We start from the raw sequence: 118,207 nt of genomic DNA, 5'->3' as shown, positions 1-118,207 counted from the left end.
AATGTCTAATTCAATATACACTCTTTAAAAGCATAGGTTAATTAAGATTAAAACCAAACTCCACATGGGATGCGAAATTTACAGGTCAGTTCCCGTGTAAGCAAAATGAGCACCAGCTCTTGCTTACAAGGCATGGTCAGACGAGGGCAAAACAGTCCAATCACATGTTTTCAACAACCAATCAACAAGAAAACATAAAACCATAGAGTTTTCAGGTGGACAGCAAAACGACAACAAAAAAAACATCAAACACACCAATAATTATTGCAGTGTAGCACTCATTATTATTGCTCCACTGTAATATTATTTTTCCTGTCTCTCTATTTTCATTAAACTCTTTCAGAAACATAGATAAAAAAAGAATTAATGCATTTTACTCTTTTATACTTTGTAAAAAAATTAATAGCATTTAATCAGATTAAGATATTCTCATAAGACCTAATAATAGTGTGTGGCGTGTAATAAGTGATATTGGAGGAGTGAGATGAAGCGGTGACCAAGATTCGAATCTTGCGATGAGAACATTCGATGAGGAGAGATAAATCGAACAGCTATCATGTGCTGATGCCAAAAATTCCATGGCATAATTCCCACAACTTTCTCTGCCATTATTATTCATATAACATCAGACAAACCAACTAACGTTATACAAGCCTCTCAGCCAACCTCCAAATTCGCCAAATCTGCACCAGTTGTCCATGCCCTCTCTCTCTCTCTCTCTCTCTCTCTCTCTCTCTCTCTCTCTCTCTCTTCCCTAACACCACTCGCTGCCACTCTCCCTCTTTCTCTCTCCGCCGGTGAAGCCCGGCAAGTTCCAGTGGCGGGAACGGCTTTGACCGTTACCTGACTCCTTTCTTTCTTTAGACACATGGAGGTTTCCGTTGCGGCCTCGCCCAGAAAGTCCATGGCAGAGAAGGTCTTCGGAGGGTACCACAATGGGAGTACCAGCCAGAAGAAGCGTGCCACTGACGCTCGCCACGATGACAGCGATGGAGGCATGGAACTCATGGAGATTGGCGCTGAAAGAACAAAAAACGTGCTGATTCTCATGAGCGACACCGGTGGCGGTCACAGAGCCTCCGCTGAAGCCATTCGTGACGCCTTTCAGATTAAATTCGGTGACGAATACCGGGTAATCTTGTTGCTCCCTTTGCGTTTCTTCCTTCTGGATATCTGTTGCTTCCTTTGTTCATTTTTCGAAAAAAAAAAACAAAATTATGGTACACTGGTTTCTTTTTAAAAATTTTAACCTATTTTATTTGTTTTTCTTGTTTCGAAATTTGTTCTGCACTGGAGTTTTCTGGTATGAGATTTTTTTTTGTGTTTTTCGTAAGATTTTTTTTTCTTTGGAATTCGGAGTTTAACACGAACATTTCTTATAGTTAAACTTAGATTCAATTCAAGCTTCATCTGGATTAATTAACTCAATTTGTTTCTAATTACAATTATTTAAAAGTTTTTACTTAATTAGTTTATACAAAAAAGGAAATTAATATCGAATTAATTAAACATAATTATGGAAAATTAATAATATCTCTGTACCTAGATCATGGATCATATAAGACGAATTTTATTTAGTTCATAAACTAAATTAAACAAATAGAATTATCTAATCTCGAACTATTTTTGGATTAGTTGCTGTATCTGTACCCTTACTTTTTGTCATGTCTTGCACACACGGACTTTGTCGCTACGTTTTTTTCTTGGAGTTATTTGCGCAGTTTTCTTTTTTTTTTCTTTTTCTTTTTTGGGAAAGATAGAACTTCGTGGCAATAAGAAGTATTTGTTTGATTTATGTGTTTAAATAAAGTTTTCAATTTTCAGATTATTGTTAAGGATGTTTGGAAGGAATACACAGGGTGGCCGTTGAATGACATGGAGGGGCAATATAAATTCATGGTTAAGCATGTGCAGTTATGGAATGTTGCTTTTCATAGTACTTCTCCTAGATGGATTCACTCTGTTTATTTGGCTGCCATTGCTGCATACTACGCCAGGTATATTCCTATTCTCATACTTCTCTTGGTTAGCTTTGATAAGTAATTTTGACAACTGATTTTGACGGTGAAAAGGGAAGATATGAACAATGTGGTTCCCCTTTACTGATAAAAAAACTATTCGTTTCTGTAGCTGTAAAAGTTTTTTTTTTTTTTTTTTTATGTTCGTTGTGTTCTTATTTATAACTACTCTCTTTTTCTCAGGGAGGTGGAGGCGGGGTTGATGGAGTACAAGCCAGATATCATCATCAGTGTCCATCCCTTGATGCAGCATATTCCGTTGTGGGTTTTGAAGTGGCAAGGTTTGCAGAATAAAGTTGTTTTTGTCACAGTGATTACCGACCTTAGTACCTGTCATCCTACGTGGTAAAATTTAATTTTAGAGTTTTTATTTTTCTTTCTTTGAAGTGAAGTACATTGATTAACCTTTTTACACGCTCTAAGTCATAGTTTGAAGCAATTTCCAGGTTTCATCCTTGGGTGAACAGATGTTACTGTCCTTCAGAAGAGGTGGCGAAGAAAGCTGCTGTAGATGGCCTTGATGAATCTCAAATCCGTGTTTTCGGCTTACCCATCAGACCTTCTTTTGCCAGGGCGGTCCTTGTGAAGGTATATATAAATGTTAAACAAATTATAAGTGTAATTTTTCTTCTTCTTTCATTGTTGGTGCTTACTCTGTCTTTTACTACAGGATCAATTGAGGGATGAACTCGGGTTGGATCCCATTTTGCCAGCAGTTTTGCTGATGGGGGGTGGTGAAGGAATGGGCCCTGTCAAGAAAACTGCAAAGGCTTTGGGAGAATCACTTTACGATAAAGAAGCTGAGAAACCAATTGGGCAATTAGTCATCATATGTGGTCGGAATAAGAATTTAGTATCCACCCTTGAATCTCTCGAGTGGAAGATTCCAGTAAAGGTAAGTTGCTTCTTGGTTTTTGTGCATTATGCAGATGCCACCCACTGAAACTTTGTTTCTTGATTTTGCAGATCAGAGGATTTGAGACCCAGATGGCCAAATGGATGGGAGCCTGTGACTGCATCATAACAAAAGCAAGTTATAGTAATTTGCTCTTCGTTTCATCCTTCATATGCTGTTATTGTTAAGAAACAGGGTCATTGCTTGGTTGAAATTTTCAGGCTGGACCAGGTACAATAGCAGAAGCATTGATCAGAGGGCTTCCCATAATTCTCAACGACTATATCCCAGGACAGGCGAGTGGTTAAATTGTGTTTTGTTTTATTATTTCTACTGTTGGATGTTGATTCTGAGGTGGAAGTGTGGTAAAAACAACAGGAGAAGGGTAACGTGCCGTACGTGGTCGACAATGGAGCTGGTGTGTTCACCCGTAGTCCTAAGGAAACAGCAAAAATGGTGGCAGAATGGTTCACCACGAAATCAGATGATCTGAAAAGAATGTCAGAGAAAGCACTTAAATTAGCACAACCAGAGGCGGTGTTTGACATTGTGAGGGACATTGATGAACTTGCCAAGCAACGAGAGCCATCAAATTTTCCATACTTGTTGACCTCGTCGTTTACTAGCCTAATTTAATTCATTATTTGTGCTTCTTTCATGGTAGCTTGCTTCCATTTAGAATTGACTTGTACAGTTAGCCCTATTTATTGTATCATTCTTTATCTCTGGCTTGGTTTAACTATGCTAAGATTCAATTGTAGTAAACAAGTATGCTTGTGTGGTTGTGAGGAGATGGTTTGCCTGCAAAATGTTTGAACACTACGTTCATTTATTTATTTCTCAATTTTTTTCTCCGTAATTCTATCCCGGTCAATTTTGGCCTGGTAGGGGTCTTCTTTACCGTTCGATACCATAGGCAAAATCATTATCGTATTTAACTAGGATATTTAGATTTGTCGGGTTCTTGAACCAAAAAAAACAAAAACACTAAAAGAAACATAGATGTATGTAAACAAGATATATGCATCGATGTAGATTTTCAACGTTAAGAAGCACTTCTGACCCGTGCATAAGCCCGTCTTTTTTAAATAATAATAATAATAATTCTTTTAGGAAAACAATATAGTTGTTATTATATTTGTTTGAATAAATTTAAGAAATATATATTTAAATATTACAGTTATATATAATGTATAGATGTGTTATAGAAATAAAAGTTGAATCATGCAAAAAAAGTAAATAATTATATTATTTTATGATGATGTATACTAAAATAATAATAGTATCAATATTAATATTAATAATAATAATAATATAAATATACACATAACAATAATGATAGTAGGTACTGCTGAACATAGAATGTAAAGATAAATTAACCAAAATGAAGTGTAGGTAATAATATGAATTTGATGTTAAAATTTATAAAAAATATTACGTATAAATATAAGAATTTAAAAATAAGTTTAAAAGACAGTGTAACATCTCAAAATTATACAGTCAGCAACTATATAATAGAATATTAACATGTATTAATATGATAAAGCATTTTTACAAAGAAAGAGAACAAAGTTCAAATAATGGCCGAACGGCCTTACATATATACAAAAACTAACGAGCGTTCACAAAATAATTAAGAACGAACGGTTTACACAACTAAATACCGAACGTTCAACAGCCGACAGAAAATAAAAACTACAACTAACGAGCGCTCTAGGGCTCGGCTTTAACCTCTACTTCGACCAGATTGGCGTCCTCCAAATTTTCTTCTTCCAGTGTTTCTTCAAGCAACGCCTCTCCGTCTGCTCACATCCACACGGATGATCATTGCATAAACAAGACGAACGTACATACACAGACAACACAATGGAAAGTGCAAGGGTAAGCTTATTGAATTTAATCCAAGTAATATCAAGCATTTCATACATCTTAAGCACGTCAAATAATTACAACACATACATTCAACTCATTCATTAACTCAAACAAATTCCTGATACTAGACCGACTGTCCGGACTGTATGAATTCTGTGTAGCTACGACGTCCGTGCACCCAGGTGGGATAGCTGCAATACTCGTCAGCAGCCACCTGAGGTTAGTCCGTTCTGTCCAAGTTACAGTTATGGACTAAGACCTCCTGCCATTCCCACACATGACATACCCCTCTCTACTTGAGAACGGGCACTCACGGAATATCAGGATGACCCGCCAGCTAAGCTTGCCACATTCATACTTTACAAATCTCAATTTCCATTCAAGAGTCGTTCCTCCCTGGAACGCTCGTTCAAATTCAACAATCATAATTTCATCTCTTACACCATTCGCACATCTTAATCTTTCCTCTTATTCACATTTTCATTCTTAGTTCCACTTTCATAAAAGGACGAACGTCCAGCCCTCTTTGTAATAGAGGACGAACGTCAATATATTACCAAGAAGGTTCGTTCACGAGTGGAATAAAACCAATACAGGTTATTAGACGGACTTCATATTAACTTGACTCAGTTAGATGAACTGAATCTAGTACGATCTGGATAATACTTAGAATAATGTAAGTTCAATAACTCTGGAACGAATCCAATGGATAGATACGTCACAAACTGGTTTAGATGAATAAACCGAACACGAGGTAATTTAGGAGACCAACCGCCAGTCAATGACCGAGCGCGAAAATAGGCATTTAATGAAGTTTTGAACGAACGTCACTGAAGTCTTGGACGAACGTTACTAGATCTATTGGACGAACATTATTTAAATTTATGGACGAACGCTTATGGGAATTCAGGACGAACGCTATTTCAGTTCAGGACGAACGCTATTACAATTCAGGACGAACGCTATTACAATTCAGGACGAACGCTATTACAGCTCGTTGCTAATTACGGAAAGAACGAGCGTTCGGTATAGGACCGAGCGCTACTTATCATTTACACTTTTAGGACGAGCGTTCGGTATAAGACCAAGCGCTACTTATCACGTACGCTTTGGGACGTACGTCTATGGGTCGAGACCATTTGCTGATTCCAAATCATAGAAATAGGATTATATATAAGTAGAAATGGTGAAGTTATGTTTTTGACAATATGACTAAGTGTCTGAATGTGTATTCTCAAGCTTCTCAAATCCTCACACAACACTCAGGATATCTACGTTTGGCCGAACGCTCAAACGTAAAGACATTTATAAGAGGGCGTTTGTCCTCAAATAGAATCCTTTCCAAATGAAAGGGTTCGACTATTTCAAAGAATTTACTGAGAATACCGAACGGTCAAAGACCGTTTCGATAACGAACGTTCCATATCATATGAGAATTTATATTTAAAGTTTCATTTACATCAAATACATTTTCTCAGTATATACTTTCATGCATTCATCTCATCATACAGCTCATATTTCAGTTTAACCAAACCATAAAACATTTCATCATTTCCAAACATCAATTCAGGATCATACTCATATACCCAACATCCAATATCATAAATCATACTTCAAACAACACATAACGCACATGCAGTACAGTAACATCCTAAGAATTAAATCTAATAAGCTTCCCTTACTCGGATCAGTAGTGATTGTTCTAAAATGAGCGGTCTTGGCTTGTCCAAATATGGTTCTATCAACTTTTCTCTTGAGCTCTTCACTAAAACTAAAAGAAACACCAAGAGCTCGGTTTTAAACCCATGCATGCAGATGAAACTGGTTTTGCAGGAAATCCAGAAACGAGCGTCCAAGTGGAAACTTACCAGAACTGGAAGTTGTTCGGTCCAATATGAAGCTCACGGTGCAGGGGACGTTCCTACGGTGCTGAAACGTGAACGGAGCAGAGAATGATAAGTTACAGAAGAGAGAAGGGGTAGGGTTCTAGAGAGAAGAAGGAGAAAAATGGAGGTTGGATTTTCTAAGGAAGATGAAGGTGCACGCAGAGAAGGGAAGAGTGTTTCAGAAAAATTAATTCTCTTCCCAAATCAAACGGTCGGTCCCCCCCTGCGCTGACACCTGGCTTCCAGAGTTGAGTTCAGAACCTTCCAATTTGACACATGGCAGAGAGGGGTCAGGGAATGTGAGTGCGTTTTAATGGCACTGCACACGGGACATGGGTGCATTTATGGAAGCACAGTGGTGACTCAGCACAGTAATAAATGAGACGTGACAGACAAAGATATATTTAAAGATGTTGGTAAAATAAAAATGTTAAATGTTAAATTTTGTAATAATAATAATAATATAAATAATAAAAACAACCCATAATAATAATCCTAATACTAATAACAATAGCCATACAAATAATAATACCAATACTAGTAATAACACTAATACGCTAATATTAATTCAAATAATAATATATAGTGATAAAAACAAAGTAGTAATAATAATAATTATAATAACAATATTAATATTAATAATAATAATAATAATATAATAATAATAATAATAATGATAAATATAATAATAATAATATACAATACTATTAATAGTATTAATAATTCAAAATAATAACTTTTTGTATGATTGAGGATTAGGGTTTGGATTAGAATTAAGGTTAAAGTTATTATTAGTGTTTATAGTTATGATTTATGTTAGGGTTTGAGTTTGGGTTATGGTTAGAGATATGTTTAAGGCTATTCACGGTAAGATTAGGGTTTATAGTTATAGTTTATGATAAGGGTTTATGTTTTAGTGGTAGGGTTATGATGTATGTTTTAGGATTAAGGTTATGGCTAGGGTTAGGATTAATGTTTAAGGGTTGGTTAGGGTTATGCGGTAGGGCTAGGGTTTATGTTTTGGGGTTATGGTCACAGTTTGAGTCAAGGTTGGGTTATGATTAAAGTTATGGTTATTGTAAGTTGTATGGTTAGGATTAGAGTTATAGTTACAATTATGGTCAATGTTTAAGTTTAAGGGTTAGGGTTTATGATTATGTTTAGGTTTATTGTTAGTGTTAGGGTTAGGGTTTATGTGTTAGTAGTAGGGTTACAATTATGGATATGAATCATGGTTTATGGTTAAGGTTCTGATTAGGTTTAAGGTTATATTTGACTTTGTTCACTTGAATAAATTTAGGGGAGAGTGATTGAATATATTTGAGAGATTTGAAGGTAAATTTTGTTGTTATTTATTTGAGTGGATAAAGTGATTTGGAAGTAAAATTTGTGAGAATTAGTGTAAGATTTGATTGATGTAACAAATTAAAAAAATTTACTTCCAAATTCACTCTTACTTACCTCCAAATCCACTAAACAACAAAAAATTTATCTTCAAATTCTCTCAAATCCATTCAATCACTCTCTCCCATATACATTTAAGTGAACAAAGTGTTAGAGTTAGAGTTGGATTAATGTATGATTATGGTTTGAGGTTGGGTTAGGGTTACGATTGGTTTTGAGGTTTAGGATTATGGTTAGGGATAGGTTAGGATTAGGGTTACATCCTCGTTTAGGTTTTATGAGAAGAGTTAGGGTTACTAGTATAACTACGTTTAGGGTTAGGGTATGTGTTTGGGTTAGGGCTTGAGTTTGGGTTAAGACTAGGATTAAAGTTAGGAGAGAGTTGCTCCCTCCACCACCACCAACCGCTCCCTGCACCTCCCCATACCTTATTTGCCCTTCTATAAAACGGATGTCAACATCCGTTTCACCTTCAACGGATGTTGACATCCGTAACATCCATTTACATATTTTATATTTTAGTTTATTATTTTTATTTTAAAAAAAAACTTCAACGGATGTGGCCACATCCGTTTAATAGAATTTTAAAAAAAATTTTATTTATTATTTAAATAATAATATATAAATTAAAATAATAATAATTATTTTATTAAATAAAATAAAATTAATTTATAAATAATTAAATAATAATTTTTAAAAAATTAAATAATATTTATTTATTAATTTAAAATATAAAAAATTAAAAAACTAAAAACAAAAAAAAGGCAACGGATGTTGCCACGGATGTGGCGACATCCGTTTTCATATATTTATAAAAGAAATTTAATTATTATTTAAATAATAATACATAAATTAAAATTAATAATAATTATTTTATTAAATAAAATAAAATTAATTTATAAATAATTAAATAATAATTTTAAAATAATTAAATTATATTTGTATATTAATTTAAAATAAAAAAGATAAAAAAGTTAAACTAAAAAACAAAAATGCAACGGATGTCGCCACATCCGTTAACGGATGTGGCACATTCGTTTTAATATATTTATAATAAATTTTTTAATTATTATTTAAATAATAATACATAAATTAAAATTAATAATTATTATTTTATTAAATAAAATAAAATTAATTTATAAATAATTAAGTAATAATTTTAAAATAATTAAATAATATTTATATATTAATTTAAAACAAAAAAAATAAAATAACTAAAAGCTAAAAAACAAAAAAAGGTAACGGATGTGGCACGTCCGTTGAAGAATTTTTTCTTCAACGGATGTTGACATCCGTTGAAGAAAAGAGGTGGGGTGTAGGATATTTTAAAATATAAAAGATAATTTTGGAATTTTAGAAAAATGTGGTGGTGGAGGGAGCAAAGTGGGGTGGTGTAGGAAGTAACCCTCAAGTTAGGATTTATGGTTAGGTTCATGGTTTTTTTTGGATGAAATGAACCATGGACTTTCTTGCAAAGAATGTCGTAGGGCTAAATGAGTTTGGGCTTGTTGTTGAAAGCTGGCCCGAATAAATTACCAACGTTCATAGTTACATTGTTTACTTGTCTCTTAAGCGTTGTTGACATTGGTATAAAGAATAAACTAACCACTATCGTTATTGTCAGATCGCATTCCAATTTATAGTTACTTTTTCCGCAATCTTGATTTCACATCACCTAACAAATTTGGCATCATAATTATTCAATTTACTTCCACTTTTGGTTGTTTTGGTGCACATTTATCAATTTCTCAGTTTCACTCCAAAGAATTACTCATTTACATGCTTGGATTGTTTTCTTTTCCCTTCATTTTCAGAAACGCTTGGGTTGCAATTGAAATCTTCTGAGCAATCCTTGTTCTTATCGTGGCCACAATAGACATGGTACGAAGGATTCAATTCAATTCGTGCTTATTCAAAATTCATAATTTTGCGGCGTTGTCAATTTTTGATTCCCAATTGAAAATGATTGTTGTCATTGTTCTGTATGGAAAAGGTTTATCACTCTAGTTTTGTGAATGAAGATGGGGTGAGTAGAGCTTGTGGGTGTCCTCTTCTTCCTCTCAAGAGCCATATCAAGGGACCTGCTCCTGTTTCAGATCAAGGTTTTTCTATTGTTTTTTGTTCTGTTGTGCTTTTTGTGGTTTCTGGGATTGGGATATGCTTTGACAGTGATGTGTGGTACAGATACAACTGATATCGTGGATGAAGCCATCACCTTCTTTCGAGCCAATGTGTTCTTCAGAAACTTTGACATCAAGAGCCCTGCCGATAAGCTTCTCATATACTTGACTTTTTACATCAACATCGCTCTCAAAAGGCTTGAAGGTTGCAGAACCTTGGCTGAAGGAACCAAAGCAATCATCAACTTGGGTCTCGAAAAGGTTCCTGTCCCTGGAGAGTCTGGCTTTCCATTTCCGGGCCTTTTCCCCCTTCCTCAATCACACGACGAAGCAGGTGAATCTTGTCATTACTATTCCTTCACCTTGATGTTCTTATAAGTAGACGCATAAGCTTAGCTTAATCATAGCACTTAATTCTCTATGTATTTAATCGGTGTCCGCCTCCCAGGTTTTATTGAGAAGTATCTATTGATTCCTTCGCCATTGCCCTCAGGAAAATAGTCAATAAAAATGTATTTGAGTTGTTCCTTAATCATTTTATTTTTCAATCGATTGCTTACCCAAGATTTGACACCATTTTCACATTTGCTGGCTAAGTTCACTTTAGACTCACATGACCAAATGAGTGTGTCTGTGCCTCAATGTGGGGCTGGCATTTGTTTTGAAGACAAGAAATTGTATCAGAGCTTAATCTTTGTGAATTTTTAGCACACACCCAACAAAGAAAGTCTAGTCTTTGGCAAATAATGAACTATTCGAGTATCTTCCTTCATTTGTTAGAAGTTTTCTGAAAGTAGGGATGCAGGTATAGCTCTAACCATGAAGCCGGATAGGTATATCTAATATAACTGCCAGAATATACAAACATGGATTGGAGTGATACCAAATGTCCTCAGTGATCTGAAGATATGACTCAAGTCTGGAAAACTATCATTCTGAGAGGTTCATTTCAAACAACTAACTTCACTAGCTATTAAGTGACTTTATTTGGCTGCTGTAATCCAAATTTTGTAGTGTTCAGGTTCACTGCTGCTCAGATTCCAACTAAAAAAAATAGGAAGTATAGGAATACTTTATAAAATAGACTGTAATATGTACTTCCTTGATGTGTAAAAAAATAGTTGGAATGGAAACTTCAGTTCTATTACTTTCTGCACCTATGAGGAAATTTCAGCTTGTATTTATACCAATATATGTAGGTTTTTTATTTCCTTGTATTCTTGAGCCTTTTTAAGAGTCAAGTCAAGCGTCTTTTGCATATTTTTTCAAAGAGCTGATGATCTGTCATTGTTGAAGCTCATTTAATATGAACGTAATTTATGTTTCTCAGTGCAATTGGCATTGCTTTACATGATTGATGGTGAGAACACTGTTATCATATTGGGAATTTAAAATTGCTCATACTAGCTTAGATTGAACTTTTATAAATTGTTGTGTTTACTCTACCTGATGCAGTTGCAATTTACTCAACCTTTTTACACACACGTGTGTGTATGTATTTATTTATATTCATATTCCTGTATTTTAAGCTTTGTGATCTCAACAATGCAGAATTGCTCAAAAACTATTTGAAGCAGATAAGGGAAGAAACAAGTGGGAGGTTATTAAGCGTTGCATACAGACCTAACGGCACTCCAAATAAATGGTGGTTGGCATTTGCAAAGAGGAAATTTATGAATATAATCATTCCTTGAACTGTTGGCGGTCATGCAATTCTTAAACCATTGGTTGTGCTGTGAAAAATACATTTAAAAATACTGTTGATCTGACAATAAAAAAATATAGTGATTAGTGAAAGGCTTGTTGTTAGTTGTCTAGTTTGAAACTTCCATTTTGATTTGGTTATATTCAAACTACTGTTTTCTTGGTAGCACCCATTTTCACATTTTTTTTAGTGGTGGCCTATTCTTTGCCCCTCATATAATGAAGTCAATAATCCTAATACGGTTATGTCCCCAACCTTGTATGTGCAAATGGTGATGACTGCTAGTTGTATTGTCTATTAATTATTGCAAAACTCCTTCAGTCACACCTCAGCTTCACATTATCAGTATAATGAGTGTGCATTATGATAACTGCAACTTTTATTTCAGGTATGTACTAAATGTATTTCAGAGTATCTGTTTCTGGATCTTGTTCTTTTTTTTTTCTTCTTCTTTCCATTGGTAATGCTAGGTATTTCTGTCTATTTAAGAAATTCTTTGAAAAGGTTTTCTTTTAAAATATTTTTATATAAATTTATAAGGATAAAAAGTATATACTTTTTCATCTCCTTGGCTGCAAGTTTTGAATTAAATTATATACATTCCTTTTTAAATTTATGGATCATATTTATAATAAAAAGACCATGGAATGTTAACCTAACATCTCATTTTAATACCATAATAATATTAAACAAAAATATTTCGTTATAAATATTCAAAAGACAATGTATATAGTATATTAGTACACTCTTAAAAGATAAGACTATAGTAATATTGCACATTTATATTTCCAAGCTACTCTACTATGAACCTAACATGGTATCTAATCACCATACTTCTAATTACGGTCAGACCTCAACCGACTTTGAACGTCAGTGAGTGAGATCTTAATCGTTGAAGTATGATTAAGGTTTTAAAACGTAATTCGTTTATAATCTCTTAACGAATAACATCACCATCAGCAACACGAGACAACACCACTATTCACCACCGTGACTATCATGGGGACCACCACAACACCAACACTGGGACCACACCAGATCAGCAGGTGCAACTCAAGATTTGGGAGGTGCAAGGAGAAAACCTCAAATAAGGAAGTTTAAGAACAAAACCTTTAAATCCTTTTTTTTTTAATCTGTATAACTCCTTGGACTTTTAATATCATTATATGCAGTTATGTGTTGTGTGGTTTATGCTTTGTGAGTAAGTTTGCTTTACTCCAATTATTATGGGTCCTTATTTCATAGTTTTCAAATAAAACTGGAATTAGAAAAAAACTTAATAAGTAGTAACATTTTTTTTTACTTAAAAAAGTGAATATATGAATGTAGTTGGTAAAATAAATAAATTGCCTATTAGTTTATTTGAGTAAATTATAATTATTCTGATCATTATGAAAACGTTTAATATCTTATTTTATAACCTTTTAATTTATAAAATTACAAACTACTTTATCTAGTTCATTTAATTTAATTTGTAACTTTTTTAATTGTCATATTATTGTAATTTAAATTTTTTATTCATTTTTTCTATTCTTAAATCTTTTACATATTATTACTTATTTCTAATTTTATATAGATAAAAAATTCTAAAAGAATAAATAATTAATACTCATAAAATAAACTAAATAAAAAAAATTACTAGTCCAAATAAAAAAATTCATAATAAAAAGTTGTATAAAAATTTAATTATTTTAAAAAATATAAAAACAATTACATAATCTTATTTTTCAAAAAGGTAAAAATTTTATTTGCATAACAGCATTATGTAATTATATATGTTTATACCGTATCATAAATAGTTTAATTAAATACTGCTAATAAACTAATTTATTGACTCCAAACTTGTAAATTAATATTTTAGTAATAATAATTAGTTACAAGCTAACTTATAAATTAGTTTTGGTAAACATATTCCATATATAATTATCAATGACAAACATTTTTAGTAGAGTGTGTGTGGTGTTAAATTTTTTCGTCAGTAAAAACTTCATAAAAAAATTGGTCGTGTTCATTTAATAAAGTAAAATAGAAGAATACGTATAAGAGATTTGTGTATGATCTATCAAACACTATTCACACAACCTATTTATCATAATTATGATTATGAGTGATTGTTTGATCAATAATATTCAGTTATTATTTAATAGTGTTTGTTGTTATGAAAAAAATATTTAACTAATTTAAAAGTGAGTTGCTCAAATAATATTTGATTAAGTTCAAAGTAATTTATTAAAAAAACGTTTTGTTAAGTAAAAATAATTTTTTAAAAGAATATTTTATTAAGTTAAAAATAACTTACAAAAATAATATTTAACAATATGAAAACATGTTATGACAATTAATGTTGAACTTGTAACTCGTGGAAGTTTCTGCGGGCACATGAAAACCCTTGCAAAAATGGGCCCAGGCCCAAAGGTGCACAAGATCCAAAGCCTTGATTCAAAGTGAAGGAAATTGTTATAGCCAATTCCAAAAAAAAAGGGATGTGGCGTGGAAGTAACGAAATTAGGAGTGGCAATAGAAAATAGCAATAGCAATGGCAATAGCAATTTGGTTCACAAAAACCCTAAACGGTAGAGAACGTGGGGTTTACTTTAATCAGTAATCAGATTGGGACCAAACCCTTTGACTTGTCTTCTCTCAGCTTCAGCTTCATACTGTTTCTGCAATGGAGCTTCAGATTCCAATTCACACCGTTCTCCAAATGCCTTCTCTTCTCGAAGCTGTGGCAGCTGACACTATTCTCGCCGCCGCGCAATCTATGGCTTTGGTATTTCTCTCTCAAAAACCTATCTTTTATTTCCACATCATTTGCCCCTTCAATTTCACCTTTTTTACTGTTTTTCTTACTATATTAATACTTGAATAAGCATTTTCAGAAATAGGGTTCAGCTGTTTCACTGATTTGCATGCTTGGAATTCCCTTCTTAGTTAGGTCAAAGCAGGGTTTCCTTTTTGCATACAAGTGTTTGCCATTAACTGTAGGGATTATCTACCATTATGTTTCATCTAACTGTCTTGAATGTGAGCATATTGTTGGTTCTCCGTTTGTGTTCTACCTCCTGTTTTCAATTTAATGTTGTTTTCCTGTGAGCGACAGGCTTTTGTGCAATATGTTCTGTTTCAGTACTTTCTGTATCTGTACTGCTTGTCATTAGTACGTATGTTATCAGAGGCATTGTTTTTGTTTGTTCAAAGTACAAACTATTGCCATGTCAAAAAGTATGGATTGGGGTTCCAACTAAAGATGTGTGAGTTGGGACAAATAGCGGGACATTTTGCTACTGTGGGATGGGATCTTACATGGCTGATTCCTGCCATTTCTTTGATAGTATCTGCAACCAGTGAAGGCCAATGGGCATCATTGTGCTTCCTTTTCTTAGTTTTTTAGCTAGTATGACATTAAGAAAGTCAGTGTACTGGTCACGAACAGGAATAGTGGGGATTCTTCTAATGCTACAAAACAACCAAATACAATGAAAAAAAAGGAACCAAATTATTTTCCTTAATTCTGCAAAAGAGTACCGTTCACTTATACTCCCCGTTAGTTGTTGTGTCTACCAACACTTCATTTTGTCTTTCTTAGGATTTGAGAGGAGATAAACTGCTGAAAAGCTGCAAGTTATATTTGAAATATGTAATTTTAGAATTTTTCGTCATTGTTTCTTTATTGAATATCTAAAAAAACTTATAGCAAGTGTCTGCACATATGTCATGGGTTTAGTTGGTTTCAGAACTATTCTTGGTATGTATCCTTTATTGTATGGAATTCAGTAGTTATTTTTAATTTACTTTTGTTTATTTTCCTTTCAGATTGGATATCTGGTGACCAATGGCACTAATCCAGTGTCACCAAATTTGATTCCCACGGGTGGAAGGTAAGAATAAGCTGAAGCACCTCAATAATGTAGAAAACTTTACTTTCTCGTTTACGTATCTCCTAACGTTAAGGACGTATCTACCTCATTTCAAATAGTTACTGATTATCATGTCTGTTTTATATCCTGGTCAGGTTTCCATTGGACGACCTTTTTGGTAGCAAACATGCTTATCTAGAAAACAAAAATGACAGTGGAACTGATGATGATGAGGATGACGAGGAGGATGAAGAAGGACATGAGGAGGATGACGATGAAGCGGACGACGAAGATTTCTCTGGTGAAGAAGTTGATGAAGAAGGGGATCCTGAAGACGATCCTGAGGCTAATGGTGGAGGAAGTGATGATGGGGACGAGGATGATGATGATGACAATGGTGATGATGAAGATGACGATGGGGAAGACGAAGATGATGATGAGGAAGAGGAGGAGGAGGAGGAAACTCCCCAGCCACCTTCTAAGAAGAGAAAGTGAGAAAGTGAGAAATAATGTTAGTAGGAAATTGTCTCCAGGGAATATGCATTTGAGTCGAGTCTAGTGATTAGGACAGATGAATTAGCAACGTTCTTGAGTAGACTTATCTTGCTTTAGTAATATGTCAACTATGATTATCATTATATTAATATTTCCCATTGTTTCCAAGACTTTACCTTCTTCCAACCAGTTTTCATCTTTTGGCGCTACCAAAACTGTTTTTTTTTTATATAACTACGAATTGCAATTCTATCTTGGATCATCTGTTTGGTTTCTCCATTCGATATGGTCTCAGTAGCAGACTTGTGAATCCAGAAAAAAACTCTCATTTATAATCTTTTAACCAAACATGTTTCAGAATAGAATTTCAATTCTATGTTGAGCTTTTGGTATTCTCTCTTTCTCAGGTCTTCAAAATACACTTATGGACATTGAGTTTGATGTTTAAAAATATATTAATTCTTTTTAATATACATTTTAATATATCAACATCATTGTGTTTTAAGACTCAGGTCATCACTAAAAACTCACCTGAGGATTTGGATTCGAATAGAATATGTTTTCATAGTATAATTCGTATTGTATAGGATGCTTAGTAGATATCTGTCTTTTGTTTTCTTATGTAATTTTTTTTTTCAAAAGAGAACTGTAGTAATTTTTTTTTTCAAAAGAGAACTGTAGTAATTTGAGCTTATGGTTCATGAATAGAATCCTAGTTAATTTGACTGAAGAGATGATAGCTGCTTTTTTATTTTATTTTTCCTAAATTAGGTCATTTGTTCTAATCACGTACTTGCTGGTATTCATCATTTGGTACATGATTCTGCCCCTGTATCCCGTTCTTGAGTATAAATGCCTGGGATGTTTATAATTGTAACTATTTACTGGCAAACTTAATTTGCTTATGATGGGAAATGCAGGTGGCTTTGTTCATTGTGTTCAATAAAGTCATTTTATTACAAATTCAATGTACGTATGCTTTAAAAATAAACACAATGGAATATTAAAGGAAAATGGTATTAAAACTGAAACAAGAAATAAATGATCATATTGTGTAACCAACAATACAACACATTTATTGTTAGAGTTAGAATATTTTATTTTAATACCAATATCTCCACTTACAACCCTCTAATCCCCATGTATTTGTTTATCAAAGTTAAGTGGAATTATTAATTGGAATATTTTCACTAATTGTTTCCCCAATGTTCTGCCATGGAGGTCATAACTAGTAGGAATCTTTCATCATAGTAGACAAGTTTTAACACTGGAAAACAAAGTCATACAAGAGTATATAATTTAATAACCAACTATTGTAGCCCATAAAGTTCTTGAAACACTTTTTCATATAAAAAAAACTTTGAAAGCACTATGTTATGATTTATATACTCAAGTCTAACCAACTTGTGTGTAATTAGACTCTTCCATGGAAGTCTCCTTTTGTTTCCTGGTACCTTCCTTGTCTTGTAATGAGATTAAAATTGTTAGTTGGATTTTCTTTTGGGATGAAAATATTTTAACAATTATTTTATATGATTATATTATTAGAGACAACTCTTACACCTATATGATCAAATGCAATTTAACTTGTTTCTATCATAAAATGGCAACATTAAATTGAGACTCGGTCAAAATTTATCTAATTTGTTGAAGTATCTATTATTTAGAAAAACATGAATTACTTTCTTTTATGTAACTACCACCTGTATCATATACTCAGCAATTAAAGAAAAAAGGGGTGAAATTTATCTTTTAATATTTAAATAATAGAATATTGTGCAGACCTGCACAAAGAGAAGGACAAATTAAAACAGTTGAGAGTTTTCAATTGTGATTTTTTAAATTTATAAACAAATATTAACAAGGCAAACTATTTTGAAAGTTTTACTTTAGAACTGTTAGACATTAACAAAATAATAATAAAAAACGATTGATTATTAAAATGACTGTAATTAACAGAGTTGTAGAAATAAAGCCTTTAAAGTGTTTTTATTTGAAAGGATGGAAAGGAATGGTGAATAAGTAGAAATGAGTAATGTTATTTTTAATTCTGCAGAGAGAAATGGAATTTTTGTAGTGTAATTTGAAAATAGAAAATGTATAACAGAAATATCGATAAGAATTATTTAGATTGTTACAAAAATAGAAAGGAAACTGTATAAAAGAATAACAGAAGAGAAGTAGGGAAGAAGAGTAGGCAGAAAGGAGTGAGCAGAAGGTGAAATAGGGAGTGGAGTATCGGCCCCCACACAGACAGGAAAGGAACCTCATCAATCTCAATGCGTTACAACAATCTCATCCGTTCATTCTCCCATCCATGAATCTTATGCCCTTCAAACTTAGGGTTACAGCATTATCAACGCCATGTCCCCCAAGATCAACGTTCAGATTTCTCCCCAGCCCTGTCCCCACTTGGCCGAGTTCCGCCGCACCTCCACCAAGCCATTTCTTGCTCTCCATAGCTGCCTCCGGATCAAGCCTCCCGGTGGCCGTGCGGCTCTCCGCCGTGATCCCGACGAGGTCCCCCGCTGCGGCGCCTGCGGCGCCTGCGGCCTCTCCTCCCCCTCCCGCCTATATGCCTGTGTCACCTGCGCCGCCGTCTCCTGCCACTCTACCTCCAACGCCGAATCCTCCCATGCCGCCGTTCACGCCGCCTCAATGCCGCCTGGCCACCAGATTGCCGTCGACGTCGACCGCGCCGAGCTCTTCTGCTGCGCGTGCCGCGACCAGGTCTACGATCGCGACTTCGACGCCGCCGTGGTGATCGCCCAGATCGCCGCGTCAACTCTTGGAGCCGATCCTCCGCCGGCGATCCCCTCGTCTCATCCTGAGAATCTCCGGAAGAAACGGCGAGTGGATTACCGGCCCTGGGCGCCGGATCTGCGCGAGCGCGCTCTGATCGGGAGCTGCTCTGCCCCGATCGCCAGCGACGCTCCCGATCCTTCGCAGGATTTGCCGCGCGGTTTGCGCGGACTGAACAATTTGGGAAATACGTGCTTCATGAACTCGGTGTTGCAAGCGCTGCTTCACACGCCGCCGTTGCGGAATTACTTTTTGAGCGATAGGCATAATCGGTTTTTCTGCCAGAAAAGGAACAACGGTGACGGAGACGGTGGTGCTGCTGGGAAGAGAAATGGCGGCAATAATGGGAACAAGAATGCGCGAATATGCTTAGCTTGCGATATGGATGCTATGTTCTCTGCTGTGTTTTCTGGAGATCGCGTTCCCTACAGCCCCGCTAAGTTTTTGTACAGGTGCGTATGGTGGTGGCGTATAAACTGTGAATGAATAGAACTAGTCATGTTTTTTTTAAATCTTTATTTAGGATTTAAGTTTCTTTTACGTCAATTTGTTATAGAAAGTTTAACTGTTTGACTGGTTCTTGATGTAATGTTTCAGTTGGTGGCAGCACGCAGCCAACCTTGCCAGTTATGAACAACAAGATGCGCATGAGTTCTTCATTTCCATGCTTGATGGCATCCATGAGAAGGTGGAGAAGGGTCGGCGTAAGCCAGATAGTGAAGGTAATGTGTTCTGACTGTGACACCCATTTATTATTCTCTTCACCATTACGAAGTGCTTGCTACTGTTATGCTATTTTTTTGTTCGGAAAGAGGGGTTTTTTTGTATAAAGCCACTTATTCTAGTATCTCGTGGGATATTCAATTCAAGCGTAATATCAAAATAAAATTAAAACATGTGAGCAATGTTGACCATTCTGAACTATGTGCTACTAGAATCTCAGCTGGTTTGTTTTGGTTTATACAACAAATCATTTTGTGGATGATATCAAGTCTACCAGCCCTGCCTTGCTTGCTGAACACTGTTTTGTAGTGTTTGTCTAACTCTTGTGGAAGCTGTGGTCTCTGTGTTGTTTTCTCTCATATTTAACACGTGTAATTTAGTTGTGGCTCATAGGGCTAGGGTATTGTAACTGTATCTCTTAAAAAATAATATGGGGAATATTGTAACACCAATCTTTTTTTCCTCTTATTTCCATCAGAGAGTCTTCTTTAACATGTTTACCTTCTTTGATCCCATTTTATGGAAAAAAAATATTATGGTTAAGTTGTGATGAGTGAAGATGTTGATCCCTATGCTATTAAGCACTAGCATTAGATGCTGTAAGAACTAAGAAGTCAATCTGTTACCTTTTTTCAACTTGTGACAAGTTGGTGAATTCGCTCAGATTAATTATAGTTGAAACCAAACGGATTATAGAAGACTATCAATAGAGCACCTTTGTCTTGCTATCTTCAATGTCTTTGACATTTTTTTAATTTCATAGTAATTCAAAATACTATTTAAGATAACGGAGTTATCATAATATTTAACTGCAGGGTGAGGGTTTAGGTATCTTGCTTGTTGCCCTAAGAGTTGACAATTGCTCAAACATTTAGGGCTAATTTTCAACCACAACCTGCTGTCGTGATGGATTTAGCTGCTACGTTCCTGTGAGTCCGTGTAAGTCAATTTCTGCTTAGCCTATTCGTTTCATCATACAGGAGATTCTAGACCAAATGATGTTAATGTTAACTCCACCTTTTTACCTTGTTTAGGCTATAGTTCCAAAGCTTGTCCTATCCTGGAGAGAAGGTTGCATTAGTTTTCAGGCCATCAAAAGTGTCAGATCTCTGAGTTCTTTGAAAGCTGAGCTAAGATTTTAGCCTCGAAAGATGTGGTTCTTTCTCTTTTGGAGTGTTAGTCCCACTGGAAACACTCATTTTCTTTCCTCTGTCTTCCGCTGGCATTCCTTTGTTTCAATTCAAGACCATTTCCTTATTCTCTCGATTAGAGCCAGTCAAATTTAGTGGGTTGGCTGTTCAAGAATCAATTATTTTTTAAGATAATGTGTTTTTGTTCTGACTCCTGTGCTCTGGAGGACCTAGGGATAATACTAGGTATTGTTCTGGAGTTAACTGTAACGTGCAAAGTTCTCCCATACATAATATTTAGAGGCTATTAGATGTTAAATTACTTTGGACCACTAGACAGAGTTTTGGCATGCTTGGCTTGTAAAATTCTGACGGCTGTAAAATTTCAGTTCCAGTAAGTCGTGGTTGCCAAGCTTGACAGTAATCACTTTATTCTGTATTCTGTCTTTTATTTTCTGTATTTCTAAAATGTTAGGAAAAAATGTAAATCCAGTTTACAAAATTTCCCAGTAATTTAAATTGCAAAGAAAATGAATTGTTTTTTTTGTTCATTTCCAGAAGTCTAATTTTACCCCAGGATAATGGTTGTACAATTCGGAACCCTTTTGGCAATTTCATTCAGCATTTGAACACCTAAGTTCTACTATCACCTTAGTACAAGGATCTTGATTGCTACCTTTGTTTACTGAAATGTACAAGATCTTCATTGTAAGATCTGCTCTTAAACTGGCGTCATTTTATTAAGCATCTTTGTATGACAACATTTTCACTGATATTTCAGGCAATGGTGACTGCTGCATTGCTCATAAAGTATTCTCTGGTATTCTGCGATCAGATGTTACATGTATGGCCTGTGGTTTCACATCAACTACTTACGACCCATGCATAGACATCTCACTGGACTTGGAACCGAATCAAGGGGTTTCTAATAAAATGGCTACTGCAACGTCAAATCATTCTTGCAATGGTGAGGCTGATTGCATGAATTCAAGCCAATACTGTGGAACATCTACCTTGACTGGATGCTTGAAGAGATTCACGAGAGCAGAGAGATTGGGAGCTGACCAAAAATTTTTCTGCCGGCAGTGTCAGGTGAGGCAAGAAACACTCAAACAGATGTCAATAAGGAAACTTCCCCTTGTTTCATGCTTTCATATAAAAAGATTTGAGCATTCTTCAACAAGAAAGATGTCCAGGAAAGTGGATCGCTACCTACAGTTCCCATTTTCACTGGACATGTCACCGTATCTCTCGTCAACAATTTTAAGGAGTCGATTTGGGAACAGGATCTTTCCTTTTGATGGGGATGAGCCTGATGCTTCAGATGAGTTGTGTTCAGAGTTTGAGTTGTTTGCCGTTGTCACGCACACTGGTAAACTAGATGCTGGCCATTATGTTACTTATCTGCGATTAAGCAATCGATGGTACAAGTGTGATGATGCTTGGATTACTCAAGTTGATGAGAACATTGTCAGGGCTGCACAGTGTTACATGATGTTCTATGTACAGAAGATGCTTTACTATAAAGCAACTGATAAACAGGTCGCCTCATGATTCGAATAAGAGAAGCTCCAAATCATTGATATGCCATGGTTAATATCAATTTTCATTCCAATGATATGCCATGACTCATACATGAGGAAACAAGCAAAGGAAAATATATTGCATTCACATCACAACTAGCGAATATGTCATTTTCAGAGATTAATTTATAGTTTCAAGTTGGAGCTAGAAACCAGCCAGAATTTTTAAGGCACTCCAACTTTTTGGAAACTCTAAAATTGTTTATGCTCTTTCTTCCCGTGCTTTGAAAATCAGTGGTTGGAGGGCTTTGCAGTTGTTCCTTCATCAGGAAAAATTAAATACTCGTTAAAACTGGACCTATGCCACCATGATACGGATGGATATTAGAGGTTATGGATAAATAAGAACTACAATTACGAAATCTTCAAATGCTTATTGGTTGCCGGAGTTTAAGCTTGAGGGCATGCTTTGATTGGTTGATAAAGATAGAATCCAGCCCCTTTGTTTCCGGATGAATTTAATAACTAGACTGAATTGTCTGGTTACTCCTCAAATACAACAAACCGGTTGTGTAATTGAGTCAAATAAATCTTGAAACTTGAAGAAAAAGTAGTCAAAAAATTCATTTATATTAGTTGTAATAGATCAATAAATAAGCACTTAATATAACATGTTTTTATTTTTTTATGAAAGGTAAAAATAACTCAAAATACTTTTTATTTTTTATTCTACTTGTAAACTTGTCATTAATTAATTGAAGCATTGATTTGATTATAAAATATTTTATTTGAACTTTTTAGTAATCGAATATGTTCTCCAGAATGGTGTAAGAATAGACAGAGAAAGAAAAAAAAAATAAAGAAAGAAAAATGAGATTGTTTGAATGAAAGAAAAAGGGTAGTAGAAATGATATTAAATAAAAATGAATTTGAATTAAAATTAAAATTTTTAAATAATATTCAAATTGGTTAATACCATTTTATAAATAATCTGGATTTAAAGAATATATTAAGTTTATTATAGTTCTATACTTTTTTGTTATTATTTAATAACATTGTTCAATAAACTATGTTTAATAATAATAAACAATATTTTTTAGTAAACTAAAATTATTATTAATAATAATAAAAACTTCTTATTATAGTTCAATGCTTTTATATAATTTTAATTTGTTTTGTTGATAATTATTTTATTATAATCCAAATTACCAACAATATATTAATATTTGATTAAGCTTAATTTTCTCCTAATACAAAATAAAAAAATTAGAGTGATCAAAGTCTTTGAAATCAATATAAATTAACAGGGAATAAACATATTAATTATTTTGATAATGTTATTAGAAGTTCCTATACTAAAATGCTTTTATGTATATTTTTTATAATATTTAATTTTGTTTCAATACATTTAATGAAAGAGGAATAGATATTTATATTGGTCTGGACTCTTGAGCGATGAATGACCCAACAAATTTCTATACTAACTTTATAATATGTTTTTATATAGACTAACTTTACTTAAAGTTGTTTAAATAAATGTGAATGAGATCAATTATTTTATTCTTGATGAACTGTATGTATTGATAGATGAACTGTGTAGTTAAATATTAATCAGGTTTCTAGTTTGAATTTTTCAAATTAAAATAAGTATAATCTAAGTACTACAGGAAAGAAAAATGTTTTAAATTAAAGAAATATTTGTTTGGTTTAATTGGAATTAAATATTTTATTTATACTGTTTGTATTACTTCTTTCAAGTGATCATATATCAGTAAAGTAATTACACTCAAGCAAGAAGTTTGTAAAAAAATAAGTTTACCGTAAAATTTAATTGAAGACAATTAAATAACATACTAAGAAGATTAAATAACATTTAATTAAAAAATATGATATTAAGAGTAATAAAACAATCCATTTATCTATAATTTATTTTAAACTCATTTAAACAATTAAGATTTTACAACGATTATTTGGTTTTTCATTAACACATAAACATTAAAGAAGTATGAGATAATTTGATAATAAAAAATAATAAAATTTAATTTTGGAAAGATAAAAATAAATTCAAAACTATTGGTCGCGACCACCGTTGAGAATGCATGCGGTGAAGTGGTTGGTGGTGCGCACCTCATTATATTTTGGCCTCTTTCAGTGCCGCCACTTTTTGTTGCCATCTTCAACTTAAAATCAAAAGTAAAATAAATAAATAAATAAATAAAATAAGGAAATAAGAGATGAGGTGAGCGACTTCTCAATCTGTCTTACTCTTATCTCCAAATCTCCATTTTCTTCTTCCCTTCTCATTCACTCACACACCACTTTCCAATTCTCTCTAATTAGGGTTTTCTCGTGCCCTTTCTTTCTTCACTCATTTTCCCCCCACCAACTTTCTTTCCTCTTTTCTTCTACCAGAATGAGACAATCTGATTGACCTAATGATTTGACCACGTCGATTCGACTCTTTTCGCGGCCAAACATTGATTCTTTGGATCTCAGTATATCCTCGAGCTTCGCGTTTCGTGTTATCCTCCCTTGTGTTTGATGTCCAAATATCAAAGTGAGCGCCTCCATTAATCTAACCTTTTTTTTTTCTCTTTTCATTCCATTTCTTTATTCTTCTCAGCATTATTTTATTTTATTTTTCTCTGTTGAATTTTAATGATTGCTGCAATTCGCTTGGTGATCTCTGTTTCATAGGTTTACACGTTATTTATCCTCTGACACGATTTCCTCGTTTGCACCGATTTTGTGTATGGAGTGTTTTCTGATCTTAGTTTCACCGACACTGATTGTCTTAAGCTTTTTCTTATAAAGGGTTTTATGTTTTCAAGATTGACCGGCAGTTGGCTAGACACTCTTTGTTCATATGCTTATTGATTGAATCCTTTAGCTGACGAAAATCGAATCGAGGATCCCCTGTTATGAAATTTTATGCTTTGTTGATTGCATGTGATGGATATTTTGACTGATGTTTATGATATGTTCTGCGGTGTTGTTTTCACTTTAAGAAGAACCAAGATATCTCTTTGGCTTACTGTTTCGAATTATCATTTTCTAGTTACTTTATGGAATTCTGTTTTCTTATGTTGCAGTAGGATGAAAGGTGTTAGAGATTGGGTTTTCTCTCAAATTCTGTCCAAATCAGTGGTCTCGCCTTCATCATTATCAGGTGGCAATAGTTTTTACGCTGAAGAGCACCGGATTCAGAATGAAAATTTTAATGAGCAAGGTACAACCCTGATATTACTGTTTGTGACTTCAAGTGGAGTCATTGAAAATGCACATAATTTTATTTCATTTTATAATGAAAATGCACGTAGTTAATTTCTCACAAGATGTGTTCATAACGGAATTCTCCTCCTCCTAGAACGGTGGCTGGTGAAAGAAGACGATAATAGCAGGGAACTCGTTTTGTTCTGTTATTCCGTGCATGTTAAGCTCAGCAGATATGTAGTTATCTAGTAAAAAGCTACACCTTAAAATTGTATAGTGTTGTATTCACATCTTCCAGTGCCACCCTTAGATTAGTATTAGGTTTCACAATTCTTAGAACCAGTAGGGGACAATATGACATGGTTCACCACCACATACATATAGAGTAGCTGTGGAGATTATGCTTCTATTGATAATAGAGTTAGCCTTTACGGTATAATAATTCATAGGTAGAAATATACTTTCTATGCGAGAAGGCTACGGTTCGTCTTCAAACTCAAGAATTTGAGCTAGGTAAATAACCATTCTAACATTGAATAATGAGTTTGGACACATTAAGGGTGTGTTTGGGATAACTTCGAAAATTAGATTATTTCAATAATGAATTATATATAATCAATTATTGTTATAACCAATTATAATCGAAATTATTTGTTTTTGGTAAGTTTTCTGAAGAATGATATTTAAGATAATTAATTTTGTGCGGATACAACAGAAACAATCATCCTTTTCAAAGTAAATTATGAGAAGGGGGTAGTTGTTGAGAAACTTGAGGGGTTTTTTATCGGCAAATGGGGAGACTTAGGAGTAATTTCGAGATAGCAAGTTTGAGGTGAAAAAGAAACTGTTGAAAAATAATCATAATCTAAAAATGTTTGGATACATAAAAGTATTTTTTTTTTCTTTTTTTTTTTTTTAAAAAAAGCTTTTGTAAATTTAAACAAATTTTTCAAGGAAACACAATAATTCTCAAACAGTTTTATTTTTTTCCCAACTAAAACAGCTGAAATCAACAATTCAAGCTATCCCAAGCATGCCCAAATATTATTTTTAAAGATCGAACAGTTTTTGGAACAAAAAATTGTTTGTGATTTTATGTTTCGGAGAGTAGCTAAAATTTGTAGAAAGAAAATGAAAAATAAGCTGTTTTTATGAATCTTAAAATTTGTAGTGTATGATTATTTTCCAGCAAAAGCACCAAAATGGTGTAATTTTAACTTCAAAATTACAAAAATGGTGTAATTTTGAAGTCATGCCTTCTTGGTTTGACTTCAATTAAAATTAAGAAAAAAGTTATAATGAATTATAGTTGTACTAAACTGACAATTTCAATTTATATCAAAATACATGAAATTCATATTAAGTTGGCACAACTTCAATTAAAATTAAAAAAAATTACAACGAATTGAAGTCATACCAGTCTTATCAAGCTAGCACGATTTCTTCAAAACGAAATTGTACAAAGTTAACACGACTTCAAAATTACATCATTTTGGTAATATTGAAGTCTTTTAGTTTCATACATACTCATTTAATGTAAAATCAGATTTTTGTTGTACCAAACGATATTAGTTATATCTTATAACCATTTTCCAACAATTATAAAATAAAATCGATTCTTGAAATAAATATATTATTTTTTGCAGTTATTCCAATCTCACCCATCTGGGAGGTTTGGTTGAAAGAATTATGGAATTAGACCAAAATTTCTTGTTCATAACACTAACACAGTCCTCTGCCCACAGCACGGGATCTAATCCTTCAAACCAACATCAACAATGAACAAATACTCACAAAACTTATTTTATGTGTCACATAATCCCTCAGAAATCTGCCACAAAACTGATTTAATAAATACACACATAACGGTCATACAGCACAGGAGTTATTAAACAAACAATAACTGTCCTAGGAAATTGCAGACGTGATCAATTTACCGATTTTTTACTGTTAGTTCTTTGATGCTAGGAGAAATAGGAGATGTCTTCTTCATATCTAGTCCAGGGAACAAGTAAAATTTAAAGAGTATGTTTTCCTACAGTTATAGGAATGCAAGATTATATGTTTGGATGTTGATATGTGTTTTATTTTGTACAATTCTGTGGTTTAGGATGATTTAAGTGGGTGATATTCTGTGCGTAATATCATTTCTAAACCAATATTTGCACCAAATATGATTTTTGTGAATATAATGTCTATTATCAGTACAGTTTAGATAGAACTGAGGCATATGCGTTTTTACTAGGTTCAGATCACTCGGCTAGTTCAGTATCATCATCCATTCCTTCTGACTCATCAAATTCTTCAAATGGTGATCAGAGCAATCGTCACAGTTCCTCCTTGCAGCTAGTTTCAGATACAGAAGTTGATCACTATCAAGATAACACTAATAGAAGACGGAAGGATACTTTAGCCAAGGTTGAGGATCTCCAGGTTAAATTCTTCAGATTGCTACAGCGCCTTGGCCATTCACAAGAAAATCTTTTGGTCGCAAAGGTTCTCTATCGGATGCACCTGGCAACTTTGATTCGTATCAAGGAATCAGATCTGAAAAGAGTTAACCACAGTAGCATTAGAGCCCGAGAAATAGCAAGTGAACAGGAAGCTATTGGCATGCCTCAATTGGATTTCTCTTGCCGAATACTTGTCCTTGGTAAATCAGGAGTCGGTAAAAGTGCTACCATAAATTCTATATTTGGTCAAGCAAAAACCACTACAGGCGCATTTCAACCAGCTACTAATCGCATCCAAGAAGTTGTGGGCAATGTCAATGGTCTTAACATAACATTTATTGATACCCCTGGTTTTCTGCCTTCCTCGACTAATAATATGAAGACAAATAGGAGGATCATGCTTTCTATAAGGAGATTTATAAGAAAGTCCCCTCCAGATATTGTTTTGTACTTTGAACGGCTTGATTTTATCAATGCTGGTTATGTTGACTTCCCACTCTTGAAACTTGTAACCGAAGTGTTTGGCAGTGCGATTTGGTTCAACACCATCGTAGTTATGACTCATTCTTCCTCTGCCATTCCGGAAGGACCTGATGGGTATACTATGAATTATGAGTCATATATTTCTCACTGTACTAATATAATACAGCAGCATATACAGCAGGCAGTGTTTGATTCTAGGCTTGAAAACCCTGTACTTTTGGTTGAGAACCATTCTCAATGCCCAAAAAATATTATGGGAGAGAAAATTCTCCCAAATGGTCAAGTTTGGAGATCTCAACTCTTGTTCTTTTGCATTTGTACCAAAGTTCTGGGCGATGTAAATTCTCTTCTCAAGTTTCAGAACAGTGTAGAACTAGGACCATCAAGCAGTACCCGAATTCCTTCTATGCCCCATCTCCTTTCGTCTCTCCTACGCCATCACCCTATATCCAATTTAAGTGGCACTGATGATGAAATTGAGGAAATATTACTCTATGATAACGAAGACGATGAAAATGATCAACTTCCACCCATACGAGTGTTGACGAAATCTCAGTTTGAAATGTTGTCTGAGCCGTTGAAAAAAGATTATCTGGATGAAATGGATTACAGGGAAACCCTTTTCTTAAAGAAACAGTTGAAAGAAGACTACCGTAAGCGCAAAGAGAAACTACTCTCAACAGAGCAGAAGTTTTTGAACAGTGATAACCCGGATGATCAACAGGCACCTCCTGAGCCTGTTTTGCTACCGGATATGGCTGTTCCTCCATGTTTTGACTCAGACTGCCATGGCCATAGATATCGTTGCCTTGTTTCTGACGACCAATGGCTTGTGAGGCCTGTTCTTGATCCCCAAGGATGGGATCACGATGCGGGCTTTGATGGTATAAACTTGGAGACAACTACAGAAATAAAGAAGAATGTATATGCTTCAGTCGTGGGACAGATGAATAAGAACAAGCAGGATTTCAGTATTCAATCTGAGTGTGCTGCAGCTTATGTTGATCCATGGGGCCCTACTTATTCTATGGGTGTTGATGTTCAGTCCACGGGTAAAGATTTTATGTGTACTGTTCGTAGCAACACAAAGTTGAAAAACATAAAGCACAATATTGCCGACTGTGGTGTTTCTTTAACATCTTTTGCAAAGAGGTACTATGTCGGTGCAAAACTTGAGGATACTGTGTTTGTTGGGAAGAGATTAAAACTTGTCTTGAATGCTGGGCGCATGGAGGGTGCAGGACAAATGGCATATGGTGGGAGTTTTGAAGCTAATTTACGAGGGGAGGATTATCCGGTAAGAAATGACAATGTAAGCTTGACAATGACAGTCCTCTCTTTCAACAAGGAAATGGTGTTGAGTGGAAGCTTACAATCGGAGTTCAGGTTATCTAGAACCTCACGAGCATCTATAAGTGGTAATCTAAATAGTCGTAAAATGGGGCAAGTATGTATAAAGATAAGTAGCTCTGACCATTTACAAATTGCCTCGGTTGCAATTTTCTCAATTTTGAAATTCCTGTCACGTAGAAAGCCAACTAGGAACGTGGTGAAGGAAGTGACGGACTGAAAAGTTTGCTCTGGTTGTTGACTTTCTAATACCAATATTTTTTTGTTCAAAGAAGACAGGAAAGCAGTGAGGCATTCTACATGTCAAACGTAGAGATGAGCCCTTTTCTACTGGAAAAGAAGACCAAAAGTTAGAATTTGTTTTCTACTCTTTTTCTTAAGAGGCTAGCTGAAATTTTCTTTTCGTGATACTTTCGATGCCCGTTTTTGGAAATCTCTTTAGGTAAGGCTGGCTGGCATCTTGAACGGGTTTCTATCTGTAGATTCTTGATTAATAATCAGCACCAGGGAGTTTCGAGGATTGTTTATATTCATTTCTAGAAAAAATAAGTCACAACAACTGTACAGTAAAACACAGAAAATGTCTGTCTTTTTCTTTTAATTTATGTTATTTGTTGAAGTACTAGTGAGTTAGACACGATGATTGCGGAGCTGTTGTTCAATAAGAGTTTTTGCAACGAGTAGAATGTTAACAAAGTTCTTCTGGGTATATATATGTTAATGATAATGAAGGTAGCTGCTGATGATCAACTTGTTTTAGTTTGAGATTTGCATTGATTGCAGCTATTTGTTGCCGAATAAGCTGTGTATGTTTTGCCTACGCTTATTTTTACTTTTCACCAAATGAACATGTCGGCCATTTTATGGGATATTTCTTAATCTCGGTCTAAGAGGGGACTAATTATTTTTATTTTTTAAAATTAATAACACGAATATTTTATCTTATACAAGTAAGTTAGATAAAATGTGCGTGTAATCTTGTCGGACTTGAGAGCTGCCTAGCTTTTGGTAGGTGTCTCGTCGAAGAAATTGAAACGAAAGAAAAAGAAGAGTTAAAAGTTCAGCAAGAAAGGAAAAAAGAAACCCTTTTATTTAGCATGCCACAGTGAATGCAAGCACATGCATTGACCATCCCTCAAGAATACATAATAAAGCCTTCATTAATTCATTTCAAAAATTGAATCATAATGGCCACTACCATCACATGCACAACATTATTCATTGCATATACAATCACCATCCACTCATTATTGTGTAAGGTTGGTCCTTGCTTACTTGCTCCATATTATGTTTATTGCCAAAGCTACCATTTTGTTTGCATTAACCCATTTATCTTGAAGACAACCCTAAAAGCTTTCATACACATATTTGGACCTTACCAATATTTCAACTACAATCTCTGGTTATATTTGATGTACTTATTCGTATACATACTATATATTAGTTATGTAATGTGTCTAGAAAATTCAATAAGCTAATTTATTATTATTTTTAAATTTTTCATTGAGTGTTATTTCCTCCTCATCTTTAAACCCAAAGTGACAAAGAGGTCCCCTGCATGTGCATAACTCACTCCCTCTCCAAATTTGCCTCCTTTCCCGTTTTTATTATCATGCACGATATTTCACAAATCAAAAACTAGTATTGTGATTTTTGAGAACAAACCCAGTTAAAGACCTTTGTTATGGTTGAATTTAATTTTCCTCAACACTGACATTTCAAAATCTAGAAAGATGTCATAAAGAGGTTATTATCATGATTTTGTGAAAGTCTTCTCTAAACAAACTTCAAACTATTGGACGCCAAAGATCAAGTGGCTGAGGTATTTAAGAAAAAAAAAAGGCATTCCTGTATCCCTACAAATTATCATATTCTCATTTTATCCTTCATTAAAAAAATATTAAAACCCCTAAAATAGGTTAGTTAATAATATGTTTTTCAATACCTCGTTCTCATTATAACTTTCATAAGTTACATTATTAAAATTACATTTTAAATAAAAAAAATTAAAAGGACAAGCCATTTTATTTAGAGTATTTAAAATAATTCACAGTAAAATATGGTAATTAAATATAATATTCAGGAAGAAAATTGAACTCCAGATATTCTTGAAAGAATTTTAATTACTTAAAATGAATTTAAAATCTTACAAACAATAAATACTTTTATCTTCTCTCTTCTTTCTCAAATATAAAATAAGTTTGAAACAAACAATATAAGACAGAATATTTAAATATTTGCATTTAAGTATGAAATAATCGAGTTTAATTTTAATCAATTATTGATATACATTGTCAATGAACTGAAAATCATCATAAGTATTGTTTCGATAGATATTTTCAAGACTAAGAGACTAACCTTCTGACGTGTCTTTCTTGCTTCCGAACGTCTGGATCGCCTACCTGTCTGGACCGCTCGGTCATCTTCAATCTCCTGCTGCTGACCGTTTGATATTAGTGTGAACCGACGGTCTCCTTCTTGACGGGGAGGATGTACCTGTAAAAAGCACTCTGACGCTCAAGTTAGGCGTATTGTTGAGGAGCTTTAGCTCTTTAATCAAATACTCAGTGAATGGTTGACACTATTTGAGTATTTGAGAGTATTGGAAAATAAATCAAGTGTAAGTAAAACATAAGTGTAACGTACCTGGTTTTTGGCCCTGTCAATGTATTTATAACTGTTTCACAGATCAAATAAAAACGACATTACCTGGAGATTTGGTTACCCAAAAACGGTTTTATCAATATCTTCAACCAAATATTTTGGATTTGGTGTATCAAATATCTTTAACCACATATCTTTAATTATTTCAGGGTGTTGCTCCCTCCACCACCCCAAGTGCTCCTGCACATCCTCACTATTTTCTTTTATTCCAAAAATACTTTACACTTCCCCACTATTTTCTTTTATTCCAAAAATACCCTACATCTCCCCATTATATTCAACAATATTTTTCTTTCTCTCTCCACATTAATGTAGCATTCACATGGCTCAAATTTAAACTTGTGATATATTGCAAAAATTTATTTACACTTTCCCTTAAATAAGTTTGATTCAATCTTATTTTCACTATTCAATATTTTTTTTCTTCAAATTACTTAATAAATGGTAAAATTTTGTTCTAAGTTTCTAGAAAAATGTTTATATATATGTGTTTTTTTTTACATTTAATATCTATAATTTTTAGCATTATATTATGTTTTAACTTACCGACATGTTTGACTCAAATAACTTGAATAAAGTATTTAATTTATTAGATAAATAATATAAAAATATTATTAAATACTTAAAATATAAAAGAAAAGTTATTTGTTAAAGATTTGGAATTTATTTAGTTATTTCGTCATTATAAAGTTAGTATATAATAATAATAATATATTATTTACTATTAATATTATTATGTTTATTATTTTGTATTTGCATCTAACTTTTAAGTTTATAAAATGGAAGTGGTAGAAGTACTAATATTGTTCAGGATAGTAAGGAGGTGTAGGGTATTTTTGGAATAAAAGAAAATAGTGAGGAGGTGTAGAGTATTTTGGAATAAAAGAAAATAGTGGGGAGGTGCAGAAGCACTTGTGGTTGTGGTGGTGGAAGGAGCAACACCCATTATTTTAGGCAGTTGCTCCCTCCACCACCACCCAATGCTCTCTGCACCACCCCATACCAATTTTACCCTTCTCTAAAACGGATGCCAACATCCGTTTCACCTTCAACAGATGTTGACATCCGTCCGTTTACATATTTTATATTTTAATTTATTGTTTTTATTTTAAAAAAAAATCTTCAACGGATGTGGCAACATCCGTTAACAAATTGCCACATCCGTTTTAATAAAAAATTTAAAATTATTTTGATTATTATTTAAATAATAATATATAAATTAAATTAATTATTATTATTTTATTAAATAAAATAAAATTAATTCATAAATAATTAAGTAATAATTTTAAATTAATTAAATAATATTTATATATTAATTTCAAATATAATAAATTAAAAACTAAAAATTTAGAAAGAAAAAACTTTATGGATGTTGTCACATCTGTTTTAATAAATTTTTAAAAACTATTTTATTATTTAAATAATAATTTTAAAAAAATTAAATAATATTTATATATTAATTTAAAATATAATAAAATAAAAAACTAAAAACATTAAAAAGAAAAAAAATCATGGATGTTACCACATCCGTATACGTTTTAATAAATTTTTAAAAAGTATTTTAATTATTATTTAAAATAATAATACATAAATTAAATTAATAATAATTATTTTATTAAATAAAATAAAATTAATTTATAAATAATTAAATAATAATTTAAAAAAAAAATAAATAATATTTATATATTAATATAAAAACTTAAAAAAACTTAAAAAAAAAAAAACTAAACGGATGTGGCACATCCGTTGAAGAATTTTTTCTTCAACGTTCGTTCAAAAAAAAAGGAGGAGATGTAGGATATTTTAAAATATAAAAGATAGGTTTGAAATTTAAAAAAAGTGTGGTGGTGCATGGAGCAATGTGTGGTGGTGTAGGAAATAACCCTCATTATTTTATCATCCACTGGACTACTGGCCCAGTAACAATTTAAGCGCTGATCCAATTACCATTTGAAGTAGCTTATTAGCACTATAGACCCAATTACAACTTAAACCATTTGACGAGGTTGACCAATAGCAGATAAACCGATCGACCTTTATTCAATAACCGCTCGGTCAATATTTCATACTATACTACTATAATTTTAAAAACCTTTTTTTCAGAAATCTAAAATTCTATCATATACGGTAGAATAAAGCCTTTGAATTCTGAAAGCATTTTATACACGTTATTCTTCGGAGTTTGAGAAACGTAATGAATATACGCATTACTTTATGGTATTTTTTAATAAGTGGATCATTTAAACTATATAAGGAATAATATATTATAATTTATCCTATTTTCCTTTTATTTTTTAAATTAAATTTTAATAATTTAAAAATATCAATAACAAAAAAAAACATAGTTTGAGTTATTACGCATCATAAATCAGAATATATAATTTTGAAATTAAATTCTCACTCCATTTTTTTTGTTAAAATTTTTCACAATTATTCTTTTTTATTGGGATATGAACTTCTAAAATTATATTAAGCGGTGAAAAGTGTACTTTTTGTTGAAAAAAAATAAGTTTAAGTTGTACATTAAATAGAAATAAAGAAATAGAGTATTATATAAAAATGAAAAACTTATTAATTTATTGTTTTAAAGTTTTTAATAAAAAATGGTATTAATTTCATGTATGGTTGTACTCATTAACCTAACACTTTTTGCACTCTAAAATGGTCCTATTCTGAAGTGACTTTGAACTCTTTAGCTCTTGTCCTAGTTTGTAAGACTTGGGTTATCATTTTTTTTGGTATTCTTGTTTGCTCATCAATGACGTAACCAACCAAATATCACGTCCTTAGTATCAAACCCAATCAACCAAAACATTTTCTCTGTTACTGATTTTGAAAGTGCAACAAAGTCATTAATTTCCAGGTAAAAACGATCAAATATTAGTCATCAGTTTATGAAATCAACTCGTTTTGTCGTATTTTCTTTTACTTTAATTTTTTAATCAAATATAAGGATTAGTATTTCCGTAGAGATTTCCTTCTATGGCGCCACTTTCTACACGCAACATGGAGCTTTGACTCCTATAAAAACAAAAATTGTCTCTGAATATTGATCTATTGTAATTACTCCTACTTACTAATATAAGTATTTATCGTCAAGTATTTATAATTAGTCATAAATTTGTTTTTATAACATTTTAAGTTGAAATTAGTTTCAATTTTTTATATGCATCAATCTAAAAGTATTGTGTTTCTTCAAATAATTCTCTAAAAACATCCATTACATTCTTTAACACATCAGGTTTTGTAATTTATCTCCGTCTAGTTCCTATCTTTATTCTAATTTAAATATTAAAAAATTTATTTTATTTTGAAAAGACAAAAATCTAAAAGTTATATAATATTATAAATGCCTTAGCCTAATATCATAATCTTATCATCTAATAAGAAATTGCATCACATCACCCAAGAGTCTTCTCAAACCATCTAACCTCCACAATTTTTTTAATAAAAGCATCACATTCACATCCAACCACAGTGTTGATGCATTGACAGATACAATTTAATGATGTAAGTCGTTATATGCTTTTATTATAATTCTTAAATATTGCACCAATATAAGTGATGTGTCGCAATTTAATTTTTATTTTTAAATTCCTTTCATTCTTGGAGGAAAAGTAATGTATTTTCATGGACTAGATTTCTCCGTACTAAAAAATTGCAGAAAACAGTTGGTCTTTGTCTTATTATGGACTGCATAGCATGTGCAGACATGGGAGTTTAATAACATCCTTAAGAAGCGGGAAAAACGGATAACCAATGAACAACATTTGCATTAGAGAGTATCTTAAGGTTATGCTTAGTAAATTTTTCCATAAAAACCTATTAAAAAAGTGAAATATTTTTTCTTAAATTAAAACCAACTTTATCATATGTTTAAAAGTTTTACTTTACTTAAAAAATGTATGAAAACATATTCCAAGTTTCTCACTGAATACTGTCATAGATTGAAAGCATTTGAGAGAGTAAAAAAAATGAAGAATGGATGAATAAAAAAAATGCTGATTATTTGAAGAAGCATATGCCATGAACGATTCCCTTCAGATTCCTCTCAGATTCCTCAGCCACCAACGCACCTCACTACCTTCTTCACATTCAATCCATTTTTATCATTCAGATAAAACCTGGACCAAATAAATAACATTGCATTTTCAAGGTTTCAAACTCACCATTAATTACTTTAAAATTCAATAATCCAATCAGCTGAACAAATACTAATATGATTAGAACTTGCATAACATAACAATGAGAATTGATTTGTTATTCATTCCCTGACTGAGAAAAAAAATTCGATAATAGCACAATTTATGAGCTGAATTGAACTTCCCGTTCCTAAAATCCCAATCTTTACATACACAACTACCAAACTCAACTCAACCATAACTAAGTAACTACAATGAAATTGTTGGGTGAGTTCAGAATATACAGTAGCAGCTTTAGATATTGGAAAGAAGAACTTCCCTACTTCATTCTCCGTCTTGTTTGCAGAAAATAATCTATGGCGAAGAACCCCACAAAACTTCAGCAGCAATGGTGGCAGCTTCGGCATCAGAAAGAGAAGCTTCTCTGACTCTCACCAAAATCTCCGGTTTAACTGCCCTCTTCTCTCTCTGCCGCAGCCCTTCCCCAACCTCCAACTGCACCGCAAACTTTGCTACGCAGCTCGCAAAAGGGCGTCTTTCCAAAACCCCACAAACTCTTTCTTTCCCAATCTCAATCAAATCGCCACCGTTCTCCGACCTCTGCAACTCTACCAGCTTCTCCACCAACCCCTCCTTCACCATAGCCTCCACCGCTTCCTTGCGTCCGAAGTACCCAATCTCCAACACACACTCCAACGCCAGCACCTGCAGCTGCAAATCGCGGGAATTCAACAGCGCTATCACCCTCGGAATCTCGCCGTTCGATTCGATCTCGTCCACCAGAGGAGACCTAATAGACCTGATCAGCGAGCACAACACCTCTACCGAGTGAACAGAGCCCATCGACACCAAAGCCCGCACGGTTGGGCCCATCATAACCTGACCCACGAACACGTCTTTATTGAACCGGATCAGCGCCGCGACGGCAAGACCGGCCTGCTCGCGAACCCGGTCCGCACACTTTTCATCCAGGAGAACTGTTTCCAACGAGTAGAATAGCTTGAGTTTGAGAACCAAGTCCTGCAACTCGCGATTAAATCCCTGGGAGATTCGGTCCCGAAACTGAGTCAACAGCGCGACCAACTCGCTAATACCATCACCAGGGTTCCGTAGCGAAGTGGAGAGGGTGAGGAGCGTTTCGCGGTCGATCCACGCTTGGATTTCGGACTCGATGGAGACGGCGAGCCGAGAGAGGGAGTGCGTGGAGAGGGGGCGAGTGAGGAACGATCGGAGGCCCTTGGAGTTGTTGAGAGAGTGGACGAGGGTTTTGAGGCGATTAAGGTACTCCGAAAGCGCGTAGAGTTTGGGGTCTGACGATGAGAGAATGGTTTGAAACTCGAGAAGCGCCTTCACCGCCGGAGAATCGGAGGTGTGGTGTCCTTGGATTTGGCGCGTGGCTTGTTTGAGAGCTTCCAGCACTTGCAGGATTTGTGGCGCTTTCTCTCTCTCTTCCATCGATCTCTGATTCCAATTTCTCACTGATCCCAATCAGTTTTCTTCCACCCATTTTATACTGCACTATCAAAATGAAGATGCAAAGTTTCTGCATTGCGTGGCGTTTGGCTACTCTTCCTTTTCTTCTTCTCAACTACTCTAACCAATCACCTTCTCCCCCACACTTTTTTTTTTCGATCAAACAATTCTTAAATCATTTCTAATGCATCAAATTTTCTAAATAATTCTAGGTATTTTATTTTACGTCATTTTTCTTACATAATGTATTAAGTAATTATTAGTTCATATTTAATAATACTTTTTATAGCAGAGCAAAATATTAAATTTTCATACCATAATATTATTTATAATTGCAGTGTTTTAAAAAAATTATACTATAGTCAACCTACAAAATTATAGACGCGTTTATTTTACTCCTTTACCCATTCCACTTAACTAAATGAAGGCATTTGGCCAGATCTTACTTTTATTGTCATTTAGATATTTTTTTTTTAAATAAAACAATATGTTTTTAAAATGTCAAGTTTATTGTCTCCAAAAAAAATTACGATAATGAGCTATTTTAATTATTTCACAACACTATAACCATAAATAGTATTAGTAATAATAGAAACTTAATGTTTTACTCTTTTATCCAAAATAGTATATTATTTAACTCAATGTTTAATCACTAATGGAAAAATGACATTTTATAACAAGCCTATTATAACGGACAAAAATTATCCATCATAATAGGGAGATATTATAAAGTATTTTTTTAAATCAGTTATAGTATAAAACGCGGTGGCAAACTTGTAAATAAGTTTAAGACATATTATAACGTAGTTTTGAAAATCAGTTATAATATGAAATGCGATGGCAAACTTGTAAATAAATTTAAGACATATTATAACATAGTTTTGAAAATCAGATATAATATAAAAAGCGGTGGCAAACTTGTAAATAAATTCAAAACCTATTATTAATGTATTATAACAGAGTTTTAGAAATCAGTTATAATATCTCTTACTCTCTCATTTCCCATATGCCTCTCGCTAGATTTCATTGTGCTTGCATCAGTGCTTGCACCTGTTGCTTCTCTCATTCTCGCGAAACATCGCCATCAAACCATACCTCGAGTTCTCTCTCCTACAACAACCACAGTTCTTCACATATCCACCTTTTCTCCTCACATTTCTACCTTATTTAAGCTATTTCGGCCTTAGAAACACCATCTTCACCGATGAGTTCTTCGATCTATGGCCTCCGCTAGGGTTTCCCTCATCTTTCATCTTTTTCTTTGATTTTAACCGTTTAAATCCTCTTTTGCTTCGATTAAACACTTTTCACCGTTTAATCGGTTAACCTAGTGTTTTAAGGTTCTTTCACCGTTCGATTTAGGGTATCCTTGCTTCATTTACAGTTTTGGTTCATTTGCTCTTGGATTCATATCATTCCGCTGCGTTTCACCCCTTTTGTTGATTTGAACTTAGAATACAGATGTTCACTTCAATACTTAAGTATTTGTGGTTTGATCATATATATATTTGCAGGTTGAAGGTGAGGTCCAACGATTAAATGTTGCAAAGTCAGTAAGATGAAACATTTGATGTTTAAGAGGCAGAATGAGCTTAAAGAATTTTACAGAGGCCCCTCGCTCTAGAGTGCACCGGAGCTTCTCTACTTATGGTTTGAAGGAATTACAGAGTTTCCTTGATAACTTGGGTAATTGAGTTCCTTTAATTTTCTTCTTTTTAAGGATTAAGATTCATTTGTAAGTGTAGGTGTAGTATGCTTGAGAGAAAACTTTGACTATAACATATGCCATCTAGTTGACATTTAATTTAGTTCTTGGATGTTTACAATCATTGCCACTGTCTCTAAATCATTCTTGTTATATTCCTGCATAATCAGTACGCATGGTTATGTGATGCATTTCAACAATCTTGTTCTTTTTAATAGGAGTATTACATGGTTCAGATAAACTTTTATGTAAAACAAATCATTTTTTAATTTCATCTTGCTTATCATGTTTAAGTTTTTTGTATACATTACATTATTAGTTCTAAGACATCCTCATAAGAGAACTTTATGGCTTGTATAACTTCACTCTGATGTTGGTTCTTTCAACACTCTGCTTGGCATGGGAATAGGTAGCTGCACCGAACATGGCATGGACCTTTCGGGTTCTCCTTCCTCCGTGCTTAGTCTCTTTTTGGCTTCTCCTTCCTCTCTATTTGTTAAGGTACACAACCATGGAATCTTATTCTTCTCTTACCAAATTGTATCCCTTTAGTTTTGTTCTCATCATGTATATTTGTTGTCTCTGCTTCCATTTTTATATCACTAGCGTTACTATTTAATGTGATCATTATATGTGATAATAATAAACAACATTTCCACATGAGGTTGGAGATGTATGAAGTGGTGCGAAGATGCAACTTATATCTGCACTCATAAGATAGGTGGGAATGGACACGTTAATTTTCTAATTAGGCAGATGATCCAAACATCCTGAAACAAGTTATAGTTTAGTGATCTATAGCACTTGATACTTAACTTTGTCTGCTTGCAGTTATGGGTATACAACTTTTTATTTGTAAACAACACATAGTTCAGACATTTAAAGTAAACCTGAATTTAACAGTAGTGCCTCAAAGTGAAACAAGGTTAGTATGCCTCAAAGTGAAACAAGGTTAGTATGATTGTATATTTGGTATAATTGGATAAGGTATGATTGTATATCTGGTATAATTGGATAAGGTATGATTGTATTTATTTTTGGTCTAATAGAAGGATAAATAAATGGGGTTCTGGTGTTAATAAACTCTTGCAATTTTTATTTTAATGAATATTAAAATGACAATTTGCTCCTCTGATAAATACTAATTTGATTCTGATGTTAATAACTTTAACTACTTTATAAATTTTTGCTATTTTTGTTATTATATCACGCATTATTATATTATAAAATTGTGACTTATAAATACTTAATTTGAAAATTTATTTTCTCTTATGGTGTGACAGGATATAATTCATTACTACCAAAAATAAATAATAATTTATACTAATAGTCATTCAAGACATGAATTGCATACTAGGTAGTAATTACTAGTTTCTAAACCATTTTCATGTGGGCCATTCCATTAGAACGTTCAGTAAAGAATAATAATTTTATTCAATTACTTTTTTACAGTAATGTTTTAATTTATCAATGACTTTGGTCTCCAACTATATAAAGCCCAGAACCCCATTCTTCGTCATTGTTTGTTTTGAAATATAACCTTTTTCTATTTCCAAAAAAACATTATATATACCAGATAATATGTGTTTTTCTTATACAATAGGCTCCAGGACCATAATGACCGAAGCTTGTGCAGTAAGGATTTGGTTGATGAGGCTTCAAAGAGAAAGAGTGGAGACAATTTGTCAGTTGTGATTTGCTTCCAGCAGCAACCTCCTCCCAACTTGGTGGCCCCTCGGTCTAGAGTGCACTGGAGCTTCTCTGCTTAAGGTTTGAAGGAGTTGTAGAGTTTTCTTGATAACTTGGATAATTTTAGGATTAAAATCCTTACAGGCATTTTCTCATCCTTTAATCCAATAATTGTCCCTAAACAAAGGAATGTTTCTGATGGTCCTTGCAACAAGCTGTTAGAATTTATTGCTAACACAAGCTTGCTATAAAAAGTGTTAGTCAACAACATGCCCAACTTTCAACTGGTTGCCATTATGAGGTTTTTGGACATGTAGTTAGTCCCAGGAAATGACAAGATGGTGAAAGAAAGTCAAAGGTAAGTTATTTCTTGACAACATGGAATTAGAAATAATACGTTTTCTTGACATTTCACAGACAGAATTGGGATATAAAGATATTTGATAAGGTTCTTGGTTGCTTTGTTTATTTTATGCTTATGGGTTATGGCACATGGATGTTTAAATTTTGTATAGGTCTTTGGATGTTTAAATTTTGTATAGGTCTTTGGAAGCTCATTCAAGGTTGTGGGAGTATTCCATCTTTAATGATTCATCTCCCATGATGCTGCTGCAGACATTGAAGACATTAGAAGTAACTGGGCTTCTTTTATTTTAAGTGGTAGTAGAAACGGTTACAATTAAATAGTGTATGTACATTAATGTAATATTTAGATTTAATATATAGCTTCATGTATAAATGATGTATTAAATATTAGACTATTTAATATTTGAAATAAATTCTATTTTGTTAGTTTCATTAAATTTGTTTATTTAAAGCTCTATTGATTATAAATTGATTGGATGATATCATAATACAGGAATATTATTATAATTTTATTGGATGTCAAATTTAATAATAATTTTTTTTTTAAAATAAAAACATATATTATAACGTACATTGCTTAGTACGTTAGGATACATTGATCACATATTATAATGTACAATAATATATACGTAATAATATATAACATATTATAACGTACAAAAATTTCTACGTTATAATACCTTTCACCCTATTATAACATACAAATGAAAATTTGTTATAATAGTATGCGCATATTATAACGTACTTAAGAAACTACGTTATAATATGTAGAACATATTATAACGTAAATTTCTGCTACGTTGTACGTTATAAAAAGTCATTTTTCCACTAGTGAATTTACATCTTAATTAGTTTATTTAAGTAGTTAGTTTAACTGTAATTTACATTACTTAATATTATATAATCGTCCTCTCTAGCTCTGAATTATCTCTTTGATATTAATTCTAATTTTCATTTTTTTTTCCAATACATATCTTTCAAACTATGAGACAGAATAAGTTTATCTTATTTTGTAATACGGTAAGAATATATTTGTATGCATTGTAGATTCTTAAAATTATAAAAGAATAAACGTAAATGCATATCTATGAATACGTGTATTAAAGGTATTTTGTATTATTTGTTCTAGCATAAATGATTATGAATATTAACTTAAGTGCATTAGTCAAATTCAATGTATCACGAGAAGTTGCACGTACTTTGGTTACAAAAACAGAAGCAAACATGCATATGTCTAAGTTGACTTGTTGTTGTAGTATATATCATATGTGCGGTGATATTGCATGAAAAACGTGGTTGTTATGGAAGATTTCTGTCTAGTATTTATTTTTTGATTGTTTTATGAACTCGGTTGTAAAATTATGGTTGAGATATCAATAGAGAGATGAACGTAAAACTATACTCTGCAACACAATGGTGTAAAATTATTTTTTAACTACTTTGGAATGCGGTGCCAATTTAACCCATAGCTCCTGCCTAGTGCCAATCCATTATTGAAAAAATCCTATTTTAAGAAGTCTCTCAAGTAGGAGGTCAGAAAAAAACTCCAACCTGCAAACCCTCTCTCAAGTGGGTTTGGATCAGGGTTAAAGTGGGTTTAGTGTAAAATTTTAATTAAATTTTAGAAACAATATAATTTACATATACATAATTTATTGTAATTTTGCTATCTCTCTCATATATATTATATATGTTAAATATTTATGAATCAAATTGGTCAAATAACCGCATTAGAAAGATAAAAAATGAGATTTTATGTAAATTAAACTTGCTAATATAAAAAATTAATATTGAAAATTTACATTTTAATCTTATAAGTCAAGTTCAGAATTTAGTTATAAAAAATTCATTTAATATCTATCAGTTTTTCATTAATAATTTTCAATTTATTCTTATATTTTTACTTATTTCTAAACTACTCATACAACATGTTCTATTTGTGGTATGTTCTTTGACTAATGTGAATTCTTATATATATATATATATATATATATATATATATATATATATATATATATATATATATATATATATATATGGGGTTTGCTAACGCGCGTACGCCTGTTTTTCAGTTGGTACATTTTAGCAATGTATACCGGATTTTAGTAGACAAAAATACCCTTATATATCATGGATTCTAAGTTTTAAGGTTAAGGGTATTTTAATAATTTTCATTCTCAAAACTTAAAAAAAAAAAAAAAGAAACCCAAATCCTTACTCACCTCTCTCATTCCTCTCAATCCTTTCTCTTTCATCTCTCTCACTCCAACCTTTTCTCTGTCATCCTACTGTAGCCTCAATTGAAAAAATCAGAAACACTTGCCTTTAAACAATTTGTCTTTGTAAAGAGTTGAGTCATTGACATATTCACCTTCAGGCAAAGGTTCATTCAAGATCTCTTCAATTTCACCATCTTCATTAACCTCTCTAATTTCATCATCTGCATATGTTGAATCATCATCTCTAAAAAAACCCTCCAGGCCAATTACCAATTCTTTCGAATGTCATTATGCTTGTGAAAATTAGATAAAATTATATACGACAAAAATTATAAAATGAAAACTCATTATAAAGTCATTTTTTGTAAGAAATTGTTTAACAAAGAGTGTTTCTGATTTTTTCCAGGCCAATTGTCAATTCCTTTGATGTCATTATGCTTGTGAAAATTACATAAAATTAGATAAGACAAAAATTATAAAATAAAAAATCATTATAAAATCATTTTTTGTAAGAAATTGTTTAACAGCGAATATTTCTGATTTTTTCTAGGTCAATTACCAATTCCTTTATGCTTGTGAAAATTGGATAAAATTAGATAAGACAAAAATTATAAGATGAAAACTCATTATAAAATCATTTTTTTGTAAGATTGTTTAACGACAATTGTTTCTGATTTTTTCAATTGGGGCTACAGTAGGGATGACAGAGAAAAGATTAGAGTGAGAAAGATGAAAGAGAAAGGGTTGAGAGGAATGAGAGAGGTGAATAAGGGTTTGGGGGTTTCTTTTTTTTTTTTAGTTTTGAGAATGAAAATTATTAAAATACCCTTAACCTTAAAATTTAGAATCCATGATATATAAGGATATTTTTGTCTACTAAAACACGGTACACATTGCTAAAATGTACCAACTGAAAAACAGGCGTACGCGCGTTAGCAAACCCATATATATATATATATATATATAAATAAATACTTATAAAATAGAGAAGTAAAAATAATTGTTTTCCATAAATTAAAATTAGCTTAAACGTTATTATTTTATTAAATATATATTTTAATTAAAATAATTATCTTATTGATTTCATTGTTGATAATATTTTGTAAATTAAATGTTATTATTTATTTAATTATTTCTAAAACTTATCTTGATAAACTAAAATAATTATTTATAACAAAAAAAATTTATAAAATTAGTAAAAATTATTTATATTCATTGCAATACGAGTTTCATGGATGATAGATATAATTATTTTCTATGAATACATTTTTTTTATATAGTAAATGATAAGTTGTAATTCAAATAAAGATCTCTAATATGAATTTGATGATTTCTAGTCTTAATTTGACTTGTAGAAATGCTTTTCTTTATTTGTTTTGTTAATGATATAAGATAATTCTTATGACAATTTTTTTTTGCAAAGTATAAAATAAATTGAAAGAATTTAATTAGTAGTCACTTAAATTATTGAAGTTTTCTATTCTTTTGCCTTCCAACATGAGTTTTCTTTCAATTTCTATTTTTTTACGTTATCTTTTTATTGTTTGTATTTTGGACCAAATTAATTATTTGTTTAATTTTTGGCAGAAGAAATCTGAATTATTATAGGTGTGAAGCAAGTGAAAAAATGAAACTGTTGTGAAAGATTATAAATTCTAAAGAATACGAAATATTATATCATAATTTAAATTCAATATATAGTTTATATATTCAAACAAGATTATTTATAGAATTTTAAGTACGAAAATTAAATATTTATTTTATATAATAAAAAATATAATTAGGTAATTTTGGTCTATCAAATATAATTGAATCATTTTTAAAAATTATAACACTTAAACTTACAATAAATTAGAATTAATTATACTTTTTCTTTTATTTAAAATATAAAAAAATTCTAAAAAAAATCATGGGTTGACCCTAACCATGTCACCTATATTCCACAAAGAAAAATGTAATGTGTCGCGGGAAAACTAAAAAAAAAGAAGGTCTTTTTATAATGTTTTAATATTTACATATTCCAACAGAGTATATCTAAAATAAATTTGAAAATTATTTTATAATAATAAATTCTGTTATGAGGTGTTTCTAAATTTGTTTTGAATATTTTAAAATTTCTTTCAGATTACCATTTCATAAATTATTTTTAAACTCTAACTCTTAAATATATTTTATTTAAATATTATTATAATAGGTAGTTTAAAAACTTTTACATACAGACTTTATAACTGTAGTGTAAGAAACAAATTCTGGGGGTGTATAAAACAATTTCGTATTAAAGGCATACCTGGAACTAACATGCTCTTTATCATTTATGGACTTTCTTACCTTTGGCCCATAAAATGGGTGTTGCTCCCTCCACCACCATCCTTTCTTCCTCTACCTCCCTACAAAATTTTTAATGATAAAATTATCCTTTAATTTTTAACCATTTTACTTTTAATCTTAAATCATTCCTCACTCTCACTTCTCCCTCCACTCTCACTTCTCCCTCCATCTCCTTTGCAACGCACGCAATGGGAATACTCACTCCTTAGAGGCCTTCACTTTTGTTTCACCTCCCATCAAAGTTATTATTTTAATATATTTTAGTCTAGGAGATGTACTCCACTGGACTGTTGTACCTCCCGGCTTATACATACTCACTGATTTGTGCACCACAATTAGCCTTTAATGCAGTATTCTCATATTTTATAAGTGCTCAAAAGTTCACAGCTTTGATTATAAACTCTGCAATGCTTCTCCCATTGAGGAAAGTGTCGATGTCATCACAAGCTCCAGATCTTCATCGCCGACAACCAATGCCTCGCTGGCACCCGCGGGCCTCGCCGCCACTCAGGACGAGCTCTGCAACAGTTGTCGAACGCAACGACGAAGTGCGCGAGATCCTTGCCGCACGCGTCCTTCACTTCACCGAAGAACTCGTTGGAGAGGAAACTTTTGTGAATAGCTTGATTGGACACCTAATTGATATTGCTGGGTCATATACTCTGGTTAGGAAAGGTTTGGAAATTGATAGCTTAGCTTTGAACTGGGAAGAGAAATATTTTACCTTTGTACTGATATAAAAGTCAATGATGGTATATGTAATAAATGTATGCATACTACAGAGTAAAGAAAACAAACCTGAGGGTAGACCAACGAAGATCTGCACGCACCAGTCACTACCAACGAACCACCACCATACCCACCGCCACACCTCCGCACCACGAACAATACGAACAGCTACACCACCACGAACGGAGAGCAAGGGAGAGTTGGGGTGAGAAGAAACGGATATCACCGAAAGAGAGAAGAGAGTGAGACGGAGGTGGGAAGAAACGAATCTCAAAGAGAGAAAGAGTGAGAGAGAGTTGGGGGGTAGGGGTACGCGAGAGTGAAAGTGAAAAATGATTTAAGATTAAAAGTAAAATGATTCAAGATTAAAAGGTAATTTTATCATTAAAAATTTTGTGAAAAAAATGAAGGGAAAAAGAGTGGTGATAGAGGGAGCAACACCCCATAAAATTATAAGTCTTTCTTCCCGCAGTCCCATAAAACACAATATGTTTATCATTCTCCAACACTTTCCAGAATCTTCTATTGTTTTCCTTTTAGATCCTCTTTCTAAATTTAATTCAATTTTTCAAAACTGTTATAAAATGATGTTTGTCCACTAAACTTAACTTGAAATTTACGTTTTAAATTTAATTTAAAATCACATCCATTTATATATTTTAAATTAATTTTATTTTAAGTTAATGTAAAAGTTTTAATTTTATTTCAGAAATTATTTTGAAAAATACTTTTTTTATACATTATTATGAAAGATATTGAATCTGAAAATATATTCTGGTACAATTGTTTGGAATTCTTTTTATTATGAATTGAGTGTACATAATGTACTTTTAAGATTCAGAACTATTTTTTTAAACATTCAATTAAAAAATATTAAAAATAAGATGTATAAATTTTTATTATATTTTTAATGAGAAATAATGTGGAAAGTATCACTTTTACTGGGATGCAAGACAAAAAACAAGAAGGTGCAGAAAGAAGTAACCAGAATTCTATTGACACATGTATCCCTCAACACAAGTTATTTTTGTTTTTTCTTCATTTTGTTATGTTTACTTTTTACCAAAAAAAAAAATAATCAAAACACACTCTTGATGAAATATATTTATATTTTGTGTCTTCAAAGTTTCGGATGGGATATGGTATTGTGTTTTCACTATACATGTGAACAAAATTAGTCAAAATGAATATGAAATCATGATTTACTTTTACTTTTGATTAAATATTATTAAGATATTATGATATATCTAAAAAATATTGTTAGACACATGATAAAATTAAATTTTTCGTTATATATTTTGATAATTCCCTCTCGTTTACATGAAGGACTTGCTTGTTAAAATTCTTTATACCAACATTACTTTTATTCTACATTTTTTTTTTCTAATGTTAAGAAACATAAAAAAAAAATACAAAGAGTTAAGAAACTCTGGGAGGCACTACAACACATGAAACAAATGGACAATGAAAAATGAAGCAAAGCGAAGGGCATAAGGGCATAGGATATCGATATTGTGTTTTTTAAATGTATAAATCTTATCTTATATATTATGAGGTCCTAATGTTAGAGAAACACTGTAAATATCTTGTTGTACACAAATTGGAGAACCCTATCTGCTTCAATATATATAAATACATATATACTTTGTCCCAAAAAAAATACATATCAAATATTAAATTGTATATTTAATTCATTAATTGTTTTTACTCAAGTAAATTATCACGTATAATAAATTTAGTTCAAAATGATATATTTTTGTCAAATATCTAAAATTGAGATCACAAATTTAAAACTTTTTTACATCACATAAATTAAAACCTTAACTGGTAAAAAGTTAAACCTAGATCAACACCCTAAATTTTGAATAAGGAATGCCTTAAATTTATCCATCTTGAACAAATGAGTCTTGATATTGTATATATAATAAAAACACTATTTTAGTATTTTTTTGTGTGAGTGATTCTTAGTATGCTTTAATAATAATTATTGATTTTTTTTGGAGGGTACTTTTTATAGGGGAAAAATATCATAATAAATATAAAATTTTAAGTAAATAAACATGGTATGATAAAAAAAGTAGAAATAAATTTATTTGAATTTTTTTAAAATATATATATATATATATATATATATATATATATATATATATATATATATTGGATTGGTATTAGAGATAAAATAGAATATAACGTGGTTGTTAAATATATTCTGATTGTGTTGTAAAAAATGTATCCAAGTGGAAGAAAAACAATGATGGAAATTAAAAAAGAGAAAAAGAAGATTGGAGATAAAGACAAGGGAAAGTAAATGAAATGTCTCAATGGGTGAGTGTTCAATAATAATAATAATAAAATATATGAAACGGGTTCATGTGGTCCATTCATGATTTTTTCTTCTTTTTATATTTGCTTTCATCATTTGACGTAACGATGATATGTGATGTGATGGTGTCAAAGAAAATCTAAAATATTGTGTAGTAAGTTAAATACTCTTTTCTTTTAAATTTCTGAATTGGAAAAATTGAATAAATAAATAAACATTTCTTAAATTTTTTTTTCAAAAATGGAATAATATTTAATTTTAAAATACTAAACATTAATATGTTCTCAACAAATTATTTCAACTTTTAATTATTTTTTTATCATATCTCATGATAAAAATTGGTGGCTCAGCAATAGATGACGTGTAAGGAAATGCTTGTTACAGCATTACCTATTAAAATTATACAAACTAATTATTTTTTAAAAATAAATTTGATAAGAAATGTCCAATAGTTTTTTTTAAATAAAGTTAAATTTAACTTACTGGACTTGCGTGTGTTGGCCACACAGTACACGCCTAACAAAGATAGAAGATATAATATATAATATAAAATATTTATATATATCTATCTATATATAAATATATAATGCGGTTTGCTGCAAGTGGGACAATTATATGTGTAACTTTATATTATTTTAATGTTAATTATAATATGAGGTGTTTTAAGTAATATTTTTTCTTGAAAGCATATTTTATCTTTTGTTCTTTTTGTGCATGTGAGATCTGGGAAATTTAAAATTATAATTACTGTTTAATCTGTCATTGATTACACTGCTGAGTCACATGGCTGCTTCCATAAATGCACCGCGCCACACGTTCAGTGCATTAAAAACGCACTAAACGCTGCATGCACGAGCGCCACTTGTCACGTTGGAAGCTTCTGAAGTCAGAGTGAGTGTGCAGGTGTCAGCTTGGGAGACGTTCGTCCGAACGAACGTGGATTGAACAAAATGTCTTTTTCGAAAAATACTTCCACTCACCTGCACCACTCATCTTCTTCCTCAGAAACCAAAACCTTTCATTTTCTCTAACTTCTCTCTAAAACCAGTTCACCTTCTCTCTTCTGTAACTCACCATTTCCTTCTCCGATCACGTTTCAGAACCGTAGAAACGTTCCTGGAAACGTGAGCATCATTCTGATCCGAACAGAATTTGGAACGGAACTGGTAAGTCCTCATCTCTAAGCGTTCGTCTTTTGGTTTCATGCGAACCCTAGTTCTGGTTGCATGCATGGGTTTAGGTCTGAGTCGTTCTGATTTCTGGTGTTTTAGATTAAGTGGAAATTGTTGAGCGAAACCTGAGGGTAGAACGCTGTGAGAGGAAGCATTAAATCTTGCTTTTTGGGAGTACACTGCTATCCAGGTAAGGGAAGCTTAATAATTTGGTTCATACGTATATGATTGTGTGCGAACATGATATAAATAGAATGTATGAGATGTATGCTGTGTTCGAGTATGCCTGAACGATCACTGTTATGCATGAATGAATATGGTATGCGCTGGTTGATACGTATGACTTAGATAATGGGTGATGTTTGTATAGTATGATTTATTAATGTGAATTCTATATAGTATGTGAATTAAATGATGAATCGGAAATTATAAGATCGTGAATTGTATGAGAAATGTTAAGTTTAGATGAAGATGCAAAAATCTGAATGATCCTGTCATATGATAAAATATGTTTGTCATCGTACGGTCATTTACCGTTCGGTTTCTCTGAAAATAATTTAGAGTGGAATTCTTTCATTTGGAGAGAATTCTGTCCTAGAACGAGCGTCCCCATTCGAAATACTATGTTCGAGCGTTCGGCTCAGCATAGTGATACCGAATACCTTAACTTAAATGATTTCAAATTATACCCTTACATTTTAAGTAGCGCTCGGTCTTACACTGAGCGTTCGTCCTAAATAGCGCTCGGTTTTACCCCAAGCGTTCGTCTTAAGTATCGCTCGGTCTTACACTGAGCGTTCGTCCTAATAGCGCTCGGTCTTATATTTAGCGTTCGTCCTAAGAAGTGTACGGTCTTATACCGAACGCTTGTCCATACCTTTGATTTCAGAACGTACGTAAATAGCGTTCGTCTCAAATTATCAGTAAATGAATATTCGCTTTCAAGTCATTGACTGGCGGTCGATCCTGTTAAACAATTGTCCTCAGAGTACTAAACAATCGTCTTGTTGTATCTTCATTCTTTTGAATTTAGTCTAAAGTCTTTAAATCTAAATTATTCTGAAACATTTATATTATATCGCTAAGAGTCGGTTCATTCAACTGATTCTAGCAAAAGTCACGTTCGTCATGTCCAAAGCGTCAACTTTATTATTATTTTTGAAAAGAAGATCTCTCGGTCTCACTCTTAACGTTCGTCCTCGTTGTGTAGAGGATTGAACGCTCGTCTTTATATGGAAGTGGAACATAGTATGAAAATGTAAATAAAAGGAAGTATTAAGGTGTGTGAACACTATAAGAAGTGAAATTATGATTTTGGTATTTGAACGAGCGTTCCATGGAGGAACGACTCTGATATATATTGAATATTAAATTTGGTAAAGTATGACTGTGGATAAGTTAAGACTCGCTGTCCATCCTGATGTTCCGTGAATACTATCTTCATGTAGAGGAAGTATGTCATGTGTGGGAACGGCAGGAGGTCATTAGTCCATAAGTTAACATGGGCGACGTAAGAACGGACTGACCTCGAGTGACAGCTGTTTGGTGTATCCCAGTTACTACATCACTCGGGTGCAAGGACGCTTGTAACTACACAGATTCATACAGTCCGGACGGTCGGTCTAGTATTTATATATATATATATATATATATATATATATATATATATATATATATATATATATATATATATATATATATATATATATATATATATATATATGTTTTGAATGATGTTGTGTATTGAAGTTATGTGTTTGTTTGAATTGAAATGCTAATGAGTATGTGGAAGTATGAATTAAATTACTTAAGCTTACCCTTTCGTTTTTCCTTGTGTTGTCGCCTTGTATATGTACGTTCGTCCTGTCATTGCAATGATCATCCGTGTGGATGTGAGCAGATGGAGGGGCGTCACTTGAAGAGATGCTAGAAGAAGAAAATTTGGAGGACGTTAATCTGGTGGAAGTGGAAGTTAAAGCCGAGCCTTAGAGCGCTCGCATGTGTATTTTAGTTTTGTTACGCTTAATTTGTGGACGTTCGGTTATAGTTTTGTAAGGCCGTTCGTCCCTGAACTCTTGTCTGTATAAGCGTTCGTTATTTCTGTATCTTTATGCCGTTCGGTTTTAACGTTCGTTCGGTTTTCGTAAGACTGCACTGTTTTATTAGCTTAATGTAATTAATTCTGATTATGGTAATTACTATATTTTGGGATGTTACATTAGTGGTATCAGAGCAGTTTTGTTCTCTTAAAGGACGTTATAGGTTATGAGTGCATTGTGCTTTTGCTGTGTGCTTATTGTGTGTTTAATGAGTTATTGTTTTTAACTCTTGAACATAACTAACGTTCGTTTTTCTCTGGTCCAGAGAATACATGGCGCCTAGACTCCCTCCTCCACCTCAACCTACTGAACCAGATGCGTCCAACAACGCTAGGTTGTTGGAGACGGTGATTGACCGATTGCAGCAACAAAACACGACTTTGATGGAACAAAATGCCACCCTGATGCAGCAGAATCAGAGTGCCATGCAGAGTTTGGAGGCCTCGCGTGCCAACTCTGAAACGACGCAAAGATAACTGATGGAGATTTTAGCAGCAACCAGACATAATTCAGGGGCGTCTTCTTCCAACGCTGCCCCGCCTGCTGCTGAATGGAGCTTGGAGAGTTTCCTCCAACACCATCCGGCTAAGTTTGGTGGGAAAGGCCTCCCAGACGAAGCGGATCAGTGGTTAAGGGACATAGAGAAGATCTTCAATGCCAAACGATGTCCAGATGTAAATAGGTTAGCGTACGCTGAATATTTGTTGACTGGAGAAGCGAGTCATTGGTGGACGAGCGCGAGAGCTATTCTAACGGACGCGCAACAGCCGATCACTTGGGAAGTGTTTAGAACTAAGTTTTATGAAGAATACTTCCCGGACAGCGTTCGGTTTGCAAAGGAGGTGGAATTTCTACAACTGGTTCAGGGGGTATGTCTGTTTCAGAGTACACCAATAAGTTCAAGCACCTCGTCAGATTCAATACTATGGCCACGAGTGAAGTGTGGCAGTGTAGAAAATTTGAGAACGGATTGCGGAGTGACCTGAAAGTGTTGATTTCCAGCTTGTGTATCCGAACGTTCCCTGCCATGGTTGAGAGAGCCAAAGTTTTGGAGAGGAATATGGCAGAAGCGGAGCGACATAAGAAGCAGCAGCAAGTGAGTAGGGGGCCGATAATGTCCAGGGGAGGTACTGTCCAGAGGAGACCTCCTTACGCTCGTCCAAACCAGCCTTCTCAGACGAGCGGATCTCAAGCAGTAGTCCCAGTCGGACAGTCTGGACAGGGAAGTGTAGTTTGCTTTCGGTGTGGAGGACCGCATTATAGGTCTTCATGCCCTCAGTTGGTGGGAGGAAAGCACTGCAACCGTTGCGGAAGGAACGGGCACTTGGATCACGAGTGCAATATGAGTGGGCGTGCAGTGATGAGGCCGCCGAATGCTGGGAGGAATCAGCCAAGAGGAGGACGAGCCCAAGCGAGTGGGCGAGTGTATGCTATAACGAGCGCTGAGGCAGCGAGCTCAGGTAATCTTATAATTGGTGAATGCATGCTGTTTGGTAGATCGTGCTGTGCCTTGTATGATTCGGGGGCAACGCACTCCTTCATCTCAAAGGCGTGTGTTGAAAAGCTGGGATTAGAAGTGAGCGAGATGCAGTTTGATCTGGTGGTGTCTACCCCAGCAGCTGGTGAGGTTAGGACGTCCACTATGTGCGTCCAGTGTCCTATAGAGGTGGAAGGGCGTAAGTTTATGGTTAGCCTCATCTGCTTACCTCTTCAAGGTTTGGAGGTGATTTTAGGGATGGATTGGTTGGCTGCCAATCGCATCCTTATTGATTGTGGAGCAAAGGAATTGATCTTCCCTGGTGAAGAAGAAGAAGTTCTTTCAGTGACGCTCGGCCAGCTGAAAGAAGACATTATGGAGGGCGCCATCTGTTTTCTTATTATGACGCATGAAGACGGAGAAGTTAGGAATGCGAATTTGGGACGATCGTCCACTAGTGGCAGCAATGGACGATCGGTTGTGGATGAGTTTGCGGACGTCTTCCCGGAAGAGATACCTGGACTTCCCCCTCATCGTGAAGTGGAGTTCACCATTGATTTGGTAACGACAGCGGCTCCTATCTCGGTTCAGCCATATCGGATGTCGCCTGCTGAGTTAGCTGAACTCAAGGAGCAAATTGAAGAGTTGATAGAGAAGAAATTCATTAGGCCGAGCGTATCACCTTGGGGAGCGCCCGTGCTGTTGGTAAGGAAGAAGGATGGCAGCTCTCGGTTATGTATAGACTACAGGCAATTGAATAAGCTGACCATCAAGAACAAGTACCCATTGCCAAGGATAGATGACCTGCTGGATCAATTGCATGGGGCTGCAGTGTTCTCAAAGATTGATTTGAGATCCGGGTATCATCAAATCAGGGTTAAGGAAGACGACATCCAGAAGACAGCATTCAGGTCTCGTTATGGGCATTATGAATATGTGGTGATGCCTTTTGGAGTAACGAACGCTCCAGCCGTGTTCATGGAGTATATGAACCGCATATTCAGGCCTTATTTGGATAAGTTTGTGGTCGTCTTCATAGATGATATTCTCATCTATTCCAAGACCGAAGACGAGCATGAAGAGCATCTTAGACTTGTACTTGGAGTGTTGCGGGAGAAGGAGTTATATGCCAAGTTGTCTAAGTGTGAATTCTGGATGAAGGAGATTCAGTTTTTGGGTCATGTGGTGTCGGCTGGAGGCATTTCGGTAGATCCAGCGAAAGTGCGAGCGGTACTGGAATGGGAGAGTCCGCGTTCGGTCACTGAGGTACGTAGCTTTGTTGGACTGGCGGGCTACTACAGACGTTTCATTGAAGGTTTTGCTAAGATAGTGGCGCCGCTAACTCAGTTGACTCGTAAAGACCAGCCGTTCGCTTGGACCGATCGTTGTGAGGCCAGTTTTCAGGAGTTGAAGATGAAATTGACGAGCGCTCCAGTGTTAGTCATTCCGGACACGTCTAAACCGTTCGAGGTATATTGCGACGCTTCTCACCAAGGTCTGGGTTGTGTTTTGATGCAAGAGAAGCGAGCGGTAGCTTATGCGTCTCGTCAGTTGAGGATTCACGAAAGGAATTACCCAACGCACGACCTGGAGTTGGCAGCGGTCGTTTTTGCGCTGAAGATTTGGAGGCATTTCTTGTACGGATCCATGTTCCAAGTTTTCAGCGATCACAAGAGTCTCAAGTACCTCTTTGATCAGAAGGAGTTGAATATGAGGCATAGGAGGTGGCTTGAGTTCTTGAAAGATTATGATTTCGAGCTACTCTATCATCCAGGAAAGGCGAACGTGGTGGCGGACGCTCTAAGCAGAAAAGTGGTGCATGTGTCGTCCATGATGGTGCGCGAGCTGAGTTTAGTGGAGAGTTTCAGAGACTTAAGGTTACAGTTTGAGTTAGAGCCGAACAGCATCAAGTGCTGTAACCTTAGACTATCTAGCGATGTGTTTGATCGGATTAGAATAAAGCAACGTGAGGATGAAGAGCTGGTGAAGATTTTGAGCGCGCTCGGTACGGATCAAGCTAAGGGGTTTAATACAGGAACGGACGACATGTTGTGTTATCTGGGTAGGACGTGTGTTCCGAATGATGGCGAGCTGAAGAGAATTATTCTGGAGGAAGGTCATCACAGCCGTCTTAGCATGCGCCCTGACATGACTAAGATGTATCAAGACCTCCGGAAATCATTTTGGTGGCCTGGAATGAAGAGTGATGTCGCTCGTTTTGTGGCATCATGTCTAACCTGTCAACGAGCGAAGGCGGAGTATCAAAGACTTGGCGGTTTACTTCAACAGTTGGAAATTCCCGAATGGAAGTGGGATAGCATATCCATGGACTTCGTGACTCATCTACCACGCACGGTCAGGAATCATGATTCAATCTGGGTGATCGTGGATAGGCTAACGAAAAGCGCCCACTTCCTGGCCGTAAACTTGAAGATGTCAATGACCAACTTGGCTAAGTTGTATGTCCAGGAGATCGTTCGTCTGCATGGAGTACCTGCGAGCATAATTTCTGACCGAGACACGAGATTCACATCTCGGTTTTGGCAATCCTTACAAGGCGAATTGGGAAGCAGACTGCAGATGAGTTCAGCGTATCATCCTCAAACGGACGGCCAGTCTGAACGTACCATCCAGACGCTGGAAGATTTACTGAGGACGTGCGTCCTAGATCACTTAGGCGCATGGGATGATGTTCTGCCGCTAGTGGAGTTCACGTATAACAACAGTTTCCAGGCGAGCATTGGAATGACACCGTTTGAAGCACTCTATGGGAGGAAATGCCGAACGCCACTTTGTTGGTTCAAGGAAGGAGATAACGTGCTAACTGGACCTGAGCTTATCCAGCAAACGACCGAGAAAGTCAAGCAAATCCAGGAGAGGTTGAAGACGTCTTTGAGCAGGCAGAAGTCTTATGCTGATAAGAGGAGAAGACCGTTGAAGTTCGCTGTAGGAGATCATGTGTTCCTTCGACTCAATCCAATCACTGGTGTAGGACGAGCCGTTCGTCCAAAGAAACTGTCTCCGAAATTCATTGGACCGTATCAGATTCTGAGGAAGATAGGACCAGTAGCGTACGAGCTTGCATTGCCGCCCCAGCTATCAAACCTTCACCCCGTTTTCCACGTTTCTCAACTTCGGAAGTATATAGCGAATCCATCACATGTCCTGGAGTTGGAAGACGTTCAGCTTCGTCCAGACCGAACGTTGGAGATGCATCCAATCTGTATAGAAGATAGTCGCACCAAGTATGTGAATTCTATATAGTATGTGAAATAAATGATGAATCGGAAATTATAAGATCGTGAATTGTATGAGAAATGTTAAGTTTAGATGAAGATGCAAAAATCTGAATGATCCTGTCATATGATAAAATACGTTTGTCATCGTACGGTCATTTACCGTTCGGTTTCTCTGAAAATAATTTAGAGTGGAATTCTTTCATTTGGAGAGAATTCTGTCCTAGAACGAGCGTCCCCATTCGAAATACTATGTTCGAGCGTTCGGCTCAGCATAGTGATACCGAATACCTTAACTTAAATGATTTCAAATTATACCCTTACATTTTAAGTAGCGCTCGGTCTTACACTGAGCGTTCGTCCTAAATAGCGCTCGGTTTTACACCAAGCGTTCGTCTTAAGTATCGCTCGGTCTTACACTGAGCGTTCGTCATAATAGCGCTCGGTCTTATATTTAGCGTTCGTCCTAAGAAGTGTACGGTCTTATACCGAACGCTCGTCCATACCTTTGATTTCAGAACGTACGTAAATAGCGTTCGTCTCAAATTATCAGTAAATGAATATTCGCTTTCAAGTCATTGACTGGCGGTCGATCCTGTTAAACAATTGTCCTCAGAGTACTAAACAATCGTCTTGTTGTATCTTCATTTTTTTGAATTTAGTCTAAAGTCTTTAAATCTAAATTATTCTGAAACATTTATATTATATCGCTAAGAGTCGGTTCATTCAACTGATTCTAACAAAAGTCACGTTCGTCATGTCCAAAGCGTCAACTTTATTATTATTTTTGAAAAGAAGATCTCTCGGTCTCACTCTTAACGTTCGTCCTCGTTGTGTAGAGGATTGAACGCTCGTCTTTTTATGGAAGTGGAACATAGTATGAAAATGCAAATTAAAGGAAGTATTAAGGTGTGTGAACACTATAAGAAGTGAAATTATGATTTTGGTATTTGAACGAGCGTTCCATGGAGGAACGACTCTGATATATATTGAATATTAAATTTGGTAAAGTATGACTGTGGATAAGTTAAGACTCGCTGTCCATCCTGATGTTCCGTGAATACTATCTTCATGTAGAGGAAGTATGTCATGTGTGGGAACGGCAGGAGGTCCTTAGTCCATAAGTTAACATGGGCGACGTAAGAACGGACTGACCTCGAGTGGCAGCTGTTTGGTGTATCCCAGTTACTACATCACTCGGGTGCAAGGACGCTTGTAACTACACAGATTCATACAGTCCGGACGGTCGGTCTAGTATTTATATATATATATATATATATATATATATATATATATATATATATATATATATATATATATATATATATATATATATGTATGTTTTGAATGATGTTGTGTATTGAAGTTATGTGTTTGTTTGAATTGAAATGCTAATGAGTATGTGGAAGTATGAATTAAATTACTTAAGCTTACCCTTTCGTTTTTCCTTGTGTTTTCGCCTTGTATATGTACGTTCGTCCTGTCATTGCAATGATCATCCGTGTGGATGTGAGCAGATGGAGGGGCGTCACTTGAAGAGATGCTAGAAGAAGAAAATTTGGAGGACGTTAATCTGGTGGAAGTGTTTCGTCTCAAATTATCAGTAAATGAATATTCGCTTTCAAGTCATTGACTGGCGGTCGATCCTGTTAAACAATTGTCCTCAGAGTACTAAACAATCGTCTTGTTGTATCTTCATTCTTTTGAATTTAGTCTAAAGTCTTTAAATCTAAATTATTCTGAAATATTTATATTATATCGCTAAGAGTCGGTTCATTCAACTGATTCTAGCAAAAGTCACGTTCGTCATGTCCAAAGCGTCAACTTTATTATTATTTTTGAAAAGAAGATCTCTCGGTCTCACTCTTAACGTTTGTCCTCGTTGTGTAGAGGATTGAACGCTCGTCTTTATATGGAAGTGGAACATAGTATGAAAATGTAAATAAAAGGAAGTATTAAGGTGTGTGAACACTATAAGAAGTGAAATTATGATTTTGGTATTTGAACGAGCGTTCCATGGAGGAACGACTCTGATATATATTGAATATTAAATTTGGTAAAGTATGACTGTGGATAAGTTAAGACTCGCTGTCCATCCTGATGTTCCGTGAATACTATCTTCATGTAGAGGAAGTATGTCATGTGTGAGAACGGCAGGAGGTCCTTAGTCCATAAGTTAACATGGGCGACGTAAGAACGGACTGACCTCGAGTGACAGCTGTTTGGTGTATCCCAGTTACTACATCACTCGGGTGCAAGGACGCTTGTAACTACACAGATTCATACAGTCCGGACGGTCGGTTTAGTATTTATATATATATATATATATATATATGTTTTGAATGATGTTGTGTATTGAAGTTATGTGTTTGTTTGAATTGAAATGCTAATGAGTATGTGGAAGTATGAATTAAATTACTTAAGCTTACCCTTTCGTTTTTCCTTGTGTTGTCGCCTTGTATATGTACGTTCGTCCTGTCATTGCAATGATCATCCGTGTGGATGTGAGCAGATGGAGGGGCGTCACTTGAAGAGATGCTAGAAGAAGAAAATTTGGAGGACGTTAATCTGGTGGAAGTGGAAGTTAAAGCCGAGCCTTAGAGCGCTCGCATGTGTATTTTAGTTTTGTTACGCTTAATTTGTGGACGTTCGGTTATAGTTTTGTAAGACCGTTCGTCCCTGAACTCTTGTCTGTATAAGCGTTCGTTATTTCTGTATCTTTATGCCGTTCGGTTTTAACGTTCGTTCGGTTTTCGTAAGACTGCACTGTTTTATTAGCTTAATGTAATTAATTCTGATTATGGTAATTACTATATTTTGGGATGTTACAGTGCAGCTCGTTATAATGCTTTACATTTTTTTAGACTCAACTAACTGTTAAAATTAAGGAAAATATCTAGTTAGTTTATATGTTTAAATTCTGAGTATTAACGAAAATACGATTTTTAAATGACGCAAATTATCTCTAGTATACAATTAAAGAAGACATTAAAAATATAAAAGCCAAATTTTGTATAATTAAATGATTCAGTTTTTTATGTTTTTAAAATTCTGTATTTTTTAATTTAAATTTTAGTAAATATTTTATTTTAATTTATTTTAAATAAATTAAAGATAAGTATCACTTCATTGAAACCATAAAAAGATTATAAATAATTAATTAAAAGTACAAAAGATTAAAACGAGAATAAATATAAATTTTATCCTATTAAAATGTATAAATGTGTACTTTTTATTTTGAAATATATATTTAAGAATAGTAAGTGCAATTTCTCCCAACCTGAAATATTATTAACATACAACTCAATATAATAGTATATCAATTTAATCCTTTTTAAATAATTGACGTCTTATTTTTATCATTAAAAATATATTAATTTAATTTATTTAAAAATTGATACATAATTTTATATAAATTGTTCATTGGAAATTTAGATATTTAAATAACTACGGTATAAAAATTAGTGAAGAGAACAATGAAAATATAAGAGAACAACTTCAACACTTAAATTGATGGCTCTAAACACACCCGTTGTCTCTTGTCATCGTCTCATTTGTTTTTTTTTTTCAATGTTATCGGAAAAACAAATGATTTTTTTTTAAGATGACATTTGAAATAAGATATAAAATAAAGTTATTTAAAATATGTAAATTTAAACTAATCTATACAAATTGCATATTTAAATTTGTATGTAAACTAATCTATACAAATTGCATATTTAAATTTGTATGTAAACTAATACTAAATTATTAACAACATATTTTATTTTATTTTCATCTCGTAAATATTTAAATTTTTTTTATTCAAATGCTATGTTTGATTGCGCGTAAATTTTTAAAAAAAACTCAAAAATGAAAAACGATATAAATTACTCTTGAATTTTTCTTTTCTTTGAATTTGCTAGAAATAGTATATATATCATAAGCTTTTATTATACTTTTATAATAATATAATAAAAATAATAAAATGTAAATAATTATTAAAATACTAATTAAAATGATAAATACTGATAATAATATAAATAATAATGAAATAAATGATTATGATAATAAATATAATCAATAATAACAATAATATAAATAATAATTATATATATTTTTTAATTTTTCATATTTTTTTTAATCCAAACAATCTCACTTTTATTATTCATTCTCCTCTAATCCATATTTTTCTACTATCCAAATTTATTCTATAATTCAAACACAAGCTTATTAAATAAACAAAAATAAAAAATAAATTTAATTAGACATTTTGCAACTAAGAAAGCATATACTTAAAATTATCGGTTCACGGATTTTGGTCCTTCCATATGTGCATTAGGAGAAAAAAAGTCAACAACATCAAAATGTCATAATAGTAATGTGAGTTAGGATTAATTGATAGGTTTTTTTTCTAAACATGAAAATATATTAAATTTTTTAAAATACATTATTGACCTTTAGTTTAGATCGACATGTCAACTTTGAATCTAAACAGTTTTGTCTCGACCTTCATACAAACTGGTTAGGATCAACCTTAAGCACGGGTCGGGTCATCTCAACCTTCTACTTAAGTCGACTCGTCTCAAACTTCAACTCGAGTCACTCTTTGACTTGGAATGATTTGGGACTCAGACCCGATTAAAAATTGACCCATCTTGACCTACAACTAAGGGTGGGGTTGACTTGATTGAGGTTAACTCAGTGAAATTTTGTTCAAGCTGACTGATCCAATTCAGCTAAATTTCAGCTGGGGCTGACTTAGCAAAATTTCGACAGTGATCAACTCAACCGAATTAGGTCAAATTTCACCCGTGGTCAACTCGTCTCAACATCAGCCCAAGTCAACTTGTCTCACTTTTTTACCTTAGTTGGTCCATCTCAATCTTTAGCTCCGGGTCAACCAATCTCGACCTTCAACCTTGGTCAGCCCGTCCCGACCTTTCTTGACCTTTGACTCAAGTTGATCTTTCTAAACCTTCGACTCATCTCAATTTTTTTCCTGTCTCAACTTAACCCTCGGTCTGAGGAATTCATGTGAAATTTCCATATGAAATGGTTTGGTTTGTTTCAAGCTTTGGTCTAGACTTGTTTGTCTTAGCCTTCACCTAGACAGTTCACATTAAAGGTATTGTTTTTTAAGAGTTAAAGTCTTGTAATGGGATCAAACTTACCTTAACTCTAATAACCCACTTGAGAAAGGATGATCAAACTTACCTTAACTCTAATAACCCACTTGAGAAAGGATTTTGAAAGTTAAAACTTTTTTTATGTCTTCAGAAATCTCCTAAAAGTAAGTTTATTCAAAGTTGGGTTAAGACTCACGTATAGATCATGAATGAAATTGACAACTTTATATATAATTTTGAAAAGAATTAACTTAGACAAATAATGAAACTTAAAATTTAATTAAATGATAAATTTGAAATAATTTAATATATATTAGTTTCAAGATTTTTTTAATTATCTGTATTAAGTTAGATTAACTGAATTCCATAACTTCATAAAAATGAGAACTAGAATAATGATAATTTGATGTATTAATTTACTAACAATTATTTCATAACTTCCTAAAATTTATATTAAAAAATGCATGAATATCACTGTAGTCGAACAGGACAACAGGAAAGAAAAAATAAAATAAATGTATGATAGAAAAAAAAAGATAGAAATATAAGTGGTGTTGAATCCTCGCCAGAGAGATCCCTTATGACTATCAAGTTCCTTTTCCAGTATTTTTCTTTACTAAAAAAACCAATAATGTGAATGGTATACAATATTAAGGAATCAAAATAATTTTCAAAGAGATTAATATTAAACGTCATAAGTAAATAAATAAAATAATACAAAATATTAGTGTTATCCGCATGCGACGTCAAAGTGAGTATAACACCGTTAGATTCAATTTAACGGGCATGTGACACCCGGGTACTGACGAGGACGAAGAATGATCGTCGGTACAAAAGACACAAAGTGCAAAGGACACAAACAAGGAGCGGCTCCTGACAGGCTTCCAAGGATACATGGATGAATCAAACATACACCGGAATGAGAAGGATCTAGAGACTGTATATGTATGAGACTATACAGTTGAATGATAGCTTAAAGAGATTGATTTGGCTACTCATATCACCAAAATGCATTTGCTTTTCGGTAGCCTAACCCATAAGAATTTCATGGTTAAGCGTGCTTAGTCTGGAGTAATTTAGGGATGGATAATTTTCTGAAAAGTTTTCCCAAAAAATATGCTAAAATTTTCACTCCAAATAAGAATCTCGTGAATAATTAAACTTTATCTATAAGAATAATTCAACTTACCAAACTATAAATTCAATGTATCACACAAATTGGCTATCATTATCAAGTTCCTAAAACTCTAAAAACAACCTATAAGTAACTGATCAATCCAAAAACAAAGAACGATAAATTAAATATTCTATATTTTATTTTGTAAAATTAATATAATATTTTATAATAATCTGAAGATAAAATATATATAATATGAAAAATTATACTATAGTGTGATTATATTCTAAATAAAAACAAAATAAATCTTTCTAAATTTATAGTAAACAAAACAGCTATTTTCTCCCTTTAATTCACTAAAATAGCACCACACGTAATATAATACCGATAATGATTTCGAGTAATTTCTTAATGAATTTCTTAAAATGAAGAAATTTTAGAGTAGATTATTAAAAATAAAAGTAAGACTTGAATAGGACTACCCAGTCAATTATTTTAAAATATCACTTATTTAGAAACCGACAGCTATTTTAATCACGTGGGAAATTAAAAAAGCATTAAACGACAATAATAATAATAATAATGGAATACTAAGAATAGGACACTGCACGCTGGGTGTACCCTCAACATCATTTTTATTAATTCATTATTATATTCTTTTTATCAAAGACAATAAATTTAATATTTTCTTTTATAAAAACTGAAAATAAATGCAAAAGTTTAAATAAAATTTTATTATATGTAAAACATAATTATATTTTTTACTATTATTTATATTTGAAATAAAGTTCTTATAATCTCATTCTTTACTATATAAATTGATACAATATTTTATGATATAACTTTTTTTAAAAATTTAAAAAGAATCTAATTGTAAATTTCATCCGTTTTTTCTATTCTATTACTATTATCCTTAATTATTAATAAACAGTGAAACCTTACACATATATCTTAATTTTATTTATATATGTTGCATGTTTATTTTTTTATATCCTTTTTCTTATCACATTATATATATAACTAATAAATTTATTTTTATTTTCCTTTCTTTATTATATACATGTTAAGGGTTAGATTCATCATTCATCATGAATGGAATCATTTTTCACATAAATAAGAGATAAATAAGTAAAGTATACCAACCAGATAAGGAAATTGTGGCTCCAAATGCAGCAACTACTTCACCCTTTCCCTTCCTTATAAATAGTTCCATGGCCTTCTTCTCTTTGCATCACTTGGTTCTGTCTTCTCAGCTATTTTTTCATTTTAAGGTAAGCCAACCCTCTCTCTTTCTCATTCTTCTTCTTACCATTCATGGTGTAATGCACCAAACTATAGCCCCCAACATGCTTGCTTCATCAGTATTTGTTCCTTTATATGCCAACGTTGTCATTGCTTCCTTCTGAGTTTTTATTTTTGTTGAAAGCTTAACACATTATGGAAAGTATTAGTGGTAAAAGCATAGTTTCAATTCTAAAAACCTTGCATTGCTTTAACTCTTGAAGAAGTTAACTAAAAACATGTGAAGGAGTTGACACTATAGCTGGAGAAATTGTCTTTAAAACAACTGAAGAGAATAGCAGAAAAAGAACTCACTAGTTATGTGGGTGGTCAAATAATGGATGCGAAGCAGCTGCAGAGTAAGAACTTAGCTTGTGATGGTTTCATCGTGATTATGTTAACTTCAACAAACCATTTTTTGGAATCCACATCCCCCACTCTTTACAAAGAAAAATCAATAAATTTGGTTTACAACGCAAAATAATTTATTATCTTGCAAAAATAAGTTATGTTTTCCCTTTTTTTTTTGTATGCTTTTATTATTAAGTTGTTTTCTTATGAAAAAGTTCAGAGTTCAATGATATCACTTATTTTTATGGCTTGTTATTATTTTTTATTTTGAGTTAAAGTCAAATTTAATTAATCATGATAAGTCAAGTTGAAAAGGACAAGAGTTAATTGTTACTAGAAAACAAAAATTAAAATATGAGTCCTACATTTAATGGTCAAAATAAATGGGACAATTCATTTTGTTATCTTTAAAAAAAACAAATTGGGCTGTGGATAAGGGTGACAGAAAAAAGAAAGCTGATTCTTTGATAATACATTTTTTTCTCATAAATTATTTTATTATAATATCATATTTATATTTATTTTTATTATATTAATATAATATTCTATTATAAAAGTTTGTGTAAAAGTATATTTTTTTCAGAAAAAGAAAACAAGAATAATAATATTTAGAGTCACGTTACATTTATTTTTATAAGACATTATAAAAGTAAAATAATAAAAAAATAATAAACTTTGTATTTGTAAACGAAGAAGCACGAACAGTAGTGAAAAATGTTGTGTTATCAGTTAATAAAAATTATGATAAGTTAACAACTTTTCATAAAGGTTAAGTGCTATTATTTTATTAATCTCTTTAAATTTATTTTCAAACAAATATTTGGAATGAATCAATTACTTTGTGAGTGTTATAAAAAAATTTGTTAAAAAAACCTTCTAGAAAAAATCTACTTGCAAAAGTGTGTTAAAATTGTTTCAAAATTTATTTTAATATTTAAAATGATATATTAGCAATTTTTTTTTAATTTTTTAACAATAGATTATGTATTTATGTTTTATTGATATGTATATTTAAAATAAATTCGTATATTTGAAAGGCACCAATCAGATGACACAAAGCTGTCAAATTTCCCTGCAAAGAATATACGATGTCATCTTTACAACTGCTGTCGTTGATAGCAAAGAACGTGTGATGAGGGATCATTGGAACAGAAATAGAGTTTTACCTTGAAACATGTCATTTGGAAGTGAATTAGTTGAATGAAATAATTGTAGTACAATTGAATAACCTTCATTGGTATTCTTGAATGCAGATAATTAGGACTCTTGAAATATAAACGGACGCAGACCATGTTGCTGAAGTTTGTTCTTGCTTCCTTTGTCTTGTTGAGTTGTATGAGAGATGGTAGTGCAGGGATCACTAGCTCTTTCGTTCGGCCACAGTGGCCATCAGAGGACATGCCCGTCGATAATGAAGTATTTGCAATTCCAAAGGGTTATAATGCACCTCAACAAGTAAGTCTTTCAGAGATAAAAAGGCATATTTTGTTATCTATAAGCCGATCCTAATTTGGGCATGTGAAGCAGTTTCAAATTCTAAAGTTATACCTTTTTTATTCCGTAATTGATTAATTCCACTGCAGGTGCACATCACGCAAGGTGATTATGATGGAAAAGCAGTGATCATCTCATGGGTGACACCAGATGAACCAGGACCTAGCCATGTACAGTATGGCACATCAAAGAGCAGGCTTCGAACTAGCAAAGAAGGCACAGTTGCAAACTACACCTTCTATAACTACAAGTCTGGCTACATTCATCACTGTCTTGTCGAAGGTCTTAAGGTAATTGTTGAGTAGATCCCATTATCATCACTCGCTTTCTATTTGCAATGTCAAAAGTAGAATGTGCTCATTTGGTTTATTCAACCATTTCCCATTTCAGTATAACACTAAATACTACTATAGAATTGGAAGTGGTGATTCAGCTCGAGATTTTTGGTTCGAAACACCTCCCCCAGTTGGGATAGATACTCCCTACAAATTTGGCATCATTGGTAAGTTGTCTGTTTTTAAATATACACACACATACATATTTTTAATTTTGTGGCTATCAAAAATTGCAGGTGATTTGGGGCAAACGTTTAATTCTCTTTCAACCCTTGAGCATTATTTGGAGAGTGGTGGAGGACAGGCCGTGTTATATGTTGGAGATCTTTCTTATTCTGATGAGCATGAGTTCGAAGATGTTGGTTTACGGTGGGATACATGGGGGCGATTTGCAGAAAAAAGTGCAGCATATCAGCCATGGTTCTGGAATGTAGGAAATCACGAAGTAGAGTTTATGCCTGAAGTGGTAAACTTACTAACCTTATTCTTTATTTTATGTACAAGCCTGTAGTCTAAAATTTTACTAAAACATAGTTGTAAAACTAAGTTGCCCTTTGTGAAGTTTCATTGATGTTGAGATGTGAGCTAATATTCTGCTTATGCTGAAAACGTCAGGGAGAATTAGTTCCTTTCAAGAACTATCTTTACCGATATACTACTCCCTATTTGGCGTCCAATAGCAGCAGCCCCCTCTGGTATTCAGCGAGGCGTGCATCTGCTCATATAATCGTGCTATCCAGCTATTCTCCATTTGGTAAATTCCACTACCTACCAACCAATCTTCTCCTCTTTATCTACTTTTTAATGTTATTTCCTTAACTGCATTCTTTCATTGTATGGTTTCCTAACAGTGATCTTAATTTGTAAACAGTGAAGTACACACCTCAATACATATGGCTTAAAAATGAGCTGGCAAGGGTTGATAGAAAGATAACGCCTTGGCTGTTTGTGATCATGCACAAGCCGCTCTACAGCAGTAATGTAGCTCACTATATGGAGGGTGAAGCCATGCGAGCAGTTTTCGAGAGCTGGTTCGTTCAATACAAAGTTGATGCCATCTTTTCAGGACACGTCCATGCTTATGAAAGATCAGTATGTTTTTCTTCTCCTTCTGCTCATTTCTTTTGCTCCCACCCTTCACAACATTACACACTTTTATATACGTTATCTTGACTGAAATTCTGTGTTTTGCTTTCAGTATCGATACTCCAACATAGACTACAACATAACAGGAGGTAGAAGGTATCCCGTACCAGACCCATCAGCACCTATTTACGTAACAATCGGAGATGGAGGAAATCTAGAAGGTCTTGCATCAAGGTAAAGTAAACAAATCATTCTCTTGTATAAGCTCGTATTTGTCCTTGTAAGAGGTTAATTAACATCATGGTTGTCTTAATGTCATGGCATGCATATGGGTGCAGTTATTTGGATCCACAGCCAGAATATTCTGCATTTAGAGAAGCAAGCTATGGACACGCGACACTGGAGATTAAAAACAGGACTCATGCAATCTATAACTGGTATCGCAACGATGATGGAAAGAGAGTAGCAGCTGACTCTTTGGTTTTGCTTAACCAGTATTGGTAGTTTCCCTCCACCTTTTCTTTGGCACACCTATCATCAAGTACCTGTGAAAAATATGCATGTCATTTTCTCTCGTTTTTATGATGAACTGCAACTTGTTATTACATTTTAGCAAATGATGAGACACAAATCACAGACATTCTCTGTTCTACATGCATTTCATGGCCTACATTCCATACATTTTGGAGTGTTGGTTGTGTGATATTCCTTCTTTCTTCATGTTGGGAAGGGTGCAAATGGGTTTCTCCACAAATTAACCTGTCTGGTGGAGACTAATCATCAGAGTTAAAAACATCAGAAGCCAAAACCATTTTTCAGTCACTTGGCAAATAGAGATAAAATGTGTTGATGCATGGAACCTAGTCTTTTTATTAGTTTTTCTTGCATACAATAATTATATAAAACATTGATAAATTTATTATCTAGTAATATTTAAAATTACTAATTTAGTGTAAAAACCCATGGAATATGTGGTACATGCAGGGGAAACAATAATGGAAAACAGAGTGCAAGTTATTGATGAAGTTGGGCATTGAATAGGAACTTGAAGCATTCGTAACAGTAATGCATTGAATTCTGTATTTGGCTTGAATGCTTCAATGCTTGTATTCCACAACGCCACTATTAAATAAACGCGCTTTTTTTCTGAGAAAAAAAAAAAATCGTCACAAGATATTATTCTCTGTTCATAATCTATTAATAAGTTTGAAGCGTGAATTACATTCATAGAATAACTTCAATTTTAACCTTTATGCTCAATATCTGTCTGAATATTCATTTGTTGTTTTACCTCATTCATACTTTCATTAGTCAATTATTCTTTTACTAATATGAGATTTATTTTCTGTAACTTGCTAGAAGATTAGTTTCAAAATCAATAAATCAATGGAATCAATCAATTCAAGTTAAAAATTGAATACTTAATTTCCATGATCCAATTAATAACAAACGAGAACAATAATAGAGTGAGTACTGGAAATATTTGACAAGTTAATTTATAAGTATTTAAGTTGTAAGTTCTTGACCTTTGACCTATAATTTAATGTGGATAATTTATTTTTTTTCAAATATGTTTCCTTTATTATGTTTTCTGTTTTTGTCAAATGATGCTTAATAACAGAAACAAGATTGCAATAATAAATTAACTGACTTCTTAATCAGGTAAGAGATCATAGAATATTAGGTAAGAGATAATAGAATAAGTAACATTTCAATTTATAGTAGATTCATTCTACTAACTTCATTTATTACAAATTAGATATTAAATAATAGACTATCACATAAACTTAAATATATAATTTTTGTTTTCTGTGAATTTCAATAATACTTTTTTCATAATATATAAAGTTTTTCAATTAAAAAGAACATATAAAATATAAAACTATATACTTATGAATCACACAAAAGAAAAACACGGTAAATTAGTATATTTAAAAAGGATAAGATTTATAAATAGTTTCCAAATGGTTAAAACAAACAATCATTACAAACATTAACTTCATTCAATTATACATATCATATAAGCAAATCATATAAGTTTATCTATATCAGGTAAATATGGTTTATTTAAAACTAATTTCCGTCATAGAAACTTCTATTAATTTTTACTAGATATCTTATTCTATGTGAATTGAGATATCTAGTAGGATAATCTCTTTCAAAGCCCCTACTCAATACACCTAATACAACACTAAATTGTTTTCTTTCTTGAAAATCATTCCACATCCATCAAATTCCAATTACATATCATAATCTCATTCAACATTTAAGTATCACTAACATTCTCATGTTATCTTAATCATCACACCTAAATCCAAACTCATCTCAGAACATAATTCACCTATTATTTATTTCAAATTACAAGTTAATAACTTACTATTTATTTTCTATTACATTAACATAACACTCAATTACAATATTTTTATTAAGTATATCAAAATGACCAAAAAAACTTCTCTAGGTATACACCTTTAATTAACATTCCTACAGCCAAAATGAAGAATTACATTTTTATGATCTGTTGTCAAAATTTCAATCCGATCCAACAATTAATGAAACAAGAATCAAAATTTTACCAAGACAACCTAAAACCTAAAACAAGATGGCACCCAACATCATATCCCCTGGTGCTTCCTTGATTTTAAAATGCAAGTTTCGCCTCAATAGTCCTTTAGTGGCGCTAGCGGTACTAAAGTTCCACCCATCTCAAACAAAGTCAATGACTAATATTTGAATGGTGCCTAATAACACTACAAGGGCGCTCAACAATACTAGAAGGGCGCCCTTACACTGCACCAACATTTCAGGATTTTTATATGAGCTTTAATTTATCAATTTAACTCTTCTTAAACTATTTACTACTAAATATGCGTTATAAAATTACAATTTAATTTTCTCTTAGTTCAATAATCACCAATTTGAAGTTTCACCTAGAAATTCCCCATTCACAACCAAAACAACACAAAACAAGCATTTTAAGTACATGATTTCAACTACTAACCTCATTCTAATAATACTTAAATGTGATCTATCTCTAGCTATTTCTAACTAAAGACTGTATCAAATATTTAAAGAAATCAAATTACCAAAGAGATATACTATGTTAACATACCAATCATAGAATTTAACACTCAATTATCTCATTCATCAACCAATTTAAAAATTATATATATATATATATATATATATATATATATATATATATATATATATATATATATATATATAATATATATATATATATACTACCATTAGATTAATGAACATGATCAATGGGTCTTAATAAGTATTTTTCTTACATTTCAAAACTCAAAATATATCATTACGTAAGCATAAAATACACTCATTAAAATCAATTGAGCTAGATTTACCAATCCTTGAAATAACTTCCCATCAAAACTCCAATGACATATAACATTTGTGTTTAAATCCATCAATTTAGCTAGTTTAGCAATTTACAACATCAAACAAACAAAATCACTTCATGCAACAATTCAAACATTCATAAAAAAAAAATTAACCACAATCTCATTAACAATACAATAAATTTTTAAATGACTAACTTCTCTTATATGACTTATGAACACAAAACATAATTTTATTTGCCTTTAAGCACTCTTAATGATAAAGAAAGCAATATATGTATAAAAAAGAATCCGATCAATTATGTGACCATACCCAAACAATCTTAATTGAACATAAATTCATCTAGATTTTTGAGATGACTTATGCAACCCTCTAACCTCATACATGCATTATAAAAGCCAAAAAACTCTAAAATAAGTAAAATATGAATTTACTATTTTTAACAAACTGATCTAATAGAAATATAGACTTTATCATCATGAGTCCTAGACATACTCTAATCTTTAAACAAATAAAAAATGAAATCAATGAATCTAAAGAGAAAATAGAAAAAAATTTGAAAAATATTTCAAAGAGAATAATTCTTATAAAATGAATTTCAATTAAAAAATATATAAAAATTTCTATTTATAATATGACTATTTTAAATAAAATAATCAAGCTCGTACTCTTTATTATTTATATTTTTAAAATGTTTGAATTGAATGATATATTAATTATTATTTAAAAAAAATATCTTTAAGTAATTAAGATATTTTAAATATAAGGCAAGTTGAGATAAACTGATAGAAGTTGTCTATTAATAAGTTTATTTAACTTTTGATTACATTTTAAAAAAATTAAAAAATTTTAATTATTTTATAAAAGTAAAGATTTATCGTAAATATAATGCTTAAAAAAGAAAATTTTAAAAAATAATTATTTACTATTAACTATAAATAAATAAGGAGATATTCTATAAAAAAATATTAAAATAGATTGTAAAATAAAATCTAAATTTATATGTATAAAATAAATATTTATTAAGTTTTAAGCCTTTTATAAATTTGTATATTTTTAATTGAATCTTTCTTAAATTTTGTTATTTATTAAATACTTATTTCTTTTTTCAATTGAGTATGTGTTACTTAATTTTTTTTTAATTACACAAATCATTATCTTATTATTTGTTTTCATGCGCTAAAAAGAATAAAACTTTGTAAGCAATATAAAATTATATTATAATAAATATAAATTATGAGTAACTTTTGTTGAAAAAGAGTTGAATAATAAAGACGATCACATTAGTGAGGGTGATAATATCATGATAGCTATAAGTAATTACGTAGCAAAATAATGACATATTATTTCATTAATAGAAAAAGAACTAATTATGAAGATTAATTAAAAAATATAAAATTTTAAGTATTCAATAAATTATACAAATTTAATAAAGACTCAATTAAAAATATTTAAATTTATATGAAATTTTAAATTTAAATAAACTAAAATAATTAACAAAATATTTAATTATATCCTAAAAAATACTATACAACATAAAAAACAGTGTAAATTACGGGATGGGAGGACCCGTACTTTGGTTCACTTATATTACAAACTGCACACAATGGACTTAGGTGGAATGATACATTTAAATTTTTAATGAAGAGTATTTTAGAAAATACAACTTATACAATGATGCAGGGAACAAAATTGACAACAACAACGACATCAAGAATTACTTCAATTATAATTTTAATTATGTATTATTTAACTTATATATTATTTTTATTTAAAAAGAATGTAAAGATGGAAGGAATGAAGAAGAGGACAAGGCATAGCAATGCATTAAATGCATTAGTTTTCGTGTACCATTCTTCTCCATAACCTTCCCTTCAAACTCAATCAATCACCAATAACCAATCATTCACTTCTGCGTGTCTCTCTGTTTTCGTTTTCGTTTGCTTCCTCTGCTTGCCTTCCCGTCGTTGTCTTCTCTGCAGATACTTCATTTCGAGGTAAATCTCTCTCTATCTCTCTTTCACTTGTCTTGGATCTAGATTATAAATCACTCGCTTAGTTTTAATAGTAAAGGATGCATGGTGGATCATTACGAGTTCTGGAGAGTGTGGTGCATCTTCACGAACCTACCGCTGTTCAAAATCAAGACGATAATTAGGAAAGCCTTGTGCAACTGTAACTTCGCCTGTTTTATGATTGAATTGGCTTATGTTTAGATTGATTGCTAGTGTAGATCTGATATTCAGCGGATTCAAGTAGAGATCAAACCTAGTCAGAGAATGAGAACCATTTTCGATGGTAAAAGAGTGTGAAAATAAATAAATGAATCAGCGTGAGAGATAATTGGAACAGAACAGTGGAGATTTATCTTGAAATAAGTTATTTCAATGTAGATTAGATCAAAATGTATTTGGCGTACTATGTGTAAAACATGAGTGACAATCGTTGGGATTCTTGAATGCAGATGGTTAGGACTCAGTAGGCAGAGAAAGACAACATTCATGCCGATGGAAAGAAGAGAGCAGACCATGTTACTGAATTTTGTTCTTGCTTCCTTTGTCTTCTTGGTTTCTATTAGAGATGGGAGTGCTAGGATCACTAGCTCCTTCATTCGGTCAGAGTGGCCTGCAGTTGACCTCCCCCTTGATCATGAAGCATTTGCAGTTCCGAAGGGTTATAATGCACCTCAGCAAGTAAGTGATAATAACAAGGCTGATTTTATTATGAATGCGCTAATAGTATTTAGTGAAACTCTGATGAGGATCTTACTCCTTGGAAAACCGTATTGGATATTTGAAGCAGTTTCACATTCTAATGTTTTTCCTTTTATTCAAATAAACTCTGCTGTATTGACTAATTCCACTGTAGGTGCACATCACGCAAGGTGACTACGATGGAAAAGCTGTAATCATCTCATGGGTGACCCCAGATGAACCAGGGCCCAGCCATGTACAATACGGCACATCAGAGAGTAAATTTCAAACTAGTTTAGAAGGCACAGTTAGAAACTATACTTTTCATGAATACAAGTCGGGATACATTCATCATTGTGTTCTTGAAGACCTTGAGGTAATTGTTGATCAATTTACGATAGTAGAGTTATCATCATCAGTGGCATTATACTTGAAATGTCAAAAGTAGAATCAATTCAAAAGTGAAGTCTAACGCATAATACACAATATGTTTTCTTTTTTAAATTAATCTTGTGCTTGTTAATTCTCATCTTTCTGTGTGTAGAACGTGTGTTCATTTAATTAAATCAGTGATACCCCCATTTCAGTATAAGACTAAATACTACTACAGAATCGGAAGCGGTGATTCTTCTCGAGAATTTTGGTTTGAAACACCCCCCAAAATTGACCCGGATGCTTCCTACAAATTTGGGATAATTGGTAAGTTTTCTGCTTTCCCACGATCGTTCTTCTACAAAATAGTTTTCTGTATCCTCAATTATAGTTTCTTTCTACTCTTATTTCACAAAATGTCTATCAGAATGTTCTTTTGCTATGAGTTCCCACAAGTTTTAATTTGTCGCTCTCATAAATGAATCATTGCATAAATATTGCAGGCGATTTGGGCCAAACGTTTAATTCTCTTTCCACCCTTGAGCATTATATACAGAGTGGAGCGGAGGCTGTCTTATATGTTGGAGATCTTTCTTACGCTGATAGGTACGAATACAATGATGTTGGTTTGCGGTGGGATACGTGGGGCCGATTTGTTGAAAGGAGTACAGCATATCATCCATGGATATGGTCTGCCGGAAATCACGAAATAGATTACATGCCTTACATGGTAATATACTGACCTGAGTCTATCATGTGCCTTAGTTGTTCTTATTGCACTAAATTAATAGAATGAAATGGACTAATTATTACGGGATCAATGAAATAATAAACCATCATCATGGTTTCAGCTTTCCCTTTCTTTTTCTTTTTTTAGGAAATGAAAAGTATAAGAAACATGTTTACTTTTTATTCTTCTTAACTATGTGTGAGCTGGTTTGTTCCTTTTCAAAAACTATGCATGATCATCTGCAAAATATGAGTTAGCTGACTTTCAGCTCCATCAAACTATTTGGTGTGAACTAGATATATTCTTTGATACGCCATCTTACTATTTCTACAGTTTTGGAGCAACATCTTTTATATGCTATGAACAACTTGATTATTTTTGTAGCTCTTAATATATCCCAAATTTCAAGTAGCAAACAACTACTTGTTTTGTACATAATAAGATATTTCTTACTGTTTCGGTGAATGGTTGGCACAAGACAGATGCTGAAGTAAATATTCATGTGATTTGTTGCAACACATTCACTTAAGATGCTAATCTTTTCCCGTTGCTTATGTTGGAAATTTATACACTTGCATTTAATGTTAACCTGGCTCTAATATCCTTATACAAATATGCTTTGTCAGAGAGAAGTTGTTCCTTTCAAAAACTTTCTTTACCGATATACTACTCCCTATTTGGCCTCCAATAGCAGCAGCCCCCTCTGGTATGCAGTGAGGCGTGCGTCTGCTCATATAATTGTGCTATCCAGCTATTCGCCATTTGGTAACTAATCTCCTCTTTATCTACTTATTAATATTCCTTACATGTTGATTTGTTTCAATTCAATTTTGTTCAGGTTACAACACATGTAATTCAGTGTGTGCATATATGCATACGGTTATATATATTATCTTTATTTTATATTTAGTTTTTATTTTTAGTTAATTTGTTATTATTTTTTATTTGTAATAAGAAATGATATGTGTATATTCAATAAAAGAGAGATTAATCTCATATATAGTTTTTACCATATTCAACACATACACACAAATAAAAGAACTATCTCTAATCTAAGATAGTAAAAGATAAGATATCTTCTATCCTTTTTGTTTATATTTTACCTAAAAGATAAACCAGTCTAAAAGATAAATTTAAAATTATGAAAGATAAACTACAATAGAAATTGAAAGATAATTTTTCTATCTTAAATATATGTGTATTACAACACACCTCAAGTTGATATCAATAATTTCCAATTGGCTTCCCAAGGAAGTACTTTAGCTACCCCAACCAACTCCAATTCAAAAGCGTCTCCTTGAAAGCATGTTTTTCTATCTAATCATCACTTACAATGATCACATAGTGTACATAAACTGGGAGAAGATGGAAATTTCCATTTGGGGCCTTGACTTTGTCTATATAACTCACGGATGTCATGGCCTTGACTAATCTTCCAAATCATGCCTGGAGAGACTGTTTGAACCCATACAAAGTCTTCTTGAGCCTAGAGACCTTGTTCTTTCCACCATAAATCAAATATGGGAGAAAGACTTCCTTTTATGAGTCTCCATGAAGGAAAGAACATTTTTAACATCAAATTGCTGCAAAACCAAGCAAAAATGGGCAGCCGGACTAGGAGTTATTCTCATAGTATTTATCTTGGCAATATATCCTGCATCTTTTCAAAGTTTGAGCGTGATTTAAGAAAATAAAAGTCGTAACTGTTATTGACTAAACTCTTCCTGGACACTGTCATCATTATTTGAAAGAAAACAACTTCTCTTATGTATATATATATATATATAAACGGTGTTACTGTATCCTATATCTTAAATATTAATCATGTCTGAGTGCTGGGTGTGGCGTTCCTGTTGGAATCGGTGCTTCATAGTTCAAGATAGACATTTTTCTTATGTTTGTCTCCGCGTCATTGTTCTGATAAAAACAGGAATGAAGACAAATAATATCCCAAATACAAGTAAAATTGTCCAGATGGAATATGGTACCAATATAAGCAACCAACATTTGATTTTTCCAATCGGGAATAGGAAAAAAAAAAAAGGCTTTTCTTTACATTAGGATTCTGGTGCCATTTTCTTAGGAATGGTGGAGAGCAGCATTCTGAAGTTTCCAAGTCTTAAGAATGTTAGATGTTTTGACTTAGAGCTGTACCTATTTTGGTTGAAAAGTCACTACCATTATGTATACTTGTCAACTGCCACATTTTGTTGCCGCGTGTTTGGTGTCTTGAAAATGTTTAATGCTTTCTTGTGTGGTATTCTATGTGATTCACAGTAAAATACACGCCTCAATACATGTGGCTTCAAGAAGAGCTGAAGCGGGTTGATAGGGAGAAGACTCCTTGGCTCATTGTGCTCATGCACATTCCACTCTACAACAGTAACGGAGCTCACTATATGGAGGGTGAGAGCATGCGATCAGTGTTTGAGAGCTGGTTCATCAAATACAAAGTTGACGTGATCTTTGCTGGGCATGTCCATGCTTATGAAAGATCAGTATGTTTTTCACTTTCTACTCATTTGTTTTGGTTATATCCCTACTCAGACTCTTGTATGTTTTCTTGGTATCTACAACTTGAGCAATATACTTCTTCAGTCATCTAATGTCGTGGTGGATTCTTATAATTTTTCTGTCATGCTTTCAGTATCGATTCTCCAATATAGACTACAACATAACAAGCGGAAACAGGTATCCCTTACCTGACAAATCAGCGCCTGTTTATATAACAGTCGGAGATGGTGGAAATCAAGAAGGACTTGCTGCAAAGTAAATTAAACAAACTTTATCTAGTATCGTATTTTTTACCATTTTTATCTTGAGTTGGGTGTCTATTTAATCTTTATTAATAAGATTCAATTTTCGTTAGAGGTTAAGATCTGTAGTTACCATTTGTCAAATATGTCTTGTCATATGAGTTTCAATTCTATCCTTGGTCGTGCAGGTTTTTGGATCCACAGCCTGAATATTCTGCATTTCGTGAAGCAAGCTATGGACACTCTACCTTGGAGATAAACAATAGGACTCATGCTATCTATCACTGGAACCGCAATGATGATGGCAAGAAAGTACCAACGGACTCTTTCATATTGCATAACCAGTATTGGTAGGTTCACTCCACCTTTTATTGTTATAGCTATCAAGTGACAGGGAAAATGTGATTATGTTGCTGTTATGAGGAATTGAAGGTTGTAATTTTGAGAGTTGTTTTGAGTGATGTTTTCTTAGTCTTACATGTTGGGAAGGGTACAAAGAAACTTGCTTCACTGAACCCCTGGGAGTTCAAACCTTATTTTGGTTGACAAGAATCACAACACATGCAATACATACAACTTAGCAGAGTGTTATTGAGAAAAACTCGACTTTTACCTAGACTAGAGAATTCTGAATGGAGTACATGATTGGGGTAACAACTTTTACCTTATAGTTTTGTTAAATTAAGTCTAAATTTAAGATATTATCTGATAGGATATAATGTGTATGATAGGAGGAAACAAATTAAGAAATAGCTTAGTTAGGTTGTTAGGGTGTGAGGTATCCTTTATATAGTTGGGGGGTCCTTGTATGCAGGGATTTTTGGGGATAATTTTGTAGATTGAGCTTTAGCTCTTTGTGAAGGGAAACCCTTGGAGGAGAGAGTGCTCTCCTATTTTTATTTTTGTGTTCTTTTCCTTCTATACAATAAAGAATATTACTATTCTTTCTTTTTTTCAATTATGGGTTCCTAACATTATTTGAGTTTATCTTTAATTCATTAAAACAGTCTTATTATAGTTATGTACCAAACATAATAGTATTAGGAGTGTGGGATTCTATTAAGAAAAATTCAAGTCGCATAAGATTATAGATAGAATTTGAGAAGAGTATATAAGAGAAAACCCTATATTCTAAGATAGTTACTGTTCTTACGGGGCTAAGAAAATTTCTAAAATCACGTAATCTCTTGTTGATTAGTTTTAAGGTGCCTAGAGAGGTCGTCAGTCTTTTCTGACGGATCTCAGTCTCATCTTGGGTTCAGGGGAGGTGGTGTTCTGCGAAGGCACTTCGAAGTTGGTGCTCAAGAGTTACAATCAATGGAATAGTAATAACTACGCAATAATATTAGTAGTAAATATTTTGGGGTAGTGGATTATCTATATTGTTTTTTAATGGATCTTTACCTGTATGGAACTTGGAGATAGATCTATGTCATTCTTAATTGTGGTTTAGTTGTTGTTTAGGAATATAATTGGTTTTATAAACTTATTTTTGTTTGATTGATTATGTAATGATTGTACATGGTTGTGCATGGGACTACTTGTCCTATATATCATTTGCAAAATATGCATTCACATTTAATGGGTCATGCATTCTAAATCTAAAGCATGGCTTATTTAGATAGAGAATTATTTCTTTTAAAACCGACAAAAGAGGTTGTTCCTAAATTAACCTAAACGTACTGATTTTTAGTCCTTTTCTAATAACTTTTGATAGAGATAAAATGGTAACCTGGTTAAGAGTAGCCTTCTACTCTGATTCTTTGAAGATATATGTAAACCAATGATGTAATTTCTTTTTATGATGCTTGACGCACATTCAAAGAATAATTGCAACCCAGTTGAGTTCTGGTAATGCATGCAGGAGAACCAATCGGAGAAGAAGAAAGCTGAAACATTTTCTATTGACAGTTATAGATGAAGTTGCCGACATGTAATTCGGAACTTTGAAGCAGTGTGCTCCTTGGTGTATATATATGCAGGTGAATAGTATCCGAATGAGCAAAATGAAAGACCATGGAAATGCTATATGTATTGGCTTGTATGCTTGTTGTGTTACCACAGCTGTTAAGAGTATTAATGAACATAGGCTTTTAGCAGGAGGAAAAAATTGGTAACCAGATATTACCTGCATATTGTTATGCTTCCGTTTCAGTGATCTGTGTGGCATTGTGTTATATCAGTTAACATTTATTTTTCTTATACTCAAGAAAAACATCACACAAATTTGTTTTTTGTACGAAAGAAAAAAATTAACTATCTTAAACAGTCTTTCTAGTTTCAATATACAATTACGTTATGACGTCGTTATACTTATATTCGCATTAAATGGGAGTTTCTCATATTAGGGTTTAATTCCTTTCGTCTAGTTCTTTCTGCTATCATCAACAAAAGCTTACATTATCAACTTCTCTTAAATTATTAGCTCGATTTTTCACTCTATTCAAACTTTGGAAATTGAGTAAGGACAGAGGACAGAGATCTATAAGTTCTTGAAAATAAATTTTCACTAAAAAATTTACGAGTTTGGTTCAGGGACAGAACAAATTAAATTCATTTTATCAAATGGTTGGATGAAGTATTTAAATTTGTGAATACGTTTATGTATCAATGTAATGAATTTGGTTTTATCATTAAAAATTATTTGGTCAGTGTATTCTTTTTTTTCTCATCATATTCTTCATTAGTAGTGATCTATTACAACTTACAAGTCAGATTATGACTTTTTTTATTATTTGTCAGGTTGGTTCCAGAATAGTATACTCATGGAACCGAACAATTTAGTTATTTCAATGTTCTATATTTACTGAAATGATATATGATTCATCGATTCATCATTTTAATTTTGTTACTCAAGATTTACTATCCAGGTGACTAGACTTTCTTTTTGTTTTGATTATTTTCATTAATTTTAGTATGAATCAATTTATTCCTCTTTAGTCGAAGCTTATAAGCTAATTCTAGGACCTTGATCAAAACACTCAGCATTAGTTGAGAATCCTTTCATTTTTGTTCCTTCAAATATTTAAAAAAGTCAATATTTTCATATAATTGCTTCTTGCTAGAGATATTTTTGTCCCTTACGTTTTGATCCACTATTTTAGTATTCTTATTTTTCAGAGATCCTCTATCTGACTATATATAGTGACATTTCAAGTCATTACTTCAGGTAAGGAAGAATTGTAATGATTAGTGGTTCCATATACGTAGCATCAAATGTAGAAAATCTATAGCCGATAATCGTCTAGATCAAGCGCATCGGTGTTATACTGAGGATGCTCAACTTTATACCCTCAAATATGATACGAAGCATCGAGGCTGAAGTGATCCATTTTCAACTCTGCTAGTGATTGACAATTCTAAATTCTCTAACACCACAACTAAGTCAAAACATTGTAGAAAATCACCGAAAGTTAAAACCCAAAATGTTCATCAAACACGACCTCCATATGCAATTTGAGGTGGTGAAGCTTCTTCCTATGTTCCTCCTTTTTCCTAAATGTACTTTTCTTACTGGTTTTGTTCGAAAGCTAAATTCAATGGCACGTCCCATGATTCCAAGTGTTTGATGTAAAATGATTCAGACAATATAATCATCGAGCGTGGAATTTACTTGTCACCTTATCCATATTTATTTAAAACATTTAATGCTAGTAACATTTGACAATGCTAGATAATAAAAGCAACAAAACTAGAGTTAAACAACAACTATGCAACCACGTGCTGTTGATTTTACATTTGAATAGTAATAAATCACAGGGCTGATGGAAAATAATAATAGGATAGAAAAATTCGTATATCATTATGTTTGACAAGTATATACATTGGCTAAGAATAACTACAATAAAGATACGAAAGAAGATGAGCGATGGCAAGAAGGTGAGGAAATTTACGCATCACGGAAAATTGGTTGTGGCATCCATTTGAGATGCAAATTCAAATACCCAGATTTGGCACCATCTAGCTCAAAACGTTCTTTGTACTCTCCTTCCAGTATTACCCTAGTAAGCGTCAATATGCACCTCCCCATATAATCCTGCATGCCACACGAAAACAAAAACACACATAAACTTTAAACTTTTATATAAAACACCTATATTTTCAAACCTTTCACAAAATGACACAAGTTCTACAAACTCCCTTATAGTGAGGAGACTTGTAAAGCGAGAAAAATTACTTTAGTCTAATTCTTTATGATACCCTTCATGGACTCATAGTCCAATAGTTTACCCTTACTTTAGGATGAATTAAAAATGAGCTTCATACATGTTTTGACTCAATATACAGTATCCTATTTTTAAACCTTAGACAAAACATCTTAATTTCAATAACGGCTTGTTTGCGGACAAAGTAAGAAAACAGGTTAAGAGTAGGAACAAGAATGAATGAAACAAGCCTGTATACTGTTGTGAACACCAGAAAACCTAGTACATAACAAAATTGTCATCATGGATAAGTGGTGGAATTTATAGGGAAGGCTCGATAGTGAGACTGGGTGCTAATGTAACCATGAGGATTATATTATGGGCGGTCTGAGAGGATTTCGATAATGGCGATATAGTAGTCCAAGAAAACTTGATAAGAATAGGCTTTGAATGACAATTTTAATAAGTGGATATATATCTAATTCAATCTTACACAATCTAGATAAGAGACAAAATATAAGTTATAAGACAAAATATATATTATTACCTGGTATCATTCTTAATCGACATAGAATTCCAACAAAAAAAAATAATAGTGGCAGCAAAAAGTACCATGATTGGGGGTGGTACTAATAATAATGGATAAAGTTATAGCATTATTAGTTATAATAGTGATAATATTGATTTGACAGTAGTGATGGCACTAAATGAAATTGCTCAACATAGACGAGTAATATTTCATCAAATCGATCAAAATTTATTAGACGGTTCGATTTGAATGCGAAAATAACTTTTAACAAATCTGAATCAAACCATCACGACGAAGAATGGTTTGATTCAGGACCATGCATATGGATCAAATTTTCAGTAGTTAAATAATGAAAAAATGTAAACGAAAATTGATAAAATATATAATTCAAACTTTAAATTTAACAACACAAAAATCAGCAAAAAATTATTTTATCCGTTTTATTAAATTGAAATAACATAACATATCCTAATGTCAGACACCACAAGTTTCTCGCTTGCGGAGTAATATAGTACGAGGTTTCCCCTTGAATTAATGAATAGAAAATTGTTCTTTTAGTTCCAACACAGCCAATCCGTCACCAGGGCGGAACTTGTTAGAGTGAGGTAATTATTATCATCATTATTATTAGTTTGATATTGCTTAACTGGTTTTGTTGGTAATTCTTGCGTTACTTAACGGTACTTTAAATTTTGTAAAATTTAAGTATATGATAATTTTAATTTTTTACTGCAATAGAATAGATTTAACTATTATACATTTATAAAAAAAATGAGATTTATGTAAGATTTAGAAGCATAAAATTATCAAGGTTAGTTTCATCATTTCATCAAAAAAATAATCATTTCAGTGATTAACTTCGCAGAGTTTGCTATTAAAAGTTACACTAAATAGCACCTCCAATGGGATACCTATATTTACTTTTAAAGCTACGCAACTTATAGATATCATTGTAGTAAATGACAACTTAAAGTTTTTATAGAAGTTGCTTACATAAGAAATAAGCAAGGTCGCTCAACTATTCTAAAAATAATTTCTAAATTAAAATAGGGATTTTGAGAGTGGAGATAAAATGATACCTACTAAAGCTAAGTTAAAAACTCAAACTAGATTCTACTATTGAAGTAATTAACCATACGTGGCAATATGCTATCCACTAAAAAAGAATTAAGAACCTATTGAATTCTTATCTTAGATCCTCTGAAGTATCATATTAATTTTAAAGGTGATTCTAGAAAACAAAATAATAAAATTTGTTAGCATATTTAATAGTATTAACTAAATTAACAATTTTTTTACTGGTGTGAATTAGTTAAAAGAATCTTAACCCGACGGAATCTCTCATGGCTGTAAAACTATAATCTCTTTTAAGATAAAATCCATACATAATAGTTCTCATGCATATATGCATGGTAAAGAGAGAAAAACATATTTATTGACGAAAAAAGATAGACATAAAGCCCCATTATAGGAACCAAAATCACTCAGAAAGAAAGAAATAAAACATACAAAATTTTTAGTGTTAAGTTTTTGAGGTGTATCATATTATATTCTCACATTTATAGGGGTGTTTGTTTTAAGCCTTCCTACCTAAAAGACCCCGAACTCACTCACACAATGATCGAATGTACATTCCACCTCGCTCAATGACTTGATGTTCTCTCCCTTACCTTTTTTCTCACTTCTATCCTTGCTACTAACCCCCCCTCTTTTCCTTCCTACCCTCTTTGTCATATGTGCAGTGTTGCTACAACCCAGATCTTTATTTTTGCCCCTTACTCATATTTCCCACATTATCCAACGTAGAAGTGTCCAAGAGTTTCATTAATTCAATAGTTGAGGACCCATAAATTGACACGTCCATAGACTTCTTCTAACCTCCGTTCAGTTGTTTTTATAATATATAATTGGCACTCCACATAATGTGTTAAAATTCAATACTAATTGACTTGAAATCATCAAGACAATAAATAAAAGAAGGTAATCTTAGAAACAAAATTCAAGATAATGCAAATGTTTTACCTTTCCAAATGTGTCGTGGTCCCAAACTTCAACAATTAGCATATCATGCAATCCATCCTCTACAACAAAGTCAAATGTTTGATTCCAAACTGGATTCAAGCTGTCATTCACAACCTGAGAAATTAACAAACTTTTAGGGCCAAGATCGTTACATGTTCATAATTAATTCAACCACAAAACTGGGAATACCCTGGTTTTATTTTTTGTTTCTGCTTTCTTCAAGGTAAGAACAACAAAAGGATCAGATTTCCCCAAGAAATCTGTTGCAGGCAACTCTTCAGCCGATACTACAGTAACGGAAAGGACTCCTCTAATAATAACCTCCTTTTTCTTCGGGGTAGCTGCATTTTCATTTGCATTAGACTCTATTCCATTCGTTGCATTTTTAAGAACCTTTTCCAGAGATGTCATTGAGTAGTTGGGAGCAAATGGATTTGTAAAGCTATTCTCCATGCCAAATGGACAGTACAAGAGCTCCAAGTGTACCTACGCAGAAAGAATAATAAATGTAGCACGACAGATTTCACTTAATCAAGGGAAATTTTGACGTTCTTCAAAAGTTATTTTGAACTCAAATTAAGCTAATACAAACAGGTTTAACAAAGAAGCAAATATATTTATTATATCATCCATACAATCGAAAATTCCGAATTGTATACAAAGTAGGGAATTATTATAAATCCATATTTACTGGTACTTTTGAACTATGAAATTCAAAGCACCAACACTTTCAGAGAGAGGTTGGTTTTGTAAAACTTAGGGTGCAAATCAATACCCCCTACAGACAACTTTGATCTTTGAACAGTATTTTCAGGAATTAAATTTTAATATTATACAACGAAAAATAAAAGTTAACCACTTCTTTCATCCATATATTGGACAGGGGCATAGCATGAATGACAAGACCAGCCTACCCAAAAGCTTAAGGCACTTCCCCTCTTGATGAAAAAGCTTGATTGACTTGACATCAGGAACCACATTATCTTTTGAATGCACTTTGCACATATTCATCCCTATATCTTCGTATGTGTATAGTGCTTTCATGCTTAGACTATTAAATATTTAGTTATACAATAATTTTAGCAAATGACCAATTTGAAACAGTAATTTCAAATAGAAGTGGAAATAGGAGATGTATGACAAATAAGTGTTTCAAGTTCAGTTTTATCCAGCTCCAGGTATGCCACTAAAACGATTGTATTTCGCTAACATATTTTCAGAAAACACAATAGCTAAGCATTATAGTGTTAGTTGGAATTCAAAGGCAAACTCTATTGTCAACAAAAACTTTCTCCCCTCAACCAAGAATCTTCTAGCCCTCAATACTTTTAAGTTTTAACATAGCAAGTCATTCATGTATTTCTCACCTGTCCTCTGTTCTTGTTATCCCTTTGGATCTCCAGATCCTTGACCAACTTCAACCAAACATCCTTCACTTTACCAGGTTGAAGTTCAGCAAGCCGCAACTGAGCACAACCAATCAATTCAGATGACTGTAGACCCTCAGAATCATAAACTTTAACAATTAGGTTTTGAGTGGACACATCTTCGACAATAAACTCAAAGTGCTCATTCCAAATTGGATTCAAATCATTGTTCTGGAGGGAGAAAACAAAATTAGTTATTTCTTCCGTAACTGAAATCCAATAACTTCCATAGGAAGATATAGAGAGGAAAAAGAAACCAACATACAATTGTCTTGCTTTTCTTCATTCTGTCACGTAGAGGTCGTATGTATACTACAGCATATGGATCTGATTTTCCAATGATATCCTTGTTTGTTAATTCCTTTGCTTGCACAAGCTTTACTTCTAATATACCCACAGGCTTCAACTCCAAATCACTGAACAAGAAAATAAAGTTGAGGTTCATAATGAAAACGAGTGATTTAATCAGCTGAGATCATACTGAAAGTAGTCCCGTGATCAAGTCATTTGAATTACAAATTATCACATAATTTGCTATGGTATCTTAAGAACAGAGTATCTTAGATGGTCTCTTAGTACTTCCTAGTTCTGGTGAAATTCATGATTACATAAATTTAATTTGGATTAGGAGTCAAGTATTTCGTTGTTGAAGTGAGAACGTTATTAATATAAATAGGGTCATGGATAACTTTATTACTCTGAGTACTTTTTTCCTCCCTCTATATCTAAACCCTCTAATTTTTAACATAATAACTAGAAGGGAAAAAGACAACAAACTGTGAGATTTACCTGTAATCTCCAGGCAATATGGATACAACTTTTCTCACAGGCCATGTAATTGAATCTTCAACAGCGTCACGGATTGCCCCCTGTAATAATTTACAAGACCTAATTATTATAAAACATCTGAATTTCAGAAACCTATCTAATTCATCTAATTAGAGAGAAAGGGACAAAAGGCATAAGAAAGATATAGGAGCATGTTGGGATCCAATTGCAAGGTATGAAAGCATCGGATTCTAATGTAGACCACGCGGGGTTTATAAGGCATAGAGCTCTCCAACTACAATGACTAGCTTCTCTAATGAGGTCTCTTAGGCCCTGTTTGTTTCTCACGAAGAAAAGGCACGCATTTACTGTTGATAAGGAAATTGCCAAAACCAAAAAGAATTTACACGGAAATCGAGATATAATATGCATCTCAACTTTCTTAGCTCTATTGAAGAGATTTGCATGGAAATAGATTTAATCAAATAAAATAACTTATATTTGTATTATCATCTTAAAATATAGCTTTTTAATGCATTGAACATTTATAATAATTTTTAATCTATCAAATCTATCACATCACTCACTAATTTTCATAAACTTTCATCTCAAATCCCTTCATTTCTCACCACCTTTCTCTTAATCCAAACAACTTCATTTTCACCTTTATTTCTCCTCAAATTCACTCCCTCAAATCCATTTTCTAAAACAAACACACCCTTACAATTATTATTAATTGGTATCAGCACTTTCCACCATGTTTATGTCTCTCAAAGTTCAAACAAGAGGCGCAAGTGGTGGCATCAATTTGTACAGGCAATGGAGCTGTAAAGCACAGTAGGATGATTAAAATCCAACTGTAAGGTGAGACTTATATTGTATGTATGGATTACAATGAAAGGTTTATAAATCTTAAACTCTCCAACAATTATGAGCTGGTTCTCTCAAAGTTCATATCATAAAGAAAGATAATAAGCTCAGGTGATTATTCTGTTTATGAAAGATTAAATAGAGTAGATTACAATAATAAATTTTATAAATGATATGAAAGATAGCGCAATACCAAATATATATAGTAGCAGCCACCTAAAGTAGCAGAGGTACATGTAAACTCAGAGGAACCAACATAATAATGACTTTATTTACAGTTTCTACATATGAAAACAATTACATAGAAGGCCTCATACATGACAAAATATTGTTTATATAGACACTTAAAAGTTCATTTCAAAAGATTTCACAAACTCAGAATGACAAAAAGCATCTGACTAGTGAATTCAGCAATCTACATTTTCTAACTTAATACTCAAATTGAACACAACGTATGCTAACAATGAAGCAATGAAAAAAAGTTGAAGATACGAAAATTGGAGAGGAAGCGGGATGCAATTATAAAAGCTACATGTTTATAATTTAAATTTCACATTCATAATTCAACATCTTTCCTAATTTGATTTAACAAGTTAATACACAAAAAACTTTTGGATTTTTTTTTGTAGAAATAGTGAGATAAAAACCTATCTTTATTTATTCACTAATACTTAGCAGTAATCATGTTTGGTGAGTAAGCTGAACTTCAGTTACAAAAATTCACTTCAGAACAATATGCATTTTTATAACCAAGGTAAAATGAATACCAAGTTATGGCCATTTTTTTTCAAACAATGGTGAAGAATGCAAAATAATCTTCTATCAAACTTCAATAAATGGTAAATCAAAAAAACAAATTGAATGACAGAGTTAAAAAATCTACTGGAGCTGATATAAATAATTCTTTTAACAAACATTTACGGGCTGCGTATTAGATTTGTGCCATGGCTTCTACAAATAAAAGGGTAATAAAAAACATAACATCTGGTTGGAAGACAAAAATATTTTAAAGTTACAAGTTTCTGCACGAATACTGGAAAAACTTTCAAATAACAGTGTGCTCTATGACAATTACGGGCTGCGTATTAGATTTGTATCATGGCTTGTACAGATAAAAGGGTAATAAAAAACATAACATCTGGTTGGAAGAAAAAAATATTTTAAAGTTACAAGTTTCTGCACGAATACTGGAAAAACTTTCAAATAACAGTGTGCTCTATGACAATTACGGGCTGCATATTAGATTTGTATCATGGCTTCTACAAATAAAAGGGTAATAAAAAACATAACATCTGGTTGGAAGACAAAAATATTTTAAAGTTACAAGTTTCTTCACGAATACTGGAAAAACTTTCAAATAACAGTGTGCTCTATGACAATTAACATGACATATTCATCATCGGAGTCAGAGAGATGCTAAGCTAAAGCAAAGAATCGTGACAAACTACAAACAGGTATCCTTAACAGACAGTGGGAGTAGTCCAAACCTCAATTGCATCATATAATCCAGGGATTGCTGATATGTCGCCACCGATGACTTTAAGTGTAAAATCCAACTTTTTCTGAAAATTAAAATTTTCTGCAATGGTTAAATATATCACATGTGGTGCATAAGGTATAATGTCTTTATAAAAGTATGGCTTGACAAGTGTTACAGGCATGCATAAAGAAATGTGATAGGTGGGCAGTGCATGTGGCTGTATTAGAGCACATTGAAGACAGAGATGTTCCGAGGACAGGGGCCATTTCCATAATTAGTGACTGTAACCATCAAGTCACAAGGTGGACCTTGCTGTTGAGCGTGGACTCACCTAGTATGCAAGAATAACTAAATACAAATCTAAAGTTCAATCAGATTTTATCCATGAGACTAATGCAGTTTTTAGCCAATTATTTGTCTACATCTTGCAAAACATATAACATATGTTTGCTTTAATTAAAAATAAACCCTAAGAGAGTGATTGGCACCATTGTAAGACAAAAAAAAAACTAATACATACATTGAAAGTTTATCCTAATGTAGATGCATGGAGAAAAGTAGGAAATGAACAGATTTAAGAAGATATATCATACCTTCTGCCTTAATGAATAGCTAATAGCTCCAAAACCAGGAAATTCATCAACTAGAGGCTTAAAGATCAACCTAAAAACACCAGTAAACCCAATATTTTTTACCTGAAAAGAGAGTATGAGATCACAAAATCAACTATATTCTTTCAAAGAATAAACCTCACAAACTTAATGCATATTACTTAAGCAAAAAATTATAGATTTCAAATCAAAAAGCTTTTACTCACAAACATTAAATAATTTTTTATGCATGTTAATAATCATGGCAAAGGAAGGAGGAAGACAATCTTTCCTTCACCTAGTCAAATGTTCTTCTATCCTCATAGTTCTTATCAATGGGGTGCCACTAATGAAATATAAAACAACAAACAAATCCAATATAATTAATATTCAGTTTAGGAGCTAATTGGATAAGACCTCTTGTTAAATTGGAAGAAATCAGGTCTTACAATAGTTTGAGTGAAAAGAAAAGGCACAGTTTGGCTTGGAGCCTTGAAAGATGAGGATAGGGAGAAAATTAATACAATAACCTAAACAACTGATCCATTTGAAAGCATCTAACCAGATACCGGTAATAACTAGCAACCAGACATGCAGTGCCAGTAAAAAGTTGAAAGTACCTGCACTGGTAGTGCAACACCAAGAAGAGTTTTAATATCGAGTACAATACTTGGATTCCCATCCCATTGCATTTCTAGCTCCATTGTAACACCATCCCCTTCATCCTCAATTATAGACACACCTAAAGAAGAACATCAACAAATCAGAAGGTCCTCAATAAAGTAAAAATGATAGGATGAAATGGGTAAAAGAAGAACCCACTTAAATATTTTTGCATAAGCTAGAAGCAAGGGAACAACAAATAACCTCAAGTTTGACCTTGTTAGGATTCATGCAATTAAAAAGATGCGAGTTTGAGGGCATGCCTCCTGGGGCAGCTGAAAAATAAAACTGGTAAAAATGAAGCAGAATGGAAAGGCTATCATTTCCTTTATGCTTCACCAATGGTGGAAATTAGAAAACCATTTTAATGTCATAGAAGCAGAGGCCAAAGCTCATAAGGTTGGTGAAAAAACTGAAATCTAGTTGTCCTATTTTCAAAATATGTTACGCGTGTTATAGAAGTATCAAATAACTTATGTTTCTGCTCTTGAACTTTAAGCGTAGTTGATTCATGATAATTCATCTACATTTTTGTTTTATTAAGCAAATATATATTGTCTGCATTCCCATTTCCCATCTACTAGGTTTCCACTCCATTCAGCACTGCAAGCCAGTTCCCCTACAGTCCAAACCCGGCTAAAGAAATGAAAAATGGGAAATCAAATAAAAGCAAACAATTCTTGGACTGTAGGCAAATCACAAATACGTCTAAGTAAGCACAGTCAGATGACAACAGTACCAATTGCACCATAGGAAATGCTGATTGCCAAAAATCCAAAGCAATTGGATCGAACGGACCTGTGAACTGTGGCGCCACAGTACCAAGTGTAAACTTTGAAAACTTGAGAGAAGCCAATATCACGGGTCTATATTGTTCAAGAATGGGTTCCACCGACGTCTTTATGAGCTCAGAAGCGGCCTAGCAAAACCGACGCATGAACAAAATAACAAAAAAGAAATGAACAACCACCACGAAAGCCACATCTGAAGCATAAACCACGAGCTACCTCATTAACATAGGGCCAGATCTTGGTGAGATGCGAGTTAAGCCATGTCAACTGAAAACATCACAACAGCGTGAGTTCAAGACCGAATTGACACGAGGAGATAAAAGAAAGTGCGTGTTGAGAGAAGAAAGCTCAACTTCTGGCTGGAAGAGAAAACGACCCAGGAAGGGTAGAACTGAGGCGGCAAGATCTTTCTAGAATCTTCGACGGTCATCCTGGCGAAGGCGGCGATGGTGGTGGCGAGCTGGGAGCGTTGGGCGGCCCGAGCATTCTCGCAGCGGACGAAGCCTACTATGATGCCCAGGCCCACGACAATTCCGACCACCACTCCGAAAACGAAGCCCATCGAGAGAGTGTGAAAAGCGTGAGACTCGTGGGCTTGTGTTGGGTTTAACCAGAATCAGAAGCGTTGAACCTGTGACCGTTTGTCTGATAGTGATAAAAAGCAATCAAGTTACTGTGGTGATTATTTGAGGGTTGTTGGAAGGACATGAACGGTTTGATTTGTCTGAAGAAAGAGAAAGTCAAATGAGTGTGGAGTTACCCCATTGACTTCACCTTCTACTTCTTTTTTTTTTTTTTTATTTCACTTCTTAAGTGTGGTTTTAATCCTCGTTTTCTGCCGTCCAACCAATCCAATGTTGCCTTATGGCAGTTCTGCTTCTTCGGATAAGGTACTAATGAATGAGATTCGTTAACAACAACCTTTGAATCTGGAACGTTAAAACGGAAATGCTAAAATATAATTTGCTCATTTATTTATATTTTAGGTTGTTTTCTTAAATTTAAATTTTTAATTTGACAGGTGTATTGCAATATCCTTATTTGATCAAATTAGCGATGTTTTATATAATGACTACATTAATTTTGTCTAACGATATATTCTTTAAATATTATAAAAAAAAAGTATCAGTTTGTATTCAAAATGGAATTGTGTGAGTAAGATGTTCATATTCAATGTTATTTTTCATGTGGACTTCCTTCTTTCACACCATGACTGGTTGTATGTGTATGAACTTTGTAACTCCCATATTACACTTTTTGTTGTATCAAATCATGGGACTAGTTATGTAAACGTTTAAGCAAACATGTGATAAACATTTTATCAAAATTACATCATTTCATAGAGTTAGTTTTGCTCATCATATTTCTCCTCCTGACCTCTTGATCAATAAGGCATGAATTTTAAGACTATAGTTGAATTAAAATTATGAAAAAAAAAGTTTTTTTAATATATATATATATATATTAAAAAAATATCACAAGTAAGTAGTGTCAATTGTTTTATAATAAACATTGAATCAAGTTATAAACATACACGTTTGAGTTATTTTTACTTTTAAGTATAACAAATCCAACAAATGATATTAATCACAATTGAGCAAAATATTTTTATGTTTGTATATTCCAAACTCATAAAGCTAAATTATGTTTGAAATGATTTTTTTTTTGTAAAAGGTGTTTTATTGCTATCATAATTTTAATCAATTAAAAACAATTTCAATAATATGAAATAAAGTTTTTCAATTTTCCAATCAATTAGAAATCATTTTAATCCTAATTTTTTTAATAAATTAGAAATCATTTTAATCCTAATTTTTTTAATAATTTTAATTTATTAGTTCACATAGATTAAAACAGTAGTACAGCTTGCATTAAAATTTTCTTTTAATAATTTATTTTATTTTATGAACAAACTTATTTAAGTGTTTATGCAAATTTTATAGAGAATTTTTTATATACCTACAAGGAACTGTTAACAATGTTTTTTTTTTAAAAAAAAAAGAAGAAGAAGAAGGAAAGAAAGTAACCTATATTAACAATGAATTATGTAAATGATTTGAGCATAGGAAAAGTTCTTTTAGTCATGTGTTTTCGAAAAAAAGTATGGATGAGAAACATAGTGAGGAAGTATGGGAAATTCCAAAGTTAAAAGTAATAACTAATGTACAACAAAGTACTAGTTCAAGGGAAAGGTAATTAGCTTAACTTTGGGTTATAACATCATTTTTATTAATTAAGTTCATTAAGGTCTTTATAATTCTGTTTCTAACGTGCTTTGTGATGAAAGTTCTCATTGAAGTAATTGAAATTCTTTTGCTCATATTTGTACTGTTCTTAAGGAGAAATAGTATTTTAATGTAGTATATATATCTGATATAATTAATCAAATAGTTGGCTCAGTACAGAAGACAAAATGATTGTGTGGTCCTCAACCCCACTGTAACAACATTGTTCGTTTCTGGGTTGGGCTTAAATCCTATTCACTTGTTTGTTTTATTCTCAAATTATTTTAGCCCTGGGACCATTAATAATAGGAGAAATCATGGGTATGTTTTTAGAAAAATACATTTGAGAGTATTCCTTTTCATGTCTTTTTTTTCTCTCTTTATTCTTATATCTTTGTTGTATTATATTTCTATTTAACATTAAAATCTTATATATAGAGATAAACTTATGTTACAATTGATATAAAAATGAAATAATTTTTATTTTATAAATTAATTTTATAAAAAAATTAGACTTAAATTTATTATATCAAAGTATATTTTAGTAAAATTCATTGGATCTATTATATAATTCACTATCAAATCATCCACAGATATTATAATACAAAATATATTCTTAGATGATATGATAAGAATGTGTTGAACTTTTTTAGCCAAAAATATTCAAATAATAATAATTTATATTTAAGATTTCAAAATATGTAATATGAATAGTAAATTGTGTAACTCTCAGATATTTTTTACTAAAAAAAAAACTCTTTAATAAATTAGCAAAAAAATATACATATTCAAAAAGTCATCTTTAAACATCATAAATCCTGATGTATTAGAACACTAATTAAAAAAATAGAAATATTAAATATAATGAACATCCTTTATTAAAAATGTAATACATATCTTATATATAAAATAATAGTTTTATTCTTTTTTATTACTGTTATCCATATTAAAAAAATCATTTTATTTTATAGCCAGTGGTATTAATAATAACTTATTTTTAATCAATCCATTTTAAAGGGATCAAACTATTTTTTTAAATTGAATACATATTTTTCACAATATATAAATCCTAATGTAAATAAGATTGTAGTTATTAAAATAAAGTGCCCACAAAAATAGAGTTTTTAATACAACTATACATGCAAAATTTGAATTCGACAATAAATAATTACATTACGGTTTGGTGCAAACTATGATATCATGAAAATAATTTTAATTAATGAAAATATAATTGGAGAAAAAAATATATTTACTTGGTATAGTTTGAAAGGAAAAAAATATTTAACTTTAAAAAATTTAAAAATAAAATAAAAGTATATATATATATATATATATATATATATATATATATATATATATATATATATATAACTAATATGAGTTATCTAGAATAATGAGAAGAAAATTATTTTTAAGAAGGATAAGATTGACATTTAAAGTTATATGCTTTTTCACATGATGGAGTTAGATAGTGAACAAATATCCTAGTTTAAATTCTCATTTTTGGATTGGTGATTAGTCCAATTTCCTCTCTTTAAGTTAACAAGATAAGTATGCTGCTACATTTATAGAAAATATTGTTGATAGGAGTTTGAGGGACATTATCTCTATTGATGAGCCTTTGAAAACTTAAGTAGCCACTTTTAAATATGGTTTAATTTTATAAAGAATGAGTGTGATTAAGAAAAAAAAGTTATGATTTAACATCAAAATTGACACAGTTGAAAGATACAGAAACAAAACAAAATGTAGGGATTATGATCTAAACTGAAAACAACATCTGGGTTACAATATTAACCAGGAAAGCACATCATACTCCATACAAGACAAATATCTACAAGGTGGAGGCTACCAAGGATTGTGAAAAGATGAACATGTTGATACAAACATTCAATGGTTAACCAACTTTTTTTGAAGGACATGTTTATACATGAACACAATATCATATGATTAAACTTTTTAAAAAAAAGTGATAAGCATGTGATGCAGATGAAAAATAATATAAATACACACTTAATAAATAATTCAGTGTGATTGCAAGTTTTATGGGAATAAAATCAAATTATTGTTGGGTCTATCAAGGAGAGGTGTACCTGTGGGTTGCACAAACACCAATAACATTAGAGTCAACTAAGAATTGACACTACTCTTTACCCAAAATCTTAAGACAATAAATTAATGTGTCTTTAACCTTTATAAAATGCTTTACTTTCTCATTTCTACCCAATGTGAGACTTGGACTCAAACTCAGATACACAACAATTACAATATATAAAATTACAATATATAACTTTATTAGTTTTGTAAAATTAAATTACATTTAAAATCTATTTTTTAATGTGATATCACATTTAAAACCTATATACAGTGTATAAATTTAATATAAATTTCATTTTATAAATTAATTTTATATAATTAAATTAAACTTAAAATCTATTTAACAAATTATAAATATGACATTTACGCGTTATTCATATACTATTTTCATTTTATTATTGATTGATTTAATATCCAGATACATATCTCACATCCTCGTCATTATATTTTATTCCTTATGCTTCTATCACCTTATTTCTATAATGAGATTTTAGAAATATTTAGATGAAGATATTTTTTTTATCATTTGCATTATCTTATTCTCTTGTATTACAATTTTATTATCTCCAACCTCTCTCACCTACTATTTGGTCTGATTGATCACCAACCCATACCAAACGTGGAACTATATATTAATAACTAATTAAACATGGACCAGTTTATATATAAAAAAAAATACAGATAAATATCATAAGTGGACATCAAAGGTGTTAAAGGAAGGAAGAGTAACTTTTGTCGGATGGAAAACGAAGTAAAAAGAAAAGAGAAAAAGAATATATAAAAAGGTAATAGTTTTTAATGAATTATCTTCATAATTGATTATTTCATAAATATAATTCTTTCTCGTATTATATATATATATATATATATATATATATATATATATATATATATATATATATATATGTGTGTGTACTCTTTTATTTTTTTTCTTCTTTCACCTTTTTCCTTTCTTATTTTTCTTTTTTCTCTTTTTTTTTCATGCCTCTTATTATTCTTTCAAAATATAAGTGTAATATAGGGAAGATATATAGTAAAAACATTAAGGCTGTGTTTGTTTCCAAGATTTACTGTTGGAATGAATTGTTTAAAACAGACTTACAAGTAAATCATGTGTTTAAATTTAAAGATTTGAGGTTGAATGAAAATGTATTATGGGAGTTGGGAAACTACGAAGGTGGAGGAATGAGTTTTGGTGGTGGAAGAATGTTTGGGGTAACCTATCATGGGAGTTGGGGAACTAATTTCATGCTCATTGTAAAACCCATTCTATAACATGAGAGCTTATTCCATGCTCATTATAATAGGTTTTGTTTTTTATTTTTACTTTGATAATAATATATTAATTTTTACATAAGGTAAACTAATAAATTTATATTTTAATTTATTAAAAAAAATTATTTATTATATGAATTAAATTATTTAAACTTTCACAAATTTTATCTCAAAATTCACTCACTTTCGCTTTTGGATTGGGGTGAGTATTTTAAGGAGAGTACGTAGATGAATTTGATGAGATTAATAGATAATTGTGGTGTTGTTTGAATTAAGATAAAGACGATGTGATTTAAGTAAAATGAAAGTTTGTGTACGATGTAATAGGTGTGATAAATTAAAAAAAAATTATTGGATAAAATTATATGACTATCACTTTTGAGAATAAATATGATAACGTAATTATTATTATTGATTAATTTGTTAATTTTTTATATGTGAACATAAAATTTAAAATTTATAGAATACTGACCACATTAAGGATCAACAAGTTTTTACTGTCACAGATTTCCTTCAACAACACCGCACACTGTTGAGTATCCCCACACCACCTTGGTATGTGAAAATAAAATAAAAGTGGATAATTATGTAAAATGACATTGATGAACATGATTCCTATTCTTATCTCCTCGTATATGCAAGGATAATTTATCTCTTTTTTCCCACAAATCTACTCTCGGATGTCACCTCAAAATTCGCTTATGTAAATGAGTGGAGCAATCTCTATTTTGTGAGTAGGAAAAATTCATCTACAAAAAACAAACACAAAGTTAGTGTTTGGATTACATATTTACAAGAAAGTGAGTGGTTGGATTTAAAAAGACAAATGAATTGTGATGTTGTTTGGATTAAAAGATTTGAAGGGATGAATGAAGAAATTTGAAAGAATAATTAATGAAAATTTGTGTATGATAAATTAAAAAATACATTTAAAATTATATAATTACCACCTTACCTTTAAGTATAAATATGACATAAAGTTAAGTATAAATAATAAAAAATTATGTTAAAATAAAATTAAAATTGTTATTTAAAATTAAAATAATATAATAATAAGAATACTAACAATGATAACAATAATAATAATTATTATTATATATATATATATAATAAAAAATAAAAACTAACTAACTATATATATATATAAGAACAAAAAATTGTTTTTATAAATTACAAAAAGTATTATTATAATTATAATTATTATAAATATTATTATTTTTATTATTAATAATATCATTATTATGTTATTATTATTATATTAATAATATTATGATTATTGATATTATTATTATTATCATCACTGTTTTCACGAGCGAAAGAGACATAAGTGAATAAATAATACCTTGCCATACTCGTTTGTGCGCGATTGAAGAAAAAGTGAAACACCTTTCAATATGAGTGGATGATGGAAAATAAGCCTTTCATGGAGATTGGGGGAGAAACCCTAGCTTGAGAAAGAAGAAGATAAAGTAAAAATAAATTTCACTCTTTAAATTAAATATTTTGTAACTGTCCCAAACAAAATAATTTATTCCGTGAATTTTAAAAGGATACGGATTAACTAGACCAAATTTTGAAAAATAAACTAAATTCAAATCTATTGATTGTTTAAAGATAAAAAAACGTAATTAATTCATTATTTTTTTAGGAAACACAATCTTTTATTTTATTGAATTTAATAATTTTTAAGGCATGTAATTAATTATTTTTATTTCCATAATATGTTTTACTCCTCTTTTAGTGACATCTAATTGTTGCATTTTAAATTGTCACCTTAAAGTTTATAATAACGCGTAAAATATGAATTTAAAAAATATTTATTCTTTATTGTTTTCAAATAAAAATGCTTCACTCACAATTTAAGTTCAACAGTGTAAACTTTTACTTTTTTTAGTAATATATTTTTTTTATTTGACTATTAATTTAATTTCATATAAAGTATATATATCTTTATACTCTCGTAACGTTATTTGACATCCACCAAGCTCACCATTTTACTCAAGTTTCAAGTATTTTCTCTTTTCAAAATTTTGATTATACTTTTCTTTATGCAATTTTTTTTAAAAAGTGTATTACATTTAAAAAAATACAATCCATAATTTCATAATTAATCAAATTTCTTATGAAGCGAGAATGTGCAAGTGTACTATGTTTCCAACTTTTGACACGTCACTGGAAGCATCAAGACATCATGCCAGACACCTTAATTTAAGTGGCATGTGGGTCGAACTTGAATAAGCCGAAAGTGATATGATTCAAATTTTCGTGGACCATAAGCTCCTAACCTTATGAGTGTTTTTTTTAACTGTCATTTACATCGTTGAATCCGACGTTTGAATCTATGTTTCATATCTGACATTTATTATTTTAACGTGAAACAACTTGTCACGTGACGTTTATCTTGTTTTCTTTTTCCACTTGAATCACAAATATAAAACACATGTTTTTTTTTTTAATTTGCATCTGTTTTTATTTTGTAACATTAATAATAACAGTAAGTATTTAAATTTTGTTCCAAATAATATTCAATATTGCAAACATAATAAATTAAATTTACGCATGAGAAAACAAATCAAATTTTAAAGCCAATCCTTTTGCAAAACTATATGTTGTACAACAATTGCACCAATATTAAAATAAATATTAGGCTAATGATATTAAAAGTACACTAGTTTAATTTAGTGTAGTCAAAGAATTCAAAGAAAAGTTAAGTCCCTCTACCATCTTTGTTTAACAGAGATAAATAAATATGTTAAAAAAAACTGATTTCTTTATGCTCTTAATTGTCAATGTGTTTTATTTTTTAAGACTACAATTTCATTTAACAAGTAATCATTATTAGGGGATTTTTCTAATGTAAAGGAATTTCCTCCACAAACAATCCAAAACGGACCATTAAAATTATAATTGATTCAAAAGAATTATAACACCTCGGCAACTTATAGTGAATATTGACTACTCTCACTAAGCAGTATGCTTAATCATGGAGTTCTTATAGATTAGGTTACCGAAAAATAAATGCATTTTGATGATATGAGTAGTCAAATCAACCCCCTTAAGTTATCTTTCAACTGTATAGTCACATACCTATACAGTCTCTAGATTCCTCTCATTCCGATGTATGTTCGATTCGTCCATGTATTCGTCCAATCCCTTCTTTTGGTAACAATGTTTAGTATTCATTATCTGCTTGCCTCATTGAATAATTGAACGGAAGAAGACAACTAAATTTTGGATTATTCACAACACATAAAGTGCTTTTTATATTAGACCTTGCAGTGACCACTTTAAATTAACTACATTATTTAAAAAATTCTACCATGATACGAAATTAATTACATGGTAAAATGTTTATATAAGTATGTGTAAATAAAATTTATATTTTGAAAAAACAAATTAATAAAACACATTTTAACTTTGGTGGTAGGATTTATACAACTAATTTAAGTATTCACTTAAATAATTTTAGAATAAATTTCTATATGAAGTATAATTAAAGATAAAATTAAAACATAGAATACAGAATAGAATTGTATATTATAAATTATAAATAAACAATATATTTACATATCACATATTTTAACTTGCTTTTCATAGTTTTTAAAAAACAACCCACGATGTTTTTAGCACACATTCATATTATACCAATTTATTCCATATTATATAAAATTTCACTTTTTAACTACAATTTGTTAACCTCAAATTGTATATATTGATAACAAATTTTATACAAAACAAAGTTATATCTTAATTAACACGGCTTAACTTAGCATATATGTTACAAAGTACATTTAAAATATAATTTCAAGCTAGATAATATTATAATGTATTGTAGTAACAAGTCCATATAGGTTAAATTAGTTTTCTTGGTGCATTTATTGGTTAAATAACTTAACATTATCTCTTCAATTTAAAACTTCATCGATGTCATATTTTTCGTCCATTTTTAATCGCAATAATATTAACTAACGTATAAACTGTGAAAGTGAATCTATTGGATTTAATAACATCATTCAGTTTATTAAATATAAACGGCAACCTTGATTTAATTTTAAATAATAATAGATAATTCTTACCAATTAAATAAAATTCAAACAAACAAAATATTTTATTCTTTCATATATTTTGATGTCTGTTAATAGCTTTTTTAAGAAATAACTAGAAACAAACTCATTTGATATATCAACACAAATAACAGTAGTAAAAAACTAGGAACAATAATATTATATATTTTTATACTGTCTACACAGCATTAAAATAAAACCCTTATTCAAAATTACTCAAACTTCCTCCTAATTAAACCAATTAAATTAAGAAAAGTTGAGGTACAGATATAAATTTATCTTAAAAGAGGGTTAACAAATATAATCCTTTTGATAGACATTTTATTGTTTAATTGTTTTCTAAAATCACAAAAAAAAAATAGGAGAAAGTGTCATTAAAAGAATATAAAAGTCTCAAATTTTGAATCAGTTATAATAATTTAACCATTAAAAGACTATCAAAGAGTATATCATATTAACATCTCTTCCATCTTAAGCCTTTTCCAGTGACCTCAATCCATGCCACGTCAGACTTTGTTAAGGGAAATTTCCTTGTTTAACCTTTGTTAACCGAGGAGAAATTTCCTTTTTGGAGGTATTATATACCAAAGGAAAAAGAAAAAGAAAATTAAGCTCTTTTTTCTTCTATGAAAAACTTCTCATACTTTTATTCCATCATCTATTCCTACCCTTTCACTGATTGATCGAGTCTTCCTTCCGTTTTCTTCAGGCTTGTTTCTGCTAAACTCCCATCTTTCACACTTCACTCTCCAACTTTTAACACTCTTAACTTCTCACCAACTTCCTGTCATGTCAACAAACCACCTCAGGAATGGAGACTCCGAACCTCTCCTTCGTCAAACTCTACTGTCTTCTTCACAGAGATCCATTGTCAACTCCACATCCCAGGTTGCTATTGTCGGCGTCAATGTCAGCCCGATTGAGAGCCTCGATTATGAGTCAGTTTTTCCTCCTTTTTTTCATCTGGGTGTTGCGCTTTTGCCCAAAGTTCAAATCTTTTCCGTGACCCACCTCTCAAGTCTCGCGCTTTCTGTTTTGGGTGTGCAGGATTTTTGAGAACGACTTTTTCAAGCAGGATTGGAGGAGCAGAGGAAAGGCTCAGATATTTCAGTACATTTTTATGAAGTGGCTCTTGTGCTTTCTCGTTGGCATGATCGTTAGCCTCATTGGCTTCTGCAACAATCTCGCGGTTGAGAATCTCGCTGGCATCAAGTTTGTGGTCACCTCCAATATGATGTTGGAGAAGAGGTAACAATGTTTTAAATTCTTTTGTTTTATTTTTCTAGCTGACCATTTGTAATTTATTTTCATGGATTGGTTGAGTTTTGGAAGCTTGGGATTTCTCGCAGGTTCCAGTTGGCCTTCTTCATATTTTTTGTTTCTAATTTGGCTCTCACGCTTTTTGCCTCCTTAATTACGGCTTTGATAGCACCTGCGGCCACAGGTTCAGGTATACCTGAGGTGAAGGCTTACCTAAATGGGGTGGACGCACCTGGAATATTTACTGTGCAAACTCTTTTTGTTAAGGTATACAATGAACTAACACCACGCTTATTTAGTGTTGGGGTTTGCCTATACAATAATATGATCTTGACCATTATGATGATCATATTTCATATGATTTTGATGTTCTCTGACCTATGTTTGCACATGCAGTTAAATTATAGAGGAAAACAATAGCAACACATGTTCAAAATTTTTGTTCATTATCACTAGGTTCTATTAAATTCCAACCAATAGTTAAAGAGAGATTTGAGAAGCATATTGCTAGTATTTTTCTTGGAACGTAGGACTTTAAAAGTTTTAGGTGCCAGGTGGAGTATGCAAATGACGTAAACACTAGATAGTAATGAAAGATGGAAAGGGAACAATAGATTACCCATATTTGGTCAGTTTATACCAATTGTTGAAGTCGCGTGTAAGTCCAAAACGGAATCCACTTCCCTTTCCTATTATCATTCATTGACATTGCTATTGGCACTTCACAAAGTGGTGTAAATTTTGCAACATTTTCCAGTAGTCATAACTTTCCTTTCTATATTGTTAATTTTTGTTTATATAACTTCTTGTTTATCTCTAGATAAAGTTAGGTGAGCAACACATTCCAAAACTTTAACATACAGTACTAAGTTGCTAAGAGCTGTGAAGTGATGAAAAATTATGCAACTTTTGTGGTGTGCAAATGATCTTTCCCAGTACAGTTTTAGCCACATTACCCATCATTTAATTACATGATTCTTTCTTTTTGTCTTTTATTTTTCGTTTTCGTCTGTAAGTTATTTTCTTGTTTCCCACAGTACATGATTTTGTCTTCATGAACATGTTTAGGAATCAGGGAAAAAAGACGAATGGCTAACTCATCTAATATTTCCTGTTAGCTATGATAAAATCATCACTAGGTATATATTACTTGTTTAACTAGTGTGAGATGTATTCTTTTGTCACAAATATATTTGTGCTGTCAGCTGAGACATCTATCTAATCTAAATTTAAATACCGTATACATGAGGCAGACATATATCAATGTTGTCCCCTCTCCTCCATCTATGGTGCTTTCAATATTCTATATTTTATTTTCCTCCCTTAATTGTGATAGAATTCTGAAACTAATATTAAATTTTCACGTTTCTCCAATATCATTTTGTTTCATAATATAGGTAACACTGTCTCTTAATTAACTAGTACTCTGGATTCGTTTTTCAGATTCAGCCATCCTCAAACAGGATTTCTTGTTTTCCCTGAAGAAGAAATTTACTTTCATGTTGGTTCTTTCTACAGATTATTGGAAGCATTACAGCAGTTTCTTCATCACTTCTTATTGGGAAGGCAGGACCTATGGTGCATACAGGTGCATGTGTAGCAGCATTATTCGGTCAGGGTGGGTCAAAGAGATATGGGCTATCGTGGAAATGGTTACAGTTTTTTAAGAATGACCGTGATCGGAGAGATCTAATAACCTGTGGATCAGCTGCTGGAATGGCTGCTGCTTTCCGCGCCCCTGTTGGTGGTGTGTTGTTTGCTCTGGAAGAGATGGCATCTTGGTTTGTTTGCCTATCTATTAAACATTATAGCTTTGCTCCTGTCAACTCTCAAATTTTCATGATTTTTGCTTGAGAATTGGAATCATACTTTTTCTTATGAATGGTTTTGTCAATGATGTTTATTTCCTCCTTACCTTTATTTTTAGTGATAAAAAATTTGTCTTAAATTTTGTTATTTCTTGTATGTTTTCAGCTGCATATTGTGGCCAAACTTCATCCAATATAATTTTATTCTTCACCATTTTGTTTACCAACATGTTAAATCAAACTCCTCTGAAACTATAATAGCTCCTTTTTCTTATCAAGCATAACTTTCATTGGGTTTGGGTGGATTGTTAGGCATATATTGTTAGGCTGCTGATTAATTTTCTCTTATTTTTTTTTTAGAATTGGTTTTCCTTTACTTACAGTGGATGAATTGTTATGTTTTATCTTATCAATCTTAAAATCCATAAGTCTATTTGTTCCCGTAATAAATGTTTAATTTCTGTCCTACAGGTGGAGAAGTGCCCTTCTGTGGAGAGCTTTCTTCACAGCAGCAATAGTTGCAATATTGCTCCGTGCCATGATTGACCTATGTTTAAGTGGTAAATGTGGGCTATTTGGTAAAGGGGGACTGATAATGTTTGATGCTTATTCAGCGAGTATTTCATATCATTTGGTGGATCTTCCTCCAGTCTTTATTCTTGGTGTTATAGGGGGGTTACTTGGCAGCTTATTTAATTTGCTGCTGAGCAAAGTTCTTCGGATATACAATTTTATCAATGAGTGAGCTATCTTTTAGCCTTAATTGCATTCAACAAATTGAATTTCTCCTAACATTGTACTGTACATTATACAAAGCTCATTCTTTCCATCATTTACTTTTGCAGGAAAGGAACCATTTTTAAAATTTTGCTTGCTTGTGTAATTTCCATTTGTACATCCTTCCTTCTTTTTGGTTTGCCATGGTTTACATCTTGCCGACCTTGCCCACCTAATCCAAGTGAACCTTGTCCTACAATCGGCCGGTCTGGTATCTACAAAAAGTTCCAGTGCGCTCCTAATCATTACAATGATCTTGCAAGCCTCATTTTCAACACGAATGATGATGCTATTAGAAATCTATTTAGCAAGAACACCGATGACGAGTTTGAGTTGACATCAATGCTAATTTTTTTCGTTACATGCTTTTTGTTAAGTATCTTTAGCTATGGAGTTGTTGCTCCCGCTGGTCTTTTTGTGCCAGTTATTGTTACTGGTGCATCTTATGGACGCGTCATTGGAATGCTGCTTGGCAAAAACTCCAATCTTAACCATGGTCTTTATGCTGTACTGGGTGCTGCTTCCTTTCTTGGTGGATCCATGAGGACGACAGTTTCTCTGTGTGTAATTATTCTAGAACTCACCAACAACCTCTTATTGCTACCCTTAATCATGATGGTGCTATTCATATCTAAGACTGTCGCAGATGCTTTCAACGCAAATATATATGACATTATAATGAAAGCCAAGGGTTTGCCATATTTAGAAACTCATGCTGAACCTTATATGAGGCAGCTAACCGTAGGTGATGTAGTAACAGGTCCACTGCAGACATTTAATGGCATAGAAAAGGTTCGTAACATCGTGTTTATTCTCAAAAGTACAGGACATAACGGGTTTCCTGTTATTGACGAGCCTCCTATGTCGGAAGCTCCGGAGTTATTTGGCATAATCCTTCGTGACCATCTTCTCACATTGTTGAAGAAGAAAGCTTTTATATCCTCACCTGGGGCAACCAGTGGCGCCGTCTTTGATAATTTTGCAGCCAATGATTTTGCAAAGAAGGGTTCGAGCAAAGTTCGTCTAAAAATAGAAGATATAGAGTTGTCGGAGGAAGAGATGGACATGTTCATAGATCTACATCCATTTACTAATACTTCTCCTTATACTGTTGTGGAGACAATGTCACTGGGAAAGGCCCTTACACTTTTTCGGGCGCTTGGTTTAAGGCATCTGCTTGTGATACCCAAGATTTCTAGTGTAAGTAAAATTCTCATGCCTTGTTAATTTTGATCAAGAAAGTTAATTACTTTTCTCTGATGTTCACTCATCCAAGTTTTGTGCATTGCTAACTGCGCAGAGATCACCTGTGGTTGGTATACTCACACGGCACGACTTCATTCCAGAACATATTTTGGGTTTGCATCCCTTTTTGGTAAGAAACGCAGGGAAAATACTAAGATTTTAGACCCTTGTCTAGGCAACACAAATTTGGTCATCAGAGCAAAAGCTCACATATTCTTGCTAAAGCTTTTTTTGGGCATCTGACTAAGGCTTCCCAGCTCAGTTATTCTTATGTTGCAGAACCAATTCTTATTCACGAGACCAGATTACTAGTAATAGTTTTTTTCCATCTCCATGGAATACAAAACTGAGTCATATGACAAAATAATAATTGTATGATTCAGTGAGCCCTTTTTTCAACCATTGCTCATTGTTGCACTTTGTACATAAATTATGATATGTGATATATAATTGCCTGCCATAAAATTGTGTGTTGTCAATTGCATCAAGTGGATTTCGTTTTACTTTAACTCCATTATATTGTCATAATAATTTACTCGTGGTTTTCTGAAGGTGTTTGGCCTCGCAGTCATAAAGAGTAGTTTATTCAATTTTTCAATGGGTATGTTTAGGAGTAAAATGTTAGAAGGAGTAAAATTTCGTTGTGTTAATTATCATTTATTAACAATGGAACACACGCATTTTTGTAGCCGATTTTCACTGTGACATAAAAAGTAACACCATCCTTTAAGAACAAATTCATATTTTACAAAATCCACTTTCAACTCTACACAGACAAATACTTCAGTGGCAAGACAAGGAAGTTCCTCGCCGTATATTTTCTTTTGTCGGAGTTTGTTTATTCAGGTCTTGCTTTCTGAGTCAGCATTGGGTTGCCACTTCCTAAGTAATGTTCACACTTCACAATAATGACTCATTAGGCAGTGTACTGTGGAATAAATAAAGTCACCGAGAGAGATTCAAATGACATCAGTTCATTTCTTTATCTATACTTAGGAAGGATAGATAAAGAAAGAAAAAAGAGATAAAGACCAACTTCACTACATCATCATCAAATACCACTACTCATGTTCTCCTTGCACTCTTGAGGTAATCAGCCCTTATTGCCCACAACTGCTCGCTCACCGATTTCATGTCAGGTCTATCTGCTCGAATGGGTGCTGCACATTGAAATGCCAAATCAAACATCTTCATCAGAACATCTGTGTTTACTGCTTCTTCCATTAAAGGATCCACCAGTTCCACTACACTTCCTTCGTTGTACTTCTTGAAGGCCTGCATAAAGATCAAACATATTTTATTCATTTTTACAATAATTACTTTAAAAGTTTTGACAGTAATTTTTTTATGATGACAATGCATGAAACCAAATTATGAGCTTACCCATCTAAGTGTAACACGCTCTTCAACAGATTTCTTCAACTCAACGGGACGGCGGCCAGATACGATTTCTAAAAGCAAAATTCCAAAAGAATAAACGTCACTCTTGGGAGTGAGTTGGTATGTTTTCATATACTCAGGATCCAAATAACCAACTGTTCCCTTCACTTTGGTAGAAATGTGTGTCTCATCAGTGTTTACAGGCCCTAGCTTTGCAAATCCAAAATCAGCAACTTTAGCTCGCATGCTTTCTGTCAGCAGAATGTTGGATGATTTCACGTCTCGATGGATAATTTGCTTTTCTGTTCCAATACATGACAAAGGCTACGCATCAAGATTCAATAGGCAGATCTATAAATATTATTAGACTATGGTAATCATGCAGCATGAATATACTAGAATTAACACAAGTTAAAAACTGACGACGTAATGGCCACAATGTCAAGGCAATGAAATATGTTTCTATCCTTACCAAGTAATATATATATATATATATATATATATATATATATATATATATATATATATATATATATATATATATATATATGAGTGTGTGTGTGTGTATTGTTGAAAACAACTTTTCCCACCTCTAACTAGATATGCTACTAATATAAGATTGATTGCACTGAAATACGTTGAAAAGATACTCAGTTTTGAGTATAATGTCGTGTCAATGCTGTTTCAATAATCAGACAACACATAACACCCTATTTAAGGCATTTTTCTATAAACTCAAGATTTCAAAGCATCTATTTATACTATAGTTGTGTAAGATGTGAAGAACAATCTTACAGTTGGTTTGTAGGAAAAAGAAAACGTCGGAGAACAAAATCTACATACTACAGTAATCACTACCTGCATACAGATGTAGATAGGTCAAGCCATGAGCAACATCAATTGCAATTTCAAGGCGCTGATTGAAGTCTAGTGTTTTTCCACGCATGCCTGCAAATAGTATAACATGATATTCTGTATTAGATTCAATATTCAAAGACAGATGTTGGAAGATAATAGTGCATAGTCCTACCATCCAAATGTTCTCTAAGGGTACCATTTGGCACAAACTCTGTAATAAGAATGCGTTCATTTCCTTTGTCAATATAACCTAGTAGCTTCACCAGGTTTCGATGATCAATTTTGGCCAGAAGTTGAACTTCACTGCTGAATTCTGCTCTCAAACTATCAAAATGTTCCTATACGATTTAGCCATATCAGCATGGAGAAAGTACTTCTACCATTTCAATGGTATATGACAGTCAAAGCATTTCATACTACAATTTTGATGCATAATTTTGTAACAAAACAGAATCCAGAACTTGAGCATTCTACGATTAGATGCAGACTTTTAAACTAGATACTCAGAGCTACTTACCTTTTTTGCACGTTTTACAGCCACGACCAGACCATCTTCCAACTTGGCCTTGTAGACAGTTCCAAAACCCCCTTCTCCTATTTGCAATGTTTCTGAGAAGTTATGAGTAGCTCTTGTAACTTGGTTCAGATCGAGATGCAATGATTGAAGTCTACTGAGTTTTGGATACATTGAGAATCTTGACGGACTAGCTGGCACTCGTAGTGGACTGGCCGGAATCTTGTCATTAACGGAGGCTTCAAAGGAGGACACGGAATCCACTACAAGATCAAAGATGTCCATAATTTATTCAAGTATAATTGGAAGCGTAGTCTTAAATATAATAAATAAAGAAAGCATATAATAACCATAAAAACTGAAGTTTTTGTTGGGATGCACACACAGAGAAGAGAGAAAACAGAGACAAAGTAATTGTGAAAAATACACTTTTCACAATAGTTTGATACCAATAATCTCACTTGTGAGTTAGAAGTACTGTACATTTACGGAAAAATTGGAACTGAATTACAGCTCATCACTCCCTCTTAATTTAGTTTCTCAACATTAAAAACACTCGAGATAAAAATATGTTCTTGAGGGCTTGAAAGACACCTCTCATGTTCTGTTATTTATATAGATAAAGAGTTGATACAATGGAGTTGATACAATGATTAGAGATAACCCAACACACTACCCCCTATTTTAGTCCTACTGACTACACTAACAAGTAGACTTAGTAATTATTCTAACAAAAACATTCAATTTATCTGATAGGTTTCTGATCAAGAAACCCAAACTAATACCACAAATGCACAACACAGTATAACCTCTCCTTTTATTATCAACAGAAAGAATACAAGTATAAGGCCACTATGAGAGCCTAACCTCCCCCTACAGGATTAACAATTCCTATACAGATTACCCACAGTCTAAAGTCCCCCAACAACTAACAAAGCCTATCTATTTATACAGACCCATTCCCGCCTTTCCTAACTGTCAGGGCAGTTAGGCTAACTAATGATTCCTTCTCCTTTCATATACTCTCAATCTCCTATCATTATCCTCCACCCCCTCAACAACCTTGTCCTCAAGGTTGAACTCAGGATATTGGTCCTGGATAGTTGCCCTGTCTTCCCAAGTAGCGCCTTCTCTGCCCCCTTCTTGCCATTCTACCAAGACTTGGTGCACTACCTCTTCTCCTTGCTGGACTTGACTATTATCCAGGATCCTTACTGGCCAAAAAGTCGGTCCCTTTGCCTGTAGCTCTGCTGGCAGTTCCTTTTCTACTATCTTGTCCTCCACCGCTTTCTTTAGCTGGGACACGTGAAACACCGAATGTATCCTTGCTGATTCTGGCAGCTTGAGTCTATAAGCCACGTTCCCCACCTGCGGCAACACTTGGAACGGTCCAAAGTAACGGGCTGAGAGCTTTGGGTGCAATCAAACCGGCATGGAAGATTGTCTATGTGGCCTAATCTTCAGATAAACCCAATCATCCACCTTAATATCCACCTCCCTCCTCCTTTTGTTCGCCTGTTGTGCCGTTAAGTCCTGGGCCCAGTTCAAATGGAACTTCAATTGTACCAGTACTCAGCCCAAGGCAGCATTGCATGCCAGCTTTTCGGTTGCTCTGAACAAAAACATCGCAAATACCCTTCCAGAATCCGATTTACTACCTCTGTTTGTCCATCCATTTCAAGGTGATAAGCGGTGCTCATCTTGAGCTGGGTCCCCTGCATCTTAAATAACTCTTTCCATAAAATACTTAGGAACAAAGGGTCCCTATCACTTACAATCGAGACCGGGATCCCATGCAGCCTTACGATTTCCTTGGTAAACACCTCTGCCACCGTTTTAGCTTAATAAGGGTGTTTTAGTGCCATGAAATGGGCGTATTTACTCAGCCTATCTACCACCACTAAGATTGCATCATGTCCCTGCGACTTTGGTAGCTTCACTATGAAGTCCAAGCTTATCTCTTCCCACACAGCTTGGGGTATCGGTAACGGTTGTAATAGCCCCTCGGGGGACGCATCCATGTACTTGTGCTGCTAACACACCACGCACCCTGCAACGAACTCCATAATTGCCCTCTTCATACCCACCCAATACAAAGATTTGGTTATCCTTCCATACGTGCGATACACCCCCGAATGGCCTCTCGTTTTGGTCACATGAAATTCAGCTAACAATTTGGGAATCCACGCAGAACTGGCCGATATCACCATCCTCCCCTTGTAATGAAGCCTATCATTCTCCAAGGTGTAAGCTAGATGACAGTTTGGATCCCTTTCTATATCAGCTATCAAATTTTTTAAAGTTTCATCGCGTCGAACGTGGGTAACTCTACCTGTTTCCGCCATGGTCTCTGATCCTCACTGTGGTCGCCAACCCCTCTGCCTCCAATTTCCCCCACTACTCGATGTCGATTCTCGTTCACGGAACTATCGTGTCCCTCCGAGTTATTGACCTGAGTACCCAGAATCCTCATTATCTGCTGTAAATCCCTCCGTACTGCGGGGGACTCTGCTTTCATCCCCTCCATCGTAATTTCGATTGCCTCCAATCTTCCCTCCGTATCCCTCTCCATTCTCGCTCTCACACCCAATTTGGATCCGGCAGGTCGGACCAAATTGATAGGTTTCTGATCAAGAAACCCAAACTAATACCATAAATGCACTAACAAAACACTGTATAACCTCTTTTTTTATTATCAACAGAAAGAATACAAGTATAAGGCCACTATGAGAGCCTAACCTCCCCCTACAGGATTAACAATTCCTGTACAGATTACCCACAGTCTAAAGACCCCCAACAACTAACAAAGCCTATCTATTTATACAGACCCATTCCCGCCTTTCCTAACTGTCAGGGCAGTTAGGCTAACTAACGCTTCCTTCTCCTTTCATATACTCTCAATCTCCTATCATTATCTCTCAAAAATTTAAATCTTTCAGTCCTATTCGATTTGGTGAAAACATTTGCAACTTGATCATGAGTGTTGCAGTACACCAACTCCAGTTTTCCTTCATTCACTTGATCTCTCAAATAGTGAAATTTAGTGTCAATACTCCATGAGTTACAAGGTTCTTTGACAAGTTTATTACAGACTTGTTGTCAATGAAAAACTTCGTTCCTACGTCATGCTTCAACTCAATCCAAATTGTTTTTATCCATGCAGCATAGCAACAACTATGCATTTTGCTTCACACGTGGGCAATGCAACCACTTGTTCCTTCTTTGAGCTCCAAGGGATCGGAGCTCCTTCTACAAAGAACACAAAACTTGAAGTACTCTTTCGGTCATCCTTATCACCTCCTCAATCTACACCTGTGAACCTAACAACGTCAATTTTCTGAGTTGAAGTGTTGTTCTTTGAAAACAGAATATTATTTGCCATAATTCCTTTGATGTATTTGAGATTCGTTTGGCAGCTAGAGGATGAGATAACTGGGACTCTCCATGTATCTCGATATTACTCATACAGAAAATTCTATATTTGGTTGTGAATGATAAAGATATCATAAAGAGACAACAATTTTCTTATACTCAGCTCATCAACTTGTTCATCAATTCCTTTTTTCTCTAGTCTCAGCATCCTCAGACTCAATAATAACCCCACTATATTATTCATTTGTGTCTGAGCTCCAACTCCAACCATCATACTCATCAAACATAACATCCTTGCTCACTACAATTTGTTTATTGATGGTATTGAACAACTTGTAGCCACCGGTTTGATGATATCCTCGCAGTACCATATCATCTACTCTCCTCTATCATCTAGTTTCTTTCTTGACTGCTCAAGAATGTGTTTGTAGCATATGGATCCAAACACTCTTAGATAACTCACACTTGCCTTGTTGGACCAAGCTTCTTTTGGAGTAACCCCTTCTAATCTCTTGGATGGACATCTATTCAAAATATAGATAGCAGTTGACACAGCCTCCACAAATATTTTGGTAACTCCTTAGTCTTCAGCATACTTCGTACCATGCTCATAATGGTTTAAGTCTTCCTTTCTACAGTACCATTATGCTATGATGTGTATGGAAGAGTTACTTGATGTATATTCATTGGATGTATATTCACCTTCTCCATCTGTTCTCAGAACTTTGATAATTTGTCATTGCTTCATTCTACCATGGTTTTAAATTTCTTGAAGACTTCTAAAACATTACTCTTTCTTTTGATAAAGTAAATCAACAATTTCTTTGAAAAATCATCAATGAATGAAACAAAATACTTATTACCTCCAAGGACTCTGTTTGAATAGGACCACAAACATCTAAGTAGACCACTTGTAACTTATCCTTTGCTTTTGATAAAACAAATCGCTGAAAGGAATTTTCTTCCTGCTTGGTCTTTATACATTCTTTATTGACTTTTTTGAGTGGAGAAATATGAGGTAAACCTTGTACCATGTTTCTAGTCTTCAAGTTTTGTATATCTCAAAAATTAAGATGCCAAAAACAAAAATGTCAAAGCCAATCCTCTTTATTTATCACAGCTACAAAACATTTGTGATCTACTACATCGATTTCAACCTTGAAATTTGATTCTTGGTTAGAGGTGATTTCAAAATCAAATGGTAATGTTTATAATGCACTTGAAGCATTTTATCTTCTAATCTTGAAGTCTATCTTCTCTCAACTAATTGACCAATACTTAGTAAATTACTCTTCATTCTAGGAACAAACAAAACATTTGTAATTGAAGCTTGGCCACCTTTCTTCGTTTTAATCACTATCTTTCCAACCCCTTCTGCCACTAAAGCATGATCATCAGCGAACTTCACCTTGCTCTTAATTGATTCATCAAGACTTATGAACCAACATTTCCTTCCTATCATATATCTTGAGCATCTTGTATCAAGATACCAATAATTTTCTTCAAGTCCTACTTGAATCATCATCCCCTTCTTCTTGAGCCATTTGGACTTCATCCCTCCTTGGATTTGGTTTCCATCAATACTAAGCAATATGACCCATTATGTTACAATTATAAAACGTTGCATTTAATTAAGTCCCTTCTTTTGCTGAAAATCAGCTCACTTCTTGCTATCCTCCTGCACATCATATTTGTTCACTTCTTGCCTCCACTTTTCTTTGTTCTTACCTTTCTTATTGAAAGTTTCCTCTGGATTGGTATGTGCCTGGAGAGCTTGCTCATTCTTCGGTTCTGCTCCTTGTTCAATCAACCTCTGTTCATGTGACTCTAAAGAACCCTGAAGCTCTTCAAGACTCAACTCTTCAAGATTCTTTGATTCTTCTATAGCCACAACTATGTGATTAAACTTCACCGGTAGAGTACACATATCTTCTCAATCACCTGCAACTCAAACATCTTCTCTCCAAGACCCTTCATTGTGTTTACCATCGTATGAACATGGGTAATATACTTAGCCTCTATCTCGTTACTCTCCATTGACAAAAGTTCATATTGTCGTCATATCGTCTTAAACTTTGCTTTCTTGGTCTTCGTGGCACCTCCATGAACCCTTTCAAGAATCTCCCAAGCATCCTTTGATGTCTTTGCTTGAGCAATCCTCTCAATGTTTGTTATGTCAATACTCCAATACAAGATGAATAACGCCTTGCAAACTTTCTTATCAATCTCCTGGTCTGCAGCTCGCTGAGCTTTTGTTCCTCCTGCACCAACATATGTGCAACTTTCTTCAAGAAGATCCCACACCCCTTGAAATTTCATTACAAATCGTGTCTATATTTTCCCGTTGTCATAGCTCTTCATTGTGAGAATCGGCAGATTAGTAGGAATGGAAGTCATCTTATTCTTACAACCTCAGCCCCTTCAAACCTTGCTCTTAATACTAGTTGTTAGAACACACACACACAGAAGAGAGAGAAAAATAATTGTAAAAAAATCCCCAATGCATCTGATACACTGTTCACAATAGTCTGATAGTAATAGTCTCGCACTTGTGAGTCTGGTGTGAGTTTGATGTACTGTACATTTATAGAGAAAAATGAAACTGAATTACAGCTTAACAGTTTTTATTTTAGCATAGGAATAGATGATTTATCACAGCATGTCAAAATACCCATCTCTCAGATTCATACATGAATGCAAATATCTAGCATGTAAGTTATCTAGAGAAAATCCAAAAAAGGTGGTAAAAGTTTACAAAAAACATCAACTCACTTGAATTGGGGTCCTTGCTCAGAACAGCATGAGAAGTTGCTTTCCTTCTCTTAAAGAAACAAGGACAAAGAACTAGACAACATGCAAACAGAGCACCCCCTGCAGAAATACCAACCACGTGGGCTGCGAGAGGCTTAGATTCTCCTTGCGGTTTAGATTCGGTATTTGAATCCTTTTTAAGAAGTTTCCTCCCTGCCTTTAAAGGAAAATCCACTGCAAACAATAAAAGCCGACACAAAGGTTAAAATAAAGGCTATTCTGAAAGATAGACATTACAAGTGGAAATCTACAGAAAATGTGCATAACTATCTCTGACAAACTGCAAACCATACTCAAATTAACATATTACAGGACCATACCAAAAGAAACATCCGTCACACATTTGACACTTCCAAAGTAGTCCTTCACATCACACCCCTTTTCAGTATACGATTGGAGAGCCTCACAGAAAGCAACCTTGTCCACTACATTGCCGTTTATGTAGAAAAGTTCCTGACCATGACTAGAATATGAATGTGCCACCCAATCAGTGCCACATTCCTTTGACTGTAGGACAACCTCCGAGCCAAAAATTGTAGACAATTGCAGCAGCACAACCAAGAATAACGCAGAAATGGCCATTATTAACTAAACACCGCAATCCAATAGGAAAGCATCTCCTTGTAGCAACACAGTTGCAATCAGGTGCATAAAACTATCGAACAAAACCGACAGAGTCCTGATCAAGCATCATATTTAGCCTAAAACACAAACCATCGTCACAGTTCCAAAATATTGACCGGAAGAACCCAGCAAGCAATCAAAGGTGTTGGCCCAATTCACCAAATTGGGCCACCGTGAATTGAATTGAATTTCTGAATGAAAAAAAGGCAAGACCAATTTCTGACAGCGATTACAAAAGATGACCGTGAAAAAAAAGTTGCTGGGATGAAGTTACAGCTGCACAGTGTTTCCTAAATTTCTCCAAAACACCTCGATCACCCAATCAGACAAAAAGCCTCAGAGTGACAGCTGGCAAAGGATCCAAGACAAGACCATGGAACTCAACAATTGTTGTTAGAATTCAGACTACCGAATTCAGCCACAAATAAGAAAAGACAAAAGAACTAAACTTTCCACTGAGAAGCAAGGGAAGGTGGGTTTCTAGGAATCTGGGGCGTGCAAAAGAAGAGACTGGGAGCTGAACAAGAAGAGGCGGCTATGAAAAAATGGAAATAATAATTAATAAAGGTAAACCCAGGTCTACACTTCACAATTGTTCTATGTAGCAGCAGACTAGCAGATAAGAATCAACACTATTTTTCATAAATATCAAGCTTAGTTTGAACACACAAATAGAGTGAGAAAGAAAAGAGAGAGAAAGACGATAAAGAATCAGCTGTGGACTCTGACGAAAACCCATTTGCCGGCTCTACTTAATATACTCCTATAAAAATATTATTATTTTTAATCTCATATGCAAAAAGAAAATGAGATAAAACTTTTCTTGATAATTATAACATTATTGTTGGTTCAAAATAAAACAAATTAATGTTTTCGATTATAACAATGAATCATTAAAAAATAGAAAGTAACATTAAATGTTATAAACAAAGATATTAATAAGAAATTATAAAAAAAAAAATCTCTTTACCAAACTTTGTGCAGATATTTGTCATAATATATATTTTTAACCTTGTTGTGGGATAAAGTGTGAAGATGCCGTGGTTGACCGTTGAGGCTGAAAATGAAGTTGGTGTGGGAAGGTTCTTGAATTGCTTGGAAAGTATCTGGAGGGCATTTTGGGGATTCTGAGAAAAGGGTTTTCACGTGTTATTGAAAAAGCTACTCCAACTTAGTTAAGTAAAACACCTATCTCTCATGGTTTTCTTATCAAGCTATTGATTATTATTTTTTTTCAAAAAGGAAGTAAAATTGGGTTAAGGCATGTCAAATATTAGGTATGAATATTTCTTTCAATGAAACATTTATATCTTAAATTCACTTTGTTATGATTTCTTAAGACTTAATTATGAGTAATAAAAGTATAAGATTAGTTGAGCTTAGGTCTATTTAGGTCAAAAAATTCATAAGTACTCTTAAAAGAAAAGATAAAGTTAAAACAATGTTTTTTTTGCAAGAAAATTTTTGTTTGTTTATAAATTGAAAAATATGTTTTTTCAAAAATTAATTAAAAAAACTTAGGTAAATTCGTGTTAATTTACAGAGAAGTTTATTTTTTAAGTAATTATAGATAATTTTTTTCTTATTATAAGAATTTACACAGAAATTTATCTGAACGAGAAACAAGTTATTTTATCAAATTTAAGAATAACATTCCAAAATTATTTTAAATTGATTGAAATTTATTTTCAATGAGTTCTTTTTTACTTTTTTATATTAAACATAATGAAAGGTATTTAGAAACAATAAAAACGATTAATAGAATAAAATCATATTGACTATTTGTTTTAAAGAGGACAAAACTTGATTGACTTTACTTAAGTTTAAATTAAAAAAAAATGAAAAACATATTTTATTTTGTGAGCGTGCGCTAGAGACCCAACAGAGACATATTTTATAAGGCAATTTCTTCCTGTAAACTCTTTTTTCTCCCTGCACCCTCGTAAAACCTATAATTTTCAAACTCTCTTTCATTAAAAAATATAATAAAAATCCCAAGATATATTCCTTTTATTTATTTTTTCGGATTGATTGTTCTGAAAACTATTTTCAGATACACGGAAATACTTTTAGAAATACTCAATTTATAATATATTTTTAACATACTTCGAAATATATATTATATTCTAAAAAGGTAGTTTCGAAAATATCCAAAATAATCAATTCAGTGTAAATATTTTTTTAATTGGGTATTTGAAAAGTATTTTTAATATATTTCGAAACATTCAATATGAAATAAATAAAAAACATATTTCAAAATAGATTTTCCTATAGGTATTTATAAATTTAGGAATACCTTTCAATTTTAAAAGTAAGCTGACAAAATATCTATGTATATAGTATTTGTAGATAAAATCCACTATTAAAAAGTA

The 118,207-nt window shown here is 32.8% G+C and overlaps 11 protein-coding genes and 3 long non-coding RNA genes across 28 annotated transcripts; 10 read left to right on the top strand and 4 right to left on the bottom strand.

Moving 5' to 3' along the window:
- Positions 1-540: 540 nt before the first annotated feature.
- Positions 541-3,772, top strand: LOC108323869 (monogalactosyldiacylglycerol synthase 2, chloroplastic). The gene is made up of 8 exons (XM_017556673.2): positions 541-1,132; positions 1,825-1,997; positions 2,202-2,363; positions 2,465-2,606; positions 2,689-2,913; positions 2,985-3,047; positions 3,135-3,209; positions 3,292-3,772. Exons 1-8 carry the CDS (start codon positions 869-871, stop codon positions 3,547-3,549), a joined length of 1,362 nt encoding a protein of 453 aa, XP_017412162.1. The 5' UTR covers positions 541-868; the 3' UTR covers positions 3,550-3,772.
- Positions 3,773-9,673: 5,901 nt separating this feature from the next.
- Positions 9,674-11,992, top strand: LOC108333514 (actin-related protein 2/3 complex subunit 3). Of its 2 annotated transcripts, XR_008246447.1 has the most exons (5): positions 9,674-9,956; positions 10,069-10,177; positions 10,260-10,529; positions 11,001-11,137; positions 11,747-11,882. XR_008246447.1 is itself a non-coding variant. In XM_017568983.2 (4 exons), exons 1-4 carry the CDS (start codon positions 9,954-9,956, stop codon positions 11,887-11,889), a joined length of 525 nt encoding a protein of 174 aa, XP_017424472.1. In that variant the 5' UTR covers positions 9,677-9,953; the 3' UTR covers positions 11,890-11,992. The 2 variants fall into 2 exon arrangements, 1 of the variants encoding a protein (XP_017424472.1); XM_017568983.2 differs by lacking the exon at positions 11,001-11,137 and having other exon boundaries at positions 9,677-9,956; positions 11,747-11,992.
- A 2,400-nt stretch (positions 11,993-14,392) lies between these two features.
- Positions 14,393-16,420, top strand: LOC108335533 (uncharacterized). The gene is made up of 3 exons (XM_017571573.2): positions 14,393-14,670; positions 15,714-15,778; positions 15,913-16,420. Exons 1-3 carry the CDS (start codon positions 14,569-14,571, stop codon positions 16,250-16,252), a joined length of 507 nt encoding a protein of 168 aa, XP_017427062.1. The 5' UTR covers positions 14,393-14,568; the 3' UTR covers positions 16,253-16,420.
- A 1,987-nt stretch (positions 16,421-18,407) lies between these two features.
- On the top strand, positions 18,408-22,743 carry LOC108319331 (ubiquitin C-terminal hydrolase 22). Its single transcript, XM_017550437.2, has 3 exons — positions 18,408-19,506; positions 19,652-19,776; positions 21,689-22,743. The coding sequence occupies exons 1-3, from the start codon at positions 18,617-18,619 to the stop codon at positions 22,459-22,461; spliced, it is 1,788 nt and encodes a 595-aa protein (XP_017405926.1). The 5' UTR covers positions 18,408-18,616; the 3' UTR covers positions 22,462-22,743.
- A 1,914-nt stretch (positions 22,744-24,657) lies between these two features.
- Positions 24,658-30,687, top strand: LOC108347251 (translocase of chloroplast 90, chloroplastic). 3 transcript variants are annotated; one of them, XM_017586434.2, is made up of 3 exons: positions 24,658-24,987; positions 25,523-25,659; positions 27,895-30,687. In XM_017586434.2, exons 2-3 carry the CDS (start codon positions 25,527-25,529, stop codon positions 30,147-30,149), a joined length of 2,388 nt encoding a protein of 795 aa, XP_017441923.1. In that variant the 5' UTR covers positions 24,658-24,987; positions 25,523-25,526; the 3' UTR covers positions 30,150-30,687. The 3 variants fall into 3 exon arrangements, with proteins under 3 accessions (XP_017441923.1, XP_017441915.1, XP_017441907.1); XM_017586426.2 differs by having other exon boundaries at positions 24,659-24,987; positions 25,526-25,659; positions 27,889-30,687; XM_017586418.2 differs by having other exon boundaries at positions 24,659-24,987; positions 27,889-30,687.
- Positions 30,688-36,828: 6,141 nt separating this feature from the next.
- Positions 36,829-38,376, bottom strand: LOC108331827 (uncharacterized). The gene has a single exon (XM_017566793.2). The coding sequence runs from the start codon at positions 38,188-38,190 to the stop codon at positions 37,090-37,092; it is 1,101 nt and encodes a 366-aa protein (XP_017422282.1). The 5' UTR covers positions 38,191-38,376; the 3' UTR covers positions 36,829-37,089.
- Positions 38,377-39,190: 814 nt separating this feature from the next.
- On the top strand, positions 39,191-42,405 carry LOC108327058 (uncharacterized). Of its 9 annotated transcripts, XR_001832058.2 has the most exons (5): positions 39,200-39,894; positions 40,323-40,414; positions 40,578-40,634; positions 40,745-40,838; positions 41,517-42,405. It is a non-coding gene; the product is annotated as an uncharacterized LOC108327058 (long non-coding RNA). The 9 variants fall into 9 exon arrangements; XR_008246443.1 differs by lacking the exons at positions 40,578-40,634; positions 40,745-40,838 and having other exon boundaries at positions 39,191-39,571; positions 39,723-39,894; XR_008246445.1 differs by lacking the exon at positions 40,578-40,634.
- Positions 42,406-46,530: 4,125 nt separating this feature from the next.
- LOC128194963 (uncharacterized) lies at positions 46,531-47,687 on the bottom strand. The gene is made up of 2 exons (XR_008246440.1): positions 47,314-47,687; positions 46,531-47,163 (listed from the first exon to the last, which is right to left on the bottom strand). It is a non-coding gene; the product is annotated as an uncharacterized LOC128194963 (long non-coding RNA).
- Positions 47,688-64,912: 17,225 nt separating this feature from the next.
- LOC108344476 (bifunctional purple acid phosphatase 26) lies at positions 64,913-69,499 on the top strand. Of its 2 annotated transcripts, none has more exons than XM_017582914.2 (10): positions 64,913-65,047; positions 66,662-66,863; positions 66,992-67,192; positions 67,293-67,404; positions 67,474-67,703; positions 67,853-67,991; positions 68,109-68,329; positions 68,436-68,557; positions 68,662-68,823; positions 69,308-69,499. In XM_017582914.2, exons 2-10 carry the CDS (start codon positions 66,699-66,701, stop codon positions 69,342-69,344), a joined length of 1,389 nt encoding a protein of 462 aa, XP_017438403.1. In that variant the 5' UTR covers positions 64,913-65,047; positions 66,662-66,698; the 3' UTR covers positions 69,345-69,499. The 2 variants fall into 2 exon arrangements, with proteins under 2 accessions (XP_017438403.1, XP_017438407.1); XM_017582918.2 differs by lacking the exon at positions 64,913-65,047 and adding an exon at positions 65,298-65,416.
- Positions 69,500-73,516: 4,017 nt separating this feature from the next.
- LOC108344464 (bifunctional purple acid phosphatase 26) lies at positions 73,517-80,466 on the top strand. The gene is made up of 10 exons (XM_017582910.2): positions 73,517-73,686; positions 74,154-74,382; positions 74,558-74,758; positions 74,970-75,081; positions 75,258-75,484; positions 76,111-76,249; positions 77,762-77,982; positions 78,132-78,253; positions 78,429-78,590; positions 80,105-80,466. The coding sequence occupies exons 2-10, from the start codon at positions 74,191-74,193 to the stop codon at positions 80,175-80,177; spliced, it is 1,449 nt and encodes a 482-aa protein (XP_017438399.1). The 5' UTR covers positions 73,517-73,686; positions 74,154-74,190; the 3' UTR covers positions 80,178-80,466.
- Positions 80,467-81,914: 1,448 nt separating this feature from the next.
- LOC108346728 (synaptotagmin-5) lies at positions 81,915-92,302 on the bottom strand. 3 transcript variants are annotated; one of them, XM_052871594.1, is made up of 12 exons: positions 91,873-92,302; positions 91,742-91,787; positions 91,533-91,653; positions 90,692-90,813; positions 90,075-90,176; positions 89,489-89,563; positions 87,153-87,232; positions 86,629-86,779; positions 86,304-86,534; positions 85,126-85,422; positions 84,937-85,050; positions 81,915-82,276 (listed from the first exon to the last, which is right to left on the bottom strand). In XM_052871594.1, the coding sequence occupies exons 1-12, from the start codon at positions 92,085-92,087 to the stop codon at positions 82,130-82,132; spliced, it is 1,701 nt and encodes a 566-aa protein (XP_052727554.1). In that variant the 5' UTR covers positions 92,088-92,302; the 3' UTR covers positions 81,915-82,129. The 3 variants fall into 3 exon arrangements, with proteins under 3 accessions (XP_052727554.1, XP_017441278.1, XP_052727555.1); XM_017585789.2 differs by lacking the exons at positions 91,742-91,787; positions 91,873-92,302 and having other exon boundaries at positions 91,474-91,589; XM_052871595.1 differs by lacking the exons at positions 91,533-91,653; positions 91,742-91,787; positions 91,873-92,302 and adding an exon at positions 90,939-90,962.
- LOC128194962 (uncharacterized) lies at positions 91,664-92,103 on the top strand. The gene is made up of 2 exons (XR_008246439.1): positions 91,664-91,787; positions 91,873-92,103. It is a non-coding gene; the product is annotated as an uncharacterized LOC128194962 (long non-coding RNA).
- Positions 92,303-101,789: 9,487 nt separating the features above from the next.
- LOC108342732 (putative chloride channel-like protein CLC-g) lies at positions 101,790-106,755 on the top strand. The gene is made up of 7 exons (XM_017580525.2): positions 101,790-102,124; positions 102,234-102,434; positions 102,536-102,713; positions 103,965-104,227; positions 104,726-104,995; positions 105,100-106,231; positions 106,332-106,755. The coding sequence occupies exons 1-7, from the start codon at positions 101,976-101,978 to the stop codon at positions 106,437-106,439; spliced, it is 2,301 nt and encodes a 766-aa protein (XP_017436014.1). The 5' UTR covers positions 101,790-101,975; the 3' UTR covers positions 106,440-106,755.
- Positions 106,756-107,001: 246 nt separating this feature from the next.
- On the bottom strand, positions 107,002-116,574 carry LOC108342744 (calmodulin-binding receptor-like cytoplasmic kinase 3). The gene is made up of 7 exons (XM_017580532.2): positions 115,532-116,574; positions 115,173-115,385; positions 109,032-109,291; positions 108,687-108,852; positions 108,515-108,604; positions 107,660-107,958; positions 107,002-107,551 (listed from the first exon to the last, which is right to left on the bottom strand). The coding sequence occupies exons 1-7, from the start codon at positions 115,791-115,793 to the stop codon at positions 107,342-107,344; spliced, it is 1,500 nt and encodes a 499-aa protein (XP_017436021.1). The 5' UTR covers positions 115,794-116,574; the 3' UTR covers positions 107,002-107,341.
- Between the last annotated feature and the right edge of the window lie 1,633 nt (positions 116,575-118,207).

This window comes from Vigna angularis, chromosome 1, assembly GCF_016808095.1.
Source record: "Vigna angularis cultivar LongXiaoDou No.4 chromosome 1, ASM1680809v1, whole genome shotgun sequence".
Classification (NCBI taxonomy): domain Eukaryota; kingdom Viridiplantae; phylum Streptophyta; class Magnoliopsida; order Fabales; family Fabaceae; genus Vigna; species Vigna angularis.
Note: the sequence above shows the minus strand (reverse complement) of the source record. Positions and strands in the feature narration are given on the sequence as shown.

Coding starts and splice junctions, on each gene's coding strand:
- LOC108323869 (XM_017556673.2), top strand. CDS start 869: ATGGAGGTTTCCGTTGCGGCCTCGCCCAGAAAGTCCATGGCAGAGAAG. Junction 2,607..2,688: donor CCAGGGCGGTCCTTGTGAAG/GTATATATAAAT, acceptor CTTTTACTACAG/GATCAATTGAGGGATGAACT. Junction 3,048..3,134: donor GTGACTGCATCATAACAAAA/GCAAGTTATAGT, acceptor TGAAATTTTCAG/GCTGGACCAGGTACAATAGC.
- LOC108333514 (XM_017568983.2), top strand. Junction 10,178..10,259: donor TGCTCCTGTTTCAGATCAAG/GTTTTTCTATTG, acceptor TGTGTGGTACAG/ATACAACTGATATCGTGGAT. Junction 10,530..11,746: donor TCAATCACACGACGAAGCAG/GTGAATCTTGTC, acceptor TCAACAATGCAG/AATTGCTCAAAAACTATTTG.
- LOC108335533 (XM_017571573.2), top strand. CDS start 14,569: ATGGAGCTTCAGATTCCAATTCACACCGTTCTCCAAATGCCTTCTCTT. Junction 14,671..15,713: donor CCGCGCAATCTATGGCTTTG/GTATTTCTCTCT, acceptor TTTTCCTTTCAG/ATTGGATATCTGGTGACCAA. Junction 15,779..15,912: donor TTGATTCCCACGGGTGGAAG/GTAAGAATAAGC, acceptor TATCCTGGTCAG/GTTTCCATTGGACGACCTTT.
- LOC108319331 (XM_017550437.2), top strand. CDS start 18,617: ATGTCCCCCAAGATCAACGTTCAGATTTCTCCCCAGCCCTGTCCCCAC. Junction 19,507..19,651: donor CCCGCTAAGTTTTTGTACAG/GTGCGTATGGTG, acceptor GTAATGTTTCAG/TTGGTGGCAGCACGCAGCCA. Junction 19,777..21,688: donor GCGTAAGCCAGATAGTGAAG/GTAATGTGTTCT, acceptor CTGATATTTCAG/GCAATGGTGACTGCTGCATT.
- LOC108347251 (XM_017586426.2), top strand. CDS start 25,527: ATGAAAGGTGTTAGAGATTGGGTTTTCTCTCAAATTCTGTCCAAATCA. Junction 25,660..27,888: donor TGAAAATTTTAATGAGCAAG/GTACAACCCTGA, acceptor CGTTTTTACTAG/GTTCAGATCACTCGGCTAGT.
- LOC108331827 (XM_017566793.2), bottom strand. CDS start 38,190: ATGGAAGAGAGAGAGAAAGCGCCACAAATCCTGCAAGTGCTGGAAGCT.
- LOC108344476 (XM_017582914.2), top strand. CDS start 66,699: ATGTTGCTGAAGTTTGTTCTTGCTTCCTTTGTCTTGTTGAGTTGTATG. Junction 66,864..66,991: donor GTTATAATGCACCTCAACAA/GTAAGTCTTTCA, acceptor ATTCCACTGCAG/GTGCACATCACGCAAGGTGA. Junction 68,558..68,661: donor CTAGAAGGTCTTGCATCAAG/GTAAAGTAAACA, acceptor ATATGGGTGCAG/TTATTTGGATCCACAGCCAG.
- LOC108344464 (XM_017582910.2), top strand. CDS start 74,191: ATGCCGATGGAAAGAAGAGAGCAGACCATGTTACTGAATTTTGTTCTT. Junction 77,983..78,131: donor TCCATGCTTATGAAAGATCA/GTATGTTTTTCA, acceptor TCATGCTTTCAG/TATCGATTCTCCAATATAGA. Junction 78,254..78,428: donor CAAGAAGGACTTGCTGCAAA/GTAAATTAAACA, acceptor TTGGTCGTGCAG/GTTTTTGGATCCACAGCCTG.
- LOC108346728 (XM_052871594.1), bottom strand. CDS start 92,087: ATGGGCTTCGTTTTCGGAGTGGTGGTCGGAATTGTCGTGGGCCTGGGC. Junction 90,814..91,532: donor TGTGGCGCCACAGTTCACAG/GTCCGTTCGATC, acceptor GTTCTTCTTTAG/GTGTGTCTATAATTGAGGAT. Junction 86,780..87,152: donor ATATTGCCTGGAGATTACAG/GTAAATCTCACA, acceptor TTTCTTGTTCAG/TGATTTGGAGTTGAAGCCTG.
- LOC108342732 (XM_017580525.2), top strand. CDS start 101,976: ATGTCAACAAACCACCTCAGGAATGGAGACTCCGAACCTCTCCTTCGT. Junction 102,714..103,964: donor TGCAAACTCTTTTTGTTAAG/GTATACAATGAA, acceptor TTCTTTCTACAG/ATTATTGGAAGCATTACAGC. Junction 104,228..104,725: donor CTGGAAGAGATGGCATCTTG/GTTTGTTTGCCT, acceptor TCTGTCCTACAG/GTGGAGAAGTGCCCTTCTGT.
- LOC108342744 (XM_017580532.2), bottom strand. CDS start 115,793: ATGGCCATTTCTGCGTTATTCTTGGTTGTGCTGCTGCAATTGTCTACA. Junction 108,605..108,686: donor CCTTAGAGAACATTTGGATG/GTAGGACTATGC, acceptor TACTATTTGCAG/GCATGCGTGGAAAAACACTA. Junction 107,959..108,514: donor CTATCTACATCTGTATGCAG/GTAGTGATTACT, acceptor GTATTGGAACAG/AAAAGCAAATTATCCATCGA.